General features: G+C 35.3%; 1 protein-coding gene and 1 pseudogene across 1 annotated transcript; one reads left to right on the top strand and one right to left on the bottom strand.

Moving 5' to 3' along the window:
• Nucleotides 1–52,569: 52,569 nt before the first annotated feature.
• LOC149559632 (uncharacterized) lies at nt 52,570–117,095 on the bottom strand. The gene is made up of 4 exons (XM_089824782.1): nt 117,078–117,095; nt 116,258–116,768; nt 72,631–72,746; nt 52,570–52,626 (listed from the first exon to the last, which is right to left on the bottom strand). The coding sequence occupies exons 1-4, from the start codon at nt 117,093–117,095 to the stop codon at nt 52,570–52,572; spliced, it is 702 nt and encodes a 233-aa protein (XP_089680908.1).
• A 56-nt stretch (nt 117,096–117,151) lies between these two features.
• LOC149559633 (exocyst complex component EXO70C1-like) lies at nt 117,152–118,109 on the top strand (annotated as a pseudogene).
• Nucleotides 118,110–144,179: the final 26,070 nt, after the last annotated feature.

The following is a 144,179-nucleotide window of genomic DNA, read 5'->3' on the forward strand; positions in this document are numbered from 1 at the left end:
TTCTTTTGATTCCAACAATCTTTCTTTTTATGACCTAGTTTTCCATAATACCAGCAATCGTTCGATCCTCTCGATTGCCCCTTTGACTTTCCTCTTGATTTCCCACGATTTCTAGAGTTACTTCCTCTCTCAGTCATTCTACCCCTATTGTGTGCATTCAAAGCACTTCCTGATGTAGATCCACCTGAGGATTTCCTATGAGTTTCCTCACTCAAAACAACACCGATCACATCTTCACATTTTAGGGTACTAGATCCAGGAACAAAATTACTCACATCCATTACCAAGCCATTCTAGCTTTCAGGCAAGGAACACAAAATCAAGAGAGCCCTAATTTCTTCATCAAAATTGATACCCACAGAAGATAACTAACTAGTAATTGTATTAAACTCATTTAAATGGTCTACAATAGATCCACCTTCTACCATTTTCATATTAAATAAATGCTTCATGAGAAATACCTTGTTTGAAGCAGAGGGCTTTTCATACAATGTCACTAGGGTTTTCATCAACTCTTCTATCATCTTTGCTTTTGTAATATTAAATGCCACTGATGGTGCTAGGAATAACCGAATGCTTCCAAGTGCCTTTCTGTCCAAAAGATCCCATTCAACATCTGACATAGATCCCTTATTCTTGGATTTTCCTTCCAACGGCTTCCATAAATCATTCTGATAAAGATAATCTTCCATTTGCATCTTCCATAACTGGAAGTTCTTCCCTTTAAACCTATTAACCCTTAGTTTACCCTCATCTGCCATCGCTCCCACTTAACCGTGAGACTTTCCTACAGAGGATAACTAAAAGACAACCTCGTTCTAATACCACTTGTTAGGATAAAATCACAGACATAAATAAAAACTACATGCAAATATAACCAATAACAGAAAATAATAGATCACATAGAAATGAACACAAGACACCAAGATTTAATGTGTTTCACCCAATCCCTAGGCTACGTCCACCAAACAACAAGTTTGATCTTATTACAATCCAGTGATTACAACTTGATTACAATCCATAATCCCTTACAGCTCAATACCGCCGCAAGAACCAATTTTGCATCACACTATATTAAAATCCCTAACCCTTAGCCCTTTTATACAAATATTAAACCACTTTAGGGTTATAACATTTTGGCCATAAATTAGCCATAACTTTAGTGGTGAATCTACGAATGGAAAATCTACGAATAGTACCAATTTTTTTTTAGGGCGATGCCCCGAACCCCACTAATTATGAAGTATGTATAGTACTTTCTTGATCAGTCACCATAATCTAACATATATAAATCTCCAAGAAATGCAAGCCAAAGTGATGAAGTTGTTGACGCCGAAGTCAATGAGTTGGGTGACTCAACCATTTCAACTTAGTTCCCCATGGAGATCACTGGAAATGTGATTTAGAATAATTTATTTAACATTATTTCTAACCAAAAAGCATAAAGATCCATATCAAAATTCAAGATGCATAAGGATCACTAAGTGATGATGGAAGTTCAATACCTTATAGAGCAAGCTTGGGTTGCATATCATTTTCAGGATGCAGATGCCAAATTGGTGAATCTATTGAGTTCAAAGTTCTCTTTATGTTGGTAGTTCCTACTGAGTTGAGAGACCTTATCAAGTTGAAGGTGTCTTCTAAGTATTAAAGACCAAACCAAGTGGAGGAAAACCTATCATTGAGTGAATATGCATACGAATCATTAATGGTGATCGTAAAGACTATACTTTGTTAAAAGGAGCAAATCAAATGTATTGTTTCACCACAAATTTTTGGAGCATAGAGAAAAGAGAAATTTTAGAGTCTCTAAGTGATTTTGGAAGTTCTTGTTGAAGAATTATCCATGTTTGAAACCCTACCAGGTGATGACATCTTCTAGCAGAAAGGTTAAGAAAGGTTTTGAAATGTTGGTTTGTGGAGTAGATTTCAATGCTTCTGCATTCATATTGATTCCAATAGTTCTAGAGGCACTTGATCCTATTGAAGAACAATCTTAGATACCACCTAAGGCACTCCTTGTTCATGACATCTAATCATTCTATCACTATTCTATTTAGGAACTTGGAATCCTAGGGATAAATGAGGCATTCAATGAACTATGTGTGAATGGTGTTTTGAAACCTGAGCACAAACATTTGGAGACAAAGGGTTTGACACATATTTTACATATGCCAAGGTAATTTCAAGTGAAGTGGATTAGATTCATCTTGAGCCATGTTCATAACATGTAGTTATGGTTGGATCATCCTATTTTAATAACCAAGAAGATGAGAAGAAGGATTACTAGATTGCCCATGTTAAACAAATGAAAGACCACAAAAACCCTAGGCTGGGTTAAATTGATGAAAATGACTCTTTTTGAATGGAATGGAAGAGGTATGAAACTAAGTGGTGTAACTAATATGGAATTAAAGTTTGGTATCCATGTGATAGCTCATAAAATATATAGCTCAAGCCAGTTGAACAATGTGTCATGTGAAGTAGTTGACCTAGCATACAAGATGGTCTTCCAAGAGAAAGGGAAGGTCATAATAACAAAATCTACCAAGTCTTCCCCTATCATGTTTACAAGAAGATTTGCCAAATCCAAAAGGAAGATAAATTTGGGTGAAGAGGATGAAGTTGAATAGATTATATTTCAGAGGTCTACCCTAACCCTTCAAGAAGGATTGAAGGAAATGGAATAGGGAAAATGTATGACATGTTTCAAATCTCTTAACTATGAGACTACGAGAAAAGAGGAGAAAAAGAAAATTGAGGATGCCCTAGTGGCAAAATTTGGTAAGTGGAAGTCCTCACCTAATGGGTTAACACAACAAGTCCGTGCTATAATTCTAAAAGTAGTCAAACCTTAATGGGATAGTACAATGAAAATGTCTAAAGACATCAATGGACAAACCTTGAGACAACTTATGCTAAGTCTCAGTGAAAAAGAGGTGAAAGAATCATTAAAATCAAACAAAAAGAAGCTAACACCCAAATTCAATACATGTCTAATATTGCTAAAGGACATTGAATCTATGGTGAAGTCTACTACTAACACATGGAAAAATATCTATGGGCTGCACAAGACTAGTGACTTTGTTGTGCATCTTGATGACAAAGATGTTGAAGAAGATGATGTAGAAGAAGAAGTAGAAATCAAAGATGATGAAATAGACAATTTTGATCTTGATGATGAGGAAGAAAAGAAAGAAGCTGCTAGAGGAAGCCTTCCATAAATACAAAGAATTAAGAAATTTGATGCAAAAATATTGCAGAAGAAGTTATGACTTCCTTTCCTCATTCTTTGAGAAAATCCTTAGTGCAATCAGGATGAGAGAAGTATTCTACTAAGTTGATTGAGATCAAATCTACAACATCAAGCACACAACCAATCTCTAGAATTTCTTTACTAAGTATTTCAATGACTGAAGTTTCTAACACTTCATCTGCCGAGCAACAAGTCTTCCTAGCATTAGGCTTGACTGAACAACATCAAGGTATTCCTATTGTCAATTTTATTTCTACTATTAGTACATTTGGTGCTATTCTTACTTTTTCAACTATTGTTTCCACCATGGTTAGTGCAATGATAGTTGAGACCTATTCTCAATTGAGCACTAAAGTGTTGAATAAGGGGAATAAATTATTTCATCTATTATTCATAAGGATAAGTGTAAAGAAGAGGAAGACATTGATCTAGATCAGGACATTGTTATTCCAAATTGTGATACCTCTAACTTCACTCTTAATGAGATGGATACCATTGAAGAACTTTAGAAGAAAAGGGCTAAGTAAAAGAATATTAGAGAAGAGAGGAAAAAGATTAATCAAGTCCCTGATAACATCAAGAGCATATTTGTTGATGCTCTAAATATTGAGGTTGATGGGAAACAACCTATTCTAGATTAGTTAGTTAAAATTGTCCACAAGTACAATGAAGAATTGAATGGACAAGAAAAATAGTTGTAGAGAGTAGATGGAAAATTTGAAACTAAAGTTTTGGAGTAGGTAGCATAGAAGATTGCTACTGATCAAGTAGATTTGTCTACTATTCTTTCTATTCTAGAAACATATGTCAATAATGTTGTTTCTTTATTTGTCAAATTGAGTGACCCCTTTATCTTTACAAAGGAAATCAAGGATAAATTATCCAAGATAGATGAGGATATGAAGGAAAGTGCACATCAACTATCACGTGATCCTAGTTGTAGTTCTACACACTTTACAAAGATCAGATATCTGACAAATCTCCAAGCATAATTGTTAAGGGAAGAAGCTAGAATGAGGGCCACCCTTTCATAATTTTAGGGCACAATTCTTCCAAATATGGATGCATTGCAAAAGCACATTGCACATGAAAAGACACTTATCCATGATAATAACTTCTCCATAGCTGACCACATGATGGAACTATCAATAGAAGTACATATAGCCTTGCATGCAAGTAAGGTATTGCAAGAGAATTGGGACAACACTATGAAAATCATTTTCAAGGTACACACTGATTTCTTATCACATTTTGGTATTAATTTGTAAATATTTTGCACCTTTGGCATTTATGTCAAAAAGGGGAACAAGATATGCTTGTTAATAAAAAGGGGGAGAATATTATTGATAAAGGGGAAATTTTTTATCACACTCTATATATATTTATGGGGGAGTAGTAATATATAGATAAGCAAAAAATGTTTACAAAAGCAATTTTGAAAAATTAAAAAAATAAAGTAATTTATCGAGCTACAACAACAGTAATTCAAAACTAAGTTGAAGACACAAACTATTGATAAAGGAAGTTTTTAACTTGTAATTTTGAGAATTAAGATTTTTGGTATGATAAGTATTTTTGTCACTAATGCCAAAGGGATATATTGTTGACATTAAGGTTAATTTGTGTAATAGTGATTTAACACTTAGTTAGTTGGTTACACTGCTACCGAGCTCTATAGTTGCTACCGAGATCTACAGTTGCTAACGATCTCTACAGTTGCTATTGAGCTTATTATTCATTCAACAATGTTAACCAAGTGTTTAAGTTGCTACCAAGTGTCTAAACTTGAGTTACAATAATGGGCCAACTTTTTGAATTATGATGAATTTGGTATTGTAGCCGATTATAGTAAGTAATTAATTAGATTGATATATATGTAATATACTGTATCATATCCAAATGAAATGAAGTAAGAAGGTAATGAGTAAGAAGGAAATGATTGTGAGTTGAAGGTTACAAGCAATATATGGTAAAGAAAAGATTTATCTATCACAATTAGGTGATCAAATATAATTCAAGGAATCTCATTCAACAAATCAAAGTTGCAGATCAAAGATCAACCACTGATTCATTCTAACATGTGCATCAGTCAAATCCTTTAACAAGGTGGAATTAATAGTCTTTTGCTAAATCTCCTAACAAAGTGTATACTTCATTGTATGTTTGTAAATCCTTTAAAAAGGTGGACCTCACAGTCCTTATTGCTCCTAATAAGGAAAATCTCTAGAAGTGGTCATTTGCAAGCCTTAACAAGCCAACTTTATGTTGCAGTACTAAAGCTTGTAGGTATCATCCCCACCCTAGTTTTACTTTCTACTTGGAAGGTTTTTGGGTCACCATATCTTGTGTCAAAGTGTTATGAATGTTTTATTGCTTTCATTGTTTCAAGCATGCAATTAGATCAGAATAATATATGAAGGATTAATTGGTGAAGTGAGTTAAAGTTTTATTGGTTCTTGATTCATGCCTCCCCTCTTAGTAACCTAGCCTACCTTATATTTTCAATAGGTCCTATATTATTATTTTAAATTGGGAAAGCCTCACGGCTGACTCAATAATTTTTTATAGGACTTGGTATAAAAGAAAGATTATTTCCTTAAGCTAGTATGTGATATGCAGTCATATCTATTTGATGTATTATGTGAGCTTGAATGTGAATACCTTTTGAATCAGGGTAGAGATTGGTGTAGTTGAGGCACAATGAGCTTTCAATAAATTATATTTGGCAAGAGAAGTTTCTCTTGGAAAGTTGTTGATGTAGACTTGTATTATTAGTGTGCATGATACCAAAGTTGTTTGGGCAGTGATTCAAAGTATCCTTATAGGGAATCATATGTACTAAATGTATTTCATTGACTCCTAACATGGTCCATCCTTTCACAAGGAATATTTATATTATAACATCATCTTACGAGCATCACTCCCACCAAGGCTTTCCCCATGATCAAGGATTTCCCTAGTTAAAAAATATGGTGTTATTGTGTATGGTTATTGTTGTCACAAAATTTTTCACCCTTGTCCAAAGTTTTTACCTAAGGACAACCTTGTGAAACATGAAAACAACCTCCAAGCTGTAGGACTTGAACTATGAGGTTGAGTCTCTAGAGAAGGTCAACTTCCTTTACTATCAGGGTGCACCTAACTACTCTTGGAGAGGAAAAGGGAGAAGGAATGCATGAAAGAAAATCTAGCTATTCTAACCTAAGGGGTCATGCACCAAAATAAAGTGTTCAAACTGATCTCCACCCATACATGCACACTTGAACCATCATGACACCAAAAGATATACACATGCAGAATTGTTTTAATCTAACAATCACATGTAGATGCAAATCAGAAATCCCAAATAAATGGCACAAGGAAGAAGAGAACTCACTTATATATCATTCATAGGTCAAAAGGAGATACAGTCATGCAAAATTATAGATATCCAAATACGCTAATGAGAGGCAAATAGATCTTACACAATACATCAATGTATAGAGGAGATAAAGTAGAATGTCATATAGGTTCAGAGGAAAAGAAAATTTACAGTGAACTTGCATAACAATATCAAGAAAATAGAGAAGAGTTGAACCTTAAAAAATTTACAAAAATTACCTTTATAGCTCAAGTATAACTAAGATATTTTTTGACCTAAACCAAACTCAACCACTACCATTTAAGATTGCAGAGAACAATCATACATATCTAAAGAAAATAAGATCTTGGCATAGATTCAGATGCAATGAAATCCAATATTTTGCCAAAAACTAGAGCCCTGAGAAGACAAAAATGATGCCATTAAATCACTCTGACCAAGTAGATGGATAAAACTAGAGGTGGTGGAGTGTTTCCTTCATTTACTAGGTATGGCATTTAATGGAAAGTGGTTGGAATCAATCATGAAGATCAGATCATGCAAGAAAACATCTCTTCCCTTTATTTATGGCTCATGAGTCAGCAAGGTTAGCACATCAACTGAATCTGTCAAGAAAGATGGGCCTATGGGCCAATAATCTTATTTCTTTTCACCACCCCAAAAGTCTTCACATGTTTGAGAATTTTACTTTTAACTAACTGCACCACCCTCAAACTTAATCATAGCAGTTAACAAAAAATGTCAACCCAACTACCAATGCTAACTGCAATGTTTACCTCCTCATGCCCACAAAGACATGTGTCCTTTGTGTGCTTCCTTATAATGTCTAAATTTCTCACAATAACATAAAGTAGGGATGTGATGACCATTGATCTTGGAAGATCTGATGACATAGATAGAATTAAACACATGTCATCCCTGTTAGTACTTGTAACCAACTAGGAACCACCCATACACTAGATTTCCAGACACATCAACACAATCACACCATGGCCCACAAAATAAAATCTGAACCCAAAAATCCACATGGCATGATTTCACTTGCTTGCATTGTCATAAGGTCTAATGAAAGATAGAATGTGGGAAAGTGACTACCAATAGGAATCCAACTGTTTGCCCACTCACTTGACAACTCATCCACCTTTTCTATGGTGGCCCACAAACAAGAAGCAAGGCCCCACCTAGGATGTGTGGAAGAAGGTCACTTCCTTGCATTCATTAAATTTTTTTCATCTCCATATTGTGGGAAAACACCTGTCATAGATCATCTTTGATTTGATGGCGGATGGAATACAACCCATAAGATGAAAAGTGCAACCAAACAATATAAAATAAGGTTTTAATATAAATTATTTCATTGTTAGAAATATATAATATTGAGAGGGGGTGTGTGAAGTAGTATTTTCAATCTTTTTGCCCATAATTAGATATTATTAATTACTTTGCCACATGCATAAGAAAGTTAACCAATAATGCTGAATAGTATAAACAACCATACATAAAGAGAGCTCATAACACCATTTTTTTTAACTAGGGAAACCATGTCTAGGGTAAAACCCTGGTAGGAATGCAACCCAAAAGATGATTCACTTTATAAAGAATCTGATTAAAGATATTGAACATGTTAGGATTCTATGAAGAATGTATAGTGTCTTGAGTCTCTGTTAGGAGACTAGGCCTTGTTAGAAGCCTCAACCCTATTAGGAGTTTCTTTAACCCTATTGGGAGTTGGTGGATCATATAAAAATGTGTGTAAGAAGAGCACACTTCCCTAACATGCAACTATATAATTATGTTCTTCAAGAGAATAGATATACATACAATACTGGATCACTTGCTGTACTTCACAATTATTTTGATTGTCATCTCTTCATACAAGCCTTTGGTAGATTATAGATAATCTTCCTTCCTGTTTTCTCAATGTCATAAACAAGGAGTAACTACATATATATCATTTGCAGCATATCTCACAGTATCATATCACATAACATGACCTTGCATACACACCTAGCTTTATAAATGAATTTCTTTACTTATATCAATCATATTAATAAATCCTTCCTTACTTGGCTCACATATCATTCTTAGAGTCAGCTCATCAAGAATTAATAATCAAAATAATTCTTTAAGTCGCACAACTCAATTTTTTGACATGTTTTGTTCTGTAAAATGAAGTATCTACATTGATATTTCCTTCATAACTTGAACTTGGTTGTTTTTACAGACATGCACATTGGTATACATCATCAAGATAATCTGTAGTCAACTACATAAGAGAATATTCTACTATCAATAAATCTCATCGTGCTACTATAACATTGTCCAATACTTAGCCAATTTTACATCACAAATAATCATAGCTATACTGTAAAACATATGTTGCCATAAATGACAACAACATATCTCATCTTATTGAGTAATTGGTCATATTGCCAATAATATCCCCCTTTGGCATTGATGGTAACATTTTGGGAAAATTAGCTAAGTCCCAAAATTTTTTTCATACCAATCAAAGTAAATAAACATACATAACATAGTTAAAAACATTATATTCATGTTTTAAAAAAAGATTACATCCCTTATAACTCCAATTACAAAGCTAGCTTGAGGCAAAGCTTACTACTATAATTCAAAATACAACTATATAACTTATAATTATAATTTTCCTTATTTCTCCCCCTTTGACATCAATGACAAAGGTGTCAACAAAAAGAACATCCTATCAAAAACTGAAAGCTGCATCAAAATCTATAGAAACAATCACTGAAGTCAGTCTTCAACTACACAAGGTGTTTCTTCCAACTATCTTTTAGTGCATCTAACACAATTATTAGGCCACATAGGGCATATGTAGCTAACTCTATTTATTTCAAGCTATGGGGATAAATGATCTTTGAAAAGAGTAAATCCTTTTAGGGCTTTCTCCTTTTTTGCTTGTATATCCTAGATGCTATCATGAATTGCTTCCATTGAATGCTCCAAGTTTTCTAACTTTTGATCTTGTTTTAGAAAGTTATCAGTAAGTGCTTATAGCTCAGTTATCTTTCCTTTGATTTGTTCATCAAAACTATGAAGGTGAAGGTATGCCAAGTTGCACTTAGCATATATCTACTTCCCTTCCTCTATACTCTACCTCAATACCTTAATGCACATATTTAATGTTCCTGTATCATTCCTTATATTTGTATACATAATATTAAGAAGATTAGCATCATGCTCAATTTGCACTTGCATTGTAGCAACATTGGTAAGCATTGTAAACTCACTGTCAAAAGTTTTGCACACAATTGCTGCTTTCTATTGAATGTCTGTATATTCATCATCAGAACTTACTGTCTTCTCTAATCTATCCAAAACTGAAGTTAAAGTCTTCTTAATTGACTTAACTAATTTCTTCTTTTCAAGGAATTTTCTCAAAGAAGATATAAGGTTTTGTGCTTCATCTTCATCATCTAACTATATTGCTATGGTGACCACTACCACTTGTATAGGTGGTGTAGAGGTTTTTACTATTACTATGGCTATGGGTGAACTTGTAGTAGCTACCTTAGTACTAGTTGACATAGTTTCAAATTTCTTCTTAGAAGATACATCTTTCTTTTGCTCCTATTCTTCTTCTTCATTAGTAGAGCTATTGTAGTCAACAATATTACCAACAATGTTAGAGCCAAAATATTTGAATGGATCTTTAGTTCTATCCACTATTACATTAGTGTTGTCTACTTGCATGGATTCACTATCAATGGCAATGTGTGGTGAATCACTTGGAATTGAAGCTTCAACTAGTTTCTTAGAACTATGAGAAGGACTGACTACTGCTATAGTAGGGCTTGTCTCCCCTAACTGTGCACTCTTCTCAGTCTCCTTAGGCATAGTAGACATGTATGTGACTATTGCCTTTTGGGTTTCCATATTTACCTCTTCATAATTTCCTCCCATAAGAAGAATGGATCTCTTCTTATTCCTCAGCAAGGGTGCTATACCTTTCAAAATTTTCTTTAACTCTTCCTCATTATTTACTATACATAGCTTTTTCACCATATTCATCCTTATTTTTTTATCTTCCTCAATTACCCCACTCTTTTTATTTCCTAGTATATTATACAAATCTTCAGGGATTTGACCTTTTATGCTATCAAACCTTTTATCTTTTACAATCATGTTTCTAACTACAACATTCTCTAGCTATCTCTTATCCATATTATTGTACAAGTCATAATACTTATTCAATTGCAAATTTTTTTCGTCATTAATAATTTTTATATTACGATTTTCTACCTTTGGCTTCCATGCTTTCCTTCCTGCTGAAGTCTTTACTTCTTGATCTATAGGCTCTACTGGTCTATCACTAGTCTCTTCTTCAGATTCTGAGGAACTGATCTGTAGGGTTTTCCTCCTCTTACTTGGTACACTTGTTGTTTGTTTAATTCTCTTCTCAATAGAGGGAATTTGCACAAGTTTTATTTTCTCAAACCTTGTAGACTTTCTTGGCACTGATGCTTCCTCTATTTTATTTTGGTTCCTCAAGGGTTGCTACTATGCAACTACTACATATGGCACTATAGGTGCTTGTGCACTTGTCTGTGTAACTGTGACCTCTATAGTATGTTCGACCATTGCAATAGGTGTAGGAGTTAATAGTTTAGTTTGACTACTAGCCTTCATCTCCAAGGCTATCCCTTTCACCTCTTCTAATTTTTTTCTTGACATCCCTAATTATTTTAAGATAGAATCAATTAATTTATCTACTTTCTTCTTGATGTCCTTGTCCATTAGATTTGTTTGGACCTCTTTCATCTTTACAGTACATGTACCCCATCTATGTCATCCAAAATATACTTTAGAGTGTAGAATTATCTGCACATAGCCTTCAATTAGTTTAATGCTCATTTCATAACCCATAGGTTCAATGAATTTTACTTGAGGAACTATTGCCTCCATGCATGTGAAATTTGTTTCTACCATGAAACACAGTTCATCCTTATATTTCATTATTAGCATAGGTGGTATCCTATACCTATGCTTCATTTCAGCCTAGAATGATTTCATCATTCTATCAATATCATTGTCCTTGACTATTTCCAATTTAGATCTTTAAACTCAAGTGATAATTTGCATTGCATACTCACTTTCATCCCAATTTAAAATACCAGGAAACTTCTTTGTTGCAGAGAAGAATATATGAGTCAATAGGGATTCAACCCTAAAGACTATGCTCTTAGACTTCTTGATCTTTGATATGTTATCCAACAACTAAGTTTGCATAATATCACATAGATTAACTTTTTCACCCTTTACTACCATCACATAAGCTACGTGAATAAATCTAGCTAGGACTGAATCTATCCTAGATCCATGGTTGAACTTATAACCCAAAATTTTACTTAGGAGTCTTACTCCATCATCTTGAATGACATTAATCTTCATGTTTCTACCATCAAATCTTGTGTTTAGATTTGTTTCAACTATTTTGTGCACATTCTTTATGTTTACGAGATTGTATCCTTCATTGCTCAAACCAATGACCTTGTGAATTAGGTCATTATCAATGCATATAAGTGAATCTCCTAACCATAGAAGGTCATCATGAATTCTACTCAAAATGATTCTTGTCCATTTATGGTTTTCAAAGTCCATATAAAATATGTACTTAATTAGGTTAAGTTGTTCTAGATGTGCATATTTTGGTTTCAATGATAAATAATTGTTACACATTCTCTCCAATTCTTTATGGATCTCAGTATCTCCTATGCTTTATATCTTACAGTGAATATAACTTCTTATGTCCTCAACATGAAGAACATTTTCTGGTACTTTAAAAAATGCTCCAATGGGGTCATCAAGAATAGAAATAAATGGGTGTTTCTTGAAGTTATATCTAGGTCTATCACTAGTATCAAACACTTCTTTTGTTTCCATTATTGAAAATATGCTCAACAAATTCAAAAAATACCACAATTTCATATTTTAGGGCTTTCAACGATCATGCGTATTTGTAAACTTCTTTAGCACTTCAAATAGCTATCAAATCACTCTTCAATATTGCACTTTAGATTTCACACAAGTGAATGATGCTTGTAAATCAATTTGCATCCTTTAAATCTTTCATAATATGTACTTCACATTAAATGTGTATCTGCTACAACCTTAAAATACTATCTCTATGTAACAAAGAGATTATTTTTTTGCATAACCTTATACCGGTCATACCAAGAAATGCACACATTACTATAGAATTCTCTTAGTGTCTAGTATATACTCATAATTGCACAACTTGTGGTATTCTCTCTAACATCAATTTTTATTAATTGACATGCTATTTTACTGGGAATGCTTAATTTAGGTAGGATGAGTCACAAACAATGTTGGTGTTTTTCAACTATTAAGTAACAAGATACCCAATACCAAGATAATGAAAGCACAAACAATCTAAGGATCAACTACTACCTATAAAAAATTGAATGTGCTTCTTATCTAGACCCAACTGCAACAAAATCAAGAAAAATTTCCTACTCTTTAGGCTCTAAAGAACCAAGGTGGGTATACCTGAGAGATGGTTCAAATGAATGCTACTAAGTAAGAATATCTTAGTTTCTTTTGATTCTCATCTCCTATATCTAACTTATAAATAGTTTGTTCATTCTATTACACCTTAAGATAATACACATCCCTTATAAGTAGATCTAGTCACAATTCTTCTCAGATTTGCAAATATTTCTAGCAATAGTAGCTAACTAAGGCTTAGAGATCAAATGCAAACGAGTGCTGACCAACATTGAAATCTTTCAAATAGTGAAGTAAGAATTGATTTCAAGTTTGAGTTTGATACTTGTCTATGATTTCTTCACATACATATTGAATTTAATAGATCAATGCCTCATCCATTGGGATTTAGAGTCCATTCAATTCCCAGATTTGATTGATTTCCTTACAATCAACATTATCAACAATTCTTACTAAAAATAGTACTTATAAACATCCTTCCTATTACCATGGAGACCTCATCAATAAGCTAAAGTGTTTATTTAATTCATTGAACTAATATAAATGGTGAAGTGATAAACAATTTGATTTAATTACATTCATCTAGACAAGCCTTGCTTATACAACTTCAAAATAACCAGGTAAAAGAAATGGAGACAAGATTCAGCCAGAAAAGATGTGATGATAGTTCATCTTTGTATTAATTTCATTTTGAAAATAATTGTATAAACTTGAACAAGACTTAGAATGACTCAAGATAAAACATCTAAATCCTATCAAATTGATGTTTCTCATAAACCTGTAGAGAAAATATATCACAAAATATTCATCAAAAGGACTGGACTGAATAGACTTAGCAAAGACATGGAAATAAAATAATTTGGACCCTTTCTCTAGCCCTAGAATATCACTTATATACTATGAGATGCAACAAGATTCAGGCATTGAGAACGAACAAGTACCCTTACAAAAGATATTTACATTATAAAGCTACCACAAAAGACAAAATTGCGTGTAACAAAAAGACTTTTACATCAAAACATTCTTTTGGTGGGTCCACCTTTTTGTTACATCTTCAAAGGCTATGACTTCAATGATTGGCTCTTCTGCTATTTTGAATCCTCATCATATGTAGCTATCAAGTTCGCTAATGATGTGTCAGGCTCTAATTCTTGCAAATTTACCTCAACTAATGATGTGTCAGGCTCTAATTCCTGCAAATTTACCTCAACTCTATCATTTCCACTTGCGTCATCATGTACTATCAAGGTGATAGTTATACCTAGTTTTATTTCTACGACATCATCCATCTGGCCCACAATACTTCCCATTTGAGATGGTTGCCTTTTTGTATCTTGTTCTTTCCTCTGATATATCAAAGGTGCATCAATGATTTGAATTTCATTTTGATCCATCTCATCATTATCACTCTCAACCTTGTCCCACTACTCATTAGAAGCAATATCTACCATCCACTTATCAAAAAGTGTGTCATCTGGCCAGTTAAACTGCAAGATATCATTTTTCTTCTTGATCACATATCTCTTTATTAATATTAAAAAAATTGTGTTTTAAAGAATCAAAGAATAATTGGACCTTCACCATTTCTTCTGTTGTGGTTGCCCACCATGCATGTCCTATTTCATTAATGACTTTATTCATTCTTAGACAAAATAAATCATCTAATTCTTTGGCCTATTCATCTTTATTCTTCAGCTTATTCTTCTTATCCAAAGCAAGTCAGAATAAATCAAATTTCTTACTTTTGTACTTATCCAAGTAGCTAATAATTCTTCTCTGTAGCTCAACTCTCTTATCATCAAATTTTGGAAGATCATTAGCAAGATCATAAGTTATTTCAATGTGATCATGTGAGATCTTATGACAGAATAACATAGAAATGTGACCTCTTTTCTCCTTTTACTCCATTTATTGAAAATGGGTTTCAAAATCTCTTCATTTGCTTTTATCTCCTCCCATATGTTTATTACCCTTGTGAACTGATCATAGAACAATGACAATTCAATTTTGTCAACCAAATACATGAGAGCCTTTCCTAGTTATTTTCGTACTGCACATTCAACTCTACATGTAATTCCCATAGTTTACTTTTCTCTTCTTCAAAATCTTTAGCTATATAGTAATGTGTGACCTCTATGGTGTATCAAGAATCTCAATAAGATGAGTGGATTTAAAAGGCTCCACTGGTGGGTGAGGGTATGAGATCTTTGGTTTGGAATATTGTCCCCTCATTTTATTTTCAAGTACAATTCTTTTTTGAACTTCTTTATTGTAAGCCTCAAAAACTTTCTCATACTTAGCCTATAAATCCAATCTTTCCTTCTCATCTTGTTCTAAAGTGGCCAAAGCTAAGTGAGATGTACCAATACTCAAATGTGCAGCCTCCACATGGGTAGTATCTACCACTCTCTTTACAATTATATTTTCCATTAATCCAGTGTCATATGACTTTGATGAGATAGTCTTGGATCCTTTCCTTAATGAACAAATGACTAAGATAGCCTAGTTTTCACTGAAGGCAACACCTTTTATTTCTTTCTTACTTTGGTCCTGTATGTTTAATTTATTAGAAACAAAATTAAAAACTAAAGCATCTGCTATATCCCAATTAGGTAGTAGTAGAATATTAGATGCTTTTACCATCTGTCTCCCCTCTTCAAGGGTCAAGTTTTTTAATTCTTGTGTCATTTCATCTTTTATTTGATTTTGTATGGCCCCCTCCTCCATTTTAGGGTGCTTAGTTCTCAACTTGTTGCACCTTTCCTCATATTTTCCCATGTTTGTTCTCCAAGAAAACTGATATAAGGCTCTTGAATTAGCAAACTCATCATATGAAAAGAATTTGTGGTTAGTCTATTCTAATACAGGGTCCAATTCCCTTCCTCTATAATTTTCCACTATTAAATAAAGGCTTGGCATTGGAGGCTCTTGAAGGTTTCCCTCATCTAGCTCTACTTGGGTATTAAATACCCCTCGTTGGGATCCCAACTATACAACTTGCTCTCCAGTGAGCTGCTCCTCTCCAATCTACAAAGGGGATTGGGTAGGTGAATATTTCTCAATGTGAGGACCTGGTTCTTTCATTATTTTTTGCCTCTTAGGAGAGGGTTCATCAGGTCTTTCTTCCAAGACAACACTAGTGGATCATATTATTTGTTTACCTTTATCCATAGTGGTCTTCTTATTTTGGATTATATTATAGCCAGAACTTTTTTGGACAATCAATTTTCCTACTCCAACATTGGGAGTGAATGCTAGCCTTCTCATAACCTCTCTAGCTTTATATGGATAGGTATTAATGAATAATTGTTTCTCCTCATTCACTATCTTCATTATCTTAGGAAAAGTTATCATGAGTTTATTTATTTTATTTGCCTCTATTATTGCATTACCAAGAGGCTCATAATCTTTGTCAAAATAATGAATGAATTCCAAAACTCTTGAAAAATCTCTCCACTTTTCTTTCTTGGTCTCTTGCTCTTGTAAAGAGAGCTCATTCCTTATTATATCCTCAGGGTAACAAGGCTCATGTTTTATGGAACCAAGCTTAGCCTTGTGTCTAAAAAGAAAATCATAGAATCCCTCAGTATCACAAAAATGGGGATGAGATATAGCCATCTGATACTAGTCTAATAATTTATATAGAAATAACCAACCACCTTTTGTAATTACAAAATGGTGGGCTATAGTACAAGTTATGAAAATTAAGCCTCTTTATCTTTTTACCAAATAGTCTTCCACCAATCCTCCTAGCTACCATAATATCTTAGCTATCCCCACTTTTAGAGGCACCTAGTAGGGCAATACATGAGGAGTCCCTTTGAAACCATAAACTCTAAACATAGTTGGAATAGGGTATGGTATAATATCTCCCAATTGTGTGATACTTTCAAACTAGAGGGGTTATCCATGGGCCTAATGAAATTTATTAATTCCTTAGGAACTCTAGAATTGTCACTTAATAAGAGGCACCTTAATCTTGAGGCAACGTACCTATCAAACCTAATAAAACTAGCATTTTCTACATCCCAGGTCATATTTGCACTCCATAATTGAACTGGTAGAGCTTCTCCCTCTAGTTATTTTTTCAAATCCATTTCTTTCCCAAAATATGTTACACCTTTAAACAAGAACATATGCATCAATAGTGAGTAATGACCAAAAGTTTTTTTCTACCTTGCCCTTGGCGATTCCAACTAGGCATGTATGGATTTATTCTGCTAAATAAGAGGCAATATCAAAAAGAATGTCAACACCAAAAGAAGAAATCTAAGCCATCATATACATAAAATTTATAGGCATAATATTTTTCTCATTCTCACCAAAAACCCTAGATAGAGTTCTATATATCTTCACATCCCAGGAAGTGAAACATTCCTTTTTAAAAGGTTCCCTAGTAGATGCTGTGATCATTGGTAAGTTCCCAATTGTGCCTATGTGTGCCCTCAATGCACCTTGTCTGATCTTATCCTTCTTGGATATATATTCCTTTTCCCAATCTTGTAAGTCAATATGTACATGATAATTTGAAAATGGCTCTAGACCAAAAACTTCCCTAATTTCCTTAGGGCTCACTATAATGAGACATTCACCATCCAACCTTCTCACTACTCTAATTGCTAGGTCCTAATTTTTAGAAATAGCCTCTAATAGGTCATAATCCATGAAAACACTAGTGACCACTAGTTTTCCCAAGTCAAAGTTCCAGATGTTCCCATGAGGGGCAAATAATTTCTTTTCTAAGAACTATTTTTTGAAAAGAACAAGCCCTGTTTGAGAAGTTTTAGCTTCCCTAACCCAGTTTTCCTTATCATACAATCTATCAACAATTTTGAATCTAAGGTTTAGGGAAACAAATTTTTTTACTTTAACAGTCTTGTTTGTGGACTCAGGCAATAATTCAAGAAGATCATCATGAATAATTTTGGCTAAATAGTCTTCTTGACCAGAGAAAACCTTCTTTGGAAGCATGGTGAATAGAATTGTAGAAAACTAGAATACTTTGATATATAGGGTGAAAACAGGAACTTACTTGGTTCTCTACTACCTTTTCTTTGCAATTCTGCAATATTCTATGAACAAGTGGAGATTCTTTCACATTCTAATCACACCTAGCACAAGTTCTTAATTGCTCTGAATTCTTTAGAAGCCTAAAGGTTTGTTCATGTATGAAGGAAATAGCAAGATTTCTATAATATACTCTATTCCTAGTTTGCACAAGGAGCCTTCAATCTTCATAAATGAAGTGTAAGGAAAATAGGGTGGCACCACCTTCTCATTTTGAAAATATATCGTCGATCTCAACAAATCTAATGATTCAAGAATAAAAATAGGAATGACTTATTTTCCACTCACCAGGTTGGAAGTCAATCCAATAAGCTTTCTCTGTGTAAACCTTTCTTTTACTGCTGGCAAGTTGGACTGGACCCACTGGCATTTATGGACACATGTCACCTTCTCACTATGTCACCATACATAAATAGTGAGCAATTTCCATATGCGACATAATGACCACCATCAATTCATTATAGTCTGATGATGTGCATTTGATCAGTATGTTAGCATGACTATGGTGGGTCCCTCCATCTCTTCCTTTGGTTGTTATCTCACTAGCATTTAAAAACAATGAATTCTTCATAATGACTTAGTGCCTACCATTGATGTGAATTTGACTTGAAGGTGTGAAATATTCTATTATCTTATTTCAACTATGGTGGGCTCATGCATTCCTTCCCTTGGTCACCATGTCACATGGAATAAACATTGTGCAACTCTTAATGATGACTTAGCAATAGTCATTGATGAAGCTTTGATTTGACAATCCCAAATCTTCATCTACCCTTTTCTTGAGTGCTTTTCCATGTCATATGTGATTTGGCAATGCTTTGACATGCTAGAAAATCATATATATTATTTTAATCCCTTTCATAACATGATAAAACCAAGTCCTACCATGTATTGACATTTTTGGTAAGGCGCTATGTTGCTACCGGTGTAAATCCTTATTTTTCTAGTCTTGATATAGTGACCACCATATTCTTTTAAAAAAATGGCACAGGAAAAACACACATGTTCTTAATTATTGCGAACATGTCACAATGATTATGTGCTAACTTAAAAACTTCTGGGACCCATCGCTCAATATAATTGTTTTCATGTTCCATCTTTTTAGGCAAGGTGCTATGTCACTACCAGTAGGATCCCTTGATTTTTTGATCACAACATAGCAACCTCCTTAAGGCATTAAGAAGCTCTGATGCCAAGAAATATAATATGTTTTTGTGGTTATTATTGCAACCAATTCTTTTGACAATGCATCATAAGCATACAACCTCATTAAAAATAGAAAAACTTTACAGCACCTGTGTTAATCTCATGCTTTTTGATTTTCACGGCAAGGCACTATGTCGCTACCAATAGGATTCATGCATTTTTTGATCATGACATAGCAACCTCTCGGACTTTGCCAAAATTGGTGACATAAAACATAGCGCTTTCCAACTAGTCCCTTTCTTTGATACTAACATTTCTGACATCAGTCAGTCTGTCAAGAACTTTAAAATAATGAAAAATTGGTGCCCATTTTTCTATTTCCATCATTGTCTTTATTTTTTGTGATGGTCGCCATGTCACATATGGTAAAATACTTGCAATTTCACTATGCTTCATGACGACCACCGTAGATCTAGAAGAGATTTAATGGTAGGAAATTTTTTGGGAAGAAGAGACCAAAAAGAAAGAAAGAATATTCCACTTTCAAATATAATTCAAAGCTAAAACCCTTTTTAATTTTTTTATATAAATGTATAACCTAACAAGTCTTCTTGGGGCACAAAAATTAAAAGGGTTTCACCTATTTTTGTTTAAATGAAACTTTGCACAAACCAAACCCTTTCCTGCAAGAAAACAAACTTATCTAATTTTTTACTCGCAAAAAATTAGACCACCAGTGGCTTTGTCTTGGGATGATAGACCACCTGTGTCTATGCAAGAATCTAGAATCTTTGGTAGAGTAGACCACATACTTGACCAAGAAAGAAAACTTTTGAGAGGGCAACCACACCAAAAAAACACTATGCACAAGAACTATACCCAAAGACAAAAAGGATATACAAATGTATAGAAACCCTAAGACTACTGTTCATGGATAAAACAAGTATTTTAGCAAAAATACCTTTTTAGGAACTATTCATGAACTGGAAGCTCAAGAATATTACCTGATAGATCTTTCAGCAAATAAGAATTGTCTACTTCAATTAGATAAGGGTCTAACCATATAGGATCAAATTTTCCATGTTTTCCCTTATCCTCAATCCTAGAATTCGACATGAGGACTAGATCTTCAAATTCAAATTTCTTACTCACTATTCTCCTATCATAAAATGTCTTAACCTATAGTTGCAACTTCTAATTTCTGAGAGAGGCTTCCTTCCTGGTCTTAGTCAATCCTACCAGCTCATCCAGTCTTTCCTGCATGTCATCAATAATATCCTCATCATATTTTTGGATTTAATTATAGAGTCCCACTAGATTATTGTGAGGCATCCTTGCCTAGATTCCATACACAATATCAAAAGGTACTACTCCTATAGCCTTTTTTACAGTCACCTTGTCAGCCCATATTGCTAATTGCAATTTAGAATCCTAGGCTTTCTTATTATCATTGAGTGTTCTTTTTATTACTTTCAACAAACTTTTATTAGTGGATTTAGCTTGTCCATTTCCTTGTGGATGATATGGAGAAGATACTGATCTTGTAATCCCATACTTATCACACAATTTTATGAATTCCTCAAATATGAAACACATTGCATTATCTATCACAATCCTCTAAGGACAACCAAATCTTGAAATGATGTTATTTAGCAAAAAATTGTTCACAACTTTGCTAGTCGCATTTCTTGTAGGAATTGCCTCTACCCATTTTGTGAAGTAATCAGTAGCAATCAATATCCATGAATAACCAGTACTAGATTTAGGAGATATTTCTCCTATAAAATCCATTCCTCATTGTTGGAATGGTGCTTGAACTTCCATTGGTTTTAATGGAGTGTTCCCTGAAAATTTCAACTTACCTGCAAATATTTGACAGGCATCACACTTTTTGACCATCATCTGAGCATCTTTAAAAAGGGAAGACCACTAGAATCTAGCTCTCATCACTTTTTGTGCAGTGGTCTTGGCCATATAATGTCCTCCACAAACTCTAGAATGCATTTCACTCAACACTTCTTTTGATTTCTCTCGATCAACACATTTTAGTGGCACTCCCTCAAAGTTTCTCCACCATAAATTGTTTTGGATAGTAATATATTTGATGGCTTGTAACTTAGTGCTTCTTTTTTCATTTTTAATTAAATGGGATGGGGCTTACATATGTTGTAAATAATGAATGACATTAGTATACCATTCACAATGGTCCATGTCACATAAGTTTGACCTTAAATTATTTGTTACTATATTTATCTGATTAGAATCTAAGTTGGATTGAGCCATAAGATTAGCTAATCCTTGACCTCTTACCAATTTTGTGATTTGAATTTCAATGTTAAATTCTTGGACCTTGTTGGTCCATTTGCATCTCTTGCCTAATACCTCCTGTTGAGAAAAAATGTCCTTGACAACTACACTAGGTACAAATACAATAACAATGACACCTATCAGATAACATCTAAAAGCCTTAACAACCTTCACCAAAGTATATGCTTGCTTCTCATTTATCTCATATTTTAGTTCAATAGGCTATGGTGATTTACAAAAGAAAGCAATAGGTTGTTCATATCCTTCCTCATTCTTTTGTAACAAAACTATAGCTACAATATGGAAAGATGCAAAAGAGAATATGTGCATTAGTTTTGTATAATCTGGAGTCTTAAAGATTGGAGCATCCTTTATGGAAATTTTAATATCCTAAAATGCCTGTGAAGGTTCACCATCCTAGTTGATAATAGCTCCTTTCTTGAGCATTTTTGAAATGGGTCTACTAATCTCAACAAAATTTGTAACAACCCTCCTTAGGAAGTTTACTTTCCCAAAGAAATATTGTATTCCTTTTACATTTCTTATCTTAGGCACCTTGTCAATAGCTACTACTCTTTTAGGATCTATCTTTACTCCATCCTTAGATACTATGTGTCCCAATAATTTGCCTTCATTTAACCCAAATGTATGTTTCTTTGGATTTAAAGATACCTCATATTCCAAGGCTTTGATAATGATCTTTTTCAGATGACTGCAATGATCACCAACTTTCTTGAAATATGCTTTAAGGTCATCTTGGTATACCACCATAAATTTTCAATATATTCATGGAATGCTACATCCATAGCTCTTTGAAAATTGACACCTACATTGATCAAACCAAATGACATCCTCACATATACATAAGTTCCCCATGGAGTTGTAAAAGCTATTTTAAATTGTTCACTCTCCTTCACAAGGACTTGATTGTATCCTAAAAACCCATCCATCATGGACATTAGCTCAGAACTAGTTACCTATTGTAACATAGCTTCCATATTTGGTAGTCCATAATTATCCTTCAGGGATGCAATATTCAAATTTCTAAAGCCTACACATAATCTTATGTCTCCATTCTTCTTTCAGATAGGTACCAAATTTGAAACCCAGTTGGAATGTCTAATTGGCTTAATTATCCCTCCATCCCTTAGCTTCATCAATTCCTCTTGCATTTTGGGGGCTAGAGTTGGATTTATTGGTCTTTGTTTTTGTGTGAAAGATTTTACATTATCTTTTAGTGGTATGACATGTTGGAATCGATCTTCCCTATAAGCCTTAAGGTCATCATATGACCATGCAAAAATATGTCTATACTTTCTTAGCAAATCAATGAGTGGTTTTCTAATTTCAACAGGAAAATTTTGGCCAATATAAAATTTCTTGGGAGCCTCAGTAGTACCAAGATTTACTTCTTCTAATTCTTGAGGCTTAGGGTCCCTAGTTCCAGGTTTTACTCTATCTTGATTATCAAAAATATTCTCCAAAACCACTAACCCCTTAGGTACCTTGTTGGTTTTCAACTACATAATCTCCTGGCCAAAAAAAATTTCCTTACCATCAATGGTTTCAATTAAATCACTACAATCCATTTCTTGACCATGGTATTTGTCCTCACTTAACATGAAATTTAAAATATCGTTTTCATCTTCAAAAACTTGCCAATTTTCGATATTGTTAGGTATTGAAGGTCTATTTTGAGCTTCCATCTGTGAGATTCTAGCAAATGAGATTTCCTTAAGCTTGATTGCTACATTTGCTAGTAAATCTTCCATTTTATTCTAACTTCTGTCTCTCCACGAAATACCAAATGCATCAAAAAACTCTATCTAATCCTAGATTGCATTTCTATATTATTTCAACCTTTTGTTTTTTGAAGCATAAGTTTCCTTTATTTGTGAAATGACCAATTTGGAATCACCTATGACATGTAACTTCTTGATTTGATGGTGGGTAGCAAGTTTTAGTCCTAATAACATGGCTTCATACTCTGCTATATTGTTGGTATAAGAAAATTTTAAAGTAAATGAATATCTAAAGGTGTTCTTCTTAGGGAAGACAAAAACTACTCCTACCCTTGGACCTTCTTTGGAACTAGCCCCATCAAAATACATAGTCCATAGAACTGGTGAATCCATACAACATGCTACTTCATGCTCAATCACAACAGGCAATTTCTCAACTTCCTAAATAATTAGCTCTTTCCTAAAGGCATTTACACTAGTGTCCACAAAGCAAGTTGAATCCTTATCAATTCCTTCTCCTAGAATTTTATTAACCCTTGGCTCTCTATCTAGCCTAACTACCTTATCACCTATACAAAAAGTTTCATAAGACAAGTCACATTGTAGACTACCTCTCGTAGCAACACTCCACTTTCTTAAGAGCAACATCCCATGATGTGGGGGAATGTAAACCACAAGGACTGATATGGTCAATTCTGCTTTAGGGTATGCAACTAACTTGAATGGTAGTGCATTGATAGTACCTATAATAGGGACTTCTCTAGTATCCATACCTCTACATCTACCTTGTTTAGTATCTACCTTTAGACCTAAAGCTTCCATAACTTTAAAAGGAATGATGGTGTTAGATGATCCTGAATCTATCATGCAGTTCTTTAGGGTTTTTCCTTTTATGATCAAACCGAGAAAAAATGGGTCAATATCTTCTATGTAGGCTACTAATGAATCATCTAAAAACATTTGTGGGATTTGGGATATAATACCATTATCTTCTACCACTATAGTGGTTTGCTGAATGGCACTTGGTTCAACCATATTACTACTATTTCCTATCTCGCCCAACCATGATAAGGCCTTACTCTTGTGCTCCTCAATTCTAAATAATTTAGACAAAGGTACTTTGACAGTAATTTGTGACAATGTAGATATCATATCAATAGGTTTAGACATAGTGGGCTTCACAAGCATACCTAGAGTGGAAGTCCTTTAAATAGTAGGCACTACAATCTTCTTGGCTAAATCAAATGCTGAATTCTTTTCTTGCACTACTGTTCTAGGGGTATCACTTGTTTAAAATTGCACTTTCTTTTTAGGTTCCCACTTCTTGATTTTACTGTCTTTGGCCTTTTCCATCTTAGTATGAGTCTTGCTTCTCCCATCCTTCATCTTGTGTGTAGTATCCTTGATGAATATGCTAGAATATTTGCCTACATCATTTCCAATTGTCCTATTCCTTAGGTTATAGTTACTATGCACTTGAGAGATCATTTCTGCAGCAATTTTGTCAATCTCTTCCTTTGAAGGCATTCTCAAGTTCATATTATCAACATTTGACGATACATTACATACTTTGTCTTTATCATAATTTTCATCATTTGAGAATACTTGTTGATGATGTAGCTAGTAAGCAATTCTTTGAATAGTAACATCATCCTCATATTCCTCTAAATCAAAATCTACACAATCATCAAACATGCCTACCATATTATAGCTTACATCATCATGGCTCTTTTCTTCTTCTTATTCTTCTTCTTCTTCTTCATGTTGTGTACTTTGATATAAAGAAAATGACTGAGCAACTGCACAATAATCTGTAGAGTGAGGTGATTGACATATAATGCACCATGCTACATCATCATTCATATTAATAGAGCTTCTCTTGTCATGCCCTAATTTTTACAAGGCAAAAACATAACAAAAAAAATTTAAAAAAAAAAAAAAAAAAAAAAAATATATATATATATATATATATATATATATATAAATATAAATAAATAAATAAATAAATATAATACTTAGCAAAACAACACATTGATATGACAAATTATTGAATAGGAATTACATTGAATATAGAATGGTTGCATTATAGAAGTCCAACACACCTAGTCGAGTTTGCTATCATGCTTACATCCACTAAATCAACCAAGCCCTAGGGGTTAACGATAAATATAATTTAGATCCAAATGTCTATAAGATGAGTTAAGATTTCATAGATATTCCTAGTTAGTTAAATAAAATAAGGTCAGATGAAAGGTGCATCCTAAAATATGGGGGTTTATGTATGAAATCACTCACCAATACTCATTTTATTAGAGATTGAGGTAGTACATACCTATTATATTTCATAGTGTAGCATATCATATATATTGCGAATATAACAACTTTGATCTTCTTGACATATATATAATATGTTTGTACCTAGTATATGTATCAGGTGGGGCTAAAGATCATACTACTTAACAATAAGATGTTTTCTAGACAATTCCATTGGATGTCATGTTTTATATTTATAGTTACATTTGATAATTATTCATGATGTATCAACCATCACCTAACATATAGTAAATATTATACATTCAATGATCACTCATTATTAATGTCAGTAATGGACTTACAATATGTTCTACAAGATATGTGTTTTGCTAGAATCATTTACATAAGGCTCCTATATGTTTACACATATTAGATAACAGAATCCATACATACATTTTGTTCCATAATGTAATCCACTAAAATCTCTTCCCAGTTTACTTGGCATCCTTCATGGATATGATTGAGTTTAATACAAGTTTTGTATGGAATATTCAATTAAATTTACTCTTACATATTAATTACCAACTAAATTTATTATTTAATCTCTAATATTGCATGAGAACCCTAGTCAATTAAAATTTTTCTTTTGAGTCCATTTTTCTAAATACTAAAATCACATTTCTCTTTTGAAGATCTCTAGACCCTCACGTATCTAATACTAGAAATTATGTGAATATAGGAATGCCATTTAATTTACTTTCATATTTTTTATATACTATATAACATTCTTTTAACATTTAATAAGATGAATCTAGGTCATAAAATGTTAATATCTTAGCAACATAATTTATTTATTAAATTATTATATATATCTATATATTTATTCATTTTTACTCTATGTGAGAAACAACAATTGATATATATATATATATATATATATATATATATATATATATATATATATATATATACTTTCCTTGCTATGCATAACATCATAATTGAAATAAATATATATAGGAAAAACAACTACATTAATATTTATATATTCCTAACCCCATCAACTATCATATCAAATCCTATCCTAATTTCCTACTTCCACCACATGACATTATATATGCTCACATTAAATCTAGACTATACTAAATTCTATCCCCAACATCGTAATATATTTTAAACCCCAAACATATTACCACTTGCTCCTAGGTGAGTTCACATGCCCAAGGTGGTAGCTCTTCTCCCAATGGAAATTGACTTGGCATGCTTTCTATTTCCCAACTCCAAGGCTTGATAAACTGATCCCAAGGTTAGTAAGTACTGACAAGTCAAGTTTTCTACTTCCAAACTTCTCCCCTTGTCCCATACGTATGGTACCCCTTTTCTAGGCGAGTTGGTGCGGATTAAAAAAAACAAGGTAAAGTGTGCATCAACCCTATTTACTGGCGGCCTCAACCTTATACATTGCATAGTTTTTGATTTGTTAATTTGTGCACCTTCAACAGAGGTGACTAGGGGTCTTGAAAGGTGCACTTCTCTTGGCCCAAGGAGGAATCACTTGGGATTGGGGTCTGACATTATGTTAGATTTGCTCCCTTTCCCATCTCTTGTTACATGCACCAAGTTTTCTAAAAAAGAAAGTAAAAGCTTGGGTGGGTGGTATTTACATTAATTTTTTTTGTATTTATTAAAAATTGATCTATTATTAGGTGGGACATCTTATTAGGTACAACCTAGTTTTTAAACCTAAATGCCTAGACTTTTATTATAATCATATTCTTTTGATTATGTTGTTATTAACTAGGCTAGACCATAACTCTAACTCTTTAAAAAAAACAGATTCTAAAGAATATTATTTGAAATATTTTATTGACCTGTATTCTCAGGGGAGAGATTTTTTTTTTCTTCCATACATTTTCCAGAGAGTTAAATGGGCACCTACAACAAGTTATTTCCTATGCTCTTATACATTCTATATCATCTATTTGATATTCCACTTTTATAGTCTAGGGTACTCAAGATAGGTTATTGTAATGATACATTAGGGGTTACTAAATATGTTATGATAGTTTAAATTAATGAACTTATTGATTCATTTGGACAATAATACTCCATACAAAAAACACATATAGAAAACATGACAAAATTCTTATATGAAACAAATTGATTATTCTTATCTATGAATTTAGGAGATTGAAAACCATTTGCTCAAACTCTAATAATGCATTCTCTTGCGAGGGTTGAATTGAATATGCATGCATATCTATTATGCAATGCAGTTTAATAGTAGGATAATACAAATGAGATAATCTCCCTATCATTACAACTTTTCTATGATATCAATTTTAACTTGGAAGAACTTATGCATTCAACTCAAGAATCTTCAAGTATTTTAAATTCTTGATTGATATTCATATCATGACTATAAGCTAAATAATATTCCATTATATCCGAATGCATATTTTGCAATGATGCTTAACTCTTATCATCAGTACACTCAAATCCAAGACACTGAAAGAACAATATCATTACAATTAATTTCTCTTCCATGTTACTCTCACAATACACAAAAGACAGTGAAATCAATGTATCAAAATATACACAATGGAAATACTTTTTACTAAACATAGATGATTCAAAACCTCTCTACTGACAATGAAAAAGACAATAACATTACTCTTACAATACAATTAGATTTACATAACAAGATGAAGTTGCTCTCTATCTCAACACAAATACAATAATGTCATCTTCTCCCATGCACATGGAAGGATTACAAGGGCTCCAAGTTTCCAAGATCATCAATAAAACCTATAATTGAGAGATAATAATGGAGAACCATGGAGGCTCACCTCCCAACCTAGGCCTCAAGGAGGCCACCCACCGAGCTAGGGGAAACAGGGCCCAAACAGGATACATTCAATCAAGCACCACAAACAAGAACCAACATGAATACAATATTTTCACAACTCATTTACAACCCCAACCAAGGTTTGCACAATTATTCATAGATGGAATCATAAAAATAAGTGAAGGTGGGCTCTTCAAGGAGGAGAATGCCATATCCTTATGAACAACAAATCTAGCAAATGAAATATTCCAATAATTCTTCGAAGAATCATGCCATAACAAGGATATCAATAGTCACATGCCTCAACAAGGCTATCAACTCTTACTCCTCTTCACATATCCTCACTTATACCTTCCATAGAAAAATAGAAAGGCATATGGCTTCAATGGAGCCCATACTCCATGAAAACTATCCCCTCTCCAAGAGGGGGATTTCTCAACTTCAATGTTGAGCCCAACTAACGCCTTCAACCCAAGGATTCTCTTCCCTCCAAGGGTGAGTGAAGCCTTCACACACAACACAATATTCAATCCACAACCACAATCCAAGAAAACAAAACCAAATGCAATAGATTTAGCATGCTCACTCACATACACAAATAGTTACAACATGCACCATATGCAAACACATAGATCCTACAAGAAAAACTCTTACAATTTCCATCTTCAACTTTCATGAGATTGGAGAAAACATGGCATGAAGCACTAACCTCCAAACCTCCTTCCAAGCTATGGTTATGAAATGGTGGTGAAGACCTTGGCTTCCAAGCTTTTTCCAAAACCCTATCTTTCTCTACAATTAGAGAGTGGGTGAACAACCACTAAGTTTGGCTCAAGCTCAGGCTAAAAAGACCTCCACATCTAACCCACCTACCCCTCTTACACCCTTGTACCTTCCCACCAATAGGAACTTAACCAAGTGGAGGGGTGAGGAAAGAATTCATGTGACACTCTAATTTTCGAATTGGCTTAAAAATGACTAGTTTAGAGGGTCTCCTAAGTCCCCTAGACCAACTTATGGGTGTATCTAGACCCCCAACCTATACTACTACCATTTTGGTGACTTATTTTCACCAAAATAACACTTGGGAACCACTTTTAGTCTCTCTAAAGATCCTATCAAATTTTAATTGAATTCCATCATGAAGGTGACTCATCCTAACACTCATCATCAAATTTTAATGTTATGATCACCTAACACAACAACATACGTGCAGATTTGATATAGTATTTAAAACAAAGCACACGTGACATCTTTTCAAAACCATGCTGCATGAGTGGGTAATTAGTGCACTTACTAGCCAAATCTATTCTTGCAATCTTCCGCAGAAATCATTCCTTAAATGCATTCATTTTAGCCCTTTTTTTGCTCATTCCATTTTCTTCGAAGAAATTCCCAGTATTATCGGGTAAGAAGGGCGAGTAGTAGGCTTTGTCTCTATTAAACTATAAGTACATCTTCATACCCCTTTGCATTTCAAATTTTTTTTGCTTTTTTTTGAGGTATTTCAAGCCATATATTGTAAAGCCTGTCTTTATTAGTAGTCATGACGCTTTTTCGTCCAAAATTTCCTAAGCTAGAGAAACCTTCTTTGCTCAGTTCCTTGCCTAAAATTTGTGACACATTCATGGTAAATAAAAGTTTATTTGAGTTAATTGAACAAGCCAAGAATACCCAGTCAAGCCCCATTTATCAGAGGTTAGTCGATAGTGTATTATTAGAAGCCACCACTTTTCTCGCTGATATCACATATCCAAAACTTGTCCTTGAATGTGCAAACCATTATGACCCTATTTCTGGATGTATTAAAAAAGCCTCAGAGGAAGTGATTGTTAGAACCAATAGAACCAGTGTCCATTCAGCCTTTAGAATTCCCCACAAGGAACCTTATGAGCCATGGATGTTTGAAGAAGCTGAGCGCCTATATGCTGAAAAAAAAAAATAGCTATGATAACAAGATAGCCCAGTCTTGGCTTTTGAAACCAATAGAGGGAGGTTCTAGACTGCCTAAGCCATTGACTATTGAACATTTTATAAAAGAAATTCTAGACATGGTTCTTCTATTGAATAGGATCAAAGGAAATGAGCATGCATTCCACTGGGAATCTTGGATGTACTTTTTCATATAGAAGATCATTGAAGGGGTTAAATTTATTGATTGGTCTGATCTCATAGCAAAAAACCTGCATAGGGGTTTAATGGCTATTAACAACTGTTGCCCATTTTTCTTGTCTTCTTATCTAATTTACATCCTAGCTGCATCAAAAGAATGGGACTATCTCCCACATGCACCTTGGGTTAATGACATACCCATTTACCAATATTACGACGATCTTCAAGAAGCTATAGTATGCAAAGAGTTCAAGAGGGTCAATGATGTCTTTCTAGGGAAATTGGTATTTGAACTCTGAGGCTGGGAGAATGATAGGATGATAGAAGAAGCTGTGCAAGTTGTGCAAATCTATGGTTGTTGTTACATTCAATTTCCTAGATTTACATATATAAGAGTGGGTGGTTTTTTTGATAAACCTTTAAAGCTGCCTCATTATTGTTCAGATTCTATAGTGTTATCTAAGATGTGTAGGCAAATTGTTTCAGTGATTGAGTCTTTTCAGATTTCAAAAAGATCATCTTTGGTATTCTTCCCAATTGAGATTGAACAGTATAGATGCCCTAGTCTAAAAGAAGCCATATTTTCAGCAAAATCATTAACCTGCTTATGCTTCGAACCTTTCATTTCTTAGTTAGATTTTGACTACACTGACTTTGTCAGAAACCATGTTAAGAATGCGGTATCCCTGGTTCACTCCCCACAATTAGAGGATTTTTGGGCAAACTACCTCAATGAACTCAAGGTAAGGAAAAGACTGTGGTCTTGCTTGACCATTAAATAGATCAATATGTTTAATGTGGAGTTGGATACTTATGGAATAAAAGATGATGATTCTGAAGAAGTGCTTGATCAGTTTTACATCGACCAGATTGAATGCATGCCCATTCCCAAAATTGATTGGGAAAAGGAGGAAGAAAATGATGTCTATTCTCATACCAAGGATGTAATAGCTAGAACTGCCAAGTGGATAAAGTTAAAGGCCATGGCTACTCTAGATCTTTCTCAAAATTTTTCAAAAAACAAACATAAAAGGACTGCTAGGAAGCAAACTAACCGAGGTGTTCCTGATTCTATTGCAAGTCTAGCTGAAGTTGAAGTTGAAGCAATTCTTGAAACACTTCAACTTCAAGTTCAAGAAGAAATTCCAAAAGGAAGGAGAGTAACCCGCTCAAGCATGAAGAAGGCATTAGCCGTCAAAAGCAAGAACACCATAACCGTGGACTTGGAGACAACAAAAGACCTAGCTATGGCGGATGATGTACCTAAATCCTAAAATTTGCCAATGGCTATCGAGAACTAGGAAAGTAATCTCTCCTTAGTTAAATGTTCCCCTGCTATCATAAAAGATCAAGCTATGCCTAAATGGCTGGAGACATCAATGGAGAAGAAAAGGAGCATAGTTCCAATATCTATGCCTATTGATGATTTGGTCAGTAAGTGCCTTGATAAAGCACCTAAATTGAAAAAAGAAAGAACTAAAGCAAGAACAATTTTGAGAAAAGTTTAGGTCGATGGGCAGTAGAGATAGCTACACCACTAGATGGAAGCTCTCGTGATTGCGTAGTGCCTCAAGACTTCCAAATAACAAAGGTTGATTTGGGAAAAGGGAACCGCGAAGTAGATATGAAATTCTTTGAAGTTTCTCATAAAAATATCACACACAGAGTATGGAAAGATGGGCAAGATAAGCAAGAAATGATTAAAAATATGGCATAGTACATTAATGCTATCTTGCACCTTGAAGCAAAGCCAATCCGTGAGATGTCAGCCATTATTGATGTATCCTCTATGACTAATCAACAATCATTGGAGAATCTACATAAGTGCAAAGCAGTAGCTAAAGTAGTAGGTGAATGGGTTTAGGATGTACTACATGATATCATAAAGCACATAAGTCACTTGGACCATGCTTCAAAGGCGATATCAAACATTACCAAAAAGGTGAGATCAAGTAATGAAGGATATGAAAAAGAAAAGAACAACTAGGCAAAAGTGGTGATGTGGTTGGAAGACGTGCAAGAGCTTGGCCTACAGAAATTCCAGGCCGAATCTCTTGTAGCTAGTCTAGATGAAGAGGCCCTGCACATCATCAAAGATTGCATTATGTGGAGAAATGAGGCACTCACACAAGGAGTAACTAAAATTAAAGAAGTGTTGCAAGAGCTTAGGGTCATACACCAGATCATCCAAAATGATCTTAAGTGGTTTTCCAAATAGTTCATGGGAAAAGAAGATGACTCCGTTGCCCAATCAGATGAAATAATCAAAGAGGTTCAGAAGAAGTTTTAGGAGTGGCAAGACAAAAGGGAACTAGCTAAGCAGGACTTTTCCAATGTGGCACATACAGAGGCTACGTTAATCATTAATCTGAAACATTTGGAAATGCATGAGGAAAAGGTTGCCGAACTAAAGAAGATGAAAGAAATTTGGAAGCAAAGGCTTTCCTACATCGATTTGCCACATCAATCTATTATCTTGGCCTTTTCAACTACCTACAAAATGTGGAAGATGGTGAAAGGCGTGGCAACAGGGGATAGTGCTATCTGATCAAGACAGGCAGTTACACTTAATCGCTTAGTTACTTTTTCTTTTTAGTTTCTTGTTTCTTGCATTTCAGTTATCAGTTACTTTGGCAAAAAACAATTAACCCTGGTGGGTAATTTTGGAAATGGTCCAGCCCCATGCCTATATATATGTAATAACTAGTATGTTGAAGGGGTTAGAATTCTCCAGTAGATCGATAGACAAAACTATTTTTATTTATGATTTTCCAAGTTAGAAGTAGCATTTCAGAATTTCTGCATATACAATGAAACTCTATAGTTTGATTTATGGTTAAAAGATTTGTAAGTGGATACTATTGTCTACCTATTTAAATCAGTGTTTCTGAAGATACTATTTAAGCTTTTGGCTGTGTCTATTATCTATTTTTAAATTGCCAATTCAGACTTGGATGCTGTGAGAAGTTAGTTTTATCAATTTGCCTACTCGATAGTTTTAATTTTCAAATATGTGGATCATCTTGATAATTAAAATTGAGTGGTTCTTTTCAATTAAAGTTTATTTTGTATTGATGAGATATAATAAGTTGATTCAACATTTTCAACAGATTGTTTTCCTGAAAGGTCTTTCTATTGAGTTTTTAAATCAGAAAATCTCACTGCATAAAAGGTAGCTGCGCCTGTTTTCAGTGAAGAAATATCAAGTAGAGAATTCCTCAATCTCTTCTATAGGAATTCATTTGTTAGTTTACATGATTTTTCTCTATTTTTACATATGAATATATTTGGGAAAAACTATTTACTAACAGTTTTTGGCGACTCTGCTAGGGAACGATAAAATGGTTTTGCCTCATTACAAAGTGTTCCCAGTACTTCAACCAGGCTTAGGGTTTGATAATACACAAGAAGATATCATTTCTAATTTAAGTGCACAAGCCTAGAACAATTTACACAAGTTAATCGAGTTGTTGGAAGAGAAGAAGAAAGAGCTGAACTCATTAGGGGCGTACCTATTGCTAACGAAGAAGCAATAGTTGATAAACTAATCCCAAGGCCTTTTTGAGTATTGAATGTCAGTCTATTCAGTGATAAATTGGCTAGTAGGAGGTACACTTAGAGTGAAGATAGAAAGGGGTTCATTGATGAGTCTTATGAATTTGTAAAAAACCTTAACTTTGCCCCTGATCTCTCCCAGAAATGGAAGAAGCTAGTCAAGAATAAAAGTAGGCCAACTTCCCCTAGAAAATCCACCCCAATAGCTATGAACCTTCAAGCCTTAATATTACCAGGGACATTAATACCTTCCCATTTAAACATCCAACCTTTGAATTTTGTCCTCCCTAGAATGGCTGCTAATCCTTGGGGTGCACAAGTAGGTCCTTTGGCTCTTGGAGGTAATCTTAATCCACTTCCTAAAGGTGCTAGAGAAGTCTTGCCCAAATTCTATGGTGATGGAAAGAAGTCAATTGATGAGCACCTCAATGCCTTTAATATCGCATGTGCTGTCCTTGCTGTTGCACATGAAGATGTAGCTATGAGGCTATTTGTGTAGACTTTGATTGATGATACAATAGACTGGTTTCATCATCTTCCTCAAGGGTCCATTACTGATTGGAATCATATGCATGCTGCCTTCAAAGATAGATTTAAATTCTCTGAAGATGAACATACCTTACTACTCCAAACTCAGTTGAAGAAAGAGGTACATGAACCTATGAGAGATTTTGTAGCAAAATTCAATAAAATAATTCATAAAATTCCTGCTACCAAGAGACCTAATGATAAAAATTGTAAAGGGTTCTTTGTTAATGCAATGCCCCCAAACATCAGTTTTCACTTAAGAAGGAACAGAGTAGCAAATGTTGAAGCCACCTAGAGACTAGCAATTGAACTGGAAGATGACTTTTTGGCCACAGGTAAATGGAAGAAAGAGATGCAAAATTCTAAAACTCAATCACCTTCATCCAAAAAATCAGACCCATTGGTTTAGAAACTCATTAATGACATGATGACTATTAAGAAAATACTCCCTAAAATGAACACTCATTATCAAGATATCCCAAGGAAATTCCCAGGCCAAAGTAGTTTTCAGGGAAAACAATTGACTTTACCCTCAAGTCAACAAAGATTACAAATTGAAGCTCCACCTAGCAAAAACAACATGTGTGTTTTTCATCTGACAAATGATCATGAGGGAGCTTCTTGTCCTAAAAATATTAGATATCAGCAACTTGAAGCAAAAAAAGTGGCTTCCACTAATGTAATAATAGAAGAAGAATCTTCTAAGGAACTTGGCAACTCCATAAATTATTACCTTGAATATGAATATGATTCTGATAGAGGTAATGACATTTTATTGACCTTAGAAGAGGCTTCATGTTTGGTCTTGACCTAAGGGCAAAGAGCTAAAGCAGCTGATATTCATGATAAAATTAAATCAACCCCCACTCAAGCCAAGGAGCAAAGGCTAAAAGGAGAAAGTGAAGGTAAGTCATCACTTGTTTCAATAGCTCCTCCTCAAATCTTAAAGAAACTAGCTACTTCTGACTCCAAATTTGAAATTTTTGAGTTTTGTAAGACATCAAGGATACAAATATCTCCTGCAAAATATTTGAGGATGAACCCCAGTGAACTTAACAAGTTGATTGAGTATTTTAATTAGTCACCTCCTAACAAAGTGGCCAAACAAATCAATGAGGTCAAAGTCTTAGATGGAAATGAAACAGTTGCTCATCAGAAGAAAGAATTTTCAAGGGGCAAGAAGTCAGAAACACAAAAATCTCATAGTTAGGAAGAGGTAATTCAACCAGATCCAATCGGTCCTGAACCCTCTTATAATCACAAGCCTGATCCATTGTATGTCTCTCTCTTCTTACATGGCTTTAAGCTCAATAACTACATCATAGATTTAGGGGTTTCAAATAATATAATGCCAACAGTAGTAGCAAAAGCTTTGGATCTTCCTTTAACCAAAACATTTGGCAAATGTTACTCCATGGATTCAAAACAAGTACCCTTGGTGGGTCAAATAAAAGATTCCCAAGTATCACTAGTGGCTTACCCTGAGAAAAGAATTAAGCTCACCATCTTGGTAGTAGATATCCCCACAAGCTATAGCATGCTTCTTAGTTAGACTTTTTGTCAAGATCTAGGAGGGGAAGTTAAGATGGATTAGTCTCAAGCCGTGATACCTATTGGGAAGGAAAAAGTAACTTTATTACCTGAAACAAAATCCAAGTACACAGTCTTTCCATCTGATTATCCTAAATCTCAAATTCTTTATCAAGAAACTAATTTTGCTAATTATTTGATTCTGTCTGAAGATGAGAAAATAGGTGAGAAATCATTAGAAGGTGATCTTCTATGGACCCTCGAGTTTGATGGGAGCTATTGTTTGAATGGATCTGGAGCCAGAGTAGTTCTCATATCACCTGATGATTAGAAATTCCCCTTTTCTTAGAAGATCACTTTTGAAAATACCAACAATATAGCTAAATATGAGGCCCTACTTCTAGGCATTGAGGAAGCCAAAAGAAGGAACATCAAGCTATTAAAAGCAAGAGGAGATGCTGAATTAATAGTGAAATAGGTTAAACGTATGTTTTTAGTTAAAAACCAGAGACTAAAGCATTATAGGAACCAAGTATGGGATGAAATAGAAGGTTTTGATGCATTTTCAATTGAAGCAATCCCTCGAGAGCTGAATGAGAAGGCAGACTCATTAGCAGTATCAGCTTCTTTGTTAATTCCTCATCCCAATTTCATAAATAAGAAGTATTTAGTTGAAATCATTCACAGACTAAGTGTCCCTGATAATAATAATTCTTGGCAAGTATTTAAAGATGATGCTCATATTAATCCTTTCTTGCAAAATATAGAGAAATTCTCCATGAACTACTTTGAAGGCTCAAATGTGGAATGTAGGGAATTTTTCTCTGACTTGCCTAATGAGAATGATGTATTAAAATTAAAAGGAAATGTGATACCTAAAGGCCTAGTTGACCTTGAGAAACTTTTTGATAGGCGAGATACTTTCTTAGCTCAAGATGTAACACCTAAAGAGAATCTGAATGCTGATTATGAAAAAGTGAATCCGGGAGATAAACATAATCCCAAAATTATCAATTTGGGAACTTGTTGTGATGAAGGAGAGAGAATTTGATTCACAAAGCTCCTATCAGAATATGTTGATGTTTTTGCTTGGTCTTACGATGATTTGAAGACTTTCAAAAATGGTAAATTCAAACACCACATTACTCTGAAATCGAGAACTTCCCCTTTTAGGTAAAAGTTGAGGACATATAATCCAAAAGTTTCTGATGCAATTTTTAGGGAAATAGACAAGATGTTAAAAGCTCACATTATTTTTCTGATTCATCATTCCACGTGGGTGGTGAACATAGTTCCAGTGAGGAAAAAGAACGAAGAGATAAGGATTTGTGTTGATTTTAGAAACCTTAATCAAGCAAATTTGAAAGAAAATTTTGCTTTGTCGATAATGTATCAAGTCCTTCAAATAGTTGCTGGTTCAGAAATGATGTCTTTCCTAGATGGTTTCTCAGGTTATAACCAAATAGAAGTTGCTGAAGATGATCAACACAAAATGACATTTACAACACCATGGGGGACCTTTTCCTACAAAAGAATGCCTTTTGGCTTAATAAATGCCAGTGCCACCTTCTAGCGAGCTATGAATTCAAATTTTGGTAACTTATTGGATAGATGTATCATAGTGTACCTTGATGACTTAACAATGTTTTCCAGAAGACGGAAGAAACACCTGAGAGATTTGAGAAAGGTACTCCAAAAGTGTAGAGATCATGGAATATCATTGAATCCCAAGAAATTGATTTTTTTCGTGACAAAGGGAGAGTTACTTAGACACATGGTCTCAAAAGAAGGTATTAAAATTGACCCAGAAAGGGTGAAAGCTATCCTGCAGCTATGTCTTCCTGTCAATCGAAATGGTGTTAAATCCTTCTTTGGACAAATAAATTTCTTGAGAAAATTTGTACTTGATTTTGCAGAAACTGTTAAACCTATGGCCAAATTACTCAGTGAGAAGCAGAGTTTCAAATGGGATGAGCCAGCGTCAAAAGCATTCAAGGAGGTAAAATAAGCTATTGCTAAAGCCCCAATGCTTTTTCACCCTAATTTTAAAAAAGATTTTATAATGTATTGTTATGCATCTGAGCATACCATGTTAGGCATGCTGCTCCAAAAGAATGAAAAAGGGGAAGAAATGCCTATCTCTTTTATGAGCGTACCTCTAAAGAAACATGAGCTTAATTACTCTCTTTCAGAAAAGAAAGCTTTCACTATTGTAAAAGCAGTAAAATATTTTAGATACTATATTCTGTATTCTCATTTCGTAGTGTATGTGCCATCCACCACGGTCAAGAGAATTCTCACATAGCAGGATGTAGCAATCAACAATAGGGCCACATGGGTAGCAAGAGTCCAAGAATTTGATTTGAATATCCGACCAAAAAAATTGGTTCGAGGATAGGGCTTGTGTAAACTTATTGCAGAAGGTGAAAAAGAGGAGTCAAATCCCACTTGCTTGTTTGTAAGTCTCCAAGATGAATGGTATTTTGATATTGCTTATTTCCTGACATACAGAAGATGTCTTGATCACCTGAAAGGAAAGGACTGATGAAATCTCCAACTCAGAGCATCTAAGTTTTTTATAATTGATGATATCTTATATAAAAGAGGTTTAGATGGTATGTTTTAAAGATGTGTCGATACTAACCAACAAGGTAAGTTATTGGAAACCTTTCATGATGGAGCCTGTGGAGGTAATTTTTCATCAATAGTAACGGCATTCAAAATCCTAAGAAGTGGGTACTATTGGCTAGGTATATTTAAAGCCACCTACCATTAGGTTAGGAATTGTGAAAAATGTCAACTATTTATCGAGAAACCACAATTGGCTGCTCTACCCCTAAAACCAGTGATCATAGAAGAACCATTTCAATAGTGGGGATTGGATTTTATAGGGCCTATTAATCTAAGTTCAAGTGCTGGACATACATACTTCCTTACTACTACTGATTATTTTACTAAATGGGTAGAGGCAATTCCTGTTAAAGTGACAACTTCGTAGGTGGTGTGCAAATTTTTGACAGAAAATATTCTGACTCATTTTGGTACTCCCAGTAAAATAGTGATAGATAATGCACATAATTTTTCATCTAGGGAAATTCAATTGTATTGTTATGATAATGGTGTCCATTTGTCTCATTCTTCGAATTACTTCCCTCAAGGTAATGGACAGGCTAAGTCCACAAACAAAAACTTGGTTAACATTATGAAAAAATTGGTGGATGAAAAGGGAAAAGATTGGCACAAGGAGTTATATGAAGCAGTTTGGGCTGACAGGACTTCTCCCAAAAGATCCATAGGTATGACACCTTTTGAATTGGTGTACGGAGTTGAGGCACAATTGTCCTTGCCTTTAGAACTTGCCACATTGAATTTATAGAAAGCAATTGAGGATGAAATATTCTAGTCTTCCATTGAGAAGAGAATACTATATCTCCAAAAAATAGAAGAGGAAAGAAGGGAGCTAGTGGATCACATTACAAATCATTAGGCAAGAGTTAAAAGTATTTTTGATCAAAAAGTGAGACCACATAAATTCATGAAAGGAGACCAGGTGCTATTATGGGATAAAAGAAGGGAACCTAAAGGAGCTCATTCTAAGTTTAAAAGTCTGTGGAAAGGTCCATTTGTAATATCTGAAGAACTAGGTTCAAATGCCTTCAAGCTATAGTATCCTAATGGAGATGAACTCCCCCTATCCTAAAATGGGTAGGACCTCAAGTTGTACCATCTTTAGGTCCATTTTTTCATCTCATTGCAAATACTGTCTTTTTCTATTTTTCCTTTCTTGTTCTGTTTCTCATTTTGTGTTGTTATCTTTTGAATTGATCTGCAAAGCCTAAGACCCTAGGTTCATACATGATCTTTTCAATCTCATTCCCCAATAGGAGCCATTTGTTAGTGCTTATAATTTCCCTTGCACTCTAATATGGTTTTAGTCCCAAGTTATTCTTGTCTTGAAGTTGAACTTGAAGTTTTAGTTTACCTCAACTTCAAGTTCAGGTCTGCCTTAGTCTTCGTGTGTCAAGTCCGATCTCTTTCCTTGAGTTGGTCTTAGTTTAAGTTGAAGTCAAAGTTGAAACCCGATCACCCAATTCTTCAACTTCAACTTTAGTGTCAATGTTGCACACTAACTAAAGTTGTCTATAGGTTTTAAATCTTCGAACCAAATCATGGTGGGTCCCAACACAACATTTCCCAGACATGCAAAGTTATGATTGAAAGGATTTAAGGAAGTACGTGTTTGGTTATGGCAAGATTTGGTTGAGGGATAAAATTGTCATGTAATGATCACCTAACGCAACAACATATGTGCGGATTTGATATAGTATTTAAAACAAAGCACACATGACATCTTTTCAAAACCATGCCACATGAGTGGGTAATTAGTGCACTTACTTGTCAAATCTATTCCTGTGATCTTCCACACAAATCATTCCCTAAATGCATTCATTTTAGCCCTTTTTTTGTTCATTCCATTTTCTTCGAAGAAATTCCCAGTATTATCGAGTAAGAAGGGCGAGTAGTAGGCTTTGTCTCTGTTAAACTGTAAGCACATCTTCATACCCCTTTGCATTTCAAATTGTGTTTGCTTTGTTTTGAGGTATTTCAAGCCATATATTTTAAAGCCTATCTTTATTAGCAGTCATGAGGCTTTTCTACCTAAAATTGACTAAGTTGGAGAAACCTTCTTTGCTCAGCTCCCTGCCTGAAATTCGTGACACATTCATGGTAAATAAAAGTTTATTTGAGTTAATTGAATGAGCCAAGAATACCCAGTCAAGCCCCATTTATTAGAGGTTAGTTGATAGTGGATTATTAGAAGCCGCCACTTTTCCCGCTGCTATCACATATCCAGAACTTGTCCTTGAATGTGCAAGCCATTATGACCCTATTTCTGGATGTATCAAAAAAGCCTCAGAGGAAGTGATTTTTAGAACCAATAGAACTAGTGTCCATTCAGCCTTTAGAATTCCCCACAAGGAACCTTATGAGCCATGGATGTTTGAAGAACTTGAGCGCTTGTATGCCAAAAAAAAATAGCTATGATAACAAGATAGCTCAGTCTTGGCTTTTGAAACCAGTAGAGGGAGGTTCTAGATTGCCTAAGCCATTGACTATTGAACATTTTATAAAAGAAATTCTAGACATGGTTCTTCTATTGAATAGGAGCAAAGGAAATGAGCATGCATTCCACTAGGAATCTTGGATGTACTTTTTCATACAGAAGATTGTTGAAGGGGTTAAATTCATTGATTGGTCTGATCTCATAGCAGAAAATCTGCATAGGGGTTTAATGGCTATTAACAACTGTGGCCCATTTTTCTTATCTTCTTATCTAATTTACATCCTAGCTGCATTGAAAGAATGGGACTATCTTCCACATGTACCTTGGGTTAATGACATACCCATTTACCAATATTACGGTGATCTTCAAGAAGCTACAATATGTAAAGAGTTCAAGAGGGTCAATGATGTCTTTCTAGGGAAATTGGTATTTGAACTCCGAGGCTGGGAGAATGATAGGATGATAGAAGAAGCTATGCAAGTTGTGAAAATATATGGTTGTTATTACATTTAATTTCCCATATTTACATATATCAGAGTGGGTGGTTTTTCTGATGAACCTTTAAAGCTGCCACATTATTGTTCAGATTCTATAGTGTTATCTGAGATTTGTAGGCAATTTGTTTCAGTGATTGAGTCTTTTCAGATTTCAAAAAGATCATCTTCAGCATTCTTCCCAATTGAGATTGGACAGTATAGATGCCCTAGTCTGAAAGAAGCCATATTGTTAGAAAAATCATTAACCTTCTTATGCTTTGAACCTTTCATTTCTCAGTTAGATTTTGACTACATTGGCTTTGTCAAAAACCATGTTAAGAATGCAGTATCCCTAGTTCACTCCCCACAATTAGATGATTTTTGGGCAAACTGCCTTAATAAACTTGAGGTAAGGAAAAGACTGTGGTTCTGCTTGACCATTAAATAGATCACTATGTTTAATGTGGAGTTGGATACTTATGGAATAAAAGATGATGATTCTAAAGAAGTGCTTGATCAATTTTACATCGACCAAATTGAATGCATGCCCATTCCCAAAATTGATTGTGAAAAGAAGGAAGAAAATGATGTCTATTCCCATACCAAGGATGTAATAGCTAGAATTGACAAGTGGATAAAGTTAAAGGCCATGGCTACTCTACATCTTTCGAGGAAATTTTCAAAAAACAAAGATAAAAGGACTGCTAATAAGCAAACTAACCGAGGTGTTCCTAATTCTATTGTAGATCTAGTTGAAGTTGAAGTTGAAGCAATTCCTGAAACACTTCAACTTCAAGTTCAAGAAGAAATTCCAAAAGGAAGGAGAGTAACCCGCTCAAGCACGAAGAAGGCATCAGCCGTCAAAAGCAAGAACACCATAACCGTGGACTTGGAGACAACAGAAGACCTACCTATGGTGGATGATGTACCTAAATCCCAGAATTTGCCAATGGCTATTGAGAACTAGGAAAGTAATCTCTCCTTAGTTAAATGTTTCCTTGCTATCGTAAAAGATCAAGCTACGCCTAAATGGCTAGAGAAATCAATGGAGAAGAAAAGGAGCATAGTCCCAATATCTATGCCTATTGATGATCTGGTCAGTAAGTACCTTGGTAAAGCACCTAAAGTGAAAAAAGCAAGGACCGAAGCAAGAATCAATTTTGAGAAAAGTTTAGGTCGATGGGCAACAAAAATAGCTACACCAAGAGATGGAAGCTCTGATGATTTCGTAGTGCCTCAAGACTTCCAAATAACAAAGGTTGATTTGGGAAAAGGGAATCATGAAGTAGATATGGAATTCTTTGAAGTTTCTAATAAAAAGATTGCACATAGAGTATGGAAAGATGGGCAAGATAAGAAAGAAATGAAGGAAATGATTAAAAATATGGTGCAGTACATTAATACTATCTTGCACCTTGAAGCAAAGACAATCCATGAGATGTCAACCATTATTGATCTATCCTATGCGACCAATCAACAATCATTGGAGAATCTGCATAAGTGCAAAGCAGTAGCTAAAGTAGCAGGTGAATGGGTTCAAGATGTACTACATCATACTGTAAAGCACATAAGTCACTTGGACCATTCTTCAAAGGAGATATCAAACATTACCAAAAAGGTGGAATCAAGTAATGAAGGATATGAAAAAGAAAAGAACAATTGGGAAAAAGTGGTGATGTGGTTGGAAGACGTGCAAGAGCTTGGCCTACATAAATTCTAGGCTGAATGTCCTGTAGCTGGTCTAGATGAAAAGGCCCTGTACATCATCAAAGATTGCATTGAGTGGAGAAATGAGGCACTCACACAAGGAGTAACTTAAATTAAAGAAGCATTGCAAGAGCTTAGGGTCATACACCAGATCATCCAAAATGATCTTAAGTGGTTTGCCAAACAGTTCATGGGAAAACAAGATGACTTCGTTTCCCGATCAGATGAAATAATCAAAGAGGTTCAGAAGAAGTTTCAGAAGTGGCAAGACAAAAGGGCACCAGCTAAATAGGACTTTTCCAACATGGTGCATACAGAGGCTATGTTAATCATTAATCTGAAACATATGGAAATGCACGAGGAAAAGGTTGCCGAACTAAAGAAGATGAAAGAAATTTGGAAGCAAATGTTCGCCTACATCAATTTGCCACATCAATCTATTATCTCAGCCTTTTCAACTGCCTACAAAATGTGGAAGATGGTGAAAGGCATGGCAATAGGGGACAACGCTATCTGATCAAGACAGACAATTACACTTAATCACTTAGTTACTTTTTCTTTTTAGTTTCTTGTTTCTTGCATTTCAGTTATCAGTTACTTTGGAAAAAAACAATTAACTCTTGGCGAGGTAATTTTGGCAATGGTCCAGCCCCATGCCTATATATATGTAATAATTAGTATGTTGAAGGGGTTAGAATTCTCCAGTAGATCGATAGACAAAACTATTTTTATTTATGATTTTCCAAGTTAGAAGTAGCATTTCAGAATTTCTGCAGATACAATGAAACTCTATAGTTTGATTTATGGTTAAAAGCTTTGGAAGTGGATACTATTGTCTACCTATTTAAATAGGTGTTTTTGAAGATACTGTTTAAGCTTTTGGCTGTGTCTATTATCTATTTTGAAATTGCCAATTCAAACTTGGATGCTATGAGAAGTTAGTTTTATCAATTTGCCTACTCGATAGTTTTAATTTTCAAATATGAGGATCATCTTGATAATTAAAATTGAGTGGTTCTTTTCAATTAAAGTTTATTTTGTATTGATGAGATAAAATAAGTTGATTGAACACTTTCAACAGATTGTTTTCCTAAAAGGTCTTTCTGTTGAGTTTTTAAATTAGAAAATCTCATTGCAATAAAGGTAGCTACGCCTATTTTAAGTGAAGAAATATCAGGCAGAGAATTCCTCAATCTCTTCTATAGGAATTCATTTGTTAGTTTACATGATTTTTCTCTATTTTTACATATGAATATATGTGGGAAAAACTTTTTACTAACACCTAGGAATGATATTTGTCTAAATTTTTCCATATATATAGGCTTCTTCTAAAAAATAATAGCATTTGATGTGCTTGATATATTGTCCTAGTTTTGAGAAATATTGGCTTGAGATTGCTATATTTGGGTAGTAGGGATCAAAATACTAGTAGTGGATGAAGAGATAGGGGCAGACTAAGACATAGCCTGACTAGATATTACTGGTCCACAAGTAGGCATAGAAGTTGCAATTTGAGTAGACAAGTTGGGATAGGAAGCTAAAACAGAGTTAGACTTGATAAATTGAATCTCGTAGTTTTTTCTGCTTGAGCTTAATTCTCAACCTTCTCAAGTTCCTTTGCCAGATCCTCTTTCTCTTTTCTAGCCTTTTCAAGATCAAGGTCCAGTTTAAACATGGGAGGATTTACAGATTTTCTTAATCTAGCTTGTGGTTCATTTATTTGAATTCCTATAGCTTTTCTCTTTCCTTTATCAGTGGGTTTCACAATAGGTTCTACAACATCTACTTGGAGGGGCTTATAGGCTTGGACTTGGGAAATGACAGGTTCTTGCCTTTGGCTCATGAGTTTTTCTTGTTCTAGAACTTTAGATCTTAAATTATTTATATCCCCAAACACATCAACATGAAGGACTAAGGTCCTTTCTTCCAACTTCTTTTTTTGTTCTTTAAAGACAACCATCCTTCTAAGTAGGTTATCTCTTTCAATAATGGTATTGAAGGTGGCTTTCTCTCTTTCCTTCTCCAAATGGATACATTTGGCCTCCTCTTCTATGACCCATTTCTTTAGAATGTCTATTTTTGAACATACTTCCTTAGGATCTATAGAAGTTGCTTCTAAATTAGTAGGATCATCAATATCTATAAGATTGGTGTCCATAAATGGAATTGTTCTTGTATCCTTCATTAAATTCCCATATCCTAACTTACAAATCATGTCTTATCTATGAAACATATATCCTACTAAGGAAACATTCTTATCATGATAAACTTGGTCTTCTTACAGTGGAGTACTAAATATCCCTCCCAAAAAATTTGTAGTTTCTGACTCAGAACTTAGTAAGGAGGATTCCCTTCCTACTGTATTGCATAAAAATGTAATAGATAGAATAAATATTAAGCAACTAATATCTATTCCTACATGATTATGCAAACCTCAAAATAATGCAAGATAAACATGTAAAAAACATAACATGAAATCATAATGACTCAAACTACTAATGCAAACCTCATGAAATCACCAAATGATTGATGATTCCATATTATGGGATGTGGTTGCTTACAAATCTAGCAGCATAACAATGAGGTAGATGGTCCCTATGGAAATGAGGAGAGGGCTCTCCTTTCATAGGAAAATGAATGCAATGGATGGCTAAGATTGAATGCAAGATGAAGGGCTAGGATCTCTCAGGATCGATGAGGTGTCAATGAGGTGGAGGCCAAGTAGGCTCCATGTGCATTAGGGTTTTGACCATTCAAAGGGGGAAATATGCTCACACATGTGTGAGCAAGCTTTGATGGTAACATGATCAATGAGGTGTGAGAAGAATGGCTTGTCACACATGTGTGAGACAACTTGATTCTCATTCAAGAGGACAAGTGTGCAAGAGGTGTGAGAAGGCATGGATTCTCACACATGTGTGAAACACCTTGACTCTAATGCAAGAGGAAAAGTGTACAAGAGGCATGGAATACATGAGGGATGAGAAAAGTGTGAAAATCCCTCACACATGTGTGAGGATTCCTCACACATGTGTGAGCACACACTTAGGATTAAAAGGTAATTAGCTAGGTGATTATGCAAAGAAAGCATGATTAAGGAAGTGGGTTGGTTTAGAAAGGTGGGTTAGGTTAGTCAAGTGAGGTTAGGTGAGGGTTAAAGGTAGGAGCCATGTGCTCATATAGGATTAAATTCAATATTTAATTCCAAGTGGGATTAGGAAAGGGATTAATTAAGTAAACGAAGTACTTAATTAAAGTGAATGGGTTAGAATTTAAATAAACCTTAGTTTATTTAAATCAAGGTAAGGAAAATGTAATTAAATAAATGCAAATTTATTTAATTAAAGGTAGGAGAATTAAATAAATAATAAATATTTATTTAATTGGTCAGGAAATGGGTTTTGGACAATTTTAGCTATCTACATTTTACCCCTCTTTGATATAGCATTAGTAATGTTATATCAAAGAAGAATAAAATATAGTAGATGGGAGGATAAGACTAGTAGCATGATGCCCCAGTCATGGAAGGATGAGGAAGGATGATGAGGGTGGAAAGGTATGCCCCCCAGAGAGGACATGCAGGTTAGGAGAACATGAATGTTCTCTGGAAATGGATAGGAAGATGGAAGAGAGTTCTGCTGCAATGGCATGAACAACCTAAGTTTGATATTGTATTCAACACTATGCACCAAGGTATGAGGAACCAAGATGACAATGTGTCAAGTACGTGATAAAAGGGGTCTAATACAACCATGTGCCTTATGAAACCATGATATGGAAGACCATGATTCTTGGGGACAATAGGATGCAAAGACCATGATAAATGGAAAAAATACTAATGCAGACCAGTAACAAGCAATCATGCATGAAAAACCAAAAGAAAACCAAAATTTTGCCCCTAGTCAAGCTAAAAACCCATTAATGGATTGATTGATGATGATTGATTAGGGATGGAAAAGCTAATGATAAGCATAATGCACATCCAAGGATTGGGAAGGATTCATCCCATGATAATGATTGAATATGGATAATGGATTATCAGCTAAATGGGTCAAATTGATGAATTGATTAAGGATTAATGCGCAAGATTGCAAGATTAGATTGATTGGATTAGTATTGATTGCACAAGTGATACTTTTTTTTTTGATTTTTTGATTTTATGGCGGATAGAAGAATGAATGTGGATGAGATTGGAAGAATAGATATTGATAGGATGAAGAATGATTAGAGTAGAATTGATATTGATTTGATGTGAAAGGATTAGAAGAAGGGAAAATTTATTGAAATTAGATGATAAATGAATTTGATTGAAAAGAGTGGAAGAATTAGATTGAATGAATGTGGGATAGAATGGATTGGGACCAATGACAAGGGAGAGCCAAGGCATGGTAAATGGACGAGAAGCAACATGATGTGGTGGATGACAGGAATGGTGGAAGGATATGAGGGGCCAAATGATAGGGTATTGGAAAATGCAGAGCCAAGGACCATGTTTTGAAGGAGTCCCAATGCCCCATACCAAGGATAGGAAAATGGAAGGAAATATGGTGGGAAGGGATGGATAAAAAATGGGAAGATGGTATGAATGCTAGCATATGAAGGAAAAGATGGCATGTGCTCTTCCAAAGCATGTATGAACATTTTGTTATTGTGCCTCTAGTAGTGATCATGAGCATGGGTATGAAAGTGGAATGAAGAAGGGATATGGGAGGGAGGTTATGAAAAGGGATAATAATATGAATGATATGAATGAAATGTGGGATATGAAGTGGATGAAATGGATGGGATAACCAAGATCAAGGACATATGAAAGAAGGATGGAAGTATGTAGGAGTATGGATGGAAAATGGATGAAATGAACATGACAAGGAGTATGGAATGCAAGAAATGGATAGCATGTCAAGATCAAATATATGGAAGAATTATGGAGATATTTAGGATAATGGATGGAGAGCAAGAAATGGAAATGAAAAGTGTATATGGATGGATGAAAAGAAAGTGAAAGTCAAGATCAAATATGGAAAAGGATAATGAACGGTGGATGGAAGCATGGAAGATATGTAAGGCAGAGTAGTATGGATGGAGCTTGCCCCTAGTGTAGAGTACAAGTGGAAGAGGAAAAGTGAATGGATGGATAAGCAGAATTGGAAGGAAATGGATACATGAGAGGAGAACGAAGGGAGGACTCAAGCATCTAGATATGTGGATGGTATCCCTTGATATTTTTTTCTTTATTTTTTATTTTCAAGGAATTTTTACTATTTTCTCATAGATGTTGATAGGGTAGTGAATGGAAGGATGAAGTGGCTTGGGGAATGGAAGACTAAGGACTTATGAAAAGGTTTGGATTAAGGGGGTGGTGTGGGTGGGAGGAAGATATGGGTGATGGATGCTAGGTTGGAAGACTTGTGAATGAATGGATGAAGGAGGCGAAAAGATCGTCATTGGCATACACCTTGAAGGATGATGGAAAGGAGGAAATTTTGGAGGATATGTAGGAGAGAGTTTGAATTTTGGGATATAGGGACCCAAAACGGAGGAAGGAGATGATGGATTTGGGAAGGTGGATTTGGGTATATAAGGACCCAAAATGGATTTTGGAAAATGGAATCGTGGATGGATTATGCACGAGGGAAGCCTTTGGATTAGCAGAATTGGATGTTGTTTTGAATATTTCTTTGAGATTCATTGCTACATTAAGTAGCTTTTGTATCCACAAAATTTTTGCATTTTTTATTTTTTGCCTTTGTAGCCTTTTGATTTTTCTTTGGATCATATTTTTATTTTCTTGGACATGTCTTTTAGAGAGGACATGTTGATCCTTGGGCTTTTGTGGATTTTTGACTTTATGCTCTTTTACTTTGGCATTCAATTTGCTTCCATTGGATATGGTAGGGGTGCATGAAGATAAAGGTGGTGGAGAGCGTATGGATGGTGAACATTGGAAGGAATTCAAGGATGTGTGCCTTTGTTTATCTTTACTAGGACTATGAGGGGATGATGTGGTAGACATGGATATGGTGGATGGATGTATGTAAGAACCCAAAATGGAAGGAAGGGATGAAGGGTTTGGCAGGGGAACATAAGGACCCAGAATGGATGGAAGTGAGGAAGGAATAGGAATATGGATATAAGGTCCTAAAATGGATTTGGAAGAGGAATGATGGGAAGCTTTAGGTTTGGAAGGAGGAATTGTGGAAGGTGTACCAACATCTTGAGATATTATTTCTTTAATGGGATACTTAGCATTTTCAACACAAGATGCGAGTCCAAGTGTATGGGGTTCATGAGTGGATTGGATATGTATGATAGGATCATGTGGAGAGTTATGAGGGATAAGAGGATCATGAGATGGAGTGAGATCATGAAAGGAAAATGAAAGGATGCTTTGATCTTGACTTAAAAGGAGATCGTGTAGTGGAACGATTGGAGCATGAGATGGAATATGATCATGAAATGGAACAATTTTATCTTGACATGAAGGAGTATTAATGGATGGTCTGGAAGGAAATTCTACATGAAGTAGAGGGTCTATGGATGCTAACTCTTGTGATGGAGTGGAATCGGTAAGGTGTGTGGTACATGGAATGTTTTGATCTTGGTTAGGAAGGGGATCATGAGATGGCCTGGTAGGGATAAATGGATCTTGAGGGATAAGGAATGATGGGATGAAGAAATGCTTAGATCTAGAGAGGAATCTATAATTTCATGCTTTGGAGGAAGGTCTTGAGATGGAACTAGGGGTATGAATTTGGGTGATTGGCTCACTTCATTTTGTATTTAACACTTAGCCAAGAACGATGAAAAACACCCCTAACAAGGTGGGGAGGATTTGGATTTTGGAGGATTAGGATCGTGTGAAGGTGGAACTATGGGTAGGGGATTGCATGAAGGGTTGGGGTTGGATGGGACATGAGGACTATGGTCCTCAGAACATGGAGGAAGAGGACACATGGCATGGAAAGCAGACTCCTTCTGTTGACTTGCTAAGAGATAATTCTTTAATTTTTCCATTTCCATGGCAAGGGCACATGTGTTTGAGGAAGTGTGTGGGCTAGGAATCGAATTGTATGGAGTTGAAGGATAATGAGGTGGATTTCCCTTGTCAAAGGTAGAAGAATAATGAACATGAGATGGATTAGAGTTGGATATGAAGTGTTGAGGATGAATTTGATATGCAGGTTGAATAGGAGGTAGAACTCCATATTGTCTTTGAAGATTGTCAACCATTTGATTAAGCAAATTTAGATCCATATATGTTAGATGAAGAGTTATGAAAGATTTGATGAGGGATGGAATATGAACTTAGGACTAGGATTAAATGTTGGACTTTGCATTGATTTAATTTGAATTGGATTTGTTATGATATTGATATTAATGAGGGTTTGATTTGATATTGATAAAAACCCTATGATATTGCAAACAAGTGAATGTGAAATTTGAATGAAAGTCCAATGTTGATGACAATGCTCCTATGTCCAAAGTAGAAGATTTGGTGAAAAGATTGAATTAGAAGAAGACGTGAATCAAATTAGAAAGATTGATTATGGAAGAAGATGTAAATGGATTGAATTAAGAATTGATTTGAAAGGAATGAATTTGACAAGGGATTGGATTAGAAGGATGATGATGTGGAGGACTGAATTAAGAATGCATTATGAGATTGGTAGAGGAAATTGGATGTGGATGATGATGAAGCATGACTAGGATGAAGATTATGGATGAGGTGGGATGAGGAGGAAGTGATTTAGATGAATGGAGATGATTAAGATGTGGAGGAATGCTTTGAATGATGAAGACAAGAGATGGATGAGGGTGATGAATGTGATGGAAAGAAGAAGTGACATGGAAGTGATGTGGGCAACTTGATTAAGAGGACCTAAACCAAGACATTTTTTTGTTATTTTTGAAGTTGTTTTGATTTTTTTGGATTTGGAAGTTTTACAATTTTTTTTTTGGGTTTTTATGTTTTTATGATTTTTTTGGGTTTTTCAAATTTGAGATTGCAAAAGAAAACAAGGAAATATATACAAGGTAAGTGTGTTTCAAACACTCAAGAACGTCAAACACACCAAAAAACCTATAAGGTTTCAACTAGGATGTACAAGGATCAACTAGAGGGCATCCTCGATATATGCAAGGTATGTGAAGCCCAAATCTATAGATGAAAGAAAATACTACCACATAGCCAGGGGGAGATGGTAACCCAAATCTCCTCTTTCACTTCCCAAAGGTATAAAGTTCTTTGGGGCTTAGCCAAGAGTAACAATATTTTGCTTCCAAGAGAGGTGTCTTTTGATTCACCTCCCAATTTTTATACTCCGCCAGAACACAGGAGTTGAGGTTGTCCCAAGTGGTTAAGAAATCCCCAAGCAGGCCTCCTAAAAAAAGAAAAATAAGACCACTTATTTCTTGTGCACCCAAGATCACCTGAAGGTGGGAGGGGAGAGAATATGTAAGTGGCCTCAAGGTTCAAAAGACATGCATTTCTTCCCAATGAAACTTTAGGTTTTCTAATCTACGTTGAAGACACATGTGATTAAACCATACAATGTTCTTTCCAACTTGAAATGTCACCAACGTAAATGAAAACATGGATTCATCAACAAGAAAGTAAATCGAGCATGTGCATAAGCAAAATTGTTGGAAATGAAATCAATTTCCCTTAAGACATTCAAGATTGTGTGAGTTCATTTTAAGCACCAATTCTAAATGTTTGCTAACCTAAGCATACATGTCCATTCCCTTAAGGCATTCAAGATTGAATTCGATTGTTTTAGCATTTAACCATGCATTAAAAGATGAGTGTTTAACCATACAGGTTCATTCCAAAATAAAATTAAGGCAAAAACCTGCAAGCAATATGGTTAGTGAGAAAATATCCCTGCAAAAGCACAAGTTAGGGAAGCAAAAATGTAGGACAAACATGAAACAACCCTGCAATGAAAAGGTTAGCACAAAATTTGGTCTTTGACAGAGAAAATAGAGATCTAAATAGCATCAAAATCTTATGAAACTAGCACCATGAAGATGGGCTCAGAATCAGCTTTTCAACAATATTTCATTTTTCAAAAATGGAGTTCGTATGCTCAAGTTATGAGCAAAAAAGGGAAAGTTACTCCTTATAGCTTAGAAGGGCATGGAATGCTGATGCAGTGCTGACATCAGTGACCTGTGAGAAAAAATTTGACGGTTAGAGGCACGTCAAGCAATTTTTTTTTGTTTTTTGATGCTTTTGAAAAAAAATTGAAAAATTTGAAGGTTTATTTAAAAGATAAAATTTATTTTTTGGTTTAAAAAAATAAATAAATAAAAATAAATTTTTTTTCATAAAAATGTAATAAACAGAATAAATATTAAGCAACTAGTATCTATTCCTACATGATTATGCAAACCTCAAAATAATGCAAGATAAACATGTAAAAAGCATAACATGAAATCACAATGACTCAAACTACTAATGAAAACCTCATGAAATCACCAAATGATTGATGATTCCATATTATGGGATGTGGTTGCTCACAAATCCAATAGCATAACAATGAGGTAGATGGTGCCTGTGGAAATGAGGAGAGGGCTCTCCTTTTATAGGAAAATGGATGCAATAGAAAACTAAGATTGAATGCAAGATGAAGGGCTAGGATCTCTCAAGATCGATGGGGTGTCAATGAGGTGGAGGCTAAGGAGGCTCCATGTGGATTAGGGTTTTGACCATTCAAAGGGGGAAATATGCTCACACATGTGTGAGCAAGCTTTGATGGTGACATGATCAATGAGGTGTGAGACAACTTGACTCTCATGCAAGAAAAAAAGTGTGCAAGAGGTGTGAGAAGGCATGACTTCTCACACGTGTGAAACACCTTGACTCTCATGCAAGAGGAAAAGTGTGCAAGAGGCATGGTATACATGAGGGATGAGGAAAGTGTGAACATCCCTCACACATGTGTGAGGATTCCTCACACATGTGTGAGCACACACTTAGGATTAAAAGGTAATTAGCTAGGTGATTATGCAAAGAAAGCATGATTAAGGAAGTGGGTTGGTTTAGAAAGGCGGGTTAGGTTAGGCAAGTGAAGTTAGGTGAGGGTTAAAGGTAGGAGCCATGTGCTCAAATAGGATTAAATTAAATATTTAATTCCAAGTGGGATTAGGAAAGGGATTAATTAAGTAAACGAAGTACTTAATTAAAGTGAATGGGTTAGGATTTAAATAAACCTTAGTTTATTTAAATCAAGGAAAGAAAAATATAATTAATAAATGTAAATTTATTTAATTAATGGTAAGGTAATTAATTAAATAATAAATATTTCTTTAATTGGTTAGGAAATGGGTTTTGGACAATTTTAGGTGTCTACACCTACCACTGGTTGGTATTGAGGGTAAATTGTTGTATTACCGCTTGGTTTTCATGTGGAATTTGGATCTGCTTTCTTTTTGCCTTGATTCTTTCTACCACCTTGGGGCAAGATTGGCCCTTGCGTAACCTCTTGTATTCTTCCTTTTACCAACCATTAAGAAAGAATTTCTTATTAAATAAGCACTAGCTCCAAAACCTTGATTGAATTGTCACCCTATTTTTAGGAAAATATGACAATAAGATAGCTTTTGACTTTAAAGGAAAAATTATAGGAAAATACCAAATATCTTTATAAAATAAGGGACCAATCACAAAAAACACATGACTACAACTCTTGCTTGATAGATAAGACACTTTATAGAGGCTGTGTACTTCAACGTACACTTGTGGCATTAGGGTTGTTTCTTTAAAAAAAAAAATTGTCAAGGTTTGTCACTAAAAATAAGCCCACTACAACTAAAAACAATACTACAAAATGATTTGACACATATGTACAAAACAAGACCAAAGAAACTGTAGTACATTTTACACAAACATGTGTGTTAAGAGGTTCCCCCGTAGAGTCACCATTTTGTTGGTGTTTTTCAACTATTAAGTAACAAGATACTCAATACCAAGATAATGAAAGCACAAACAATCTAAGGATCAACTACTCCCTATAAACAATTGAATGTGTTTCTTATGTAGACCTAACTATAACAAAATCAAGATAGATTTCCTACTCTTTAGGCTTTGCAAAACCAAGGAGGGTATACTTGAGGGATGGTTCAAATGAATGCTACTGAGTAAGAATCTCTTAGTTTCATTCTAATTCTCATCTCCTATCTTTGACATATACATAGTTTATTCATTCCATGACACCTTAAGATAATACACATCCCTTATATGTAGATTTGGTCACAATTCTTCTTAGATTTGCAAATATTTCTAACAATAGTAGCTGACTAAAACAAGTGCTGACCAACATTGAGATCTTTCAAACAGTGAAGTAAAAATTGATTTTGAGTTTGAGTTTGATGCTTTTCTATGATTTCTTCACATACAGATTGAATTTAATAAATTAATGCCTCAACCATTGGGATTCAGAGTCCATTCAATTCCTAAATCTGATTGATTGCTTTATAATCAACATTATCAACAATTCTTACTAAAAATAATACTCACAAACATCCTTCCTATTACCATGGAGACCGTATCAATACCACTAAAGTGTTTATTTAATTCATTGAACTAATAGAAATGGTGAATTGATATATAATTTGATTCAATTGCATTCAATTGGACAAGCCTTGCTTATAAAACTTCAAAATAACTAGGTAAAAGAAATGGAGACAAGATTCAATCAGAAAAGATGTAATGACAGTTCATCTTTGTATTAATTTCATTTTAAAAATAATTGTATACAATTAAACAAGACTTAGAATGACTCAAGATAAAACATCTAAATCCTGTCAAATTGATGTATTCTCATAAACCTATAGAGAAAATATATCACAAAGTATTCATCAAAAGGACTGGAACAAATAGATTTAGCAAAGACTTGGAAAGACAATAATTTAGACCCTTTCTCTAGCGTTGGAATCTCTCTTATATATTGTAAGATGCAACAAGCTTCAGGCATTAAGAACTGAGAGCCGTCCTTTAACAAAATATATTTACATTATAAAGTTGTCATAAAAGACAAAACTATGTGTAATAGAAAGACTTTTACATCAAAAAATTCTTTTGGTGGGTCGATCTTTTTGTTACATCTTCAAAGGCTACAACTTCAATGTTTGGCTCTTCTGCTATTCTGAATCCTTGACATATGTAGCTATCAAGTTTGCCAATGATATGTTAGGCTCTAATTTCTACAAATTTACCTAAACTCTATCATTTCCACTTGCATCATCATGTACTGTCAAGGTGATAGTTATACCTAGTTTTATTTCTACCATATCATCCATTTGGCCCACAATACTTCCCATTTGAGATGGTTGCCCTTCTTTATCTTCTTCTTTCCTTTGATCTATTGAAGGTGCATCAATGATTTGAATTTCATTTTGATCCATCTCATCATTATCACTCTTAACCTCTTCCCACTACTCATCAAAAGCAATATCTTCCATCCACTTGTCAAAAAGTGTGTCATCTGAATATGATTTTCTTCTTGATCACATATTCAACCTCTTTATCAATATTAATAAAATCATGTTTAAAGAATCAAAGAATAATTGAACCTTCACCATTTCTTCTATTGTGGTTGCCCACCATGCATGTCCTATTTCATTAATGACTTTATTCATTCTTAGACAAAATAAATCATCTAATTCTTTGGTCCATTCGTCTTTATTCTTTAGTTTATTCTTCTTATCCAAAGCAAGTGGGAATAAATCAAATATCTTACTTTTGTACTTATCCAAGTAGCTAACAATTCTTCTTTGTAGCTCAACTCTCTTATCATCAAATTTTGGAAGATCATTAGCAAGATCATAAGTTATTTCAATGTGATCATGTGAAGATCTTATGATAGAATAACATAGAAATGTGACCTCTTTTCTCCTTTTACTCCATTTATTGACAATGGGTTTCAAAATCTCTTCATTTTCTTTTATCTCCTCCCATATGTTTATTACCCTTGTGAACTAATCATAGAACAATGGCCATTCAATTTGGTCAATGGAATACATGAGAGCCTTTCTTAGTTTATCTTCATACTACACATTCAACTCTACATATAATGCCCATAGTTTACTTTTCTCTTCAAAATTTTCAGTTGTATAGTACTGTGGCCTCTATGGTGCATTAAGGATCTCAATAAGGGGAGTGGATTTAAAAGGCTCGACTGGTGGGTGAGGGTATGCAATCTTTGGTCTAGAAGACTATCCCCTCATTTTATTTTCAAGTTCAATTCTTTTTTGAACTTCTTTATCATAAGCCTTCAAAACTTTATCATACTTAGCCTGTAACTCCAAACTTTCCTTCTCATCTTGTTCTATAGTGGCCAAAGCTAAGTGAGACATACCAAAATTCAAATGTGTAGCCTCTACATGGGTAGTATCTGCCACTCTCTTTACAATTATATTTGCCATTAATATAGTGTCACCTGACTATGATGAGATAGTCCTAGATCCTTTTCTTAATGACCAAATGACTAAGGCTGCCTACTCTTCACTGAAGGTGGCACCTTTTATTTCTTTCTTATTTTGGTCCTATGCATTTAATTTATTAGAAACAAAATTAAAAACTAAAGCATCTACTATATCCCAATTGGGTCGCAGTAGAATATTAGATGCTTTTACCATCTATTTTTCCTTTTTAGGGGTCAAGTTTTTAAATTCTTATGTCATTTTTGTAAGAATTTTCCTAAGGGAAAAATTCACCCAGGAACTAAGAATTCAAACACAAGCACAATTGTAGACTAGAAAGAGAGAGTATGATCAGAATGATGATATATTCAATATGCCATGTGTAAGTACACTAGGAGTGCCTGTATCTAAAGGCCTCTAAGATACATCTAGAATGCCTCATAATCAACTACATGATATGTCAACAACCAGGCACATGTCCACTAGATATGGGTTATCCTCCATTAAACACAAAAGTAAGTGTAGTGATGAGAGGATAAGCCTACATGGGTGTGACACACAAATTAGTGTTGTAGACACCATGTGCTAAAATAGAGTTGCATACTCCTGTGTTGTCAACATGACAACTCAAAAAGGTGTGCAAACTCCTAAGCGTCTCACAAAATAAAATAATAAAATAATGAAAAATAATAAAATAATGCCTTAACCTAAGTAAACTTAACTAAGTGTAAATAGTAAATACTTATTTACACCAACACCCCCCATTAAGTGCAACTTAGTGGAATGCCCTTAAGCTTACGAAAACTAGGATGAAGATGCAGGATGGGTCTTGACTATTAGGCCATGTTAGGTACCCATGTACATAATGAAAATGCAATCTTTGATAAAGCAGAGAAAGAGGGAACGCCTCATGGGAAAAACCCTCCCCCAAAAAGAGAGATGAATAGGGATGCATGGATGAATGGAGTAATCAAGACTCCCCCATTATGACATACATCTAGTATATACATAAGTGAAGAAGGGGAAGAACTAAACCTCATAAGAGGAAAAAGTCCCCCCCATAAGAAAGAAGAGGAAGAGAGACAAAGTAGTCCCCCCCCCAAATGAAGAATGCTTGTCAGTGAAAGTTGCTTTGATGAAGAAGCTGGTCCAAGAATGTAGAATGGTGTTCCTCCCCTTAGGAAAAAAAAATGCTAAAGGTACAATCTTGAAGATGTATGCTAGCTTAGAAACTTGTCCAAGTATCCTTGTGTTGATGTTGATGCTTGCCCCTTCCAACTGTGCTAAAAAGAATGAATGTAGATCTGGTAAGGATGTCTGTTGAACCTATCCCAATGAACCATCTATCTCCTCAATTGACAAAGAGACATCCTCCAATTACTGTACATAAGTATCCACAATTATGCCAACCTATAAAGTTTGATCATGTAGAGAATGGAAATTAGGGTCAAAGTGAGCCCTTGCAACAACTGTAGAAGGATTATCATCATCAATGAGAAGATGTAAGTCCTCAAGTCTATCTCCCAAGTCAACTAAAGCTAGAGCTGGAAGATGAGGTGTACCATGCTTTGCTAGACCTTTCACTGTGGCAATGTAAGCATGTGGACTAAACTAATAATGTGACCTCTTGCTGCAACTATCGGTAGAACCCCATGAGTCTAAATCTATTGAATGACTATCACTGGTGTCACTATCAGTTTCACCTATGTATGATGTGCAGAGAGGATTAGAGGATAAGCTGGGTGAACTTTCCTTAAAGTGTACATCCTTCTCCAAAAAAATATCATGAGTCTTTGGATCCAAAAGTCTATAAGCCTTTGCATTGTCTTTATATCTGATGAAAGTACAAAGCCTAGGTGCCAGTGCCTTGCAATTCCTAGAAGATAGGTTTGCCGATGCTAGACAATTGAAGACTCTAAAGTGACCCACAACTAGTTTTTTTCCACACCATGCCTCAAAAGGAGTCTTACTATATAAGGCATTATGAGGAGACCTATTAAGTATGTGAGTAGCATTGCTAATGGCTTCAACTTCAAGTGTAGGATCGAGAGACTTGGCTTTTATCATGAAACTTGCCATGGTTTTGAGAGTCCTAATCCTCATACCTACAACATCTATCTTGTGTAGACTAAATGTTGGTGGGTTCTAAAGATCAATCCCCTCAATTTTTCCTCTTGTCATGATTGACTTTCCCCACTGCAACTAATGAATCATCTCTAAGACTGCACACCATCACTAAATCTGGAAGGAACTCAACTTTATGACCATATTCAATGTGAGTTATTTGGTAAACTGTTAGGAGATTGGAGCTAAGATTTGGAACATAGAGAACGTCTTTGAATTCCTCATGTTCCATTTCCACATGTCCTTTTCCTTCAACTTCCGTTTTAGTATCATCTCCCATGAAGATGTGTGGTACCTTTGACTGCTTCAATGAAGAAAAGTCTCCCTTTGAAGAACCCATATGGTAGGAGGCACTTGAGTCAAGTATCCATTTTGAAGAAGAACTTGAATTTTCCATAAGTGATTGCCCTTTTCACTTTTAAGAGGTTGGAGTTGAATCCTTGGAAGTACCTGACACTTGAATCTTGTTCTTCCTGAGTAAGTATTCCAACTCATCAATTCTTTTAGTCTTGCGATGATGCTCATCATAATTTGGCTTTTTGCAGTATGCACAAAAAAGTTTGTCCTTCTTTTCATTAATTCCCTTCTTGTTGGAAGAAGAAACACCTTGTTGTGAGGATAATTTTTGTGTCTTAGATTGTGATTTTTTCTTCCACTACTTCTTGTTGTTGTTGCTTTTCCCTCCTTGTCTTGATTGGTGCTCATCACTAGCCATCAAGGCTTTGGTCTAACTTGAGAAGTCCTAAATCCATCAAGTGAGATTGCTCAACAATCAACATCTTTGTGAATACATCAAATGAAGATTTCTGGTAAGTAGATCCCATGATCAACCTGTGAGTAATAAAAATCAAAACAAAGGAAGCATACTCTGAAGGTAGCCTCTTCAAAATATGATGAATCAACTTGTCATCCTTCATGGGATTTCCACAATCTTTAAGAAGTGCCCTATACTCATTGGCTTTGTTGATGTAATCTTGAATTGTGTCAAAGTTATTTGGATCCAAGAGATGTAGATCATCCTCAATCTAAAATCCCTTTTCTTTATCCAGCTTACCATACAATGATTCAAGTTTGTCCCAAGCTTCTTTGGATTCTGAACAACTGGTAATGTGAAAGAGGAGATCCTTATGTACACAACTCCTAATAGCTCCTAAAGTCTTTTGGTCTTGTCTTTGCCATTCAATGAGTTCTTTAGCATCAGTAGGTTTAGGAATTTTACCATCAACATAAAGACTATATCCTTTTTCCATTAATCTACTCTGTGCAATATCTTTCCATGTAGAATAGTTGCACAATGTTAAAGGAGGACATTTAAAACCCATGATGTAGAAAATGAAAAGAGCACAAAAGAAAGACACAAGAACCCAATACACACACCCCCTTTTCACTTAATCAAAAGACCCCCCAAAAAAGATGCTTTTGACACTTTATAAGTAGTGTGTGTACAATGGGCCACTTCTCAAAATGAACAAAGTGAACTTTTTGATTTTTCTTTTACAACTAACATATGAGGCTCAAATCTATCACTAAGCACTAGAGCTTAGATTTACAACAATTTTGAAAAAGAATCAAAGATTTACAATGCTGAAATAGCCCTAATTTTGAAAGTGAGATTTTGGTCCACACAACCCTAGAATCTAACTACAAATCTAGAAAGTAGACAAAAAAAGCACTTACAAAAAAAATAGGACCTAAAAAAGTGACCAAATGTGTCCGTACAGAGCGTTTGAAGCTGCAAAATGCAAGATTATACAGGTACAATTGCCAAAAAATGCAATTTCTACAAAATCCTTGCACCAAAACTAGAAAAAAACACCACCACTAGAAAATTTAGGGAATTCTACCCAATTTTAAAAAAAAATTGCACTTGAATTAGAGTTTGGATGTCCAAGTTATGGGCTCGCAAAGGCAAGTTGCCAAATTGAAAAGCAATCTAGAGAGGGGTTTGGCAAGAAAACTACAATGCCAAATTTGATGGTCAAATGACCATCATAGTAGTTGTAAAATGACTAGGTTTTATGGTCAAATGACCATCGAATTTAACCTACTGATTGAATGATGTCAACAAAAAAGTCCCCTACTAACGTGTCAAGCTGAGTTGGTGTCCGTACCACACAGACTGATGATGTGGAAAGTATGACAGTCTATGTGTTAAGTGGTGACATTACCCATATAGAAAAGTATAATAAATGTGACATGTCATGTGCTGACTTGGCTGTCAAGGTGACTATATAGCTTACATGGTTCTCAGTCCATGTGTCAAACTATGGGTAGGCCATGTCTAGTCTACATGGAGGGATTAGTTGCTCAGCCTACGAGATTACATGGCTACCTATGTGGCAGAGGACTATGCTATGTGAATGCCATGTGGAAGCTTTGTTGGCTAAAAACTTGTTCTGATTAGAGGTTCAAGTCACCACGTGTTGCCTATTCAATTGGTCTGTGTGCCGTGCGAATTGTGGGTAGAAGTTTTGTAATGTGTCTATTTTCTGCAAGTGTAGGTTGCTTGGTGTAGTTTGAAGGAGGCACATGTAAGAAGGAAATTTGGTACAAAATTTTGTTGCAGGTGCCAAAATCTCCTTCGCTTCCAAGGAAGATAAGTCGTGGGCTGGGTTCTACAAAAGTAATCACTGATTTTTAAAACTTTTGTCCTACATGTATGGTGGGAGCATAGTTTGTGCTATTTAAATAAAATAGTCATGAATCATAAACAAAGGAAAGGCCAGTGGGGGCAGTCACCAGTGATATCTGTTGGCCAAAATTCAATGTCACCGATGGAGCCTGGTCCTCAAAAAATTAGCCAAATTTTAATTGGAATATTCTTTGCGGTGGAGGTATATTTGCTGCAATCTACCCATACTATGCCAAATGAAATATGAAGCCTATAGATTTGAATAAATAACCTATGATAAATAGATAATCCCTCCAAATGGCAAAGCTAGAGTGTCATTGCCCGGTTCCACTAAAAAAATTTCTCTGCTGGGTGCCTGAAGGGCAAAAAATTTGCACAAAAATATGATAGAAATACAGAGAAAAAAATGCAAATCTAAATAAATTAATTAAATCTGCAAAAAAGACCATACCTGAACTATAAATCAGGGCCTCCAAGTTTTGATTTGCAAATTTGTTTTGCCTCAAGGTTGAATTTGGCCAAGATAGCCAAGTTTATAGTTGAATTTCACCGATTCAACATTCTAGATGTAATGGCGAGGTTAGATCTAGCTCTAGATGCTCCCAATTTCTATAGTACTCTAGATTTGGGCTCAAGTGCTAAAGTAACAGTAGTCTCGAATGAATATGTGATGAGAAAATCTCCAAGCTCTGATACCATGTAAGAATTTGCCTAAGGGAAAAATTCATCCAAGAACTAACTCAAACACAAGCACAATTATAGACCAGAAAGATAGAGTATGATCAGAATGATGATATATTCAATATGCCATGTGTAAGTACACTAGGAGTGCCTATATATAAAGGCCTCTAAGATACATCTAGAATGCCTTGTAATCAACTACATGATATGTCGACAACTAGGCACATGTCCACTAGATATGGGTTATCCTCCATTAAGCACAGAAGTAAGTGTGGTTATGAGAGGATAAGCCTACAAGGGTGTGACAAAGAAATCAATGTTGTCAACACCATGTGCTAAAATAGATTTTCATACTCTTGTGTTGTCAACATGACAACTCAAAAATGTCTCACAAAATAAAATAATAAAATAATGCATTAACCTAAGTAAACTTAAGTAAGTGTAAATAGTAAATACTTATTTACACCAACAATTTCATCTTTTATTTGATTTTGTATGGTTCCCTTCTCCATTTCTAGGTGCCCAATTCTCAACTTGGGTCAGCTTTCCTCATATTTTCCCATGTTTGTTCTCCAAGAAAATTGATAGAACGCTCTTGACTTAAAAAACTCATCATCTAACAAGAATTTGTGGTTAGCCTATTCTAATATAGGGTCCAATTCCCTTCCTCTGTAAGCTTCCACTATCAAATCAAGGCTTGGAATTAGAGGCTCTTGAAGGTTTCCCTTATCTAGCATTGCTTGGGTAATAAATACTCCCCCTTGGTACCTCAACTTTTCAACTTTCTCTCCGATGAGCTACTCCTATCCAATTTGGAAAGGGGATTGGGTAGGTGAATACTCCTCAATGTGAGGACCTTGTTCTTTCATTATTTTTTCCCTCTTAGGAGAGGGCTCATCATGTCTTTCTTCCAAGACAACACTAGTGGATCCTATTATTTGTTTACCTTTATTCACAGTGGTCTTCTTATTTTGGATTACATTATAGCCAGACCTGTTTTGGATATTCAATTGTCCTACTCCAACATTGGAAGTGAATGCCAACCTTCTCATAACCTCTCTAACTTTATCAGGATAGGTATTAATGAAGAATTGTTTCTTCTCATTCATTGTCTCCGTTATCTTAGGAAAAGTTATCATGAGTTTATTTATTTTATCTGTCTCTGTTATTGCATTACCAAGAGGCTCATAATCTTTGTCAAAACAACGAATGAATTCCAAAACTCTTGAAAAAACTCTCCACTTTTCTTTCTTGGTCTCTTGCTCTTGTAAAGAGAGCTCATTCCTTATTATATCCTTAGGGTAATAAGGCTCATATTTTATTGAACCAATCTTAGCCCTATGTCTAAAAACCAAATCATAGAATCCCTCAGTATCACAAAAATAGGGATGAGATACAATCATCTTATACTAGTTTAGTAATTTATATAGAAATAACCAACCACCTTTTGTAATTACAAAATGGTGGGCTACAATACAAGTTGGGAGAATTGAGCCTCTTTGTCCTTTTACCAAATATTTTTCCTCCAATCCTCCCAGCTAGCACAATATCTCAGCTATCCCCACTTTTAGAGGCACTTGGTAGGGCAATACATGAGGAGTCCCTTTGAAACCATAAACTCTAAACACAGTTGAAACAAGGTATCGTATAATATCTCCCAATTGTGTGATATTTTCAAACTAGAGGGGTTATCCATGGGCCTGATGAAATTTATTAATGCCTTAGGAACTCTGGGATTGTCTCTTAATAAGAGACACCTTAATCTTGAGGCAAAGTACCTATCAAACTTGACAAAACTAGCATTTTCTACATCCCAGGTCATATCTGTACTCTACAATTGAACTGGCCGAGCTTCTCCCTCCTATTCTCTATTCAAATCCATTTCTTTCCCAAAATATATTACACCTTTAAACAAGAATGTATACATCAGTAGTGAGTAATGACCATAGGTTTTTTCTACCTTGCCCTTGGTGATTCCAACCAAGCCTGTATTGATTTCTTCTGCTAAATAAGAGGTGAAATAAAAAATAATGTCAACACTGAAAGAAGAAACCTAAGCCATCATATACATAAAATTTATAGGCATAATATTTTACTCATGCTCACCAAAAACCTTACACAGAGTCTTATATATCTCCATAGCCTGGGAAGTGAAATATTCCTTTTTAAAAGGTTCCCTAGTAGATGCTATGATCACTAGTAAGTTCCTAACTATGCCTATGTGTTCCCTTAATGCACCCTGTATGATCTTATCCTTCTTGGATAGATATTCCTTTTCCAAATCTTGTAACTCAATAGGTACATGATAATCCAAAAATGGCTCTAGACCAAAAACTTCTCTAATTTCCTCACGGCTTACTGTGATGAGACATTCACCATCCAACCTTCTCACTACTCTGATTGCTCAGTCATAATTTTAGCAATAACCTCTAATAGGTCATAATCCATGAAAACACTAGGGACCACTAGTTTTCCCAAGTCAAAGTTCTAGATGTTCCCATGAGGGGCAAATAATTTCCTTTCTAAAAACCATTTTTTGAAAAGAACAAGCCCTATTTGAGAAGCTTTAGCATCCCTAAACCAGTTTCCCTTATCATACAATTCGTTAGCAATTTTGAGTCTAGGGTTTAGGGAAATTATTATTTTTACTTTAACAGTCTCGTTCGTGGACTCAGGCAATAATTCAAGAAGATCATTATTAATATTTGTGGCTAAATAGTCTTCTTGACTAGAGAAAACCTTCATTGGAGGCACAGTGAATAGAATTGTATAAAACTAGAAGACTTTGATATATAAGGTGAAAATAGGAACTTACTTGGTTCTTTGCTACCTTTTCTTTGCAATTTTGCAATATTCTATGGGCAAGTGAAGATTCTTTTATGTTCTGATCACACCCAGTGCAAATAGCTCTAAATTATTTGGAAGCCTATAGATTTGTTCACATATGAAGGAAATAGCAGGAATTCTGCAATATACTCTATTCTTGGTTCACATGAGGAGCCTTCAATCTTCATAAATGAAGTGTAAGGAAAACAGGGTGGCACCACTTTCTAATTTTGAAAATACAGCACCGATCTCAAAAAATCTGATGATTTAGGAATAAAAATAGGAATGACTCATTTTCCACTCACCAAGTTGGAATTCAATCCAATAAGCTTTCTCCTCGTAAGCCTTTCTTTTACTGCTGGCAACTTGGTCTGGACCCACTAGCATTTATGGACACGTGTCACCTTCTCACTATGTCACCATGCATAAATACTGAGCAATTTGCATATGTGACATAATGACCACCATTGATTCATTATAATTTGACAATGTGCATTTGGTCACTATTTTAATGTGATTGTGGTGGGTCCTTCCATCTCTTCCTTTGGTCGCTATGTCACTAGCATTAAAAAACAAGCAATTCTTCATAATGACTTAGCACCTACCATTGATGTGAATTTGATCTGATGGTGTGGAATTTTCTATTATCTTATTTCAACTATGGTGGGCCCATGCATTCCTTCCCTTGGTCACTATGTCACATGGAATAAACATCACACAACTCTTGATGGTGACTTAGTGACAATCATTGACGAATCTTTGATCTGACGATCCCAAATCTTCATTTGCCCTTTTCTTGAGCACTTTTCCATGTCATATGTGATTTGAAAATACTTTGACATGTTGGAAAATCATATATAATATTTTAATCCCTTTCACAACACGATAAAATTGAGTCCTATCACGTATTGACTTTTCTTGTAAGGTGCTATGTCACTACCGGTGTAAATCCTTGTTTTTCAATTGCGACATAGCAACCACCACATTCTTTTAAAATCTAGCACAAGAAAAAAACACGTGTTCTTAATTATTGCCAACATGTCATAATGATTATGTGCTGACTGAAAAACTTTTAGGAGCCACTGTTGAATATAACTATTGCCATGTTCCATCTTTTCAAGCAAGGCACTATGTTGCTATTAGTAGGATCCCTTGATTTTTCAGTTGCAACATAGTGACCTCCTTAAGGCATTAAGAAACTCTGATGCCAAGATATATAACATGTTTCTGCCATTATTACTACAATGAATGCTTCTAAAAATGCATCATAAGCATACAACCTCATTGAAAATAGAAAAACTTTACAGTGCTCGTCCACTTGTTAATCTCATGCTTTTTGATTTTCATGGCAAGGCACTATGTTGCTAGTAGTGGGATTCATGCATTTTCTGGTCGCGACATAGTAACCTCCCAAGCTTTTCCAAAATTGGTGATAGAAAATAGAGCACTTTCCATCTAGTCCCTTTCTCTGATACTAAAATTTTTGACATTAGTCTATCTATCAAGAACTTTAAAATAATGAAAAATTAGTGCCCATTTTTTTGTTTCCATCATCATCTTTATGTTTCACGATGGTCTCCATGTCACATATGGTAAAATACTTGCAACTTCACTATGCAACATGACGATCACCATAGATCTAGAAGAGATTTGATGGTAGGAAAATTTTTGGGAAGAGGAGACCGAAAATAAATAATTTTAAGATGGTCTCCTAAAAGAATATTCCACTTTCAAATATGATTTGCTAGCTAAAATCCTTTATTTTTTAAAATAGAAATGTATGACCTAACAAGTCTACTTGGGGCACAAAAATTAAAAGGGTTTCACGTATTTTTGTTTAAATGAAACTTTGTACAAACCAAACCCTATCCTGTAGGAAAACAAAATTATTTAATTTTTTACTTGTAGAAAATTAGACCACCAGACAAATACGTGATTTTAATATCTTATTAGGTGCATTAGGATGTACTTTTTCCAGAACTGTATGAGAACTTCTAGGTTCTTTTTCTTTTACAAATGTTTCCTTAAATTCTTCTATCTGTTCCTTCATTTCTTCCTTCAGACGATCATCGTTTCTTCTATTGTTCCTTCTATAGTTCTGATTCTTATTTAGGTTTCTTCTATCCATTCTACATAACTTTTCTGTGTGTCCAAAGTTATTACATAACTAACATACAGGTACATTCCTTCTTTGTTTATTATACTAGTTATTAGATGCTCTGCAATTCCTTGCAATGTGTCCAAGATTATTACATTTGTAACAAAAAATTTGTCTTCTTTCCACTTTCATTACTTCGAGATCTTCTTTTGTTACATGTACAATTAGTGTTCCTAAACATTCTACTATGTGCATTATCATTATCAAATTTAGTTTTCTTACAATCCACTGCATAATGTCCATATCCATGACAATTATGGCAATAAAAATTTGAAATAGGTTTAAAAGACTTACCATTGCAATCATCTCCAATATGTTCATGTTCATCAGATGTAAACTATTTAACATGAGATTCCTTTGTTTCTCTACTTTTCCTATATTAATCAGATTCCTTAGATTTCTTAGAGTAAATATCATTCTGTTTGACTTTGGATGTATCATCAGATTTTCTCATGTTTAAAGCTTTCTTGTCTTCAAGAGGATTATGTCTTTTTCTCTTAATGGATTTCTTGGTGGATTGTCCAAGAAAGAATCCAAGTCCAGTCTTATCATAACTAGGTCTTTCTACAAACATTTTTTCTTCAATATTTTCACTACTAGTATATAATTTCTCAAGTTGCTATTTGGTTTGCACCAATTCACCTTTCACAATAATATTATATTTCTCTAATTCTGCATGTTCCAACTTGATAGATTCTAATTCAGATGTTACTTTTCTTAATTGGGATCTTAGATCTACATTTTTAGCTTTTATTTTAGAATCATTCTTTCCTCCATTTTTCTTAAGACTTAGCTTGAGTTCTACTATTTTTAACTCATGTTTCAAGATTTTATTTTCTTTCTTTAGATCTTCAATATCATCATCACTAGTTTTCTCACTAGGTCCTTTTTGCTTCAGGTTATCTATCTTGTCCTTTAGTTTACCAATATAAAATTTTGCATCTTCATATCTATCCTTAGGCCATCTCTTTCATTAGTAAGGAGATCAATTTGCTCAAGAGCTTCTTCAAGATTCTTCTTCAACTGTTCCTTATCCATAGGGATTTTATTCAAACTATTAAGCCTCTTTTGAATAACTAGGCTTTGATACCAATTGTTAGAAATAGATAATACTAGGAGGGTAAATTAGTATTTTCAATATTTTTGCCCATAATTAGATATTATTAATTACTTTTCCACATGCGTAAGAAAATAAACCAATAATGCTGAATAGCATACACAATCATACATAAAGAGAGTTGATAACACCATATTTTGTTAACTAAGGAAACCCTAGCCAAGGGAAAAACCCAATGGGGATGAAACCCACAAGATGATTCACTATATAAAGAATCAGTTAAGGATATTGACCCTGTTAAGAGTCTATGAAGAATGTATAGTATCTTGAATCTCTGTTGGGAGACTATGCCTTGTTAGAAGCCTCAAACCTATTAGGAGTTTCTTTAACCCTATTGGGAGTTGGTGGATCATATGCAAATGTGTGCAAGAAGAGCCCATTGCCCTAACATGCAACTATACAATTATGTTCTTCAAGAGAATAAATATACATACAATACTGGATCACTTGCTATACTTCACAATTCTTTTGATTGTTAGATCTTCATACAAGCCTTTGGTAGACTATAGATAATCTTGCTTCCTGTTCACTCAATGTCATAAACAATGAGTAACTACACATATATCAATTTGCATCATATCTTGCATTATCATATCACATAACATGAACTTGCATACACACCTAACTTCAAAAATGAATTTCTTTACTTATATCAATCATATTAATAAATCCTCCCTTAGTAAGCTCACATATCATCCTTAGATTTGAATAATCAAAATAATTCTTTAAGTCATACAACTCAATTTGTTGACTTGCTGTATTCTGTACAATAAATTATCTGCATCAATATTTCCTTCATAACTTGAACTTGGTTGTTTGTATGGACATGCACACTGGTATACATTAATACACACTGGTATACATTAATAAGATGATTTCATGCATCTATAGTCAACTATGCAAGAGAATATTCTAAAGGAATATTCCACTATCAATATATCTCATTGTGCTATTGTAACATTGTCCACCACTTATAAAAATTTTCCATCACAAACAATCATAGTTATATTGTAAAACATATGTTGCCATAAATGACAACCACATATCTCATCTTATTTGATTGATTGGTCGTATTACCAACATTTTTGCCCTATTTATTTGAATTTTTGAATATGTGAACATTACTATGTTTGAATTCAAATATGGCAATTGTGGCAGGCAGGCAAAAATGACCAACAATTCTGGTGACTAAAGGGGGATGCAAGCCTACCATGCATAGACCAATGACCTTATGTATCCATTGGGCTACAAAGTCATAAAACATGAAGATCTGAACATAGTAAAACCCATAGCCCTACCCCTGCTTCTCTACAACTACAAAACAGTAACCAAAATCCTCTGTAACCTTCAAAACTTCAAAATTTGAAAAGAAACTCGGCCATCACATAGAGAGACAACCTATGCTCATGCATTTCAGGTTAGAAAGCAAGAAAACTAAAGGAAACTACTCTACTATGTACATGGTTTACATATATATAAGGTTAAATAAACCCATTAGCTAGTTTGCTGAAATAGCTACCCTTCCTTACCAACTAATTTCTTGTTCCATGCATAAGGGAAGTCAAGTGAATTAGCAAGTATGAAAATCATACTTCTACATAGAACATCTTCCTCCCAATTCTAAAAATGATGAAGCTCTCTAGCACTGGGGCATCACTTTGTGGAGCAAAATAGATTTGCTCTTCATTGTGATTATCTTCCTCATACTCTGGAGTGAGCATGACTTGGGGCAACTTGCTGATTTGTTGCAGAGCTATATGTTTCATGGGGCATCCTCTTAATGGTGTGGGGCCAAAGGAATCATCCTTGACCACTCAATTTTTATCTACAATGGTAGTATCTTGTTGGTTTGAAAGTGGCTCCTTTTTCTATGAAGAAAGAAACTCCACATCCTACTCATGATGCTTATGAATCACTTCCTTGAGTGTTACTGGTATGGTGTGACCCTCCCCTTATTGTTGTTATAGCTCGTAATCATTTAATGAAGGAGCATACTATTTCATGTCCAAGGATGAACAAAATATCTCTAGCTCAACCGAAAAAGTCTCCTCATTAGAATCCTCTTGCTCTGTTGATGCAGCTAATGGATGAATAATTAGGGCTAAAGGCTCACCCAACTATACAAACCACCCTAAAAGAGTTAACACAATAGAAGAAAACACAAGGAACAACAACCAAAGGAGGAAGATGAGAGAAATACTTTTATTGATTCATCAAAACATCTTCATACATGCCCAGTTGTAAGACCTTGTAGGTTTTTGTAGTGCCTGCCCCTAGTTTACATTTTTGAGCTACATTTCTAATATCATTGCCAAACTCTTTTAGGCCAATTTATGTTTGATGATTAGTATTATTATTTTAGAGATTACCAGATGATGTTTACACTCAGTTTATTATATGATGAGATTACTTGGTACTCTATATTTCATGCATGTATGATGATTATTCAATAGTTTCAGATATCGATGATGATTAGTTAGATGGTTTATTATTCCATGTGCTTCTTATGGATACTTACCCCATACTACATGTGTATGGTGTGCGTGTTGTTTTATTTATGTATGGTGTTTCTGATATGGTTAAGGAAGGGAGTCGTAGTCACCTGCTAGTCAGGATCTACATGATGCACCACTTCCTGCCATTGTCTGTTTAGCTTAGAATATTGTGTTTGTACATGCGTAGATTTTATGCAGGTTGTAGGTACTGAGTATCGACTTCCCTGAATTGTTAGGATGAGCGTACCCTATCGCACTGTCTCAATGGTAAGAGAGGGGAGATAAACTCTTAAATCCAATTCCTAAACCCTTTAGCCAATTGTCCTAATTGATAATTAGGACAAGTATCTGAGTTAAGTACCCTCCGAATGCATCAAATGATGTAATTTCGTGATTATAACCCTTTTGTTTGATTTGGTATGTATTTTTCTATGATGGGTTTTCGTATGTTTCTTTATGAGTCCTTGGTGTATTTTCTATTAATTAAGTTTAATTAAAAAGATTAATTAATGATTTAATTTAATAGAGAATTATTATGATATCTTTATATTTAATTAATTAATTAATTAAATAAAAGAATTAAATTTGGAGATTAAAATTCAAAGATGAATTTAGAACAGAGTAATATTTATTTAATTTAATAATAATATATTTGGAGTTCATTTTTAAATAAATGCTAAATATAATTGTTATTTAAATTAATTAAATATGTTATCAATTAAGTTCTAAAATAAATTAAAAGTTGAAAGATATTAAATTATTAAGAATTCTAGATCGCATGATCTAAGCATGAGTTTAAATATGAGAATTAAATTAAAAGATTAAATTATAGAAATTAATAATGTTATTTTAATTTCTTAAAAGTGCACATAAGATTAAAGTAATAAATTAATTAAGAATAGAAGTCAAGTGGAATATTAAATAAAGTTATTTAATAATTCAACTTAATGTGCATGAAAGTTGAATGCAAAAAAATAAGAAAAGATAATAAAGGTTAATTTGGAGTTAACTGAGTTATGCAAAGAGTCTTCTCGGGTAAATGCACAATTAGTGCTCCGATTTGAGGAGAAATTGCTTATCACAACTTTGGGGGTTCATTTTTGGAGGATACGAAGTTGGACAGGAATTTTTGGAGAGACAATTTTTGGAAGCGAATTTCAGAAAGTTGATACCAAGAAAGTTTTCCACAGGAAGGTTATTGAGAGGAGCGAATTCTTTTACAGTTCCTGGAGATTGCATAATAGCATCAGGATCAGGTAGGGTCTTGTGTTTTCGATTATCGATTTATTACGCAATTATCCTTTCCTATCTTCTTCGTGTTTGGCGTTTGTAAATCTGAAATTCTCTGTGAGGAATACTTAAACATTACGATATTGGTATTTATCAGATGCTTGTTTATAAACTTCTGTATACATGAGATTTAAATGGGAAGGGTTGAATCTAATACCGAGATTCTAAATTAAACGTTTGGATGATTGACTATATTTTCTATATCAAGATAGAGAAGGAAACAATTTTTCAATGCATATATTTATATATATATTAAAAGAAATTATTTTAATATATATATAGTTAAAAAAATTTATAGATATATATTTATATCCAAACAAATTCAAATTTAAATTTAAAAAAAAAAAAAATATTGATAAACACAAATTCGTACTCCATATATAAAAAAAAAATAATATATATAAATTTTGTGGGGGGGAGGGAATTACCCCTTGCCCACCCCCACGGTCGGCATAGCCGACAGAACCTGCGTCGCAGGTACGATGTACCTGCTGCCGCAGGCCCTGCGTCCGAAGGACTGCGGCAGGCCGTCGGCTTATATAAGCTGACAGTTATTTATGTTAAAGGAGTTTTATTTTATTTAAAAAAAAAAAAAATGTATTTGGTTAATTCATTTTTCTTTTAATATATTATTTACAAAATGATTTTTATTATTAATTAAAATTTTTAATTAATAAAATTATAATATATTTTATTTAATAATAGTTTTATTTTTATTAATACTTAATAAATAAATATTAAATGTATTTCACATAATTGGTAAATATTAATTTATTGATAATTTTGGTTAAATATTAATAAATTAACAATTAATGGATAGATTAAAATAAGTAATTAGATCAAATAATTATTGATTAATTTAATTAAAATTAGTTTAATTAAAGTTAATTAATAATGAATATTATCTGATTAAATAGTAGATTTGGAAGATTGACTTAATGGAAGTTATTATAGAAATGGGTTAATCGTAAGGGGTAGATATGAAAACTTTGTTACTTGAAATTCGACATTAAATTGAAACATAAACCTTACCTTAACTCAAATAATATACTTTCAGATCCAATCTCTGAGACTTTGATGTTGTCTTTGTGCTTTGAATGTTTTGGGGTTGGTTTAGCGTTGACCAGTTTACGTTGTTACCAGAGGCTCGGGGTTGTGAATGTGATGTCATGATGATTTGGTTTCGATCTTTCTTAACCTGACCATGGTTATGTGATGAAGTGCTCTATGACATGATTGTATTTACTGTTTGTTATTGCTTTCCAGTTTCCTTGTGTGAATTTGAGATGTACGTATTTGAGATACTTGACTTAACCATTTTCGAGTCTCGATTAGACATATTTGATAACCATTTTTGAGTCTCGATCAGTTATACTTGGATTGCTTTTCAGTCGCTTGAAAGGACTGAAGTGTTTGTTATGTTCTTGATGATGTCATGTGTTGACTTGACCATCTTTGGAGTCTTCGATCAGTATTGTAATTTACTATTGGGATACTTTCTGGTTGCTCATTGGAGAACCATTGGATTTTGTGATTTATCATTGATGCCTTCAGTTGCTGATAGAGAACTGTCGTGATCATATGATTACTAATTGATATTATCTGTTGCTCATGAAGAACTGATGTAATTTTGTGGATTATCTTTTATAATATTTTTCAGTGGCTTGTATAGGACTGAGGTGGTTTTATTATGATTCTTTGATTTATGATTTCATGAGCCTAGGGTAGGTTATCTATGTGTAGAGTCGGGAAGTGGCTTGCAATGGGGGTCGGAGCCCTAAGAGGCTGCCTTGAGAAACCCATTGTAAGTCATTTTTAATAAGTGAAAACATTTACACTAAATGAGAGAAAATGAACCTAACAAGATAATTGTATGTTCTCTCCCATGCCTTGAGTGCTAGTACAGACTAGGATGGGGTAGAGAGAACGCTTGGTTACGACCTTGCATTCCATAGTAGGCCTCGTCAGTATGAGAGGATACTAGTGGCTGCAGGATCAGTAGGGACCCGAGATTCCTAAGGGATTGCTTGGGTAACTTCTACGTGACTTTTACGATGACACTTTCCTGCTTGCATATTAGGTTTCCTACGTGTCTTATGGTACCTCTGGAATTTAGATGTTGATCTTTTAGGAACCCTTGAGTTAGCACACTTATAGGATTTCCTGGACTTAGAGAGTAATTATGATTATAGGTTTTGTTATCCTACTTGGGACTTGAGACTATCTCCTCAGTGCGGTGGGAGTGGACCATTTAGGTTCCACGCGGTCGGGTGGTAGTGCTTTTTACTCTTACCATTGAGATCCGTTCCGTGGTCACCATGGCTGGAGTTTTCATGATTGGCATTTATCTTCACTATGTTCTTAGATTATTATGATGGATGGTTAGATTTTATGATAGATGTTTTATCATTATGGATGTATGGATGTATCATGTATGGTGAATAGTTTCATATATTTCTACTATACTTTGTATCATGGATTTGAGGATGTTGTATCTTTATCTTTACATATGTATATTCTTTTAAGCCTTTCATACCCTATGACTTGTACAGAGGATGATTGAGCATTCCGAATTAATTTGCCAAGAGGCATTCGGAACAAATGTATATTATGGACATGAGACTTTATGATTATTCTTTCATATGTATGTGATAGTTGTTAGACTTAGATTTAATTAAATTTAAACGTGACTCAACGTATTGGGATCTTTAAGAAATGTAACTTGCAATGTATGTTTGTCGATGATTACATGTTATTGCTTCCGCTACTATGTGTTTGATGTGTATGTTATACTTTCTTACTTTAAAAAAAAAAAAAAATGTTTAGCAAACTTAGTGAAACTTTAGGTTAATTCTTTTGGATCCCTTGGCAGGGCATTACAGTTTCAACCAATTACAAATATATTCACATTCAAAGATCTAACTAAAAATTCACACTTTCAATTTGCTCTCTAGAATTCCTCCTCCCAAAAACTTGCCTAACTCTAAGCCTAAAAAATCTACATATACTTGCCAAAATGGCTAATAGATCATTCTAGAACATTACATAAGAGGAAGGATGACCCAACAATAGTCTTGGCACATCCCAAGAATAGATCTTAACATAAATATCACGATTGAAATAAATCCCACAAGTCAGCTCGTAGAAATCATGTCCAAATGCTAACACTCAACATAAGCAAGAATGTTGGGCACATGAAGGGTCACTCAACATACACTGGGTAACTTGACACATGAAGAGTCACTCGTCATCCACTGGGTAACTCAACATCCACTACCTACTATAGTAACTTGACACCAACTAAGTGCTACAGTAACTTGACACCAAAAAAGTGCTATAGAAACTCGGCACCAATTGAGTGCTACAGTAACTCGACACTAACTAGGTGCTATAATAACTCAACACCAATTAAGTGCTATAGCAACTCGATACCAACTGAGTGCTATAGTAACTCAACACCAACTGAGTGCTATAGTAACTCAACACCAACTAAGTGCTATAGTAACTTGGCACCAACTAAGTGCTATAGTAACTTGACACCAATTGAGTGCTATAGTAACTCGACACCAACTTGCAAAATGAACAAAATGAGTAGGATAATAAGGAAACCCAGGATGCTCCTGCATACAACAATCAGGGTTGAAAGAAATGATTCTTCTAAATCATTGAGATGTCACAATTTGAGTTGAATCCAATTCAGATTGGGAAATCCATGAAGCATCTTCAATAGGCTTGTTCTTCCACTTCACCAAATATTCACAGTAATCTTTTCCTCTTGTGCTCTTGCCAACTTTCTGATCCAATATCTATTCAACTTCTTGAATCTACTTCTTAGGATAATCATCTGATACAATAACTTCATCCTCTAACTCATGACTTGTATACAAATCAGCAATATTGAATATAGGAGATATATCCATGTCATCAGGTAATTCAACTTCATAAGCATTACCACTGTCAAACTTCTTCAAGGTCTTACAAGGTCCAAATTTCTTGATCTTTAGCTTACTATATGTTCCATCTGGGAATTTTCCTTTCCTCAGATGAACCATCACCTCATCACCAACTTGAAAATCATGGTGTCTTCTAGACCAATCAACATTCTCCTTATACTTCTAATTACTTTGTGCCAACTTCAACTTCACTTTCTTATGCAAAGACTCCATAAAATCAGCAAATTCTTCTCCTACAACACTTCTCTTTTCTTCACTAGCAACAACTCTCAAATCTAATATACCTCTAGGATGCATTCTAGTAACAATCTCAAAAAGTGTCTTCCCTGTACTCCTATTCACAGAATTGTTATATGCAAATTTAGCTTGTGCCAATACCATCTCCCAATTACTTGGCTTATTCCCAACTAAACATCTCAGCAAATTACCCAAGCTTTTATTCACAACATTTATCTATCCATCTATCTATGGATGGAATGTAGAACTAAACTTCAGCTTAGTACCCATCTTCTTCTACAAAGTCTTCCAAAAATAACCAACAAACTTACTATCTCTATCAAAACTAATACTTCTTGGTAATCCATGCAATCTCACAATCTCTTTAAAGAAAAGTGCAGCAATATGCTCAGCATCTAATGTCTTCTTACATGGTATGAAATGAGCCATCTTAGAAAATCTATACACTACAAGAAATATGGAATCATACATTTTCATTGTCTTAGGCAATCCAAGAACAAAATCCATACTAATGTCAGTACAAGGTTTCTCAAGAACAATAATAGGTGTATACAAACTAATATTTTGGCTCACCCCTTTTGCAACTTACAAAATCCACTACTCTTTACAAATTTTTGAACATCCTTATACATTTTTGGCGAATAATAGTTGTCTTTCAGAAAAATAAATGTCTTATCAATTCCAAAATGTCCAGCTAATCCACCACTATGCTTTTCCTTAATCAAATTCAACCTCATAGAACTTTTAGGAATACACAACTAAATACTTTTGAACAACATACCTTCTTGAATGAAATACTCATCATACTTATGCAATCTATTAGATTTGGTGCTCTACACTCTCTCCACACCTTAGAAAAATTAGGATTAACATCATACAATTCTTTCATTTAATCAAAATCAAGAACTTCAACCTTCATTTCAATCAACAAAGAACATCTTCTACTCAATGTATCAACAACTCTATTAGTAACTCCACTCTTATGCTTAATAACAAATGTGAAACTCTATAAGTACTCAAACCACTTTAGATGTCTTTGATTCAATTTATGTTGACTTCCCAAGTATTGTAAAGCTTTATGATTAGTATACAACACAAAATCCTTAGGAATCAAATAATGTCTCCACTTTTTCAATGCTTGAACAATAGCATAAACTCTTGATCATACATAGAATATTTCCTTTTAGCATCATTCAAATTTTCACCAAAGAAAGCAACAGGTTTACCTTCTTGACTTAATATAGCTCCTATTACATTAACACTTGCATCACATTCAGCTTGAAATACTTTATTGAAATTAGGTAAAGCCAATACATGTAATTCAACAACCTTTTGTTTCAAAGTCTCAAAACTCTTATCAGCTCCATGTGTCCACTTGCATCACATTCAACATGAAATACTTTGCTGAAATTAGGTAAAGCCAATATAGGTAATTCAACAACCTTTTTTTTCAAAGTCTCAAAAATCTTATCAGCTCCATGTGTCCACTTGAAGTCCTTTTTATCTCCCCTCATTGTCTCAGTCATAAAATTACAAATAGAGCTGAAATTCTTTATATACTTTCTATAAAAAATAGAAGAACAATGAAATGATCTTACCTCACCCACATTCTTAGGTATAGGCCATTCCAAAATTGCTTTAACCTTCTCAAGATCCATCTTCAAACCATCAGCTGAAATCACAAATCCCAAATACACAATCTCCTCTTGCATAAAAGAACACTTTTTTAGATTAATCAACAACTTTTCCTCTTTCAACCTTTGCAATACTTGTCTAATATGCTCAATATGTTCTTCCTTAGTCTTATTGAATATTAGAATATCATCCAAATAAAAAATCACAAACTTACCCAATAATCTTTTCAAAACTTCATTCATCAACCTCATGAAAGTACTAGGTGCATTAGTCAAACCAAAAGGCATAACCACCCATTCATAAAAACCATTTTTTGTCTTGAAAGTAGTCTTCCATTCATCACCTTCTCTAATTCTAATTTGATGATAGCCACTCTTTAAATTAATCTTGGTAAAATACTTTTCTCCACTCAAACAATCCATTATGTCATCCATCCTCAGCATAGGAAAAATATATTTTGCTGTGATTTTGTTAATAGCTCTTGAATAAGTACACATTCTCCATTCTCCATTATTTTTAGGTGCTAATACATTAGGTACAACACATGGAATCAAGCTTTATTTGATCAAACCTTTCTGCAACAACTCATGCACTTGTCTATTAAGTTTTTCATTCTTTGTAGGTGTCAATCTATATGGTGCTTTGTTTGGAAAACTAGCTCCAAGAATGAGATCCATACAATAACTTATACTTCTTACTGGAGGTAAACCATTAGGAATATCATCAACAATAATGTATTTATACTCATTCAACAATTCTATAATTTCTATTGGTATTAGGCTATCACTGTTTGCTATCACACAATCATTACTAGCTTCTACTACTCAGTCATTACTACCAACGCTCGGTCCAGTAGGAACTATGGAAAAAAAGACTTGATTTTTCTTCATTTTCTTTTCAAATTATTTTCCATCAACCATGAAAACTTTTATTGTAGTACAACTAACCTCATCTAGACTTTCAATCAAAGGAAGCAATGTTTGTTTCTTCCCATTTACCCAAAGAGTATATTGATTCAATCTTCCATCATGTATAACATATCTATTATATTTCCAAGGTATACTAAAAAAAATATGACAATAATATATAGGCACAATATCACACAAAACTTCAAAAAAGTAATGTCCAATTTTGAACTTCAGAAGGCATTGCTCACTTACCAATATCTTATGCTCATCTTTGATCCATGAAACATGATAAGGTTTGAGATGTTTCAGCCTCTACAACTCTAACTTGGTAACCAACTTTTCTGAATCCAGATTTGTATAACTTCCACTATCAATGATCGCTTTGCAGCATTTTCCAACAATCTTACATCTTGTCTTGAAAAGACTTCTCCTTAAAATAGGTTCTTCATCACTGCCCTTATTACATAAGGTTCTTCTCACCATCAAATTTTCTCTAGCGTTAGGTCCACTTGGTGAACCCTCATCATCTCCTTGAATCACAACATTTCTATTACCTTGCCCAATTTTAGAGGATCTACATTCAAAAGATCCATCCCTCTTTACCACATCTGAAACAATTACCATGAAATCCACCTCTAGAATAAGAATTACCTCTTCCTTGATAAGAATTAGTGCCTTCTCGATAAGAATTACCACTTTTCCATTCGGTCTTGCCTTTGTCATCATTCTTCCATGCAAATTTACCTTTATCTTGTACAAAACTTTTAGATCTACCACCTTCACCATAAGATCTACCTCTGCCTCTCTGGAATCTACCCCCTCTACCTCTTTGTCTTTATTCATGCTTCTTTGCTAAGATCTCCTCAGCTCTCAAGGCATATTGATATGCTTCTTCTACACTTTCCTACTTCACAAAACTTATTTCATCTTGTAATATAGATCTCAATCCATTAATGTACCTTGCAATTTTCTCAACGTCATCATCCACATGTCCAGATCTGATGTCCAATCTATAGAATTCCTCAGTATATTCTTTCATATTCATGTCCTTTTGTTTCAAATTTTGCATCTTTCTCAACAAGATAACTTGGTAATTAGTAGGGAGGAGTTTTTTATTTACCTTGTTCACCATCTTTGGCCAAATTCTGATCTTCTCCTTTCCTCTACTTTGTCTATCAGTTTGTAAGTGCTCCCACCATAGTGATGCACAAACTTTATACCTAGTGACTGCAATCTTCACCTTTCTATTATCAGGAGTGTTTTCATACTCAAAGAACTTCTCCATATCAGAGATCCAATCCAACACAACATTGGTATCCAATTTTCCATCATAAGGAACAACTTCTATAGTAGGCTTTGAATTTTCCCTAGACAACACTTGCAACAATCTTTCCTCATCTTGATCTTCTTCAAGTTCTGGATTATGATTTGGTGCTGTTGCTTCATCATCACTTACATCATCAAGATGTGCTCCTCTCCTCTGGGCTATCTCCATAGAATCTAATTTGGCTGCAATTTGTCTCAACTGATCCAATATAGCATCATCGACATTTCTTCTACCAAGAACCATCTTTACAAATCAGGTTCCTGCAAGATTGTAACCCTCTACAAGTTATAGGTCAAATTTGTAGATCTGCCACCTTCAAACTAAATCAAAATTAAGGTTCTACACAATCCAATCTCCAAAAGGATGAACCTCAAGCTTTGATACCAACTAATGCATGCAATGGATAAATAACTAGGGCCAAATGCTCACCCAACTATCCAAACCACCCTGCAAGAGTTAATAGAATAGAAGCAAACACAAGGAACAATAGCCAAAGGAGGAAGAAGAGAGAAATACTTTTATTGATTCATCAAAACATCTTCATACATTCCTATCTATAAGGCCTTCTGGGTTATAGCCAATTGCAAATACATTCACATTTCAAAGATCCAATTGGAAATTCACACTTTTAGTTCTACTCTACAGAATTCCTCCTCCCAAAAACTTTCCTAACTCTAAGACTAAACACTCTATATATACTTGCCAAAATGGCTTAAAAATCATCTTAGAACATTATATAAGAGGAAGGCCAACCCAAAAATGGTTTGGACACATCACAAGAAAATATCTTAACATAAATGTTGTGATCAAAATAAATCTTGCAAGTCAACTCACAAAAATCACTTCCAAATGCTGAAACTTGGCATAAATAGGAATACTTGGCACATGAAGGGTCATTCATCATACATGGGGTAACTCAGCACATGAAGACTCACTCGACATACAATGGGTAACTCAGCATCCACTGAGTGCTACAACAACTTGACACCAATTGAGTGCTACAATAACTCAACACCAACTAAGTGCTATGGTAATTCGGCACCAACTGAGTGCTACAATAACTCGGCACCAACTAAGTGCTATAGTAACTTGGCACCAACTTGAAAAATGCAAAAAATGAATAGGATAACAAGGCAACCCGGGATGCTCCTGCATCATCTATTGTAGTAATATGCATAGGCTGGGGGATAACCTCATGCATATCAACATGCTTCTCCTTAAGGAGAGAGCTATTCTTGAGACTCTCTTTTCCATCTTCCATATCATGGAGGACTATCCACTACAGTAAATGGTTCACTTCTTGCTCAGCTTGCAATAGATCCTTATATTCTTTCAAAGGCTTAAAAGCCATGACTTGTCCCTCAAAGGGAGGGACACCCTTTTCTTCTTGTTATTCTTCAAAAAGAGAGGGAAGCTTTTAAAATAAGAGGATTAAATCCTCTTCCTTATTTTCTTTAGCTACCTCCTTTGTCTCCTTGGTATACTACAACTCCTCCCTTTGTAGCCTTGTGGGTTTGGATTCACTCTCCCAAAACTTCTTATTTGGACCATTAGGAGTCAATACAACTGATCCATGCTAAAATAGGGAAATAGTAATAGATTTAGGGGGGTCATGACCAATCCAACTCTCTTTTATAGGGGGTGGAGGGGTTACAATAGTAGGCTCTTATAAGGGAGGGGGCTTCTTAAAGCTTGTGATGACATATTTGGGAGAAGGGGGGGGATTTGCTTCCTTGGTTTGAAAATGAGTTGACTGGAGCCTCATTTCCTCCTCTCTCACTATAGTAACTTGCCTTGCAAGATTCTCCTCAAAATATCTCTTTCTTTCCCTCTATTCTTCTCATTCTTGTTGGAGATAAGCCTATTAGGCTATCTCCCATTGTTGTCTCTCTATCTCTTACTGCTTTGCAACCTCAACAAGTTTCCCATTAATCTCCTCAAGTTATCTATTCTAGGCCAATAACTGCTCATCTCATTTATGAAGTTTGAAATCCACTGCAAGAATTTACCTAGGAACTAAGAACTCAAACACAAGCACAACTCTAGACCAAGAGAGAGAGTATGATCATAATGACAATATATTCAATATGCCATGTTAAGAGTACACTAAGACTGCCTAAATATAAAGGCCTCTAAGATGCATCTAGAATGCCTCATAATGAGCTACATGATATGTCATACAACTAGACACATGTCCACTAGATATGCATTATCCTCCATTAAGCACGAAAGTATGTATGGTGATGAGAGGATAAGCCTACAAAAGTGTGACACGTAAATCAGTGCTAAAATAGAGTTGCGTACTCTTGTGTTGTCAACATTACAACTCAAAAAAGTGTGCAAACTCTTAAGTGTCTCACAAAATAAATAAATAAAATAATGTATTAACCTAAGTAAATTTAAGTAAGTGTAAATAGTGAATACGTATTTACACCAACACCCACCCTTAAGTGCAACTTAAGTGAATGCCCTTAAGCTTATGAAAACTAGGATGAAATGTAGGATGGGTCCTAGCTACTAGGCCATGTTAGGTACCCATGTACATAATTAAAATGCAATCTCTTGTAAAGTAGAGAAAGAGAGAAAACCTCATGGGAAAAACCCTCCCCCAAAAAGAGAGATAAATAAGTATGCATGGATGGATGGAGTAATTAAGACCCCCCATTATGACATACATCTAGTATATACATAAGAGAAGGAATAGAGATAGAATAGGCTACCCCCCAAAGAAGAATGCTGACAAGTGAAAGCTGCTCTAATGAAGAAGTTGGTCTAGGAATGTAGAATGGTGTTCCTCCACTTAGGAAGAAACAATGGAAAAAGTACAATCCTAAAGATGTATGGTGGCCTTGAAACCTATTCAAGTATCCTTACATTGATGCTAATGTTCACCCCTTCCAACTGTGTTGAAAAGAATGAATGCATATCTGACAAGGATGTCTATTGAACTTGTTCCACTGAACCATCTGTCTCGTCTTTTGACAAAGAAACCTCTCACAATTTCTATTCATAAGGATCCACAATCACACTAACCTATGAAGATTGATCATGTAGAGAATGGACATGAGGGTCAGAGTGAGCCCTCATAACAATTTTAGAAGGATCACCTTCATCAGTGAGAAGATGTAAGTCCTCAAGTCTATCTCCCAAGTCAATTGAAGCTAGAGCTAGAAGATGAGATGTACCATGTTGTGGTGGACCTTTCACTATGGCAATGTAAGCATGTGGATTGGATTGATGAGGTGACCTCTCACTGCAACTATCAATAGAACCCCATGTGTCTGAACCTGTTGAAGCACTATCACTGGTGTCACTATCAGTTTCCACTATGTATGATGTGCAAAGAGGAGTAGAGGACAAGCTAGGTGAACTTTCCTCAAAATGAACATCCTTCTCCACAAAGATCTCGCGTGTCTCTAGATCCATCAGTCTATATGCCTTAGCATTATCTTCATAACCGATGAAGGTACAAGGCCTAGGTGCTACTACCTTGCAACTCTTGGAAGATAGGTCTACCCATGTTGGACAACCAAAGACTCTAAAGTGACCCACAACTAGTTTTCTACCGCACCATGCCTCAAAAGGAGTCTTCCCATTTAAGGCTTATGAGGAGACCTATTAAGTATGTGAGTAGCACTGCTAATGGTTTCAACTTCAAGTTTAGGATCGAGAGACTTGGATTTTATCATGCAACTTGCCATGGTTTTGAGAGTCCTAATCCTCATAGTTGCAATATTTTTCTTGTGTGGATTGAATGTTGGTGGGTTCTAAAGATCAATCCCCTCAATTCTACAAAAGTCCCTAAGTCTTCTATCTACATATCTATTCTCATTGTCCACCTGTAGTACCTTGATGGTTTTCCTAGATTTGTGTTCAACACGAGTCTTGAAATCTTGAAGCTTATGAACCACTTCACTCTTATGATGAAGGAAGTAGACCCAAGCAAATCTTAAAAAGTCATCAACAAATCGAAGGATGTAGCGGCCTTGGTTGACTGAAGTCACTGCAAAGGGTCTTGCTAAAACCATGTGAACTAACTAAAGAAAAATTAGAGATCTAGAAGAATTCCCTTTATCATACTTCTCCTTGAAATTCATATCAACTAAAAAAGATTAAAATTCTCCCTTAGAAAATTTGATATTTGGTAGACCTTTGACCATATGTTTTTAGCAAAGTTGCTGAAGAGAGTAGAAGTCAAGGTGACCAAACCACTTATGCCATAAGTTGATTTGTGAAGTAGAGTGCGTCAAAAAGGCTTGAGAAGGAGACTTAGGCAAAAAGTGAGAGAAAGAATAAAGCCTCTTGTCATCATTGACATTCCCCACTACAACCAATGAATCATCTCTAAGACTTTGCACCACCACTGAATTTGGAAGGAACTCAACTTTGTGACCATCTCCAAGGTGAGTGATTTGGTAAATTAATATTAGATTGGAGCTAAGGTTTGGAGCATAAAGAAAATCTTTAAATTCCCTATTTTCCATTCCACATGTCCTTTCCCTTCAACTTCCATTTTAATATCATCTCCCACAAATATGTGTGGTACCTTTGATTGCTTCAATGAAGAAAAGTCTCCCTTTGAAGAACCCATATGATAGGAGGCACCTGATTCAAGTATTCATTTCGAAGAAGATCTTGTGTTTGTCATAACTGCTTGCCCTTTACCCTTTGAAGAGGTTGGAGTTGAATCCTTGGAAGTACCTGGCACTTGAATCTTGTTCTTCTTGAGTAGATCTTCTAACTCATCGATTCTTTTTGTTTTGAAATGATGCTGGTCATGATTTGACTTTTTGTAGTGTGCACAAAAGAGTTTTTCCTTCTTTTCATTACTTCCCTTCTTATTGGAAGAAGAACCACCTTTTTGTGAGGAGGATTGTTGTGTCTCAGATTGTGTTTTTTACTTCCACTATTTCTTCTTGTTGTTGCTTTTCCTTCCTTGACTTGATTGATGCTCATCACTAGCCACCAAGGCTTTGGTCTTTGATGACTTGAGAAGTCCTAAATCCATCAAGTGAGCTTGCTCAACAATCAACATCTCTGTAAATGTATCAAATGTAGGCTTCTGGTAAGTAGATCCCATGGTCAACCTGTGAGTATTGAAACTTGAAACAAAGGAAGCATACTCAGAAGGTAGCCTCTTCAAGATGTGATGAATCAACTTGTCATCCTTCATGGGATTTCCATAATCTTTAAGAAGTGCCCTATACACATTGGCTTTGATGATGTAATCTTAAATTGTGTCAAAGTTCTTTGGATCCAAGAGAAGTAGATCATCTTCAATCTAAAATCCCTTTTCTTCATCCACCTTACCATACAATGATTCAAGTTTGTCCCAAGCTTCTTTAGATTTTGAACAATTGGTAATGTGAAAAAGAAGATCCCCATGTACACAATTCCTGATAACTCCTAAAGCCTGTTGGTCTTGAGTTTGCCAATTAATGAGTTCTTTAGCATTAGTAGGTTTAGGAATTTTACCTTCAACATAAAAACTATATCCTTTTTCCATTAATCTACTCTATGCAATATCTTTCCATGTAGAATAGTTGCGTGAAGTTAGAAGAGATTTAAAACTCATGATGTAGAAATGAAAAGAGCACAATAGAGAGACACAAAAACATAGTACACCCCCCCCCCCCCCCCCCCCCCCCCTTTTCACTCAATCAAATGACCCCCCCAAAAAGATGCTTTTGGCACTTTATAAGTAGTGCATGTACAATGGGCCACTATCTAAAATGATCAAAGTGGACTTTCTAATTTTTCTTTTACAACTACCTTATGAGGCTAAATTTTTGTCACTAAGCACTGCGACTGAGATATATAACAATTTTGAAAAAGAATCAGAGCTTTACAATGCTGAAAAAGGTTTAATTCTGAAAGTGAGATTTTGGTCCACACAACCCTAGAATTTGACTTCAAATCTAGAAAGTAGATGAAAAAATACACACTTTCTAAAAAAATGGAACCTAAAAAAGTGAACAGATGTGCCTATACAGAGCTTTTGAAGTTGCAAAAAGTAGGATTATGTAGGTACAGTTGCTAAAAAAATGTAATTTCTACAAAATATATGCACAAATCTAAATAAAAACACCACCATTGGAAAATTTAGGAAATTCTACCCAATTTTCAAAAAAATTGCACTTGAATCAGAGTCCAGATGTCCAAGTTATGGGCTCGTAAAGTCAGGCTACCAAATTGAAAAGCAATCTGGAGAGGGGTCTGGAGCAAAAACTGCAAGTCTAAATTTGACTATCAAATAGCCATCTCATTAGTTATAAAAGCCTTGGTTTTGATGGTGAAATGACCACCAATTTTAACCTCAAGAAAAGATGATGCCAACAAAAAACTAGGCCCCCAACTGACGTGTCAGATGATGTGGCATCTGTATAGTACAAAATGGGCATGTGTAAAATTTTTTTACATTGACATGTGCTGGCATGGAAAAAAATTTGGATTCCACATGGCTAACATGGCATTCTGGGATTAGTGTGTTAATGGTACACGTGTCAAGAAAAGATTAGTCCACGTGTTTGGATGACTCAGCTGATGTGCCCTTCACTGGCCTATGTGGTAGTCAAGTTGTTGGCCATGTGGTGGCATAAATAGGGGTCCATGTGTCACAAATGGGTGTGTTGGTTCCTAATTTAACAGTTTTGAAAATGACCAAGAAACCAGATGAATGCATCTAAGGCTAGCAACTTCCTATGATAAATGCACCTAACTGTAGTACTGGGCTAACTTTGAGGCATAACTCCTTCTTCACTTCGGGCTCCACTAGACCTAGGTAGGTAGATCTTAGATTCAATTGATACCGTACCAGTGCAGAACATATACTTGAATCTATTAAGCATATGAGAACCCCTGACAAAATCAGCTTTTTGTTAATCATAGTTGCTACAATTGCTACTTGGCCATTGCCAGTGTGAAATTTGGTATAACCCTTCAAGGAGTTTTTATTTGAGTAGCTGGGTGCATTGGAAAGCTACAAGGGAAGCTGAGATGAGATAAATCAAACAACATTACTGTTCTTTCATGATTGTCTTTTATGAGAGGGCACTTTGTTTATAGATGTGAGCTCTTCAAATAGTGATGAAGATGGAGATGAGAAATGGGGGGCAGCCATCAACAACATTGCAGTGGATCATGATACCACTTTTGTGAACAAGAAGAGATGGTCATTTCAAAGAGGGATGAGAAGGGAAAATCCAGCAGCCTCAAGTTATATCAATCTTGAGTAGGACTCTGCCTTGGCACCTTATATTTTTTGCATATGCTCCTCTTTGCTAACGACCAACAAGACACCCTCCACATATGCTTCAGATGCTTTAATCTGAATAAAAATTCCATAACATCTTGAAGCACATCATCTACCTCCAGATGCATTCCACTGTGACCTAGAAAACTAGGGTCCTTCTTGACGAAGGAAGTAGACCCTTCAAACAATGGTCTTGGTTTATTTTTAGCATTATAAGGTTCCCTTGATTTCTTTTTCATCTTTTTCTAATTCCTTATGTTTCAAGATCTGCTTCTATGCAACCATCTCCTGGAAAAATCCATCCATGATATCATTTAGACCCTCTTTAGAACCACCAAGCTTACCTTCCTTGACCTTCAACTTTTTTTTTCGCAAGTTGTTGCTCCATCAGTAAATCTTTATAAGCATAAATTTTCTTCTGCTCCTTCGATTCCACCCCTCATATCCACATATAAGAACTTGAAAATCCCAAACAATGGAAGAGTTGAAAACAAACCACTTTCTCATAGAAATGCCATAAGAACATGGTTATGGATAGGGCTCTATGAAATAAAATTTTGCAATGACATCTATTAGTGATTTGACCATGGTTATCTCTTCCCCTTTTGAAAACCCTTTGAGAATCATTGTTCCAAACATATTTCCATTAATATGATGAAATCAGTCGGGCCCCAGGTGGGTTCGACTAAAAAATTTTCATTTTTGAAAACCTAACTTCTTAAACTAGCCTATTGAACCATCATACTAATTGGAACTAAGTTCGAACAATAAATTCACATTTGAAACTCATTTTATCCTTTTGAGCAAACTATCAATTTTATGCCAGGAGGTCATTTGATTGGCCTTAAAAATTGATCTAAACACCTGACCAAGCTTTGAAATTTGGCACACTAAATCTCTACTCTGGATACTTGTACCATGTAAAATCTCATCTCATGAAGAATTCGAGGTCAAAATATATTCGTTGTCAAAATTGACCTCTCTGAACTACCTGCAAGAAAATATGTCAGAAAGCAATAAACTGGGTTCGAATTTGGCTTCGAAAATTGGGTAAACTGATACTTGGAGAGATGAAAACTGGGGCATTGATTCTCTATCATGAGGACATTATGGATCTATGATTTGGGCTCATGACAAATAACTGGGTACAAATGGTGGATAGTTAAAGTAGGCTACTTGGATTTTGCAGATTGAAAACACTGTCAAAAAGGTGATCTTTGCAAATGGAATTGACCTAGAGAAGTGTTTAGACGGATTCATCATGACCTAAAAATTGGCACACTTAAAGTATTTTTTGAGTACAACATAGGGGTACAATCCATTTTATCTCACCTATCATGGATTTCATGTTATAATGTCTCGAACAGAGGTCCCGACACATCTGCAAATGCTGACACCAGTAAAAGGATAGAAATTGCATTTGGAATCGCATTTGAAAACTAATCAAACAAATTCATCATGAGCTAAAACTTGACACATAACAAGTCTTTGATGTCTACAATGCAATGCAAAAAGAAATTTAACATTTTGGTCAACTGGGTCAAAGTTATAACTCATCAAACAGGGCTTCCCAGAAATCCTGAACAATGTGCAAATGCATGACATTGATAAACAACCAACTTTGCGAGATTCAAAACCTAGTCAAATATACTCAAAATAACTCAACATTTGAAATATAGGTTCATAGGTATGGAAATTAGACACTTCCAAAGTGGTGAGTCATGAAACATTTCTAGGTACAAGATATTCAATTGAAAACATGGCCTCCTGTCACTGTTTGACACTTAGGGTAAAATATAGATTTGGCAAATGCTCAAAACAGGACTTCACGAAATGACTCGGAATGAAATTTTTTCTTCATAAAATGCTTAGACAGGCTGAATGCAGGGTGTTAGAAATATTAAACACCTTAGGGGCCTCAAAGGTATAGTCAGGTACACAGGCATTTATGGGCATTCAAAGGACTTGATTTGACTCAAAATTTGAAAGAGATGCTCAAAATGAGAACACAATTTTGAGCACCAATAGTGTGGATTTTAAAATCCACATGGATGGGTTTCAAAATTGCATGTAGGTGGGAGTTTGAAGTTCTTCAAAAAAAATAGATGACACCAAAATATCCGCTCTCCTTGCCAGAATATCTGTAGTCATTTACAGAAAAGTGGACACTAGAGGTTTCAATGCAAAAGCCATAAAACACTTATCAAAGTTGGGAAATTGCACAGGTCCATACCAAAATTTTTAATGCATGGCTGAATAACTTCAACGTGTGGGAGCCATTTTTCGTGCAATCATCGAAAAGAAGCACGGGTGTTAGAATCAACAACACCACCACCGGGAACTCCAAACTGACACTGGAAGTCGCAAGCTTATGGGCTGGGAGAGATTCATCGCTAGGCTATTTGAAATTGTAGCACTCAAAATATTCTCAATAGATGCTGCAGGGTTTGGGGATGTCTATTCCCACATCGAGAAGATAAATGTGAAAGGGGCTTTTTAAATACCACTCGCCGCATATCTCAGCTAAACACTAGCTCCACCAGTTATGATGATGGAGGTGCCAAAATGTGAGTTGAGACTTGGCCACCAGTAAGAAGGGTAGTTACTGAATTGCTTAGTGCAATGCCCAAATTTGGTATGGTTGGGAAGTGCAGTGCTGAACCAAATAAAATATGCCCTTCAAATACAAAATATACTTCCAAAAAATGGTAGAGCCGGAGGTGTCACTGCCCAGTTCTGCTAAATTTTTTTTCCCTAAATTTCTACAAATATTCTGACAAAAATAAATAGCAAATAAATAAATATAGATCCAAAAATTAAATTGAAGATATGAAAATAATGACCATACCTGAACTGCAAATTGGGGCCTTTGGGGTCTGATTTGCAAACAAATTTTGCCTCACGATTGACTTTGGGCCAAGGTAGCCGATTTTATAGTCAATCTTTACTGAATCATCATTCCAAATGCAATGGCAAGGTTGGATTTGGCTCTAGATGCTCCCAATTTTTGCAGTACTCCAACTTTGGGCTGAGGTGCTGAAGCAACAATGGTCTTGAATGACTATGTGATGAGAAAATCTCCAAAAGCTCTGATACCATGTAAGAATTTGCCTAAGGATAAAATTCACCTAGGAACTAAGAACTCAAACACAAGCACAACTGTAGACTAGGAGAGAGAGTATGATTAGAATGGTGATATATTCAATATGCCATGTCAAGAGTACACTAGGAGTGCCTAAATATAAAAGCCTTTGAGATAAATCTAGAATGCCTCATAATTAGCTACATGATATGTCATACAACCAAGCAAATGTCCACCAGATATGGGTTATCCTTCATTAAGTATGAAAGTATATGCGGTGATGAGAGGATAAGCCTACAAAGGTGTGACACACAAATTAGTGTTGTAGACACCATGTGCTAAAATAGAGTTGCATACTCCTGTGTTGTCAACATGACAACTCAAAAAAGTGTGCAAACTCCTAAGTGTCTCATAAATGCAAAATAATAAAATAATGCATTAACCTAAGTAAACTTAAGTAAGTGTAAATAGTAAATACATATTTGCACCAACATCCACCCTCTTTTGGAATTCCAACATCACATCCTTAAGCTCTCTATATGGGGATGTTGGGTTTGGTGGAGTAGAGGTAGGAAGAGAATAATTCTTTTGTGCAACTTGGCTATAAGCAACTTGGGTTTGAGATTGAAATTGGCAATATGAGGGTTGAGGAATAAAATTTTCATGATATGGGGGGAGTAGTACTTATTTATATGAAATGGATCCATGGTTAGTGTTTCATAAAATGTTGCAATTTCATAGAAAACATGAAAATCACAAAAGATCAAAGATGATCTTTACATACCAGCATTGTTTCTGCTTGAAACTAGTAAATTTGCACTAGAGTCACCATGGTGTTTGATTGAATACCTCCAAAGGATGATGGCACTATGAAAAACACATTAATTCTTAGTGTATCCAGATCAACTCGCTAACTAGTGGAATTATATAGTTGAATCTTCTTTTTCCCACTAGGCATGCCAAAAATTGTTGTCACAAAAGTTTGCACCCTTGTCCAAATTTTTTACCTAAGGACAACATTGTGAAACATGGAAACAATCTCCAAGATATGGGACTTGAACTATGAGGTGGAGTCTTTAGAGAAGGTTGTCACTATCAGTGTGCACCTAACTACTCTTAGAGAGGAAAAGGGAGAAGGAATGCATGAAAGAAAATCTACCTATTCTAACCTAAGGGGTGGTGCACCAAAATAGAGTGTTCAAACCAATCTCCACCCATACATGCACACTTGAACCATCATGACACCAAAAGATATACATATCTAGATTATTTTAATCTAACAATCACATGCAGATGCATATCAAAAACCTAAATAGATGACACAAGGAAGAAGAGAATTCACTTATATATCATTCATAGGTCAAAAAGAGATATATTCATCCAAGATTATAGATATCCACAATACACTAATGAGAGGAAAATAGGTCTTGCACAATACATCAATGTCTAGAGATGATAAAGTAGAATGCCATATAGGTTTAGAGGCAAAGGGAATTTATAGTGAACTTGCAGAGCAATATCAAGATAATAGAGAAGAGTTGACCCTTACAAAATTTATGAAAACTACCTTTATAGCTCAGGCATAACTGAGATATTTTCTAACCTAAATAAAACTCAACCACTACCATTTAAGATTGTAGATAACAATCATATATAACTAGAGAAAATCTGATCTTGGCATAGATTTAGATGCAATGAAATCCAATATTTTGCCAAAAAATAGAGCCTTAAGAAGATAAAAATGATGCCATTAAATCACTTTGACCAAGTAGATGGATAAAACTAGAGGTGGTGGAGTGTTTCGTTCATTTTCTAGGCATGGAATTCATTGGAAAGTGGTTGGAATCAATCATGAAGATTGGATCATACAAGAAAACATCTTTTCCCTTTATTTCTGGCTCATGAGTTAGCAAGGTCAATAGGTCAACTGAATCTGGCTCCCAACATGGGCCATGTGGGTCAATAATATTATTTATTTTTTCCACCCTACAAAGTCTTCACACATTTGACCATTTTAATTTTAACTAGTTGCACCACCCTCAAACTTAACCACACTAGTTAACAAAAAATGTCAATCCAACTACCAATGCTAATTGCAGTGTTTACCTCCTCAGGCCTAAAAAGATATGTGTACTTTAGGCGCTTCCTCATAATGTCTAAAGTTCTTGCAATTTCATTAAGTGGGGATGTGATGATTGTTGATTTGGGAAGATCTAACAACACAGATAGAATTGAAAACATGTGGTCTCTGTTAGTGCTTGCAACCAACTAGGAACCACCTGTACACTAGCTTGCTAGACACATCAGCACAATCACACCGCGACCTGAAAAATAAAACTTGACCCCACCAATCCACATGGCATGATGTCGCTTGCCTACATTTTTTAGAAGGTATGACGAAAGATGAAATGTGGGAAAGTGACTACCAATAGAAATCCACCCGTATGCCAACTCACCTGATAACTCAGCCACCTTGTCTATGGTAGCCCACAAACAAGAAGCAAACCCCCACATAGGATATGTGGAAGAAGGTTGCTTCCTTGTGTTCATTAAAATTCCTTCATCTCCATATTGTGGGAAAATACCCACTGTAGATCATCTTCGATCTAACAGTGGATGAAATACGACCCATAAGATGAAAAAGTATAGCCAAACAATATAACATAAGGTTTTAATATAAAGTATTTCTTGCCCCATTTATTTAAATTTTCAACTATGTGAATGTTACTATGTTTGAATTCAAATATGGAAATTTTGGCAGATAGGCAAAAATGACTTTTTATGGTTGTTGCATCCATTGTTTACATGTTTTGAAATTAAAGAAGATATTGATAGTTGTTTTGATTTCATAATTGATTCACAACCCCCCCATCGTCACCTCGCCGCTCTCAATTATCTTGGTGGACTTTACTTTCTAACACTCTTGACACAATATGTCCCAAGGACTTACCTTCTATTACTCCAAAATGACATTTCTTGTGATTCAATGATATTCCATATTTTAGGGCTCTCAAGAAAATTTTCTCAAGGTGCATACAATGCTTTTCTTCCTTATTTGATTAAGAGTTCAAGTCATATTGGTAAACTACCAAAATGAAATCACTTAAACCATAAAAGACTACATCCATATCCCTCTCAAAATTAGCACCTACATTTGTAAGTTCAAATGTCATTCTTTCATATACATATTTTCTCCATGGGGTATTCAAGGTTGTACTATATTATTATTCCTCTTTGACCTTTACATGACCATACCTCAAGAATCCATCCATCAAAAAGAGAAAGTCATTTCTGGTTACCTTTTGTAATAGTTTTTCCATGTAAAGAAAGGTGTGTTGTCTTTTAATGCTGAAACATTTAAATTTCTAAAATCCACACAAATTATAATTTTTAGATAACTAGGAGAGGGTGGGTGTGTGTGTGAATCAATTAGGTCCAGTTATCTCACAATCCCTTCAAACTTATACACACCACCAAAACATAATAAATATCAACAATAATAATTTCAATTACTAGGTGCAACCTTTAATCAAATCTTTCAAAAACTTTAATCCAAACTATTATCAAACTATTCCCTACATTATTGACTGAAGGTAGATTTCTAGCTATTAACTAGTGATACATTAGCTATTGTTGAGTTGTAGTAAACTATTAAAACATATTAAATAACTTACAATACAAAAAAAATTAAGACAAATTGACACCAATATTTAATGTGGAAACCCTATTAACGGAAAAACCACTTGGGATTGGAAACCCAAAAAAATTCACTCTTTTGAAGTGAGCTCTTCTAAGAGAAAACCTTGTTAAAGTGACCTTGTTAGAGGATTTCACCAAACAATCATCTAGACCTTATCAGTCCTTATCCTTTACTAAAAGAGTGGCTTGATTTAAAGGACTTACAACCACAACTAATTGATATTACCATATAGAATTTCATAGAATTGTTAGGTCCACTTGGTACTTTCAAGATTTTATTCTATAGTGGTTAACCAATAACATTATAAAGTGATCTATTAAGAATATAAACTGGATTTTCTTGTTCAAATCTTTGTTCTTGCTCTTACACTATTTTATATCTCTTAGATATTATTTCACTCTGTACTTTGACTTGGCTGACCAACTTCTTCTTCTTTTACCTTCATCAACTTCAAACTATTATCACACCTTAGATATATGATCAAAACAACTTTGAACCAACAATCTAATACTAACTTGTTCTCCTCCTTAAATAGATTTCTCAATACTTCTAGATCCTTCCATCTTTTGTTGCTTATTTAGAGTCATCGATCTTAGGTTTACAATAGAATTCCTTCATATAATGAATTTAGACACTTAGAAAATATAACCTTGCATAGAACTTTGTGTCCATCCTTATCCTTGATCAATTTTCTTCATCAGATCCTTCTTGATTTTTCACAGCCATAGATATCACAAAAAACTTTGACTCTGACCCTAGACCTTCTCAAACTTTCCATAATTTCATCAAAAGTCAGCCTAAGATTCCAATCTTCCAAACTTGTTCATCTGGCTATCACTCAATAAACATAATATTTACTTGGGAAACATAACACTCAGTTAATACTAACTGACTCAAGAAACACTATATTTTTATTCTTCCTTTACCAATTTCTCAAGCAATACTATAGTCACTCGATGAATATAGTCTCCCTTCACTTGGTTAACCTTGTATTCTTCAATACTTCTTAACAAGACATGATTTAAAAAAAAAGTAAAACCAATAATACATTATAATTATCTAGATCATTCAAGTACTCATTGGATACCTTACAATCAACTCCATCTTCATCATACTTTCTTCAAATCCTCTTCATAAATCAAATGATATGGTACTTTCATGAGTTACCATAATGTCTAGCCAACTAAGAGTTTGACACCAATTACAATATAATAACTGATATGAATATTTTACATACATTCCTAGCATCATCACCTAACAATCTACCATTGCAGTTGGGGCTAAGGCTAATATCACCATTCTTTTTTCTCATAGTAACCAAATTAGACACCCTTGTATAATGCCTAATTGGTTTTATGATCCCTACATCCCTCATATTTGTTAATCCCTCTCTCATATTTTGTGCCAAAGTTTGATTTATAAGGTGTTGCCTTTATCTAAATGGATTAGCATTTGTCTTCAAAGAAATTTTAGGCTTGAACTATTGGAAACTACAATTGGAATGTTTGTTGTGTTTTCATTGATGTCAAACCTTATATGATGACTTAGTTGCTACTTCAGTAGAGTGCCATATGATTGATGAAGAGGATTTTAAAAGAAAAAATAAGAAGAGGACCTAGTGGAAAGGTTGAGTTATGTGGAACTACAATGGGCACTTGATTAGTTGGAATTTGATAAGAGAATGTGCTTTTTAATAATTACACTAAATGGATAAGATAATTGAGTTGAAACCTAGAAGAGATGATCAATGAAGGACCAAATACATAGGCTAAACTGAGATTCAAAGTAGAAGCTCAAATAACTTATAGTTGAAGTGGAGTTGTGGGAGTGTTGACTAAGTGAACAATTGAAGCTGAGAAAATATAGTGTCAACCAAGCACTAGTAAAGACTAAGCCTCAAAAAAGTTGGATTGAGAAAAATTAGTATAAGTTGAGCAAGATAGTTAGTGAAGACCAAGTTGTCTAGTGATAACAAAGGCTGAGGAACATAGTTTTGACTGAGTGTCAACATTCGTTATTTCATAAAGGAATTGAGATTCCCAGCTAACACAGTTGAATTTTTGAATTGGTTAAAGCACGTGAAGGATAAATATTGATGAGCTAAAACATTTAATGTTTGAGAAATCATGTTTGAGATTTTCTAGGCAAATATTCAAAGAGAAATTTTGAGAAGTATCTAGAAGGAAAAGGCGGTAACGAATGATGGAAGAATTCAATGAATCTGACCTAGCACTAAGATCAATGATAGTTTTTAAGTGATAGAAGATCAAAATTACCTATTTAAGAAGGTATAAAGATTAATCTATAGAGGTTAGTAGTTGCTAATTTTATTAAGTAGGAAATTAGAGTAGAAGGTTGAGAAGAAGGAGCAAATAAGAGGTGAAGTGTGATTGCTTGAAAGTTTTTCAAGAAAATTAGAGACAATGATGGAGACATAAATGGAGTTTAATCAATGGCATAATACTTAAGCTACATTATGATTTTTATTTGAAAAGTGAGTTGTATTAATTAGATCAACCTACTATTAATTTATAACCATTATACCAATTAAATCCTTTAATCAAGGTGACATTCTAATAGAGTGTTCTCAAGTCCTCTAACAAGGCCACTCCTAATAGGGTGATTAAATCCTATAATAGTATCAAACCTAATAGTGTGTATTGTAACCTTTAATAGGTTTAGCTCCTTATAGATCTCACTTCAAAAGAGTGAAAAATTAGTGACATGTTACTAGTGGTTTTTCCAAAATTGGGTTTCTACGTTAAATCTTGATGTCTTACTTGCGTGGATGTTATTTGAGATGTTTTACTGTTTAATGTTTTACATTCAACAAGTTAAGTATTTATTGGGACACTAGACTATAAGTTTATGTTACTAATAAGTTACTATAGAGACTGAGCTACTTAATGGTTACATCTAAGTTGTTTGAAGAGTTAAAAAGTTTAATTCATAAATCTACACCTGAGGATAAATGATCCACCCCTTCTCTTAGATATTCTAAATAATTCTTACAATTGGTATCAGAGCTTCTAGTGCTTGTGAAGAAAAGTTTGAAGGGACTTAAAGCTAAAGATAAAGACATACAGGAAAGAGGTACCCAAATTGAACAATGAAAATTTCCCTGCATCAAAAAGTTTGATGAAGCTTCACATTATTGGAATTAGAGAATATGTAGTATACTATTTGGATAATGAATACATAATAGTACATACACCTATGATTTACTAATAGATAAAGGAGAAACAATAACACAATCATGCAATGTTGGAGATTTTATCTGCTCTAAGTTGTTAGATTATGGTGACTGATTAGGAAAGTACTGTACATACTTCATAAATAGTGGGGTTCGGGGCCGTGGTCGACATATTATGGCCAACATAAAATTTTGGGCCATGGCTGACATGGTAGCCAACATATTATGGCCGACATATGGCTGAATGTTTTAACCCTAAAATGAATAAAATACTTGTATAAAAGGGTTTAGGGTTAGGTATTTTCATTACGTTGTGATGCGAAATTGGTTCTTGCGGTGGTATTGAGCTGTAAGGGATTATAGATTGTAATCAGCTTGTAATCACTAGATTGTAATAAGATTGGACTTGCTATTTGGTGGATGTAGCCCAGGGATTGGGTGAACCACATTAAATCTTGGTGCCTTGTGTTCATTTTTGTGTGATCTATTATTTTCTGTTATTGGTTATATTTACATGTAGTTTTTATTTCTGTCCTTGGTTTATCCTAACAAGTGGTATCAGAGAGAGGTTGTCTTTCAGTTATCCTTTGCAAGAAAGTCTCATGGTTAAGTGGGAGTCTCACAGTTGAGTGGGAGCGATGGCAGATGAGGGTAAGCTGAGGGTTGATAGGTTTAATGGGCAGAACTTCTAGTTATGGAAGATGCAAATGGAAGACTATCTATATCAGAAGGATTTATGGAAGCCGTTGGAAGGCAAAGCCAAGAATTAGGGAACTATGTCAGAGGCTGAATGGGATCTTTTGGATAGAAAGGCACTCGGAAGCATTTGGTTATGCTTGGCACCATCGGTGGAATTTAATATTACAAAAGCAAAGACGACAGGAGATTTGATGAAAATCCTAGCGACACTGTATGAAAAGCCCTCCACTTCAAACAAGGTATTTCTCATGAAGCATTTATTTAATATGAAAATGGTAGAAGGTGGATCTATTGCAGATCATTTAAATGAGTTTAATACTATTACTAGTAGGTCATAAAAAGAAAGATTGCTGGAATTGAAAGAAAAATGAAGGAGATAAATCAGATGGAGATAAGGAGGCAAATGTGGTAAGTAACAAATCTGAAGAGGATGCTTTGCTTTTGTCTTTAGAAAGTGTTGATGATTCATGTGTTTTAGATTCTGGTGCTTCATTTCATGCTACACCTCATAGAGGTTATTTCATTGATTATGTCCAAGGGGATTTTGGGCTTGTTTATTTGGGGGATAATGAACCCTGTCAAATTGTTGGAAAGGGAAAAATTAAGATTAAGTTGCAGAATGGAAATCATTGGCTACTACATGAGGTAAGACATGCTCCAAGGATAAGTAGGAATTTAATTTCAGCAGGGCAAGTCAGAGATGAGGGTTGTGTAGTTACTTTTAATGATAAAAATTGGAAGGTTTCAAAAGGTTCCCTTGTAGTAGCAAAAGGTGTGAAAGTAGGCACCTTATATCTTTGTACAGGTCATATTGTTCCTTCTACTTTGATTGTTTCAGAGAAAAATGAATGTTCAGGAACATTTGCTGTAGTTGAGCAAGGAGAACAAATAGCTGCTATAGATTTTGATATAGCGCTGTGGCACAATAGACTTGGGCACATGAGTGAGAAAGGTATGCAAGTACTTCATTCAAAGAAAGTTTTACCAGGTCTAAAATGTGTGAATATGGATTTCTATGAAAGTTGTGTGTATGAAAAACAAAAGAGAGTGAGTTTTGTAAAGACTGGGAAGGAAAACAAAAAGTTGAAATTAGAGCTTGTGCATACAGATGTATGGGGACCAGCTCAGATATCTTCCCTTGGTGGCTCTCATTATTATGTTACATTTATTGATGATGCAACTAGAAAAGTATGGGTTTATTTCCTTAGACATAAATCTGATGTATTTCAAACTTTTAAGAAATGGAAATGCTTGGTTGAAAATGAGACTGGTAAGAAATTAAAATGTATCAGATCTGATAATGGTGGTGAGTATTGTAGTCATGAATTTGAAGATTATTGCTCCACTAATGGTATTCATAGACAGAAAACTGTTCCAAGGACTCCACAGGAAAATGGAGTGGCTGAACGCATGAACAGGACTATAATGGAGCACGCAAGGAGCATGAGGTTGCATGCTGGGTTGTGCTTACACATGTGGGCAGAGGCTATCAATACTACATTATATTTGATTAATAGAGGTCCCTCTACTCCTTTGGGCTATGGTATTCCAGAGGAAGCATGGACTTGTAAGAAGGTGATTTATTCTTTTCTCAAGACCTTCAATTGTGAAGCTTTTGCTCATATAGACTCTGAAAATAGAACCAAGCTAGAAGCTAAATCAAAGAAATGTGTCTTTGTTGGATATGGAATTAATGAATTTGGTTATAGGCTTTGGGATTTTGAAAATCTTAAAATTGTTAGAAGTCAAGATGTCATATTCAATGAGAAAGTGTTGTACAAAGATCTGTTGCAGCAACATGAGAAGAAAGAAGATGATTATGTAGTGCTGGATGATACTCCAAAAGCTGATGTTCAAGCCATTCCTCATGATGTGCAACAACTACAACAACAAATACCACACACACCGGTAAATGTTAGACAGTCAACAAGGCAAATTAGACCTCCACAAAAGTTTTCTCCCTCTTTGTATTCTATTTTACTTTCTAATGCTAGTGAACCTAACAGTTATGATGAAGCTGTGCAGTTGGATACTAAGATTTAGTGGAAGTCTACAATGAAATATGAAATGGACTCTTTGCTGAAAAATAAGACATGGGATTTGTGCAAGTTGCCTGCAGGTAACAAGGCTTTACAGAATAAGTGGGTTTATAGGTTGAAAGAAGAGGAAGGAGGTAAGAAAAGATTTAAGGCTAGGTTAGTTGTAAAAGGATTTGCACAAAAAAAGGAAATTGATTTTGATGAGATATTTTCTCCTATTGTTAAAATGGCTTCTATTTGTACTATTTTAAGTCTTGTGGCTACTGAAGATTTGCATTTAGAGCAGTTGGATGTTAAAATAGCCTTTCTTCATGGTGATTTGGATGAAGAAATATATATGGCTTAGCCACAGGGTTTTGAGGTCAAAGGTAAGAAGAACTTAGTGTGCAAATTGAAGAAAAGTTTATATGGCTTGAAGCAAGCACCTTGGCAATGGTATCTAAAATTTGATAGTTTTATGCATGAGCATAGATATAATAGGTGTCATTCAGATTACTGTGTTTATTTTAAGAGGTTGGATGATGATAGCTACATTATTTTATGTTTATATGTTGATGATATGCTTGTAGCTAGGTCTAACATGGATCATATTAAGGAGCTAAAATGCCAATTAGCACATGCATTTGCTATGAAGGATTTGGGGCAGCAAAACAAATCCTTGGTATGAAGATTTGTAGAGATAGGAAGAACAAAACCTTCATGCTATCTCAGGCTGATTATGTTGAGAAGGTGTTGCAATGTTTCTCTATGGAGAATGCTAAAGCTGTCAACACACCTTTACCTGGTCATTTGAAATTGACTAAGGAGATGTGTCCCAAGACATAGGAAGAGGAGGATAAGATGTCCAAGGTACCCTATGCTTTAGCTATAGGAAGCTTGATGTATGCTATGGTATGGACTAGGCCAGATATTGCACATCCAGTGGGAGTCGTTAGCAGGTATATGAGTCATCCAAGATTTGAGCATTGGAATGTTGATAAGTGGATTCTCAGATATTTGAGAGGAACATCCAATAAGTGTTTACACTTTGGGGGCTCTACTACTGATTTATAGGGCTATGTTGACTTAGATTTGGTAGGGGATATTGATACCAGGCGGAGTACTACATGTTATGTCTTTACTGTTGGTGGGATAGCTATGAACTGAGTTTCTAGGTTATAAAAGATTAATGCTCTATCCACTACAGAGGCAGAGTATGTTTCTACTATAGAGGCAGCCAAGGAGATGATATGGCTTCAATTCTTCTTGGAAGAATTGGGACATCCTCAGAAGGATAATTATTTGTTCTTAGATAGTCAGAGTGCCATTCATCTTGCTAAGAATTTAGCTCTGCATTCTAAGACCAAACACATGCAGTTGCAGTACCATTTCATTTGGTTAGTTTTGGAGGATGGACAGTTAAAGCTAGAGAAGATACATACCAATGACAATCCAGCAGATATGTTGACAAAGGTTGTAACAAGGGAGAAGCTGAACTCCTCTTTAGCTTCGATTAGTCTTTTAGATTGAACATGAATAAAAGAACAACAGAGTCCAGGGTGGTTTGATCCAATAGGAGCCCCATGTGGTAGTGGTATTGGTACAAGATCACTCTCCAAATGGGAGATTGTTGTTTAGTGTGGAGCCTGATTAGTCCCCAAGTGGGAGATTGTTAGATTATGGTGATTGATCAGGAAAGTACTGTACATACTTCATAAATAGTGGGGTTTGGGGCCATGGCCGACATAAATTTTTGGGCCGTGGTCGACATGGTAGCCGACATATTTATGACATGTTGTAACCCTAGAAATGAATAAAATAATTGTATAAAAGGGTTTAGGGTTAGATATTTTTATTATGTTGTGATGCAAAATTGGTTCTTACAGCGGTATTGAGCTGTAAGGGATTACAGATTGTAATCAGGTTGTAATCACTGGATTGTAATAAGATTGGACTTGCTGTTTGGTGGATGTAGCCCAAGGATTGGGTGAACCACGTTAAATCTTGATGCCTTGTGTTTATTTTTGTGTGATCTATTATTTTTTGTTATTGGTTATATTTGCATGTAGTTTGTATTTCTGTCCATGGTTTATCCTAACATAAGCTACTCAAAATTTGATGACATAAAGGACTACAATATTGCAAAGAAGATGTGGAAAAAGTTGGCAAAGAACCATGAAGGAGATAAGAATATACTAAGATCCAAATTACAAATCTTGAGAGGAAATTTTGATGAGATGAAGATGGTAGAAGGTGAGAAAATTTCTCAATATGTTGGAAGAGTCAAAGAAGTTGTAAATGCCATCAAAGGAGTTGAAGGTAAGATTAGTGATGAGATTGTGATCAAAAAGATATTGAGAACTGTACTTCCTATTTATGCTATCAAAGTTTTTGCAATACAAGAATTGAGATGTACTTTTGGTAATGGTTAACCTTGGATAGTTTGGTTGGTAGATTTATTACTTTTGAATTGTCAAATTTTGATAATTTTACTGCCCCTACTATTGAATCTTCTTTCAAGTCACAATTGGTTTTGCATAAGTCTAAAAAGAAGAAATGAAAGTAGTAGGATAGTGAGAGTGAATATTTTGATGATGATCTTGAGCATCTTGAAGAATTAATGGATAGGAGACTACCAAGAGGCAAAGGAAAATTCAAAGGTAAACTTCCTATAATCTATTTTTCATGCAACAAAGTTGTTCACATTGCTACAAGATATCTTGACAAGGATGAAAGGAGACACAAAAAATTAAAAGGAAAATGAGATGAAAAATACATAAATGGATACATAGACTACAAGATAAAAGAAAGAAATCTTGTTACATTACTAAAGAAGAGACTAGTGATGATTCTGATAGTCATGATGAAGAGGTTGTTTATGTTTCTATGAAAGATGATTCTAATTAAGATGAGAAAAATACACTTATTTCATATGTGAGTTAAGGTGATAGATGGATAATTGATAGTTGCTAATCACATCACATGACTGGTGATAAAAATAAGTTTGAAACCTTAGAAAATTATAAAGGAGGTAGTGTAGTGTTAAGTTCACTAATGATGCACCATGTCTTGTGAAAGGTAAAGGATCAATAAGATTGACTGACAAGATATGATGTGATAATGCTTATTGGGTTAAATAAATTAAATAAAATATGTTGACTATAGAATAATTAAATATTTCAAGCTACAAAGTTGAATTTCAAAAAAAAGAATGATAATATCTATAATGGTTTTGGTGAATTGATTGAAAGTAGAGATCAAACTTGAGGTAACTTATTCTATCTAGACCTATTTGATGGAACATGCTTGTTTGTACAATGTGTTGATATATGGTTCTAGAATAAGAGACTATGCCATATAAACTTTGATAATTTGGTAAGTTAGAGAGATCAAATTTCCATAAGCCATTGTATTATATTGATTTTTTTCTAGATTTGATTGTGTACAGATTTTTACAATCAACGTTTCAAATCACACTACATGATCCATCATCAGGATGAAAGAGAGCAAGAGATTCAAAATCAAGGGAGTTTTAGATGTTGACTAACCAAAAGATATAGGGACCAAGGGAAGAGAGATTGCATCATCTCTTGCTCTCTTTCATCTTGATGATGGATCATGTAGTGTGATTTGAAATGTTAATGGTAAAAATCTTTACACAATCAAATCCATAAACAAATCAATGTAATTCGGTAAGTATTAATAAGATGAAGAAATTAAGATGATTACCAAGATTGAAGAAACTTGATAATGTGATGTGTAAACAATGTCAATTAGAAAAAATGACAAAGTCTAGTTTCAAGAGAAAGACCTACACTTTTAATGTTATTCTAGAGCTGGTTCATACTAACCTTTTTGGACTTATTGGAGTGCAAAGCTACTATTCTATTTTTTGATGATTAATCTAGAATGATGACTATGATGCTTTTTAAAGAAAAATATGATGCATTTCAAATGTTTAAGTAGTATTTGGCTAGAGTTGAAAAAGAAATAGGTAATAGTTTGAAGTGTTTGAGATTTGATAGAGAAAGTGAATTCATATATGAGGAATTCAACACATTCTACAATGATAGAGGAATCAAGAGACAAATGTCTACATCGAGGACCCCTTCGTAGAATAGTATAACTGAAAGGAGGAATAGATGATCAATCATGGACTATGCAAGGACATTGATGATGAAAAATAATGTTATACATAATTACTAGAGAGAAGCTATAAGTACAATGATTTATACCTTAAACAAAGTACAAGTCAAGAAAAGTACAAGTATCACACATTTTGAGTTATGGTATAGTTATGCACCTAATGTGAAATATTTTAAAGTTTGTGGAAGAAAATGCTATATACTAAAAGACAATAGGCATGGGAAACTTGATGCAAAGAGTGATGAAGGTATATTCTTAGGATATTCCACTAAGAACAAAGCATACAAGTGTTTGAACTCTACCACTAATAATGTTTTGGAAAGTACAAATGTGAAAGTTGATGAATATGAATAAAAGAATGAAGTTGAATGTAATAAGGAACCTAAAGATTATAGAAGTTTCATATATATTGATGAAGATGAGCCCAAAACTTTACTTGAACCTGAGAAGAAAGATTCTAAGTAGTAGCAGTTAGTACATATCAAGTTGCAACAACAGGGTGCTGAGCATGTTGAGCATCAAGAAGAGCGTGTAAAGCATCAACAAGTGATTTATGAACAACTAGAAGACCATGTTGAGATACAAGAAGTGCTATTTGAAGCTAATCTAAAAGATGAACCTAAAGAAGAATTGAGAACGCCTGAGCCTACATTAGTGAAATATGTGAGAAGACATGATGCACTTGATCAAATCATTGGAGACAAATATTCAAAAATTTTGACAAGGAAAATATTGAGGAATAATACATGCTTATTATGTCAATTTGAGCCTAAATCAGTAAAGGATGCTTTGGATGATACCCACTAGATTCAAGTAATGAATGAAGAGATTGAAAAAGTAAAGAAGAACAAAACTTGGTCACTAATACCTAGACCAAAGGACAAGAATGTTATTGGTACAAAGTGGGTATTCAGAAACAAGTTGAAAAAAAGGTGAAATAACAAGAAACAAAGATAGATTAGTTTGTAAAGGATATGCACAAGAAGAAGGAATTGACTATGGGGATACATTTTCCCTTATTGGTGCAAGATTAGGAGTGAGAACTCTACTTGAATATTATGATTACAAAGGATTCAAAGTATACCAAATGGATGCTGAGGATGCATTTCTAAATGTAATTTTGGAAGAGGAAGTCTAAATTGAACAACTTGAAGGATTTTTTGAACCAAACAAAAGAGATATGGCATGTAAGTTACACAAAGCACTATATGGATTGAAACAAGTCCGTAGAGTATGGTATCAAAGGTTGCACACATATTTGTGAATTTTTTTTTTCAAGGAAAAATGATAATGGAATTCTATACTTGAAGATTAAATCTCAAAAGGGGATACTTTTGGCTGAGATATTTGTGGATGATATCATATTTGGAGGAAAATATGCATGGTGAAAATCTTTTGCAGATCAAATGAGGAAAGAATTTGAGATTTATATGTTTGGAGATTTCAAATTCTTTGTTAGCCTACAAGTGTATCAAATGAAGAAAGGTATCTACATTACACAATTAAAAAATATTAAGGAGATACTCAGAACTTTTGGAATGGAAGACTCAAGACTAGTTGGAACACTCATGGCTACTAGACATAAAATTTAAAAGAATGATGATTCTGATAATGTTAATCAAACCTTAAATAGATCAATGATTGGAAAGTTGTAATATGTTGCTCATGTATATGCGAAATTGGGGGCCTCTAATCCTCACATACACTTCAACATAGTCCTTAGCTACAAGATCATCTTGGAATAAACATTGGATTGTTTATCCAAAATGTCTAACAGAATGACCTATCACTTTCTAACTAGAAGGATTTTGCCTATTTGCTCTAAAACCGAGAAGCAAGCAACCAAACCTTTTAGTACAAAGAATTTTATGCAACTAAATGAAAATGCAATTAATCTAGATGAAACATGTAGGTGTTAATCTAGAAATAAGAAAAAGTATTTAATTTATATGTATGCATTGTATTAAACTAAATGTTATTGATGCTAAGAAAGAAAAGCTATGATAGCATAAAACAAGTGAGTATGCAATTCAACAAAAATTCAATGCAATTCAAATTCCAACCTCTATAACAAGGGATTAGAAGCCTCTTAAATAGAATTCCCAAAATCCATCAACGGTCAAGATTAATTGGGATTAATGGTCGAGATTAGAAATGAGATTTAGTTAGAATGGAAAGTTTCCTTATGAAAAGGAAGTTAACTAATTTCTTTTGAGTGAAATAAGGAATTAACTAATTTTTTCCCTTGATTTAAGTCAATTGAGAGTTTCCATTCCTGAACTAAAGAGAGAATATTAGAAAAGATATTTGATTTAAGAAAATTAAATATGACCTCATAATTGTGTATTCTAAATTGAATAATTAAATTCAATAATTAGAGTGAGAATATTTAATTGAGTAAAATATATTTAATTCCTTTGTGCATTAGCTAAAGAAGTAATTTAATTTAATTAAAGTATAAACACTTATAACTAAATTAAATTTAATTAATAGATTTAATGCAGCTAATCCGAGTCAATACTTTAGGAATTAAATGAGTAATATGATTAATGTGGATTAGGGTTTCCTGCTTTTGACAATTAAGTCAAGTAGCGAAAATTAGAATAAGAATGACCTATTGAAATGTGACTTTAGGGTTGATCAAAATAGACCAGAATTGGTTGTCATGGCAATGAGACAATTTTGGGGTATTACATTTTCCCCCTCTTTGAATCAATGTGTGAGAAACATGTTCAATTCAAAGAAAATTAGAAAGCATGATGTAGAGATCAAGAAATGAGATTGATTCTACAATTTGATGATGTAGAAACCCATGAATAAGCTTTTAAAGATTATCTCCAGAACAGAGCTTAACCTTAAGGGATCCATATAGAACACCTAGATACTTAGATTGACAAGCTTTTAAAGATTATCTCCAGAATTGAGCTTAACCTTAAGGGATCCAGATAGAATACCTAGATACCTAGATTGAAAAGCTTTTAAAGATTATCTCTAAAATGGAGCTTAACCTTAAGGGATCTAGATAGAACACCTAAATACCTAGATTGACAAGATTTTAAAGATTATCTCCAGAATGAAGCTTAATCTTAAGGGATCTAGATAGAATACCTAGATACCTAGCCATAAAAGATAACAAGATCCAATCATGAGTCACAGAATCATCCCTAGAATGAGGCTTTATACTTAGGAGTCAAGGTTTAGACTGTCGCAATACCTATCCATCAAACTCTAATAAAGATTGTTATAAGGTGTGATCAGTTGACGAAAATATAGAATAGATGACAAAAATGCCAGATAAAGGAGAACAAGATGCCCTAAGTGATGAGATGCCACTAGTGATAAGGACATAAGATGGGAACAAGATGCCCCAAGCAGTAAAGATTTAGATTGAGTTGAAATTCAAGTTGAATGATGTAATCATCCTGCCCCCTCAAGAGCGAAATCAAAAGATGACACACCAAAAATATGGTATAAAGCAGTGTATCAAGAGATACAGAAGAAATCCATAATTGAAAAGATCATAGAAGAGATCAAAATAATCAGAAGAAAATTTGGATTCAATTTGAAGTGATTTTGAGGTCTGGAAGACTATGTTTGACCATAGTTGACTTTTCCCAAAAAAATTAAAAAATTTGAAGGAAATGTGATTTGAAAAGATTCCAAGATTCACAAAGTATCAAAAAAATAGACTGCACAAGTGTTCGATCGTGTTGATCCCAAAATTTTAAAGTGCATTTTTGAGCTACTTAAGTGTGTCAGATTTCAAATTCGATCTTGGCAATGGATTTAGAGCGGTCAAATTAGCTAGGGGTGAATTTTGTGCAAATTAGTTAGAGCACTTAAAAAAAAAGGTGAAAACCTATATAAGGGCCCAAAGGGTCATTTTCAAATCATTTTCACTTTTTTCTTTAGTAAAGAAGAGAGCTCTGAGGCGAAGATGGTGGTCCCCATGTCTTCTCATTTTTTCGAGCACTCCTATCATCATAGCCAACCGACAGACTATAGACCTCCAGTGAGTAGTTGACAACCTTGTCTCGCATTTAATTTTTCATGCTTTTTGAGGTGTTTTAAATATATTTTTAGGGTTTTGAATTTTTTCTCCATTAGTTCTCGCATGGGGATCTCATTCTTTGCGTGAAGCTGGTCTTTCCTCGCACGAGGATTCATCATGCTGGTGTTTCATTGCACGAGTTGGTGAGGTTTCTCATGAGGAAGATACTCACCTTTTGCATGAAGAGCCCTCATTTTTGGGCACATTTCACTCATAGTGTAATTTCTCTTCATGCAAAAACTTGAAATCTTGCAAGATGATGTGAAATCTCGCATGAGAAAGTGCGTGTTCATGCAAGAAATTGCTGTTATTTGCAAGATTAAAAATTAAAAAATTGATGTTTGCATTTTGGTTTTTGTCGTGTTTACTTGTCGAGTGGATACTAACTGTTTGCATGTTGCTTTTGCTTGTGTGTAGGTTATCTTTGATGATATTGGATTTTAGTCTCATTATCTACCATATGGAATTTTGGTGTGAAGCCTTGATGCCACTGATATGGTGCACATAAACAGATTGGGGTTGTCAAATCTATGATGGATCCTAGTAGTGCTAGTGAATCACAACCTATTGACTACACTAGTGGAGAATTTCCATTCATAAATGAACACCTTCCACTTATTATAGGGAGAGATGACCACTATGCCTAAGGATAAATACATAATATTGTGGATCCCATTTCACAAGTCGAGGGTAGTCTATGATATAGTTCTAGGAGAAAGTATAGAGGCACTTCAGGCCAGATTCAAGTAGGACTTGATCATAGGAAGAGCGATCACATGGGATGATCTTGTGCATACCTACGGTCCCACCTGTACACTTGATTTGTGTCACACTCTAAACCATTCTATCCTAACGATTCTATGAGTTGGAATGCTTGGATGCCGACTTAGAGCTCCCTATCCACGGAGTGCAAGAAGTTAGTATTCAAGCATGAAGGCTCTTAGCCAAGCCTTATAAATGTACTTCTTGCTAGTAAACCATGCAACGGGAGGTTCTTTGAGACAAGAGAAAGAGTGCCAATATCTTCAAGGAATTCCTCAAGAATGAAATGCAAGTATGGAAACTAAGCTAAGATGATAATGCAAAATGCAGCTATGCTAAGCATGAATGAGAGTATTACAATACTATTATTTAAACTATGTGAGATAGATCATTACAAGAAAATAACTAAAGTAGCATTTAAGTATGAATCTAAACTAGTCAGATAAGGGGGAAGGTGGCGACAGGAGCGGTGAGCGATTTTCCCGTGCGCGGTGGAGAAGCTCTGCGCAAAATCGGTGGAAAAAAATTGAGTTTCCCGTGCGTGATAGTGGGCGTAGGGGCTGGGTGCAGGTGGCACATGGCGATGTTGATGGTGCTCGGTGGCGCTGATCGTACTACGCGCGACGGTGCTGATGCGGCGGTGCTGAGGGCACACGGGGCTGAGAAGGCACGCGGGTGGCGCGTCTGCCCACTAAAAATTTGAAATAAACAAATTCACGCTATGCGCGATGAATTTAAGTTTATGGATAAAAAAATATTTAAACACACCAATATAGATTATAGTATGAAAAAAAACAATATAGTAAAGTTTTATTTTTTTAAAGAGTAAGAAAATTATATACTTATTGAAAACTTAACTCAAGTAATACTTCTTGTTTTGGTGGCATGCCTTCCAAAACAAGAAAAAAAATTGAGATTTTATAAGAAAAACCTTTGGCGGCAAGCCTTCCAAAGAGGGTTAGTAAAAAAAATTAATATGAAACCTGCATACACAAAATATGTTAAAATGAGTTAAAACCACAACACAAACTTCTTCTCTCAATAATGTCTCCAAATAAGGTGTGCTCCAATGAATGGCAACCTTCAACACAAAACTTAAAACAAGGATTAGATAGCCAAGCTCTGATACCATGTAAGAAATGATAATATTGAGCAAGGAACGAGAAACAATCCAAGTAAGTTAAGTGTGAAACAATGTTACCATAAGATAAGCAAACTCCAAGAGCATACACCAAGATGGTTCAACAATGGAGACAAGGATTTATAAGGGGAAAGCAAAGAAAACCCCTTGTGAGTATTATGAATGAAGGCAAATGCCTAGAGAAGAGAGAGAGAGAGTGTTGGAGCAAAAGTAGCTCAATACAATAACATCAAGTGCTAAGAGTGAAGAAGAAAGAAGGAGGAGCATCTCTTATATAGAGATGAGAAAGGAGTTGCATTTGTAACTCCCATTTCTATGAATGCCACATTCATAATAGGTGTGTGCAAAGTGTCACAATCCTCTTAAGGAGGATAAACTAAATAAAGAAATAAACAAGAGTTGTCCTTACATGTGGAATAAAGGACAAACAATGACATGTCCTCCACATGTGTACAAGAGGAAAAACTACATTTAGGGACCCTTGGAATATCCCAATTAATATATCCAAGGAAAGATTAACCTTTCTAACAGAACCAAACCACTTAGATTCTTTCCTGGTATTGCTTATTTACAGATTTCTTTTTCTATTTCTAACATGGTATCAAAGCAGTTTAATCTTTGTTTTGAATGTTTGCATGAAGGTAAGATTCGAAGGAGACTCTTGAGAGAGATTTCACTAATTTGGAAAGATTATCTTATGGAGTGGGGCAGTATAGCATATGATGCATTGTTGGCCAAGGAAGATGAGGTGAGTGAGCTTATTGAGAAACTTGAGGTGACTTCTGAGATTCTTGAGAGTACATAGTTGGCTTTCAAGGAGTCATAGTTTCATTTGGCTAAGGTGACCATGGAGTTAGAGCAAATACAGTATTTACTAGATTCTGTACAGTCACAAGCTATGGTGTCTAATGATCCGAGGATGTCCATGGTCGAGATTGTCAAAGATAGTGGAGATGGGGATGCATCCATCCTTGATACTAACATTGGCATATCAGGTTCATCCCCACTAGAGTTAGGTTCAGTTGAGTTGGGTGCTGTAGTAGATTGTTGTGGTATGCCTAACATGGTGGAGACCTCTAGCACTAATGGCACAAAGACTAGAGATGTTGTATCAAAGACCATGTCTGATGTTGGTGAGCCGATAGTTGGCATGGTTCCTTCTAATAATACTACTCCCTCGGTGATGACTTCAGAGGTAGTAGTTAGTTCCAACTTGGTTAGTGATCGATTGCAGTTAGTTACATCTGGATTGCAGTCTGAGCCACTGACTGAGATTGGTGCATTCTATCAGCATTACATTTTGAGGTATGCTCATCAATTTACCTTTGATGACCATGTTGATGAGATGATGATACAGAGATGTACTTTGGTTCCTAGTGCTTATCATTAGTTATGGGATAGTTTGATGCCTCGAGATGAGAGTCGTGATGGGCATGATATGGTGATAGGTTCTATAGTTTATAGCTTGATAATACATGACTTAGAGCAGGAGTTTTGGAGTGATGCTTCAACGGGTGTTGTTATTGATTCTACTCCTTTGGCTATGACATATCCTGACTTAGCTGGTGATCAGTCACAGTGGGTTGTATCACTTGTTCATGGTGAGCTGTTGATTGAGGTTAGTTTTCTTTATCAACATTATATTGCAGGGTATGTACATCAGTTAGCATTTGATCCTTGTGTTGAGGAGTTGATGGCAGGTAAATTTTGTTTGGGTTCCATTTCTTACTGTTTATCTTGTGATGGCTTTTCACCATCAGGGGTATATGGGAGTTATGGTTATGAGAAAATGGCCGATGATCTGCAGAGTTGTGTTGACTGCAAGAGTTGTACAGTGTGTGGATTCTCCATACTTGGTACAGTTTCATTCGGGAGCATTCACCATTGTTGCAGAGTTGGATTGTACATTTCCTATAGGTCAGTGGAATGCGTTGATGGTATTTACTATGTTGGTAGTTTGATTTGTCCACTTTACTTGGGTTTTGATGTTTTAAGAGTTTGTGTCTCATGGGTTTCTAACTGTGGAAGTTGTGACTTTGAAGTTTGGTTGAGCAGTAATTGTCAGTTTGATTATGGATTCCTCTTGGTTATATTGCAGAGGATATTGCAAGAGCCTGTGTTAATTGACAATAGTATAGTTCATGACTACATTTGGGATCTAGGTGGATTGATTAGTTTATTATTCAGCCATTGCTTGAGGACAAGCAATATTTGGAAGGGGAGGACTTGTCATGTCCCCTTTTCAAATAATTAAAAATAATAATCTTTTCTAAAGCAAGCAGGCCCAAAAAAGGTGAAGTTTTAGAAAAAGGGGATAATCTTTGGAAGCTAATGGACTAATAAATGAAAATTATTATTAAAATATGTTTCATTAACCGCTCTTAGACGTGAGTTAGGATTATGCCCTCTTTTAAGGGGTTTGGAGGCATTTTGGGCTCATTGGAGAACTTGAATTTTGCTCATTTCTTTGTTATTCTTCAGAGGCTGCCAAACCTGTAGAGAAGGAGACCCAAGAATGGGAGTTTGTAGGTTTCCAAGGAGACCCAAGAACGGGAGTTTGTAGGTTTCTAGGAAGGCCAAGGATGGGAGTTTGAAGCCACGGGCATATTTTTTGTAAGAGTTTGGTGTTTCCGGTTGAGTATTTCATATCAGTTTGGGTTGTTGCTGTATATCAGACTTTTAAATGTTAAAATAGAGCTGAAAATATGTATTTGGATATGATTATACTTCTATGATAGATTATTAATTTTTTGTGATGATTTCGGGCTATTTTGTGCTATTTTGGAGAGCCCAATGAGCATTGTTTTTGTCCTCCGTTTGGGAGCTATTGTGTGCATGTTATACAGATCTAGAAATTTCATTTTATAGGCTGTTATGCTGCTCAAATTTTTTTAAAAATTTCCACTTTCAGATTTATTAATAATAGGTGAAGTTGTGGAGCTTTTGGCACTATTTTTGGCATACCCGATTTGGGGTTTCTTGAGAAATTTGGTAGATCTTTGTGATATTAGTTGTTTGATTTTAAAAATTTGATTAGAGGCATGAAATATCATTTAAAATCAGTAAAGGTACATTTCAACCTATCAATGGTCATGATGCAAACATGTGGCTGAACTCCTGGGATGCATCATCCCATTCCTCGGTCTCTCTCTAGGGCCACCATATGACGGATACCAAATCATCAAGATGAGTTGTCCACTGCTTAGTCTTCCCCAAAGATGTCTAGATAAGTTGGCCTCTATACCTACAAATGTATGGCTCTATCGACTACCTCTCATCCTCAAAAATGGGCTACATCATTGGCAGATGATCCCACACCTAGATCTAAAGAACATAGACCCTGGTGGCCATGCTCCTCCTCTCATGATAAATGATTTCATGCATCTCATGGAACATATGCATGAGCATGCACTGATCCCATCCAAATTTCTCTGGAGCATCCAACATCCTCTGGAACATCTGGCCCCAACCATACTCTAATCTATGTTGCCCTCTATCAGGCACTAGGAAACAACTAATGAAAATTGCCAATACTAAGGCCAACCTGTGGGTGGTGTAATCACCTAAAAATGGTCATCTAGACTATTAGCCCCCTTTTCAACATTTTGGCTAAATTAATTTAATCATTTACCTAGACCAAATTGCTAATAATCAATTTATTTGATTATAACCTATAGTTTGACTATGCTATCCTAAGTTCATTATTTGATTAAAAGAACATGTCCCCTTTTAATTAAATAAAAGACTCCATTCTTCTAACCCACTTAAAGTGCACACATAAAGTCCTTTTTCTATTTTGAAATTAAAAGAAAAGGCTTTGTGACTTTTGTCTTATATGACAAGTCAACTTATATTCTATTGGTTGACTTGTGTGTGCACATGAATCACTCCTCTTTTCAAATTCCACCGTTGATCATCCACCATCTTCATCTTGATCTCTACCATCCATATGACTTTAAAAGGAAGAGAGCTTTCCCCTTCAATCCATCCATATTTTGAATATTGTTATGCTGCAGGTTTTCTAACAGGTTTCTTTGGAGCTTTGTGGAGAACTTCTATTTCTTATCTACATTCTCTCATACCATTGCACACTAATTTAGATTCATACTTACATGCTAGTTTAGTTATTTTCTTGTAATGATCTATCTCACATAGTTTAAATAACAGTATTGTAATAATCTAATTCATGCTTAGCATAGTTGCATTTTGCATTATCATCTTAGCTTAGTTTCCATACTTGCATTGCATTCTTGAGGGATTCCTTGAAGATATTGGCACTCTTGCTCTTGTCTCAAAGAACCTCCCATTGCATGGTTTACTAGAAAGAAGTACATTTATAAGGCTTGGCTGAGAGCCTTCATGCTTTAATACTAACTTCTTGCACTCTGTGGATAGGGAACTCTAAGCCGGCATCCAAGCATTCTAACTCATGGAATCGTTAGGATAGAATGGTTTAGAATGTGACACAAATCAAGTGTACATTTTTGGCACCCACCATGGGGCTTGAATCAAGTTTCTAGCTCTATTTACTTTTATTTTTCATCTTTGGTTTTTTACAACAGCATATTGGATCTAATTAAGTGCTTTTTTAGAATTATCACTTTGATTTTAAGGCCAACCCATAAGTAGATTGGTTTGAAGGCCAAAAATCTAGTTGGTTTAAAGATTTGATCATATCTTTTAAACCGCTTGGATTTTAGTTCTAATTTTTTTTTTGAAAGTTTTTTATGTGTTAAAAATGTCTCAATATGATTTTTAGAGCATTTTGATATGATTTTTGAAAGTTATGATATTTTCTTTTATTTTCATAAAAAGTCATTTCTAATCGCACATCAGTGTATTTTTCAGAAAAACTTACATTTCCAAAAAGGGTTTTCAATTCTAATAGGGGTTCTTTCTTTGTATTTTGAATTTTGAGGTCTTATTAAGGATCAAAAACTTGATTTGATAAATTTGGCTTGTTTTGACAAAATCAATCTCTAGAGCGCAAATGAAGATATTTTTTTAAATTTCTTGCATTTTTGGAAAGCTCTCTGATTTTTAATAGGGGTCTATTCTTTTAATTTTTATTTTTGGATACGAAATCATAGCAAAAAAGTCCAATCTTGTTGACAAGGTCAAAATCAAAGAGTAAAAATGAGAGCATTTGTGATTAACTTGCACTTTCTTTGCATGTACTTGGTTGGAAGATAAATTAGATTTTTGAGAAAACTCACCACTTTTTATTGCATATTTTTATGTTATTTCACACTAACTTTTGGTGCTAACAAGTTGTGATTACAGGTTTCCATCCTTATGAAAAAAAATCAAAACATTGCATAAAAAGAACGCATGTCAAAGCTTCAAATGCACAAGGGCTACTAATGATTGTTTGCAAGGTTGTCCAATGCATAAAAACCCAATTTTGCTTGCTTTTTACTTTTACATGTGTGGCATATACTAGTTTTTTATTTTTAGGCACATTAAAACTTACAATTGGGATCTTTTGGTGATAGGAGAGTATGCTCTTCACCCTTGTGGTGAATCAGAAATCTTGACTTACTATTTGGTTTCAAAAGTAAGAGGCAACTGAATCTTTCCTTGGTGTATCTATAAACCAAGGTTAGAACTCCTTTCTTTATTGTTGTAATATATTAGGATATAAGCCAAGGTATCCTAATATATTTCTTTTTTGTCCTTTTTCCACTACATCTTATTTTGTCATCTAGTGGAATATGTGAGGACAAATATATATTGTAATTTCTAATTTTAGATTATTCCTCCTTAAGAGGAATCTCACACTTGGCCTCACACACTTATGAATGGTTCTTTAAATCACTGCCAGGATAACCTTCTGTTGCATGAGCTAAACCATCATAATCAAAACCACTAGCTAATCTTTCTTGAGCAAGAATTACCCGCAAAATTTTTGCTCGATTCTTGGTATCTAGTATATTGACATATATTCTTACAGATCATTGCATCGTCGAGATCAAATGGTCGATTGGTAGCAGCAAGTATTAGTATTCTTTGATTTTCTTTAGACCGCAGCCCATCCCAAGCTGCCATAAATTCATTTCGCATTCTTCTTGTTGCTTCATGTTTAGAAGCACCCCCACGTGCTCCAAGAAGGCTGTCTACTTCATCAACAAATATGATGACTGGTGCAAGTTTTCTTGCAAATGAGAAAAGGGCCTTTGTCAATTTTTCCGCATCCCCAAACCACTTTGAAGTAAGTGTTAAACCTGTAATTAGCTCACATCCAGTGACATTTATTTCCTTTAGATTGTGACAGTTCTCAGGAACAATGAGCAAAGAAACATCTGATATGTTAATCAACCATGAAATATTTAAGCTTTCGAGGCTAGAAACTGCAACAAGAGCCTCGCCCCTAGTATCGGTAACTCTAGGACCACATTCAGCAAGGTTAAGAACTTGCAAGCAGGATGGCTGCTGTAGAAGACTCACTCCTAAGTCTGTAATCTGATCACATTCCCGAAAGTCTAGCCTTTTCAATGTCCTTGCTGAAAGTCTAGCCTTTTCAATGTCCTTGCTGGAGTGTGCCCTCTTTCTCTCAAATATTGATCAGACGGTTGCATATGTTGTAGATTCGATGTTTTGTAGCCACAATTGTCTGATGCATTGAAACTGTTAAACTTCGAAGTGCTTCTCCTGGAGGGCACTTGGGACCTTCTAAAATATTTATCTTTGATTCAATTGAATATGGTGTTGGTTTCCTTGGAATAGGCTAGGGATGCTTGCTCCTTTCATATGAAAGGGACAATTTATAACATTTTCTATGTCTGCCATTGTTATGATATCGTGTAATTTATTTGCAGACACATGATGTTGTTTGCTTTTAGAAAATGGGAGATAGAAGGATGAGCGTAAAGAGATGTAGCCATTTTTATAGAAATATCAATGCATTGTTAGATTGGACGATAGAAAGATATAGATTGGAATATATTGTTGGATTGGGCGATAGAAACCCATAGATTTAAGGAGGTATCTATATGCTTGATTCGACTGTATTTGAGAATGTATTTGGCTATCTCTACGCTTGATTCAACTGAGAATATGTTTGTCTATTGCCATTAAAAAATTGGTTCAGCAGTGAGGTCAGAAGCTTTTGCAGTTTGGATGCTATTGGGGGAAGCCGCCCGAGGAACATTTATAGAGCTTGAGACTGCCATCTGGGGGGAAGTAGCCAAGAGCCCTGTACTTGGAGGAGCCATTCATCCCCTCACCTAGATCAACAAACAGTCCTCTGGACATCTCTAATGAGTTTTCTTCTGAAAGGGACATAACCAATAGGGAAAACCTATCTCTGTTATCCATCCAGACAATTGCAATCATGGATCTCTTAGAAAACAATTTAGATGCAAAGTCAAGGCTTTACAAGGATCCAGCCCTGAGCTATGTTTTTCTCATGAACAATGGACGTTATATTGTGAAAAAAGTAAAAACTCAAAAATCCACAGTTTATTGGGTGATAATTGGGTCCGTAAGCATTCCTCTAATGTCCGTCAGTATCATAAAAGCTACCAAAGAGTTGCTTGGGGAAAGATTCTTTCTTGTTTGAAAGATGAAGGCATTCACATTAGTGGGAACTTTTCCAATGGTGTCTCCAGACCTGTGCTGAAAGACAGATTCAAGAACTTTAATGCTTTATTTGAAGAAATTCATAAGACACAGTCAACGTGGATTATTGGAGATGAACAACTTCTAACTGAGTTACAAATTTCTATTGCAGAGATGGTTATTCCAGCTTATCATGCATTTCTAGGTTGGTTTCAACATTACCTATTTTTTCCTTGTCGTTGAGAACTTATGGCAGGTGTTTTTTTTAGCTAGCTATGATTTTATTTGGTTTCATCAGTCTATTCCTGAAATCTATTATTTTTAGTAACGTTTTCTTGTCTTTTCATGCAAGATTCTTTTTCTTTTTTGAGCTCTTGACAGAGGCATCATTTAATTTTATTATTTCCTTTTGCCAACCTATTTTTGGTATGTAATCATTCATTGTCAGACAAATGCAATATTCTATTTTAAATCTCTCTTACTCATTACAAGCTTTTATTCAAATTTTTTTATAGAAAAGTTTCTTAACTCTTTTTAGTATATTCTTATCTGCTAGATCTGAACTCTATCATTAATTACTATTTTTTTTTAGTTATATCTTTCTTAATGTTATATTTAAAAAATATTCTTTTTGAATCACTTCCAATCTTGAAGGCATAGTATGAGAAATATGGGGAGATCTTTTCTTGCCCCATGACTTTATGTTCTTATTACTTTATATTTTTGAACCAAGGTAAATATTGTGACTTTCCAAAATATTAAGTATGGAAAGGTGATTATTTTCTTTAACCAATCTATTTTCATATATTTATTTGAGTATATATGGGGGCCCACATATGTGCCTAGATAAATATATAATTTATGACTATAATATTTCAGAAATTAATATATACCTTTGCAAAATGAATTAAATACTCATGTTTACACTCAATGAAGTTTTAATACCTGATATCTATATTTAGTTGATCTTCCTTAAATCATTTTATTTAATTGGATTATGAGTAATCTTACACATTTTCCTTCATTTTGATATTTTGATGTGCCCATAGTTGCACTTTTATGCTTTTATAGCATCATTCTATGCCCATGTTGGCACTTTATGGTTTTATACCATTGATCTACATGATTTTTTTTTGAGTTGCATAGGGAGCTTAATATTTTTTCAAGGTTAACTATGTAGGTCCCCTTAGTATAACTGATACATAGTTGCCTTATCTAGCCCATGGAGTATCCCTCCATCCTATATTGCTATGCACTCATTTTATATGGAGTTTCCCTCCATTTGATCCTATCTGTTCCATTGTGATAGGATAATATTTTTATGGAGTTTCCCTCCATGTTGTTCCATTTTCTGTTCCTCATGAAGAGGATGTTATTATTGGAGTTTTCCCTCCAAATTTAGATGATTTGATCCAATTTGAAGGCAATATGTTGTTCTATCCTCATAATCCATTCTTTTGATTATCCTAACAAATCATGATAATTCTAATTTGATCAACATGTCTCCCTTTTTACTTTATTTTCATATATTAATGTGATAATGATCTGCATACTTTATTGCTTAGATCATGAGTCATGCATGTTATGGATTGATCACCCATTAACTTGCAGTGGGATGATTCATTAAGTGGATTGTCTATATCCACATGATTGATGCAATGTTGATGCACGTATCATTAGTTAGCCTTGTCTGTGGTCATTTGTGCATTAGTATAATATTCTTTTCATGAGAGCATTGATCAAGCTTTTTACTCAATTTGTCCTTGTTGACAATTTTTTGAGCATATACTTTATCTTGATATCAGGTTATCTCCATTGTTTTGTGGTAACATGTTTTACTCATTGTTTCTCTATGAGACTTTTATTTATTCAAAAGGATTTCAAATTTCCATTTCTAACAATTTGCATATATGATGGCATTCTACTTGTGGATATTTGTCTTGTTGTTCTTTTTTTTTCAGGTGATCCATCAAGGAACCTTCTCCTTTTTTACATATGAAGATGTGTCTATGCTTCCACTTGATCACATTCAAAGGACTCATGTACTTCTCTTGGATATGCAAATGTACCATATGGCTTGAAGACAATCAAATTACTTCATCTTGAAGATTAAGTTGTAGATTTTTGTAAATTATGGGTTTAATACCCTTTGATGTAATTACCCCAAGTAAAGATTAAAGGGGGGTGTTAGAAGTTGTAATCTTTCCTTGGTGTATCTATAAACCAAGGTTAGAACTCCTTTCTTTATTGTTGTAATATATTAGGATATAAGCCAAGGTATCCTAATATATTTCTTTTTTGCCCTTTTTCCACTATATCTTATTTTGTCATCTAGTGGAATATGTGAGGACAAATATATATTGTAATTTCTAATTTTAGATTATTCCTCCTTAAGAGGAATCTCACACTTGGCTTCACACACTTATGAATGGTGGCATTCATAGACATGGGAGTTACATTCTAACTCCTCTCTCTCATCTCTATTTAAGAGATGACCCTCTTCTCTCATTTAACAATGAGGTTTCTTCCTCTTCTCAATTATTGTATGAGCATTGCTCTCTATCTCTCTCTCTCTTCCTTCTTAGGCTTTTCATGCCTCATTCATAATGTCACAAGGGTTTTTCTTTGCTTTCCCCTTTCCAAATATCTTGTCTCATGGTGTTGGAGCTTGAAGCTTTCTCTCTCCTATTTTATGGTAATATCTTTTCATGCATTTACTCACTTAGATTCTTTCCTGGTATTGCTTATTTACAGATTTCTTTTTCCATTTCTAACAGCATCATATGTTGTACTGCCCCACTCCATAAGATAATCTCTGTTGGCTACCAACTACATATAATCCTATCTTAGAATCTGGATAGCCTTCCATAAAGAGTGGAACTCTGTCAAGGAAAGATAACTGCCTCCCTGCTCATCATTAGTAGGAGAACCCCATCCATAAACTGCTAACAATTGAAGAGCAGCATCGAAATGTTGGCAAGCGATAGCAATTTCTCGCTCACTAACTCTCAACTGATTAGACACATGATGGCACTGGCTTGACTGTCTCCTACAAACCTCCTCTGATGCACTGTCTAAAGGAGTATCCTCAAAGTTACTAGTCTCTAGATTATTACTATCCATATCCTATGAATCAACTCTAAAGTTCATATCAACAAATAGAGTATCAAAAAATGTAGCACTGCTGTCCAACTCCTTTGTACCCAAAGAAACTAAGTCTTCAAAACTACCCATTGCATCCTCCTGGATGTCATCAATGCCAATATGATCCTGGGACTCATCTGTACACACTGCCAAATATGAAAGATCATCAACACATTCCAGCAAGTATGGTCGACTGGATATATGAACAAAGCCCAACATCGGTGTATAAAAACTAATACCAACATCGAACAAGCTGCTAGCACAAGAAAAGACAACACCATGAAATATACTAATCAAATCCATGATAGCACCCAGACAAACACTGCTACCAAAAAGTGTTAAAGATATCCAGTCAACTAAATCCCAAATGCCAATATAATAATCTCAAGTTCATATCTGTAAACTAGAATCAGTTGGTAACTCAAGCAAAATTCTCACTTGAGTAATATGACCAATACCAACTAACTCCACATAACTGTCATGATGAGATAATGAAGTCACAATACTATCTTTTTTCACTTTCAGCTGGTTGGACAAATCGTGTGAAGTACTACTAGCCTCAACCTCATGTGATGAAGCATCTAACTATGCCTGGTACTCTTTCTCAACAAAGTCATGAATGCTCAATGTCTGCTCATCTCTACCAGGTATCTCACCATCATGTACAAAAACATCCTCATAATCATCATCTAAACCCACTATGCTATAGTCACTACCTATTGTAACTATACCATCCTGAATACCTGTGATATCACCCTTTAATGACCTGTATACAATTGTCTCAATTTTAGTATCAAGTTGACCATTACTATCAATCTGTGTAATATCCTTTCTCACTACCTCCTGTGGTAGAGTAGAATCTGAGACCTCAGCCTGGCTATAAGCTAGTTTCTCAAACTCCTCATGCAAGTTCTTGGTAATTGTGTCATCTACCTTGTGAGAAAATCTGCCAAATAGAAATCCAATCAACTTATCCACCTTAGCTAGGTCAGACAACATGTCATTCATTATACGGTGGTGCTCAACCAACTTTTTAGACATATCATGGCTTATTTTCCTAAGTTTATCTCAAATGTCTAAATAACCATTCTTTCTACTATTCTGACTCTGGATATCAATTGTCCAAGATCATTTCCTCTGAGACTCTGTACTATACCTGTCCATTCTAAATAAAGTAGAGTGTAACCCCAATAGGTTATAACTTCTTCAAACACCAAGAACTAACATGCAATTGATTAGAAGTAGCATGCAACCATAGATTTTGATAGGCAGCTAATTAGAAGCAATGTGCAACCACCAAATTCACCAAGAACTAACATGAAAATAATTAGAAGTAGCATGCAACCATAGATTTTGACATGCATCTGATTAGAAGCAACATGCAACCATAAATTATGACATGCAAGATCTGGGTAGTTGTCAAAACTGACATGCAAACTTCTACAAACCCTCAGGCTGGCAAGATCATGGCTCTGATACCATTGAAATGTCCCTTTACTGATTTTAAATGATATTTCATGCCTCTAATCAGATTTTCAAAATAAAACAACTAATATCACAAAGATCCACCAAATTTCTCAAGAAACCCCAAATCGGGTATGCCAGAAATAGTACCAAAAGCTTCACAGCTTCACCTATTATTAATAAATCTGAAAGTGGAAATTTTTACAGAAATTTGAGCAGCATAATAGCCTATAAAATGAAATTTCTAGATCTATATAACATTCACACAATAGCTCCCAAACGGAGGACAAAAACAATGCTCATCGGGCTCCCGAAAATAGCACAAAATAGCTCGAAATCACCACAAAAAATTAATAATCTATCATAGAAGTATAATCATATCCAAATACATATTTTCAGCTCTATTTTAACATTTAAAAGTCTGATATATAGCAGAAACACAAACTGATATGAAATACTCAAGCAGAAACACCAAACTCTTACAAAAAATACATCCGAAAACTCACAAATCTGCATTGTTCAGCACAAAGGCAAACTCTACATGAGCATGCACATGGAATGAATTCAAACTCCCATCCTTAGCCTTCCTAGAAACCTACAAACTCCCATTCTTGGGTCTCCCTGGAAACTTGCAAATTCCCTTTCTTGGGTCTCCTTCTCCACAAGTTTGGCAACCTCTGAAGAATAACAAAGAAATGAGCAAAAATCAAGTTCTCCAATGAGCCCAAAATGCCTCCAAACCCCTTAAAAGAGGGCATAATCCTAACTCCCATCCAAGAGGGGTTAATGAAACACATTTTAATAATAATTTTCATTTATTAGTCCATTAGCTTCCAAGGATTATCCCCTTTTTCTGAAACCTCATCTTTTTTGGGCCTGCCTGCCTTAGAAAAGATTATTATTTTTAATTATTTGAAAAGGGGACATGACATAGGTCGATCTACAAAAATTGTAGAGAGATTCCCTCTTATTCATGTGTGGTGTTGGTATGGATGGTCACTGGATATCTCATAGGAGTACTACTCCTATGCACAACTGGTGAGGGATGTGAGCCATGGGTGGTCTCAAAGATTAGATCCACGGAGGTCTATGATCGATGTGTGCAACTTGGTTGTGAGACATTGAGATACCTATCGGCAGTAGTAGATGTAAGGATGATGCCAACCTACCAAGCATATTTTGGAAGTCATCCCTTCCCTTTTTTTATAGATCTAGTGGGGATGGGAGCTCCTGGGCCATGAGGACCATCATAGAAGGCACCACTATAGTTACCCCAATAGGTAGCCTTGTAGGAACCTTAGTGGGTGAGGCATAGGGTCTAGTAGGTATAGATCCCCCTCAACAAATGGGATCCAATCTAGGTGCTAGAGTTAGTGGGACTAGCATATCCTCATCGGCCTACTCTCCTAGCTAGTCTAGCATATAGGAGAAGTAGCTAGGAGAGTAGGCCGATGAGGATATGCTAGACTAGCTTGCTATGGAAGTTGATCTTCTAGCTCAGACACAGGAGTTGCTGAGGAGAGCTAGGGAGTGTATATGATAGGCCTCTCAATAGATAGGAGATCTATAGATCTAGGTAGCTATCAGAGATACACAGCTATCAGAGTAGGATTGAGAGATCCATGACTTTTAGGGACACCTAGAGCTAGTATCCCAAAGAGTGGAGCAGAGAGAAAAGCAGCAATAGGACAAGATCCAACTACAAGTGGCGAGAGTGGTATATTATTTCATAGTGTATGCGGTAGTAGTACTAGATGAGGTAGAGTAGGTGTCTAGATTTTCATAGTACAGATGAGAGTCTAGAGGTGTGTGCCCTATAGCAAGATAGGATATGCCCCCATTCCCGCCTCCTCCCCCCCTCCTCCTCTAGAGGGTGAGGGAGCAAGAGAGAGTTGGATCAATTTTTCTCCAAGTTTTGACCTAACTATGTATTGATTAGTGTGCCAGCACCATTTTGTACCATTTTTGATGGACAACACTTGAGTAGAATCCATTTTTGCACTTGTGTATTATTTTGATGCTAAGATATATATATATATATATATATATATGAGATTTTGAGTCGAGTACCATGTGTATGTGTTATTGTCTATCTTGTAAGTTGATGCACATGAGATGTTAATGTTGTGATTATGAAATAAAAATATGATGTGATGCATTGATGCACATTTGTTTTTATGTATGAATGTAGTGTAGATGAGATGGATTATGAAATTATGTATGAAATGCAAATGTGAATGGACTGACATCTCATGTAGTGTTCCATGTTTTTGTTGACAATGATAGGTGTTTTGTTGAGGAGTGAGAGGTCAAACCAAAGAACTGAGCACTTATGCAGCTGTGAAGAATCATGATATGTTGAAGAGACTATAAATTCCTCATCATGAAGGATAGAAGTATATTTTCCATCAAACTATGTACTTATGCAGTGCAACCCTATGCTAGATGCAACCCTAGGTTTGGTTACCAAGCTTCTTCAATTTTCATCACTAAGCATATAGCTGAACCCCATATGCCATATAATTCCCATTGATATTGCAATCATATAAATATGAATAGGACATATGTTCTAGTTTTTCCTGGATTAAATGTATGCATTTGAGGCACAAGAAGCCAGAATGACCAATTTTTTTTACCCTTTTAATATAGCAAGTGCACATAAGCATCAAAGCATAAATGCTAGGATGACTAGAATGTTTCTTGCATGTAGACACACCAGACACACAAGAGATCCCTCTTATGCTAAGTAATCAGTAAGTATTCTATCTATAATAGACCTTGTGTCCATAACCTAAGACAAAAGTTATCATATATACTTGCAGTGACCCATACATTCACTTAGTAGGATGAGTATCAGTATTTACTGTAGCATAAAGAGTTCACTCCAACAAGAAAGAAAAATAACAAACCTCACTAATTTATCCATATAAAAGGAGTCAAGGTACACATGACCATCCAATATGAGATGAAGGCTCTTATTGTGGACACCCTTGGGTGCTTCAGATTATTTGGAACTAAACTACACATAGAAAGAAAAGAAAAGGTCAATGCCCCCAGTCCTAATTTCTCTAGTCAAAAAGTGACATCATCAAGAACCTCCTTATAGCAATATAGTGAGAATACTCGAAATAACAGAATACAAAGTGATAGCAGAACTCAGAATAAATCTACTGATCGCAGGCCACTTCGAGGGGGTAACCTCCTTTGAGCAAGCTCAATACAATAAATTCGTCCGTGCCCATCAAGGGCCTCAACCTATTCTTATATACTGAGTACGATCTAGAAAAGTAATACTACCTATGCATGTGGGATAATAAAATATACTCACGGGACGACTTACAAAGCATATGCGTCCAACAACACTACTCTAACAAAATAAACAGAAGGAACACACAGGTTCCTAACATCCCCTCTCCCTTAGAAAAAAGCTTTGTCCTCAAAGCTTAAGGTGTGGAAATTGTTGTTGAATCTGAAGAAGGGGTTCCCAGGTAGCATCCTCTGGTTGCATGCCATGCCACTGAATCAAGACCTCAGAGATGGAGCGAGAGCGAAGCTGGCGAGTGCGCTGGTCAATGATTGCCACCGGCTCCAGGATAATGGATCCTTCCGTATCCATTTCAGGGAGAGTAGTTTGTGCTCTGACAGTGGTACCCAGAACTTTCTTTAGACAAGAAACATGAAAGACTGGATGAATGCGGGAAGAAGGAGGAAGTTCCAGTTTATAAGCAACTGAACCAATCTTCTGCAGAACCTTATAAGGCCCATAAAATTTTGGGGCCAGCTTATGACGCCCTTTCAGCTTTAGGGAGGATTGTTTGTATGGCTGTAGACGAAGAAAAACCATATCCCCAACTTGAAATGAGCGCTCAGAACGGTGTTGATCTGCTTGCCGTTTCATCCGATTACGGGCCATGTGAAGATTATCCTGTAAGGTACGAAGAATCTGATCCCTGCTGCGGAGAACTATGTCAACTGCCTGGACTGGTGAGCTGTTGGGAGTGTAGGGAAGGAGCACTGGAGGTGCCTGACCATAGACTGCTTCATATGGAGTCATTTTAGAGGCAGTGTGGTAAGAGGTATTGTACCACCATTTAGCTAAAGGGAGCCACTTGGCCCACTGATGTTGCTGTTCGGAAGTGAAGCAACGAAGATAAGTTTCCAAGCATTTATTGACAATTTCCGTTTGACCATCAGTTTGTGGGTGATAGCCCGAACTCATCTTCAGTTTGGTGCCAGTTTTCTGAAACAGTTCAGTCCAAAAATGACTGGTAAAAGTTGCATCACGATCAGAGACAATGGAAGAAGGGAGTCCATGAAGACGAAATATCTGGTCCATGAAGATTTGTGCAACAGAGGAGGCAGTATAGGGGTGGCTGAGGGCACAAAAATGACTATATTTTGAGAGACGATCAACCACAACCAAGATCACTGTCTTGCCACCGGATTTAGGAAGCCCTTCAATGAAATCCATAGAAATATCAGTCCAAATCCATGTAGGGATGGGCAATGGTTCGAGCAAGCCAGGAAGGAGGGTCGTTTCACCCTTGTGGCGTTGGCAAGTATCACATTCAGCCACCATCTGTTGAATCGTCTGTTTCATTCCTTTCCAAAAGAAGTTTCTCCTTGCTCGCTCATAAGTTTTGAGGAAGCCTGAGTGCCCTGCTGAAGGAGAAGCATGGAGTTCATAAAAAATAGCCTGATGTAGAGCTGGGTTCTGAGGAAGCACTAGCTGACCCTTGTATCGAAGAGAAGCACCATCCCAAGAGTAATGTGGTATAGCAGAAGGATTATTGGCTAGCTAGTGAATGATTTGAGATAAAGAAGAGTCACTGTCATAGCCCTGCTGAACAGACGCTAACCAATTGGGAATGGGCTTAGAAATAGCGGAAAGGGAAGCTTGATTATCAAATGTGCGAGAAAGAGCATCTGCCACAATATTCTCCTTACCCTTCTTGTAGGTGATCTCATAATCATACCCCATGAGTTTGCTGACCCATTTCTATTGTGTAGGAGAGGATACCCGTTGTTCCAGGAAGTATTTCAGACTTTGGTGATCGGTTCTGATGCAAAAATGACTCCCTAAGAGGTATGGCCGCCACTTCTGTACAGCATGCAAAATAGCCATCATTTCTTTTTCATAAGTAGAGAGGGCTAGATTCTTACCAAAGAGGGCTTTGCTAGTGAATGCAATAGGATGGTCATCTTGCAGGAGAACAACACCCAATCCATTGCCGCAAGCATCACTCTCAATAGTGAAGGGTTTGGAAAAATCTGGCATCGCGAGAACAGGTGTACTGCACATAGCCTATTTCAGTTGTTCAAATGCAGTCTCAGCAACAGGGGTCCAGGAGAAGGCATCCTTTTTTAACAGAGCTGTCAATGGTGCTGCAATTTTCCCGTAATCTTTGACAAACTTGCGGTAGTAGCCAGTCAACCCCAAAAAACCCCGAAGGCTCTTGAGAGTTTTAGGATGCGGCCAAGTTTTCATGGCATCTATTTTTGTAGGATCCACCCGCACTCCATGGTGTGCAACAATATGCCCGAGATACTCCACTTCCTCCTGGCCAAACACACATTTAGATAGTTTTGCACAGAGTTGATGATCAGAGAGAAGTTGCAAGACAAGCTCCAGATGATGGAGATGCTCAGCCCAAGTTTTGCTATATATGAGGATATCATCAAAGAAGACTAGAATGAATTTTCGGAGGTATGGTCGAAATATGTTATTCATCACTGCCTGAAATGTTGAAGGAGCATTCGTGAGGCCAAAGGGCATGACTAAAAATTCATAGTGACCATCATGTGTGCGGAAGGCAGTTTTAGGTATATCCTCCTCATTAACCCGAATTTGATGATACCCAGAATGAAGATCTAACTTGGAGAAAAAATGAGCCCCATGAAGTTCATCAAGAAGTTCATCAACAACTGGAATGGGAAACTTGTCCTTTATAGTGAGATGATTAAGTGCTCGGAAATCAATGTAGAGTCGCCATGACCCATCTTTTTTGCGAACAAGCAGAACTGGAGAAGAAAAGGAACTGGTACTAGGGCGAATAATACCTTGCTTCAGTAAGTCACGGATAAGTATCTCGATTTCGGTCTTCTGATGAAATGGGTAGCGGTAGGGCCTGATGTTGGGCGGAACACTGCCAGGAAGGAGCTGAATACGGTGGTCCTCTGGACGAGAAGGAGGTAATCCCACAGGTTCAGCAAATATACCAGAATACTTGTCCAAAATGTGTTGGAGATCGGCAGGAGTGCTAGAGACTGCTGATGGCTGCATCTGAATGGAATGGAGCTGAGCGATGACACCATGTGAATTCTTCTTAAGAAGTTTTTCCATACGGTGTGAACTGATGATGCTGAGAGACCCTGGTTGTAAGCCTTTCAAAGTGTGTTGGTGCCCCTCGGCTGAAAACTGCATCCAAAGTTCAGCAAAATCCCAAAGAATGGGGCCAAGAGTGCGTAACCATTGGGCACCCAAAACCACATCACAGCCACCTAAGGGTAAGGCAAACATGTCAGAGCGCATGTTATAATCTCCAATAGAGAGACGCACATTGTGACATTTCCCTTTACAAGGTAAAGTGCCCCCATTGGCAATCATGACTTCAAAGCTAGAGCAGGGATGGATAAAGCAATCAGCCTGTTTGGCTATTCGTGGATCAATGAAGTTATGAGTGCTACCAGAATCAATGAGTATAGTAAGAGGGATCTTCTTGAAGAAACCCTGGACCCGCATGGTTTGTGGAGTAGTGACTCCTGCCAAAGCATGGACAGATATCTCTGGTGGAGCTTCTGGGGAAGGAGGTTCAGGCTGGTGAGGCTCAACCTCAGCATCCACTGTTTCCTGAGCATCTACATATTCTTCCAGTTCCGGTGGAGAATCCACATCCAAGAGATAGAGCTTTTGCTGAACACATCTATGGCCCCGAGACCATTTCTCATCACAATTATAACAAAGCCCTTTGTCTCGCCTAACTCGCATCTCTGTTTCAGACAAGTGCTTGATCGGAGTAGTTCTGGGAGCTGGTATGACTGGAGGGTTGTGAGAACCTGTATTTCTGAATGGAACAAAATTAGATCTGGAGCGTTGTAGAGCACTAATCTTGTCTTCCACTAACTTAGCCAACCCAAGGGCTTCCATCATTGTAGTAGGGCGAAACATTTTGACTTCTGAGCGAAGTGCATCCTTCAGACCACTGACAAAACAACTACGGAAGAATTCATCAGACAAGCCCTTTGTGTGATTAGCTAATTTTTCAAACTCTGTCTGGTATTCTCTTACAGTGCCTGTTTGACGCAGTTTAGTGAGTGCTCCTGTGAAATCATCAAAGGAACTAGGGCCAAAGCGCTCCAAAATGAGGGTGCACAATTCGCTCCACGTTGGGCCTACATTAGCCTTGATGTACCAACGGAACCATTGAAGAGCTTCATGTTCCAAATGAAAAGATGCAAGGGAGACTTTGTGGTTATCCAAAGTATTATGCAAGCTGAAATACTGCTCTGCCCTATAGATCCATCCAGTCGTATCAGAACCATCGAAGCGTGGAAAATCAAGCTTTGGTCCACGGAAATTGCCAGAAGAGGACCCAGTATCTCCTGAATGGTTTCGGCTCATGGCTGACTGCTGAAAGTTAAGACCCAGAATTTTGTCATCCAGATCTTGAAGTCTGGTTTTGAGGGATGCAATTTCCTCTTCCATGATTTTTGCTCCTGTACGCGTAACAACCATAAAACAAGGTTTTTTTTTTTTTTTTTTTTTTTTTTTTTTTTTTTTTTTTTTTTTGAAATGGGTAGAAGATGAGAAACAAAAACTTTTTTAGTTACGGCAAACTTGGATTTGGGTAAAACTCATATAGGAAATGGGTGTTCGACGGGTGGTGGGAGACTATCTGGGGACAAGGGAAAAAGAAAAATGAGGGTTTCAAGGGTAGGGAGGCGAAATGAGGTGAACAGTCCAAGAGGGATAAGGGAGCAAAATGAGGAATTGAATCTTGTGGCTCAGTTTGGTGGCGATTGGATGAGAGGTGAAAAAGAGAGGGCAAACCCTAAAATTAGATAAATGAGGGATTTAGGGCTTTGATATGTAAAATTTGGGGTTGGGTCGCCAAGGAAGGAAGTATGCGAAATGATATTGCAGACGTTCTGTGGAAGTATGAGCAGAAACAGAAAGCAAACAACTGAAACAACTGAAAAGAGTTATTGCAATAACAAGAGATATTAGAAGTGAGAGGAACCTGAAGGCCACGACAAAAAAAAAATTTGATGTAATTTCCACCCAGCGAGCCCAAGAGAGTGCTCTGATACCAGATGAGAAGAACCTTCTTATAGCAATATAGTGAGAATGCTCGAAATAACAGAATACAAAGTGATAGCAGAACTCAGAATAAATCTACTGATCGCAGGCCACTTCGAGGGGGTAACCTCCTTTGAGCAAGCTCAATACAATAAATTCGTCCGTGCCCATCAAGGGCCTCAACCTATTCTTATATACTGGGTACGATCTAGAAAAGTAATACTACCTATGCATGTGGGATAATAAAATAAACTCACGGGACGACTTACAAAGCATATGCGTCCAACAACTCTACTCTAACAAAATAAACAGAAGGAACACACAGGTTCCTAACAATCAAATTGCTTGAAGAGACACAAGAAAGAAAAAAGGAAAGAAAACAAAGAAAAGTTCAATACATCTAAACACATTCATCATTTTGAGTGCAATTTAGTTTTGGTGGATTGATGTCAAGTGTCAATGTTTAGAACATATTTGCAAGGAATCTCTTTAGTAGGGTGACATAGTAGGCAAACACAATCATAATAACTGGTGACTAAAGCCAAAGAGGAATTTTTAGTAAGAAGAACTTGAGTAGGACTGAGTGATAGTAGATAGACATAGTCAAGATGACTGGTGACTGATGCAAGAGAGATCTTCCATGAGGGGAATCTCAACCATGATGCAAGTAATAGTAGGAAAATGTAGTTAGAATAGCTCGCAACTATCACAAAAGAGATTCTACAAGAGCGATATTAGGTAGGTATAGTTAGAACAACTGGTAACTGTAGCAAAAGAGATTCTATGAGGAGAATCTTGAAAAAGAGTAACACTAGAAATAGTAGGTAGACATAGTTAGAACAAATAGTGACTATCACAAAAGAGATTCTATGACACTGTAGGGTGTTTCCCTTGAGTTTTGACAAGATTCAATCCATGGATACATGAGAAAAAAGCAAGAAACCAAAGCAAGAAGTGAAAGCATGAAAGCAACTGTATAGGAAGCTTGAAAGTGTGTTGAAAGATGGAGCATTGGAAACAAAAGGCACCTATTTACTAGGTTTTCACCTTCTTGGTATATATTCTTTTTTTTCCCTACCATAATGCCTATTTGTCAGGTTTTCATCAATGACACTTTTTCCTTTTTTTCAATTTTTATTTGTATTTTTCTCCTTTTTTGATTGTTTTGTGATTTTTGAGTTTGTCAAATTTTTTTGGTATTACCAAGGCACCTATTGCTAGGTTTTCACCAATGTAATGACTTTTTTCAAGACTTTTTGCAATTTTTAGATTTTTTTTAGGGTAGAAATATATACAAAGATTTTCTAAAATTAGATCAGTTGTAGAACTACTTTAGGTGGAGAGTGTTGATAGGCTCCTTGAGCACCTCTCCCTTGGCTATAAAAATTTGATAAGCACCAGATCTGTACATTATAGTGACTATGTAAGGACCAAGCCAATTTGGTTCAAACTTTTTTTTTAGACCCTTTGTTGCTAATTCTTAAGGTTTTCTCTCAGAATGAGATCACCCAGCTGGAAGTAACGTGGCTTAACTTTCTTATTGTAGCTTCTAGACATATGCTGCTGATAAGGTTGAAGGTGATTGCAAAATCACTTGCCAATGTTCATCTAATAATACTAGCTCTTAAAGCTGAGATATTCTATAATCTTCATCAGTAATGAGGCCCTTCATGGATATTCTTAGAGTAGGGATCTCAACCTTAATTGGAAGCACAACATCTATTCCATAGACCAAAGAAAAGAGCATTGTACCCATCAAGATTCTGATACTTTTTCTATATGCCCATAAAGTAGGATTGATCTAAAGGTGCTAGCCCCTTCTAGATTTACTAACTGTGCAATGCAAGATCTTAAGGATCACCTTATTGGATGCCTCTACTTGGCCATTACCCTAAGGGTAATAGATAGAAGACCAATTCTGTATGATTTTAAATTTTTTGCATAAATCCTTAAGGTCCTTGTTTTTAAATTGTCCTCCATTGCCAATAAATGGAGGAAGGTACACCATACCTACATATGATGTAATTCATAATGAATAGAGCTATAGTTTTTTTTTTTTCTATTGAGAGAGGGACTACCTTGACCCACTTTATGAAGTAGTCTATAGCTATAATAATGAACTTATGTCCATTAGAAGAAGATGGGTGAATTTGTCCCACAAGATCAAAGGCCCATTATTGGAATGGCCAAGTGTAGTAGATGGAATGATCTCCCTAGTTGGAGCATGGATTAGATTCCCATGGAGCTGACATTGTTTGTAGGACTTGGCATATTTTATTATCTCTTGCTCCATATTCGGCCTATAGTAACTAGCTCTAATAAGTTTACCAGCTAGTGTCAAGCCATTTGAGTGAGATCCAAAAATATGCTCATGGATGTCAATTAATGTACATTTGGACTCTTCAAATTATAGACACCTAAGGAGTGTTCTGTCAAGACCTCTCCTAAACAAGTCGTCAACAATAATGACATATTGTGAAGCATTATAGATAAAGTGACATTTTTCATGCCAAGTTAGACCATCTAGAATGGTTTGGTCACATACATAGGAGTATATGTGGTGGTAGTAGGATGAATCTTGTCCTAAAATAGAACAAATCATCCTAGATTCAAGGGTATCATAGGTAGCATAGAGTAACATTTCCACTAGGAACTTGTGTTGAAGATCATTCTCTGGCATTTGTAGCAAAGAGGCTAGAGTAGCCATAGCATCAACCACTTTTTTGTCTACTTGAGGAATTTGCTGAAAAGTGATATGGGAAAAGTATTGATCATGTTGTCAACCATGTGTTTGTAAGGGATGAATTTCTCATCCTTTTTTTGATACATATCATTAACCTGGTTGATTATGAGTTGGGAGTCCCCAAAGATGTTCAATTGATCTACTCTTTTCAGCTGTAATTTTCATGCCATTAACCAAAGCCTCATATTCTATAATGTTGTTGGTACAAGGAAATAGAATCTTGTATGCCTTAGGTAATGAATATCTCTATGGTATAATGAGGAGTAATCCAGTACTGGATCCCTATTGTGTGAAGGAACCATCAAAGAACATCACCCAAGTTTGGTGTGTGAGCATTAGAATTGATTCATTAGGAAAATCAATGTTCAGTGGGAGAAGACTCTGCATTGTTGTATCTACTAGCTGATCAAAAATTGCTTGTCCTTTGATAGCCTTTTGTTCAACATACTGGATGTCAAACTCACTTAGTATCATGACCCACTTAGCCAATCTTCCTATTAGAGCTACCATATTGAGTAAGTAATTCAGTGTATCAATTTTAGTCACTAGTCATGTAGTGTGAGTAAGCATGTGGTGTCTCAACTTTTGGGAAGCATAGACAACTTCCAAGAAAGATTTCTCAATGATAGTATAATTCATCTCATAATAGATCAACATACAACTTAGATAATAAATAGCCCTTTCCTTATTATTATGGTCTTCTTGAGCTAATAAGATACCCAGAGATGTCTCTATTGCTAAGATGTACAAAATTAGAGGCTTCTCATAGATATGAGGCATCAAGATTTGTAGATTAGAAAGATATTGTTTTATCTGTGCTAAGCTTTGCTCACAATTTTGCCTCCAGTTATATTTCACACCTTTATGTAGAGTCTTGGTAAAAGTTTGTGATCTATCTGCCAACTATGAGATGAATCTGTGAATAGATTGAAGTCTTCCTTATAATCCTCTTATTTGATTGATATTATAGGGTGGAGGCATATCCATAATTGCTTGAACTTTCTTTGGATTCACCTCGATTCCTTTTGTAGACAATGTATCCTAGTAGTTTCCCTGATGTGACACCAAATGCACATTTCTTAGGATTAAGTCTTAGATTGAATTTTTCCATGCAATCTAGGATGGGTCCCAAATCTTGAAGATGAGTATTGCATTTTGTGCTCTTGACCAAGGTATCATCCACATAGTCCTCCATAGTCTTATGCATCATATTGTGGAAAATTATAGTGATTTCTCTTTGATCTGTAGCACCAACATTTTTCAGGCCAAATGGCATCACGTTCTAACAGAAGGTTCCCCATGCACGAGTAAAAGTAGTCTTTTCCTAATCTTCTAGTGCAATTTTAATCTAATTATAACTAGAAAATCCATCCATGAGTGAGTACATCTCATATCTTGATGTCATGTCCACTATCATATTAATGTTAGAAAGTGGAAAATCATCCTTAGGACATGCTAAGTTGAGATCATGAAAGTTAGTATAAACTCTAATAGATTTGTCATGCTTGGATACTAGAACAATGTTTGATATCCATTCAACATAATCAATAGTGTGGATGAAACCAACTTTAAGAAGTTTCTCCAATTCAACTTTGATGAGCAATGCAACATGAGGATGCATTTTCCTAAGTTTCTATTTGACTAGTTTAATGCCTGGTATGATGGACAAGTGATGCATAATGAGGTTAGGGTTTAACTTAGAATGTTTGAATATGTCCATGCAAATTTTATCCTTTTCTCTCAGAAGAAAGCAATGAACCCTTCTTTTTCCTCTAGGGGTAGTGATTGTGCAAGATGTATCGTGTGAGGATGTTATTCCATTCCCAAATTGATCAGCTATATTGGCCCTATCAACATTGATGATCTTTCTTGAAAATAACTGGGAAGCACATTAAATATCTCATTCGTGGGCACCTCAGAGAGGTTTTCACCCTTGGATATGTCTTTTATTTTTACTTTTTTAGGTTCCAACACTGCCATGATATGGTTTTCACCATCAGACCTTCTATTTTTTTCTTTTCAATTTTATGAGTAAGACATTTGATGTTAGCTTCAGTCATATTGATGCTTTGTTCACTGGTGGAAGACATTACTGGTTTGACTTCACTAGATAAATTGGAATTCTAGTCTATAAGCTCAGGATATATGAGTGAAAGAGTAGTGGTGGGTTTGAGTGCATTCATGGTATAATCATTAAATGCTTGGACAAGGAATTCAAGACCTATAGCAACTTCATCCACATGTATGTTTGAATGCATTTGAGTACTAACATCATCAACTGAAGACTCAAGGACACTAGTTGGATTAGACCTATCTGACCTAATCCTAGACTTTTCACCTACTTTGAGTTGGTTTTCATAGACATGAAATTGATCGATGTCTTTATCTCTAGTTGCTTCTAAAAGAGAGTCAAATTCATATTCTTTGGAATTAGTGCTACATGGTGATAGACTTTAGAATTCTCCAATAGTGATAGGGACATACTCTCCTTCATCATTTGGATTTTTGCATAGGTACTCAATCCATAAAGCCTAACAAGACTCTCCCTATTCTGAATGAGCATGATGCAAATTAGTAGTGTCCCCAGAAGAATCACTAGTACCATCCATAGTGCTGACACATGGCACAAAGTCATCAAGTTCAACAAAGAATTTAGCAAGGTTGTGAGGAATAGGATAAGGATATGGATCCTCATCATCAATATTATCTTCCTCATTGTCAAACTCAGCTTGTGACTCATTTCTAGATGAACTCTTAGGTTCTAGTATGAATTTGTTAATCCCTAAAAGGAAGGGAACCTTCTTAAAGCCTAGACCAGATGTATCTTTATTTCTACGAGCTATTGCTTTAACAAGATCAATTAGACTATTGTTGTTGCATCCAATAGGACCAGTTCCCTTATAGCCAAAGAATTTCATCAGTCTAAGACTAGGGCCATATTTCCTAGGAGTGATCTCACAAGTTTGTTCTATGAGATCAGCTGGAATCTCCTCTTTGTAAAGCCACGCAACAATGGCTCTGTTTTCACTTTTGTCTTCTAGGGGGACTATTTCTTTGACAAAAGTACCATTATACTTGGTTTGAGGTGTCAACAAAAATGGCTTCTTTGCTTCAGATGGTCTCCCATAATGATGTGGAGACTCAAGAAGAGATGCCAATGACAACACTGGTTCTATGTGATATTCACCCATTTTAGTTTCTTTCAACCATAGTCACTATTCAATTTGCTTCAACTTTTCATCATGATAATCTGAAGATTCCCTATTAGTAGGTACAAAGTTTTTAGCAGCTTTCAACATGTTACAAGTGTAGCTAGTACTTGCAGGGATAGTAACTTTGGAGCCATGAAATGGGAATTTTAAGCATTGATGATAAGTGGATTGTAAAGCACACATCTCATGTATCCATGGTCTTCCTAGTAGGATATTATAAGCCAAGGGAATATCAAGGACCTAATAATTGACATCCCTTTCTACAGGACCAATGCGAAGAGGAAACACTACAATACCTAGAGACTTTCACTCAACTTTGTCATATGCTTTGATAGTGATCTTGTGATGAGGATCAATAGACTGCTTAGAATAGTCTAATTGTCTAAGTAGAGTAGTAGAGACAATGTTCAACCTAGCTCCATTATCGATGAGCACCAGCTAGACATGTTTCTAATGTATCATGACCTCAATGTGTAGAGGTTGATTGTGTTGGTGACTTAGTGAATTATCATCGTCCTCAGAGAAGGACATATAGTAAGGTGAGGTCAAATGACCTACCATAGATTGGAACTGCTCAAGCTCAAGATCTTGAGGGATATTTGCCTCAGTGAGGGCTTTGTCAAGAATTTGTGGATGAGTAGGCGAGATTTTAAGTAGCTCAAAGATCATGATTTAAGCATTAGTTCATTTTAACTGATCAAGAACATTGTAGCTAGTAGCTACTAAATTTTTCACAAGTTTTGTGCCTTTGCTAGATGAACCAGCAAGGGTTTTATCTTTTTGCTATTCAAGATCAAGAGTAGAAGGCATAGGGCCTTTGAGTACCAACTTGGCATGAGAATGTGTAATAGTGTTGGCATAGTATTGTGAAGATTCATTGTCAAATGTGTGGGAAGTTGGGCTTGTTAAGACAAATGGTGTCTTGGGTTTATTGTTATCTTACTTACCCTTGATGGTAATAACATCACAGTACTCAAAATCCATAGGTTCAACCATGTTGATCATGTTGTCATCAGTAGAGTATGTATAGTTGACCCTATTGTTAGATCTTGGTTTTGAGCACTCTAGTTTTTCCTACGATGGGAAAGGCTCCTTTAAAGCCTTGTGATTTGAGTTCTTGTTATGTCTATCCACCACAATGTCACCATTGTCAATCAAGTCCTAGACTTTGTGACACAAGTTTATGCAGTTGCTAGTTTTGTGACCCTTGTTTTTGTGGTATTCATAGAATGCTGTTTTGTTCCACCATGGTGGCTGTGGTTGTAGATTGTAAGGAAAAGAGTTGTCCAATGATGAAATGAGCTTGTTTTGTAGCAAGGTCTTATAGACCACATCCAAAGGTTCACCAAGAGGTGTATACTCTCATTTAGGGCATGTAGCCCATGAGTTCCTTAGTTTATTTCTAGACATCTTGTTGTCAGGAGGATGTTTCTCAACATTCTTGGCTATGTTGAGATTATTTGTGAGATTAAAGGCTACCTTAGTAGGTTTAGGAGTGATGTTGTCAACAACCCCATCATTTATAATCTCTTGATTCTTGTTCACATACTCGAAATTATCCTTGTTAGAGGTGGACCCTTGTTTTGTGTTCTTTTGAAGGGTAAGTTCACCCTTCTTAACCATGAATTCCTCTATGTAGATAGCTTGTATGACCATGTCTTCAAAGGTGCATGGACCTTGAAGTTAGACTCTATACTAGAAATCAAGTAGGAGATTATTAGTGAAGATGTTAAGCTTTTTCGTTTCAAGAATCTTGCATGAATATTTAGTATAAAGTTGTCTCCACCTCTGAAGGAATGTGAGAAAAGGTTCCCCAACTCTCTATTTAAGATTACAAAAATCTTGGATATTAACAAGGTGTTCAATGTTGTGAGAATACTACTAGACAAACAAGTTGGAAATTTCATCAAATGTTTTGATACCAAGAGGCAAGTGTGAAAACCACTCTATAGCCTAACCACCTAGACTTCTTGGGAATAGACACATGAGATATGTCTGATTATGCATAAATTCCATAGACGAGGCTCCAAATTCCCAAAAATGATCTTAGGGATCAATAGTTCCAAAGTATTTTTCATACTTAGGTAACTCTACTCCTATTGGAAAAGGAGGCATGTCTATACTCTTGTCAAATGGGAATGAACAAAGAGCCTCTAAGGTATATGTTTTTGTAGGTGTGTCTTTATCACATATCATTTGGGCTAGTTGATCTTGCATGATTTTTAGTTGTTTTTGGAGTTTGGAAGTTTTAGTTTCCACTTAAGGTGTGATGATAGTTTCCACATTAAAATGATGGGGTAGTGTTGCCCCACTTTTCATCCTATACCCATTTTTCAAAGTGGAAAGTTTTTGTGTTTTAGTTTGGTCTAGGTATGTCTAGCTCTAGTCTTTCCTCCTCAGGTGAAAAGATTCTCCGTCAGGTTTCCCATCTTTCCCTTCTCTCACATTACATGACCTAGTGGGTTTCTCCTTGATGTCGTATGCATGGCTTAGTACCTAATTCAATGGAGATTCTTGCATTTCATGAAGTTGTTCACGAAATTAGACTTGTTCACAACTTGTCTTACTTTTTCCCATGAAAGAATGACACTTGTAGAAAATTTAATATTGCCTTCTCCTCGGCAAGTTTTTAACACATGAGGGTGATTACCCATAGTGGTTAACAAATGAAGATCATGGATCAAAATAAGAAGATAACAAGTTGTTTTATGAAAGATCTTTGTTTTCATTGTAGTATTGTACTTTGAGAAAAACTTGGGATTCATCATGATGGTCAAAATCATTTTAAGCAAAAAACCTAAAGATGACTTCTCCTTGATAGGTTTGCAACCCATGAAGTCTATTTTCTGCTAAAAGAAATTGTGAAGGAAAGAAGCAAAGAAGTGGGCCCCCTTTCAACTTTTGTAGTTCTTTTGTGATTTTCCAAATCCAGAGGAAAGGTTAATTCAAGAGTTAGAAGGTAAATAAAGCTAAAGCGGAAAACTAAAGATCACCTTCTCCTAGGTGGGTTTTCAACCCATGAGGGTGATTTTTCACATTCACAAAGAAATCAACTTTTTAAATAGATTGGGTTCACAAATTGCATGTAAGACACCTTAAGATGATAATGGAAACAAGCTAATCATAGTTGGAAAAGTGTAGTGAGCAGAATCTGGCTGGGTGAATATTTCCTTATAGAGTACTCCATTCTTAATTCTTTGAAACTAGGTGAAAAATGGGAAGGTAAGTATGAAATAAAGAAAAGTTATCGTTAGGCCAACAAAAATAGTGAAAAGACATCAAAATGTCTATTAGAAACTCTAACATTTACTAATCTAATGGATTTATCCTTTAATTTGTTCGTGTGGCACGAATCTTGAAAATTAATAGATGGATTGGAATTCCTATATAGAGAGAAATATAACGGTTTTACAAATCACCTCTTTTCCTTGAACTGTTATGCTATTAAAATTGTGCAACATTTCCAAATCTTCTATGTTGAAAATTTAATTCCTTGTGCCTAATCTAGATTCAAATTTTCAATTTATCTTGTACTCCGATAGAATGGAAACTAGATTCATTGGGTTTGATGGGCTAAATGGAATCAAGTCTACATTGTAGAGTTTCACAGACACCTCACTCCATTTCTATGACATGCAAGATTTTCAAAGGAGGTTGAGGTTAGAGCTAATTCATCCTATAATCGAGAAGCTCTAAGGAAGTGGGCTAGTGGAGGCAGCTAGGTTTTTGGTGGTGGCTCAAGCTCTAGAGTTGATTGTTGAATGCATAAATCACTACAACCTAGATACCAAAAAAATTCTACTGCTTGATCATATAGTTCTAATCTCTATCGATAGGAAAAATATTGTAAATTTCCTCTGAGTTCTAGAATGGGAAGAGTTTTCTAAGTTGACAGTAGGAGGAGCAATGTCTAAGTTCTCCTTGAAGAAAATGGTGTGGAGAAAAGAAATTATGAGATCCTAGTTTCAAAAGCTGCGGGGCACCAAGAGTAAGGTTCCTAAAACTCTATTTGGCACTGATCTCAACCCCAAGATCATAGATATTTTGGTTGTCTTAAATAGATTGAAAGGTGAGGTAGAAGCACTTAATTTTGTTGAATAATATTTCTTTTTGGTACAAATTATCTATCCAGATACACAATATGTTGATTGGGCCTATGAGGTAAGTGAGGATCCATCCAGAGCCCTTAGCATCACAAAATTTTACAACACCTTTTACATGGCTTCTTTCTTGATTTATATGCTAGCTTCTCTACAATTGTGGCCAAGTCTTCGCAGAATAGAGAACTTTCGTGATGATGTGAAAAGCTATGAGTTTTATCCATGTTTACAATTGTGGAATAGTTATGTAGGATATGTCAAGGTTAATGATGCATTTACAATGAGAATTTGTAGGGAACTCTAAGGATGCCCAAAGAGGAGGTTAAACTCAGAGGCAATGATAGCTATAAGTCAATTTGGTAGCTATTTTATCTAGTTCTCATCCTTCTCATATTTGCGTCTTGCATCTTTTGATGGATTTCCTTTAAAGCTACCCAGGTATTCGAGTGATATGATCGTGTTGATAGAGATTGTGAGGTAGACAATCCAGGTGAATGTGCTAAGTGCAAGCTTGAAGAAGGAAGGGTATGAATTCCCTATGAAGGTTGGAGCTTACAGTTGTGAGTCTCATTCTAATGCAAAAAATATGCTCAAAGCATTTGAGACTAAGTAAAATTTAGAGGAATATGAGGTTGTGAGACCTATGTTTGATCTAAATGGATATGTGAGAGAAGTGTTGTAGATTGGTAGTGTGATCAAACACATTACCACTATTGAAGACTATTGGGCAAACTATAAAGATGAACTTGAAAGTAGAGATTGTGCTTTCGCTAGGCTCACAGTGGAGTAGATTAAAACATATGGTATCAATTTTGATGTAGAAGGCTTGGAGGATGATGGAAAAAATATGCATAGAAATACTTATTTAACTAAGTTAAGGGGCATTTCTATTAGTTTAGAGCCTTATGTAGAAGCTAAGGAGGATTTAGATGTTATTATGGCTAGGATCATTAAGAGAATAGGAAAGTGCATTGAATGGACAACCAAAAGAAGTTGGAGTAAAGGTGCAGCGACTCAAGCTTCTCTAGTAGCTACAATGCCTACTTCATCTTAGAGTGCTACACTAGGCATGACCATAGCTTCCACTCAAGGTCTAGCTCAACCTTTAGGTGGAGGTGATCAACCTCTAGACTAGAATGTCCCCATAGCCAAGACCTATCATAATGGTTCCCTCCCAATTATTGGAACCTAGACTAGTGTTGAGGAAAAGAAGATGGAAGAACCAAAGGATAGCATAGCTACCTCAATTCCATCCCCTCATGTCACACCAGTTCCATCACCTCATGTTTCTCCAATTCATTCTCCCCATACTACTCCATTTCCCTCTCCTCATCATAGTCCTATTCTACTAGCAAGTTTTACCTACTGCAACCAAGTGGCTCTTCAATATAGATAGTAGACTTAGGGGATGGAAAGAGCAGTAGTAGCGAGTCTACTAAGTTAGATGAGGTAGTGAAGAAAAATCTAGAAGTAGAAAAGAGCTAGACTTCTTCTAATCTCATCTCTTGAGATCTGAAGAATCCCTTCTCTTCAACTACTATGATAATAACTCGAGTTAAGGAGAAGATGTTTATTATAGAATCAGTTGGGATATCGTCCAAGGTGATAGGTATAGACTCCTAGTTGGAAGATACTCTGGAAAGGAAGAGGAAAAGAAAGGATGAAAGTAATTCTACCAAAGATACTATATCTCTCATAGTTCATTTTGGATCCACATTGGAAAAAGTAAAGAATCAGAAAACCTTATCTATACTTGGGCAAGATCCAAAAACAGGGCACTTGATAATGGAGATAGCCAAGCCTAACAAAGGAGGAAGGATTGAAGATATGACAACTGACAATTTTAATTTGCACTCTATGGACCTTGGAGAAGCTAGGCATGACACCAAAGTTTTCTTGTGGAAGTCAACCAACAAGGCGATTGAGGGACAATTAGAAGGTTTGAAGTTGTCCAAGATCAAAATGTAAGGATGAGATAGAAGAATTGAATAGGTTCATCAGAAAATTAGTCACTACATTGGTAGCCATATCTGGATTATCAGTGACCCAAAATCCTACTGCTGTTGAGGTTCAAGCCCTCATCTCTCAACTCCAAGAAGATAGGCATTTTGGTCAGATTGGTAAAGAATGGATTGAGAAGCTCAAATCAGAAGGAACCACTATTGTAGAATAGATTGGTAATGTTATCTTAAGTTTGGAAACATAAAAAGATAACATCATATCAAATAGCAATACTTTAGCTAAAGAAAGGGTGAAGTATGATGATTGCATCTCCCTCTTGAATATGATCATCTAGATGAAGGCCAAGGAAATAGTTGGAGCAAAAATCTTGCCAAAGGGAGACGAACCTCTGCTCGAGTGGCCTCAAAGCATGTAGTTTAAGAATGAGATGATCTAGTCTGTAGAGAAAGGGCTTAGAGAAATAGAGGATAAGGTGAAGAAGACACAAGAAAAAGGATTTGAACTTATGAAGGGATTACATATAGACTCACAGACTAGTGGCCAAGGAAAAGCACTCATTGGGATCAATGTCATGAAGGAGAACTTTTCCAAGTTTCTGAATAGTCTATCTGATGTATCTTTTAGTAGTCAAAATAGGGTTACTGAACTCTAGGCACTCAATGGATACATACATATGGCCATAGAAGAACTACCAAATCAACTAAATGCTATGAAGGAGTTGGCTAGAGAGCATTCCAAATGGCTCTTAAGGTATACCAACATACACGTGCCTAGGCATGAAGAGCTCATCCCAATCATAGTTGCTGCCAAGGCCTATAGAGCAAAAATAAAAAAGGGGAAGAAGTTGAAGTGATTCACATTTTTCCTCCTTTTTATTTATTTATTATGTAATTATTCTAATATGAAAAATTGGTGCCTTGCGAAGATGAACCAATTAAACTTCCATTGTAACGGACATCTCAAAATTGTATATGTATGAGATTGAAAGATTAATGAAAGGTTGGAAATTTTTTGATGTGAAGTACTTTTTGTTGCAGAGACAATTGAATGGTATTTTATATCAATTATTTTCTATTCCAATTTCTATTAGATTTAATCTTATGTTTTCTCTTTTATTTGAGTTGAAATGAGGAAAGAACAGAGTTTCACTCCCCTGTTTCAAAGTAATGAATGAATGTGATAGGTAGTGTCATTGTTCATTCGAAGAGAAATCCCTTCAAAGTTCTCTATTTGTTAATCATAGTTTAGATTTCAGATTAACTTAGCCCCATACTAGTTATTACTCAGTTAAAATTTGTGAATTTGTAAGATGTGTGGATTCATAAACTTGTCTAGATAGCTAGAAATTTCTATTTTCTTGAGTTCGATTCTATTTAGTTCTAGCTTGGT

This window comes from Cupressus sempervirens, chromosome 4, assembly GCF_028749045.1.
Source record: "Cupressus sempervirens isolate cs-2001-9-10 chromosome 4, ASM2874904v1, whole genome shotgun sequence".
Lineage (NCBI taxonomy): Eukaryota > Viridiplantae > Streptophyta > Pinopsida > Cupressales > Cupressaceae > Cupressus > Cupressus sempervirens.

Coding starts and splice junctions, on each gene's coding strand:
- LOC149559632 (XM_089824782.1), bottom strand. Junction 72,747..116,257: donor TCTCGACGATGCAATGATCT/GTAAGAATATAT, acceptor AATAACTGTCAG/CTTATATAAGCCGACGGCCT. Junction 52,627..72,630: donor ACCGTGGGGGTGGGCAAGGG/GTAATTCCCTCC, acceptor TTTTTCTCACAG/GTCACTGATGTCAGCACTGC.